The sequence below is a fragment of the Pipistrellus hanaki genome, assembly GCF_964339955.1.
Source record: "Pipistrellus hanaki genome assembly, chromosome: 6".
NCBI classification, from domain to species: domain Eukaryota; kingdom Metazoa; phylum Chordata; class Mammalia; order Chiroptera; family Vespertilionidae; genus Pipistrellus; species Pipistrellus hanaki.
In genome coordinates, this window is record NC_140508.1 from 29,464,948 (window position 1) to 29,590,906 (window position 125,959).

The following is a 125,959-nucleotide window of genomic DNA, read 5'->3' on the forward strand; positions in this document are numbered from 1 at the left end:
CTGGTGCAGAAAAGAAGATACCGAGGATCCAGCGCTTCCCCATCAGTTCTGAGCATCTGTCATTCCAGGGAAGCCAAGGACCGCTCCCCCCACACACAGAAACTGGCCACGTCCAGTCTTTCAGTCCAAGGAACTTGTCTCCCTGTGACTCCACTGGGTCTGTTTCCAGAAATGTGATGGCCCACGTCAAACCACCCCTCTTGGAGCTGGGCATTCTTGTGTGGGTGTGTTTTTTTTTTTATTTGTGCCAGTATTTTTTTTTTTTATTATAAACAATAGGATATCTAGGCTTGTGAAACAGAAATAATATTGATAACGGGATACAAATAAATCCCAGTAATATTTTACTGTATCAAACTTGTATTGCTTTTTAAATATATATTTATTTAAAACATTTCTCCTGGAATGAAGCTATTCTTAAATCCTCTCCACACAACCCCACCTTCCCTTAGTATTGATTTGTCTGCATTGATGAGATCCAAGGATAGAAATTTTTATGGATCAGATACATTTTGAACTATTTTCTGTCTTTATTGTGTGTGTTGTTTTTTCAGTACCCTGTTTCCCCAAAAACGAGACAGTGTCTTATATTAATTTTTTCTCCCAAAGTTGTGCTAGGTCTTATTTTCAGGGGATGTCTTATCTTTCCATGTGCTAGGTCTTATTTTCGGAGGATGTCTTATTTTCGGGGAAACACGGTAGCAATCAGTGCTCCTCAGTGTCCAGAACTGTGTGTAGAAGTAGGAAAAGATAAATGCTATGATCCAGCCTCCTATGCTGTATTAGAAATGACATTCTCAAGCCGTTTTAGGAAGTTGAGGGTTTTATCCTAAGTGAAGTAAGTTCCCTCATGGTCAGGCTCTGGCAGGGCACGTGTTTGTTATTCAAGGAATCAACCCCACTGGGTTCTTAACCTGAGAACTGGGGTGAGGGAGAAGAGCACTGGTTTCTTTGTTGCATTTCAGGCTTTGGCAAAACGTGCTCCTAGCTTGATAGGCCCTTTGCTCATTTTTAATTGGATTGTTTGGTGTTGAGTTTTATATATTCTTTATACATTTTGGATAGTAAAAATATCAAATGTATCACTGGTGAATATGTTCTGGTTGTCTTTTTTTTTTTTTTCCTTTGCTGTGCAAGAACTCTTTAGTTTGATATAGCCCAATTGTTTATTTCCCCCCCTTACCCAACAGGGGAAAATATTGCTATGAGAAATGTCTGGGATATTACTTACTGCCTATGTTTTCCTCGAGGATTTTTATGGTTTTATGACTTACATTCAAGTCTTTTATCCATTTTGACTTTATTCTTGGTGTGGTGTAAGAAGGTGGATTTAGTTTCATTTTCCTTTTTTCACTTAAAAAAACATATTTTTAACAAAAAAACACACACACACACACACACAAAAAAAAACGAGCGAAAGAAAACCTTCAGGCTCTTGCTAGAGGCCAAAGCATTTCTCTTCTTTTATTGAATAGACTATCTTTACCTCATTTTATGTTTTTTACTCCTTTGTCAAATATTCATTGACCATAAAGGCCGGGATTCATTTCTGGGCTCTCTATTCTGTCCCATTGATCTACATGTCTGTTTTTATGCCAGTAGCAGGCTGTTTTGATTACTATGGTCTTGTAATATACTTTAATGTCAGGTAGTATGATTCCTCCAAATTTGTTCTTCTTTCTTAGGATTGCTATAGCTATTTTGAGGTCTTTTGTTCATTGTAGCATTATTTACATTAGCTAACATTTGGAAGCATCCCAAGTACCCATTAGATGAGTGGATAAAAAAGCTGTGTATGTTTACACAGTGGAATATTACTTGGCCATTAAAAACAAGGAAATCTTATCTTTTGGGTCAGCATGAATGGACCTGGACAGTATTATGACAGTATTAAGTGAAATAAGCCAGTCAGAGAAAGACAAGTAGCATATGATTTCACTCAAATGTGGAATCGAATAAAATAAGCTAACAAACAAAATAGAAACAGATTTGTTGATAGAGAACAGACTGGTAGCTGTTAGAGGAGAGGAGGATGCAGGGCTGGGTGGAAAGGGTGAAGTGATTAAGCAAAAAAGACCCCATAGACACAGACAACAGCATGGTGATTGCCAGACGGGGAGTGAAGGGAGGTGGAAGAGGATAGAGGAGGGTAAATGATAATGGAAGGAAACTTGACTTGGGGTAGTGAACACCCAAAACAATATAAACAATATACAGTTGATGTGTAATAGAACTGTACACCATTAACCAATGTCACCCCTATATATTCAATTTAAAAAAAACCACTCTTCTGGGAACATCTGTGAAACACAGGAAAGGTTGTCCTTTTTAAAGCCAGTGTTTATGGCATTTCACTTAAGTGGGCAAAGGAATTGCGAACTTATTATTTTTTTTAAGCAAGCATAATGCATTCACTTTCAGGAAGGTTTTTTAGAAAGCAAAAGGCCTGGCCAGTGTGGCTCATTGATTGAGCATCAACCTAGGTCAAGTTTCAACTTCTGGTCAGGACACATGCCTGGGTTGTGGGCTCAATCCCCAATAGGGGGCATGCCGGAAGCCACCAATGCATATCTCTCTCCTTAGTGTTTCTATCTCTCTCCCTTCTTCTCTCTCTAAAGTTGATAAAAACGTATCTTTTAACAAACAAACAAACAAAAAAAGCAAAAGAAAACCTCAAGGCTCTAGCTAGAGGCCAAAGCATTTCTCTCCTTCCAATTGCATTAAACAATGCTTCTTGGGTGGTCCAGACTCCTGCCTTCAGCCTCGCCACCTCCCAGGCTAAGACTATATAGGAAGTTCCAGAAGGAAAGAACCAGCCACACACCCTTCTCTTCCCTCCCGAAGCCCTCCATTTGATTCAGTGCAGTGTGCCTGCCTGCAGGCTTCACTGTGCTCCAAGCCAATGGTGGCTGAGCAGCTAGCTTGGGAACAAGGAAGCCAGGGCCAGCAGGCAACAGAGGGGCGCACTGATACAAGGATACCACCAAGAGCTTCCCATTTTAACACAGCTCAACAGGCTGTTTAGATCATCACATTTATCTAAATTGCTCCACATTACACTTGAAATTAGAACCTGGAACAACATGCAGTAACAGGCCTCCAGCGACAAGAGGAAGCACAGCACGGACCCTGGTTCTCCTAAACTTTCTCCTAAACATGCTGGTGTAGTGAGAATAAGGGCTTTTAAGTCAGATGGTCCCAAACCAATTATTTTTACAATGCAAGTGCAAGTGATATATCTGAATGAAGGTTATGAATCAGAAAACTTACACAACCAAGAACGGTAATATGCTATACAAACAACACAAGATGAAGGTACAGTGCTTTTTAGCTTTTTTATTCTTTCAACATCTTAACAAAAGAATGTTCCCCGGAGTTTAAAAAATACAGTTTTATATTATATACAGACATCTGAGTACAGATTCCAATATCATACAAATACTGCTATGTTAGAAATACAGTGGGAAGGCATGATATAACTCACTGCCTCTTGGAGGGTGTAGGCTCATGGATATGTTTTATTACTCCAACTACTTCTGTTACTTGTCACCCCGATAAACTATTAGGCACCTGAGAGGTTGGAAGACTACTGAACATGAACTTCAATACCCTCTATTTTGATCTTTATAATCTCTTTCCAAGTTTACTTCATCTACAACTAAGCTACCTTTATTGTCATTAGCCTAAATGATCAAATATTAACCACATTAACTGTTAATATGCATACCGATCAAATTAAACTTAAAGTTGTATAGCCAACTCGTGTAGGCTACATATAATTTAAACCTAGGAAATTCCCTACTGCATTGTGAGCAATCTAAATTCTATTAAAGAGAAGTGGCAATTCTCTAGTTTCCATGCTCTGGACGCTACTTTCTTAAAAAATATTAAAAAATGACTGACAATAATTGGAATTGATTCCTTTTAAGTTAATCAAGAAACCTATGGTAAAAAATTCTAAATGATAGTTTTATTTGTATTTAAAAATACATTGGAAATTCTGCGTATGCCCATGATCAAGCTTATTTTCAATGCGCATTAAATATTGGTGACATGGTTTGATCTGACAAGTCCTTTTCAAAGTAGGGAGACACCTGTACATTTCCACTGGCCCTGCTGCCAATGATGCATATTGCTTCCTTGCTAACGATGATGGATTCATCTGCCATTTATCACCTGAACAGTTTTCCGACCGTAATGATAATAACTGTAAGCTGATGCAACCGTGGTGAAAGCTGTAAAGCACCTTTAATGGAAAAAAAGAAAATTTAGTTGTCAAGCAAAGATCAGTAACTGTGAGAGTGATAAAAAATACATTTAAAATTATCTAAAAAGTAAAAAAGGCTATGTGGTATCAAATTATTTTTAACTATAAAAATTTAACTATGAAAAATGCACTACTTTTCCTTAAGACCTCATTAGAATTAGTAATATCAAGCAAATCTAGTTCATGAGCCCAAGAGCCTAATGAGAATCCCTAGCAACTGTCATTTTCCCCTAGACATTACTCTAGATGTCTTATATTCTCACTAGAGGCCCAGTGCACAAAATTCATGCATGCATAGGGTCCCTAGTGGCTGCTGGCTGAGGCCTCCCTTCATTCTGCCCCTGGTGGTTAGTGCACGTCATAGCAAGTGGTTGAACTCCCGGTCTGTCGAACTCCTGAGGGGACACTGAATATTGGGCTTTTATATGTAGAGAGATTATTTTTGCAACAGAGAAGTTGGTCAGGGCCACGGAACCACATTAGAACCTGGCCTAGCTTCAACTCTGGAGCCATGTGCCCTTTCTACTACTTCATTCTGCTGAGAGTGTTAGACTCTATTTCTTGAAATTTGAGTCATTTAAAATAGTTTTTCTTTTTTGATTCTTTCTTAAGCAAACTGGCAGACTGACTCAACTTTCTCCTGGAAGTTAGATCAGTAGTGCCTCATGGCTTGTTGAATGCTCGCAGCCAACAGGGTACTTCTTAGTGCAGGGGTCCTCAAACTTTTTGAAGTGGGGGCCAGATCACGGTCCCTCAGAGAGCTGGAGGGCCAGACTATATGAACTACTAATTCCTACTGTAACACCTCGGCTGCGCTCACTGCCCAAAAAACCTGGCGGGCAGGATCAGACTCCTCTGTGGGCCGCATGTGGCCCGCGGGCCGTAGTTTTTGAAGACCCCTGTCTTAGTGTGTTGTGCACTTCTGCTCTACCAGGTGAGGTGTAGGACCACCCAGACTATTTTTATTTGATCCCAAAGCTGTTCATGCCAGTTAAATATTCTAAATTCACACATAAGCCAATGAAAAATACATGTAGGAAAAGCTGCTGTTTGTGAGAAATAACTGGATGCTCTGGAAAGACTTGATAACCAGCCAACTTGCTAAAAACTACTATAAAGTAAGCAGGTAATGTGGCTGTTAAAATACTAGAGAAAATGTTACAAAATCTAGAAAGTTAATATACAGATTGCTTTGTAAATGTCTTAAAGCCTTGTATCACTTTAAAATAAGCAGAACATAAAAATCAGAGATGTATTCAAAGAAAAGGTGTTTGTCCTATTCAGAAGATGTAGAATTAATCAGAATCAATGTACACTTACATATCCTATATAATAAAAACCTAGGTGGCATCACGCCCTTATGCAATGTCATCACAAGATAGCCGCCACAAGATGGCCGGCAGGGAAGGGCAGTTTAGGGCGAACAGGCTAACAGGGGAAGGCAGTTGTGGGCAAACAGGCCCACAGGGGAAGGCAGTTGGAGGAGACAGGCCTGCATGGGAGGGTAGTTGGGGGCGAACCAGGTTGGCAGGGGAGAGCAGTTGGGGGTGACCAGGCAGGCAGGGGAGGGCAAGTGGGGGCAATCAGGACAGCAGACAAAAGTGGTTAGGGGCAATCAGGCAGGAGAGTGGTTAGGAGCCAGCAGTCTGGGATTGTGAGGGGATTGTGAGAGGGATGCCTGACATCCCCTGAGGGGTCCCAGACTGGAGAGGGTGCAGGCTGGGCTGAGGGACACTGCCCCCCCCCCCCCACACACACCCCCAGTGCAAATTTCATGCACCAGGCCTCTAGTATTTTAGAAAAGGTTTAATGTGTACATAACTTCTAAAGCTTTTTTGCTTAACTGACTGGTTAACCAACCATTTTCTGGCTCAGACTGCATCAAGCAAGAAGGTTTTAATTATAGAGTTGCAGTGCTTCAATATCAGTGTGACACATCCAAACTCTGAGAGTTTGAATTTGACACCTTTAAAGGCTACAATAAGCACAATAAAATAAAATTCAAAACCCTTTCTCTAAGTTTCCCTCCCACAATGGCTCTTTCACTAGGCTGGACACACTTCCCTGCCCACTCTCCTACACCTGACTTTGTATAGGGTCTGCCCTTCACCAAATGGCCTCCCCGTCTCTCCCTGTATAAAATCCACCCAGACCTCATGGCTCAAATGGCACTTCATCCCTAAAGCTGTCCCTCTTCTTTCCACCTGGAAATGGCTTCCTTCCTCTGAAATCTCAACATATCATCTGTACCTCTGATCCCCTGTAACTTGCATGAAAACTCCTCAGGTATAACTTCCACACCCCATATTTTATAGTAAGCTTTTTAAGAATAGTATCAACCATAGAATACAGCCCATAGCTTTACCTGGTTGGTGCTCAGTCAACACTGTAAGAACCAAGTAATTCTAGGACTACCACAATAAGCCATTTGGTTGACATTCTCACAGGGTAATACTAAATTTAGCTTACCAAAGTACTGGAAGATAAAAGCCATGAGCATAATTGAAAACTGGAGCTCCCAAAGAAGCTGCTACCAAGATTAACTGGACTGCTGTGTTTACCTAAAAAATAAATAAATAAATAAATAAATAAATAAAATAATAATAATAAATAAATAAATAATAAGAAAAACCATCCATGAACAGTGCCAACCAGATCCTGTTTCAAGCTCAGAAGACAGAGTAACACAACATACCTCATGTTTAATGTTCTAATGTTCCTGCCAAAGAAGCTGGCATTCACACAACTGGCCCATTTGTCTGCACAGCTGCTCTTCACAGCAAAGAGAAGGGCAACTGTCAGAAAATACCACTATCTTGAATTCCCATAGCAATTCAACGTGATTCAAAGCTCTTTGCTTTTTATTTCAGCCATTAAAAGAGCCAAGGGAATACGGAAATAATTTCACAGATGACAAGGTAATGCAATTAGTAAAGTGACTTCCCATAATCATAGCAGGTTACACATCTGAACCTAGAACCCAGATTTCCCGGCACTTCATTAAGTGCTATCGCTTGCCTGCCTGTCAACCTCATGAGGTTAGAACCCTGAAATGCACTCATCTCCAGGAGAGGCTCTTTGGAGGAAATGAGGATTCCCTACCCTAAAACACAGCATGGAGGACAAAGGAAGCAGCAGAACCAGAAAGACACTGGACTCCTACTCTACACATCGTGAAAAGTGTCTGGGGGGAGTGGGTGACGGAATCAGCAGTGATGTGCCCAGAGAACTGCACCTATGTTCTATCATCCATTCTGCAGCCAAATTACAAGAATTCTACTTTGTTTTAAAAACAAATAATAAAAACTGTCTGGAGAACTTCTTTCAAGATCAAGGATTTGAGGTATTTGTCCCTCCACTTCTTTAAGCCACTTCCTATCTGTATCAAATTACTGTGATACAAATGTAAGTCACCTGAATTTAAAAAATAAAAAATAAAGTAAAATCCCACATATTTAAAGTCCCACCCAGGGAATTTCTGATTTGAAAGTAATCACCCCCCTAGCTGGTGTGGCTCAGTTGACTAGGGGTCGTCTTGTGCAAGGAAAGGTTGCTGGTCTGATTCTCAGTCAGGGCACATGCTCCAGTTTCAGGATTGGTCCCTGGTAGGGGGCATGTGGGAGGCAGCCAATTGATGCTTTGCTCTAACATCAATGTTTCTTTTTCTCTCTCTCTCCCTATCCCTTCCTCTCACTCTAAAATTCAGTAAAAATATTTATTAAATAAATGTTAAAAATAATAAATATGTAAATCTGTCTCAGAGATGACAGGCATCCCCAGCCTGATAAACTGCCACTACAAAGGATGGGACACAAGAATAAGGAGAGCAAACTTATCAAGGCCAAAAGGAAAATAAATGTGCCTTGAGAGCCATTAACAGTGTCCTCTCTGGGTGCAAAGATTGGCATACAGCTATAATCCTGAAGTGGCTCGCTCAGGAAAATGGGATGAAGACTTAGGATAGCAGTTGTTTATGAAATTGTGAATAAACTTTCTCCTATTGCTTTGCATGTAACACTCAAGCTTGAAAAGGAAACAACCTTATTATAAGTTGTTTTCACCAAAGGGAGGTGGGTAGTGAAACCAGAAAGGAACCCTCATAACCTCTTTGTGTCTACTTTCCCTAAATGATGGCCCTATTCTCTCATCTTAAATTCTCAGACCACCAACACAAAACACAACACATATGCTAAAAATTACAAAAGCTTTGAGAACAAAAATACCCACTACAGTCAATGCAGTTAAGTTTGTCTCATTTTCAACTGCTCCAGACTGAGGTTTATATTCATTGTGTGTGCCTCTTACCTTGCTGATGAAGGTTGGTTTTAACCTAGCAGTAGCATAGCAAGGATTGAAATACTTAGAAAGTGTTCGCTGGCAGAGGACAAAAAAGATAAAGGTTTACTCAATTTAGCATACAATTTCAAATAAACATTTTGTTATTATATGTACGTAACAGTTACTCAACGCTTACCACAGGCCTAACTCTATGCTACAATAAGCCCTTTATCTGCACTTTCTATTTTCCTAAATGAGTATGGTTACATTCTTTATACATTATACATGGGTTACTGAAAAGAGATTTTAAAAACCCATAGATTTGTCAATTCCTAAAAAACTAACACGATAAATATCATAAAATGTCTCTTTCTACTAAAAAATTCAATAAATTTCCCTTATTACTATTTCCTTTTGCAGACTAAAAACACAAAATAAATAAAATACTGCTATGTTCACTGAATTGGGAGACAAAAGATGAGGTCATTATGCTATGCTTATGTGCTCAAATATTTGTAAAACCAATAAACAAATATACAAATTAACCATCCCATGCTCATACAGCTGTGATTTTAAAAATCATTCTAGACAAGCCATAGTAGTGGCTCAATTAGATAGCAAAAAAGGGCTTCATTGTGCAATCACTCTTAATAGAACTTGGATGGGGGTAGCTGGTCTGGGTTTTAAGCTGCAGTTAATTATGTATCAACTGAAAGGATTTGGACTTAAAACAAAAACATGTTTGTTTTACCTTTTTTCCCCCGTTTTTGTTGCATTTTTAAAAATTTCTTTATTGATTAAGGTATTACATATGTGTCCTTATTGCCCCATTACCCCCCTCCTTATCATGCCCCTAACCCCCTGATGTCTGGGTCCATTGATTAGGCTTATAAAGCATGTCTGTTTTAAATTGATTATTCTGTGTTCACTGAAAACTACTAAACCAAGATGACAGTTAATGTGTCTTTAAAAAAATTCTTGGCAAATAGATTTCTAAAAAATAACTTCCATAAATTATTCCCGTAAAGTGAAACTCAGTATACAGCAGAGTGATTATTTTTTCGCTTAAATGCTAAGTAATAATAAAAGAACATTTTCTTTCAAACAAACTCACCGGTTCTGGAAGAGTTCGATATCTGACATAAAAAACAGCAACAATCAACATTATATCTCTTGAAATTATCATATAAGTAAGTGGAACTGAAAATCAAAAATAAAATAATTTTGGTTGGGATTTTAAAATCACTAAGATAATACACATACAGTGAAGCCTTACATTAAATGGGTGTTTTTCATAAGTAAAAGTTTTCATTTTTTTATAAACATCTATTGAAAGTTTAGGATCCTTAAAGTGAACCACTGATTTTTATCCTTTTTTTACATGAACTCAAAACAAAGTGAAAAGAAACTATGGCTTTCAAAGTCTAAGTTTGCCTTTCAGAATGTTGACCTTCTAGGCCTCCTTTTGTTTTGTTTTTCTTGCACATGCTCTAAGCTGCAGTTAGTTATCAGTGTCAGCTTTACTCAGCTCTAACCACTTCTGTTATTTAGCTTTGTAAGTTTGGGGGGAAAGACCACCACGCTCACTATAAGTACATGGGGTTAAAATAGTAATGAGGTTGGAAGGGATGTCAGGGCTCAAATCATACTGGCGTCTCAGCACCTTTGACTGCTTGTTTCTGCATTCTAGGTAACTTTATAATAAACAATAAAATTTGCTATATGTACCACCTGTGAAGAAACAAAATGTTCTCATTCTTATCTGAGCCAGTTCCTACCCCAACAATTGCTATTTTTTTCTCCTGCCCCATTCATTCAGTGAATTCTAACTACACATGAATTAAACTTGTCAATATTTTCTCATTATTCCTAAGATTCTACAGCAGGACCCCAGAGGCAGAGCCAGCAGATGGATATTGTAGATGGATGCCAAGGATCCTTGTGGGATGAGAATGGGAGGGCAGAGGACTTGTTTCACTTTATATCCTTCAGTGCTGCCAGAAGTCTTAACCATGAACCTGTATCAATTTCATAAGGGGAAAATTATTTTTTTTAAAGGAGAAAAAATCCTGAGGCTAAAACACAGTTCAAAATGTAACAATTACTAAAATAAAGAATCACTCACTGTACATCCCCATTTCCATAATACTTTCAAACAGCTCTTTTGTGAATTACTTTTGAGGCTATACTGAAGGTCCTTTCTAGCTTTGACATTCTGTTGATTTTGCAACTTGAGAAAAATCTGACTAATGAATTACAGATTTAAATTTTAAATCTCTGCTGTCACAGCTATGATGTAAGTGTTGATCCTTGGCCTAGAACTGGATGACAAGACTTCTCCGAAGTGGTTCTCTACACAATTCATGGCATTTGGAACACACAGGTGATACAGTTATGTGCACCAAGTAACAAAAGCCAACCTGCCATGATTTTCAGGGACCTTTTTGTGACTGTACAACAAACTTTTCATAGCAATAATTAGCTAGCACCACCTAACAGCAACCAGATTTTAAAATGCAGCAAACTCACGCAAATTATATATAATAAATCTCCTAAACATAACTTCAAACAAAAATAAGCATATTTCATCACCATGGGAGGAAAAGAAATATGCCTTAATCCTAAATAAGAGATTTCAGCAGAAGAGGAGATACACTGCAAAGACTCGGGTCCAAGTTTTAACTACCAACATTATAATTTACTAAGCATTGTTTTAAACATTTCTTACGTATTATTAAGAATACCAGAAAAGAGAACCAAGAAAACATAAGGTAGAAAATTATCAAAGATATAAACCATTTTCAGAACTGGAGTTTTCAGACTAAAGGGGACTCCTTAATACCCAGAACAATGAAAGACCCACACCAAATTTGAGTAGGATCTAGAACATATACCACTATAAAATTTCAGAACTACAAGGACAATGAAAAGATCCTGGGACTCAGCTTCCATTAATATATGACTAAATCATTCAGAACAATCCTTCTGCTAATATAACTAAAGAAGAACAACAACAATAATAATAATAATAAAATCCTGAAAGTTGCTTACAATAAGCTTTCTTAGGGTCAGGCTAATTCCTGTTAGAGTGAGAACTCAAAAAAAAAAAAAAGGTCTAGATACTCAAAGCCACTGTCCCTACTCCTAGGACACAAAACACAAAGTTGAACAGAAATTTTGGCAGTCTCAGATGATCTGGGGGACAGCAGTCAAACCCAAGGCTGAGGTCTGATAAAGGACCTCATAGCTTTGAGCTGGGTCTGAAGGACTATCCCCTAGGATTGGGAGAGGAGATGGTACTAAAGCTTTACGGAGAATGTCTCACCATCTGACAATATAGAACAGGGGTGGGGAACCTTTTCCTGCCAAGGGCCATTTGGATATTTATAACAACATTCTCAGGCCATACAAAATTATCAACTTAAAAATTAGCCTGCTATATTTGCTCAAAAATTTAATTAATTCATCCCTAATGCCTTGGCAGGGCCAGTACAAATGATTTCACCGGCCTTATATAGCCCGCAGACTGGATAGTCCCCAACCCTGATCTACGGAGTCCTAGCCTCTTAGCATTCCTAAGCACCTAGCAGGACTGAACAAAAAATCTTCCTTGGAGAATGATGCCATCATCCTAAACATAAAAATATTCCTCCAAATTATTTTTCAAACATTAATATAATCATTAAACAGTCAAAAATAACCAAACTCACAAGATACCAGGAGTAAGAATCAACAGAAACAACAAATGAAAGAAACCCTCCTTCAAAAGATATGAAATTTTATTTAAATGTGCTTTTATTGATTTTAGAGAGAAAGGAAGGGAGAGGGAAAGAAAGAAAAATATTGATGAGAGAGAAACATCAACATTGATTGGTTGCCTCCTGCAGGCCCCCTACTGGGGATCGAAACCACAACCCCAGCATGTGCCCTGACCAGCAGTCAAACTGGCAACCTCTTGGTGCATTGGTCGACACTCAATCCTTAAGCCACATCAGCTGGGCAAATTTTAGAATTATAAGAGTCTATTAAATAACTGAACTTATTGTTTTAAAAGGAATATAAAAACAAAGATTTCCACTGAGAACTGAAAACTATGGAAGACAATTCAGTAAGTTTGAAGAATAAAATAGAAATTCTATAACTGGAAAACACAATAAAATAATTAAATAAACTTGGCACAGCTAAAGTGAGAACTAGGGAACTAAATGAGCAAGAACATTAATAAGCATCCAAAATGGAGCCCAGGAAAATAAAATAAGGTAACATACAGAAAAGAGGCTAAGACAACTAAAAGAGTCTGTGAAGGAAAGAGAAACCAAGATGGTGGCAGAAGTAAACACCTAAACTGCTGCCTCGCACAACAATCTCAAAACTACAACTAAAAAACAAAACATCTATCACCCAGAAGGAAAGAGAAAAGGACATTGAAACATACACAAACGCTGAAAAGCTGAGGTATGGATGTGTGCGAATCGGGCTGGTGGTGGGCGGTTGGATGTGCTGCTTTTTTTCAACCCAAAGGAAGACAAACTCCCGATTACTCTGAAATCAAGTTTCTGGGGAGACACTGGGACCCAAAGTCCCATGGAGAGAAACTGGACTGTCTGCTATCAGGTCGGAAAGTGAGGGTGACTTTCTTGCAAAGGTGCATCCAGCAATCATTATTTACTGCGCTGGGGTGTGGGATGAGGGGACTTGGAAATGTGAAAAGCAGAGAAGGCTGACTGGCAGCCCTCGTTGTTTGCCACACCCTATCCTAGTGACACCCTGAGACTCCACCCCACACAATCTAAAAACACACCCACGCTCCCGCAGCAGCTTTTGCATATAAATAGCCTGCCCTATCGCAGCTTTACGAAACAAACAGCAGCTCCAGTCAGACAGCCCCAAAACCTCCAAACCCCAAGCAAAGAGGAGAAAACTGTAGTTATCGCTGTAGCTCCTGCTGGGTGGCCTCAGACAGTAGCTGATCTGCATCCCATTGGAGATCCAGAAGCTAGTGTATCTAGTGGTCTGTGTGAGACGACACCAGATTTCAACTACTCTCATAAGGGACACATTCACGAGACAGACTCAGTGAGCACCAAAGCCCCACTGAAACAAGTTCTGCCCCATAAGCATGTCTCCAGCACAGCAATTCTTCTTCCATTATAGACACAGCGGGTCCTCACAGCCAATTGGCCTGGAGGCCAATTCCCCCCAGGGACACCAATAACAATCAAGACTTAACTACAACAAGGCTGTACACACAGTCCACAAAGGGGTGCACCAAGAGTGTCCACCTCAGATAACTGGGGAGGCTGACCCATTGAACCATATAGGACACCTAGCACACAAAGCTACCCTACCAACTCTGGGAAGCACAGAAAATGAGGAGATAAGGAAACAGATCACAAACAAAAGAAATGGAGAACAAACGACTGGATATAGAGTTCAAAACACGATTATAAGGTTTTTCAAGAATTTCCTAGAAAAGGCCAATAAATTTAACAAGAACCTCAGAGAGATTAAAAGCAGCAAGAGAAAACCAGTTAATTACCTACAAGGGAGCACCCATACGATTGTCAGCTGATTTCTCAACAGGAACTATGCAGGACAGACAGGAGTGGCAAGAAATATTCAAAGTGATGAATAGCAAGAACCTACAACCAAGATTATTCTACCCAGCAAAGTTATTATTCAAAATTGAAGGTCAGATAAAGAGCTTAATAGACAAGAAAAAGCTAAAGGAGTTCATCACCACCAAACCAGTATTATATGAAATGCTGAAAGGTACTATTTAAGAAGAGTAAGAAGAAGAAAAAAGTAAAGAAAAAAATAATGAACAACTAATACATATCTATCAACAAGTGAATCTAAAAATCAAGTGAATTAAAAATCTGAGAAACAGAATAAACTGGTGAATATAATAGAATCAGGTGCACAGAATGGGAGGGGATTGATAATTCTCAGGGGGAAAAGGGTGTGGGGGTACAGGAAGAGACTGGGCAAAAATCATACACCTATGGATGAGTGGGGGGGAGGTAAGGGCAGAGGATGGGGTGGGAACTGGGTGGAGGGGAGTTATGGGGGAAAAAGGAGAAATAACTGTAATAATCTGAATAAAGATTAAAATAAAAAATATAAAACATATGTGAAAAGGTCTACATATGTACACTATGTTCCCAAGAGAAGAGAAAAATAGGCAATATCTGATGTTTAAGGATAAGAATTTTCCAGAACTAATTAATGATGTCAATCCACAGATTACAAAGCTCACTAAGACTCAGATAAATAAAAAAGAAACTAACTCATATTCACAAATATTATTGTGAAATTGTGGAAAACCAATGACAAAGAAGAAATCTTAAAAGCATTCAATGTAAAAAGTTTTCCTTAAAAAAAATACATGGATTGTGGCTGGTGTGCTCAGTGATTGAGCATCAACCTATGAACCAGGAGGTCATGGATCGATTTTTGGTCAGGGCATGTACCCAGGTTGCGGGCTCGATCTCCAATGAGGGCAGGTGGAGGAGGCATGCAGGAGGCAGCTGATCAATGATTCTCTCTCATCGATGTTCCTATCTCTTTCTTCCTTATCCTTCCTCTCTGAAATCAATTTAAAAAAAAGGAAAGAAAAAGGGCATGGATTAACTGTCTTCTTATTACTAATGAGAAAGCAACTGAATACATTAAATGTGCTTAAAGAAAATTAACTACCAACCCAGAACTATACTCAGCAAAAATATCCTTCCAAGAAAAAAGTTAATCAGACAGACAGAAAAAGCCAAATACTACATATGGCACCACTTATATGTGGAATCTTAAAAAAATACTGAATTCAGAAACAGTAATAGTTTCCAGAGACTGGAGAATGGGAGAAATAGACGGTGGCAATGGGACAAACTTTCAGTTTTAAGATGACTAAGATATAATAATACACAACATGGTGATAATGAAAAATAAGTAAAACAGAATAAACACTGCTAAGAGATTCACTTAAAACAGAGTTAGGAGGCTAGTAAGGAAGTGAGCACTATACATATCTTTCAGTTCTCAGAGCTGCTAGTAAATTGCTAAACCTGTTTCTAAACTTCAGCTCAAGACCAAGCAATAAACATCCTGGAATAACAACTGCCAAATGGACGCAGCTGGCCTTTACCTCCTTCCTTATAATTTTTGCCTCCCTCATTTGCATACTGGGACCGAACCAGTCTAAATAATTTAGAAAATGAAAACTCAAGGAAAGAGGAGGAAAACATAAAACAACAAGTAATCAAGTCCTAAACTTATCAGATAAGCTCAGCAAAGCCCAAAGTTGGTTCTTTGAAGATTTACGGTAAATTTCTAAAATGCAACTGAAACAGATAAGAGTTCCTAGAAAAACATCACAACTTACAAGATACAAGATGAACCAAAAAACCTGAATCATCTTAAAATGATTTAAAGAAAAGATCCACAATCACTTACTTTAAAACTCTTCCCAAAGAAAACTCCAGGCCTAAATATCTTCAACAAGTTCTACCTAACATTTAAAGAATAACTGCGATCTTACACAAAGATCTCCCAAGAATAGGAAAGAAGAAAAAAAAAAAATAGATTCCCCAACTCATTTTATGAGATTGGTATAAACCTGATGCTAATACCTAACAAGGCTATCTGGAGAAAAGAATTCTAAGTCAGTCTCATGGATCTATATGAAATCACCAACAAAATATCAGCAAACCAAATGCAGCAATATCTTCATAATATATAACAACAAAGTTAGATTTATGTCAGAAATTTCAGAATTGTCTAACATCAGAAAATTAAGAATGCAATTCCACTAAACATAAACAGCTTAAAGGGAAAAAAAATATGACTGCTATAATACACAAGAAAAACATGGTAAAATTCAACATTCGATTGTAACAGAAACTCTGAGCAAACTCCTTAACCTGAAAAAGGGTATTTACAAAACCCTACAGGAAATGTCGTATTTAATAGTGAAATGTTGAAAGCTTCCTGTGAGATTGGGAATAAGACACAGATACCACTCCTATTCAACACTGTACTGAGCAGTGGAGTAAGATAAGTAAAAGAAAAGGCAAAAGAACTGGAAAAGAAAAAATACACTGTCATTAATTACAGACAATACATAATTGAGGATACAGAAAACCCGAGACTTCATTTACATTTTTATCATTAGGATAAGAGTTTAGCAAGTGTTACCAGACACAAAAATCAACCTTAGAAACAGAACTGATTTTCATCTATTAACAAAGTTATTACAAAATGAAATATTAAAAAACTACCAATTATAAAAGTATCAAGAACTATCAAGTATCTAGAAATAAATCTAATAAAAAAATTATTACCGCTCTAGAGAAGACTAACATTTTGACATTTTCAAAAGCCCCAGATAGAGCAGATATATCATATTTGTGTACTTGGAAGACTCAAGTTGTAAAGATGCCAATTCTTTCAAATAGATCTATAAATTCAATGCAACTCAAATTAAGGATTTTCTGGGAGAACTTGAAAGACTGATTCTAAAATTCACAAATGGAAAGGGGTAAGAATACCAAAAGTGGAAGGACTTACTCTACCAGATATTAAGACATTTAGCAAAGTACTAATAATTAAGAATGACACTGGTCAAAGATAAACAAATCAATGGGGGGAAATCTAGGAAACCCAGAAACGAACCCATGTACATATGGTCATTGAAGTGTACCTAGAGAAAGTACAGACTTTTCAACAAAAGGTCCTGGGATAATTGGGTATCCATAGAAACAAAATTAATTTTTAAGAAAGATATCTTTTTTTAAAACATCAACTGGGAAAATGTAATAAGGACACTTAAAAGCTTTTCAATATAAAATATAATCACATGTAAAGGAAAAGTATCAGAATGGCATGAGACTTGTCAGCAGCAAGATGGAATCTAGAAGTCTACAAAACAGTGTCTTCAAAACTGAGCCAGCTCTCTGGGTTTTGACTTGGTTTGCAACAATATGGCTAACTGCACCAAGAAGGTAGGAATCCTTGGTCAATATGGAACTCGTTGGGATGCCTCCCTCAGGAAAGTGAAGAAACTGAGATCGGCTAGCATGCCAAGTACACTTACTCCTCCAGTGGCAAAACCCAGATGAAGAGACAAGCTTAGGGATCTGGCACTGCAGTTTCTGCATGAAAACAGCAGCTGATGTTCCTGGGCCTATAACACCATTTCTGCCATCACAGACAAATCTGCGATCAGAAGACTTTAGGAACTGAAAGCCTAGTAGAAGCTCTACAATTTGAAATCTTCAGAAGGGAGAAAATGGAAATTTCCAGAATGACAGTGAAACAAAGTCTCAGTTTGGAAAACAACCTACACCAATTATTTAGGTAAAGCTCAGAGCGACAAAACCTGGGAACAATGCTAACTTTAATTGGGAAATACCTGGCTAACTTTTGTAAAAGAAAGCAAAAAATTAAAAAATAACTTTGAAAAATGGGAGGCACAAAAGTACGAAAGATCATTTCAATTTTTAATAATGTCAACAGAATGCTCCTTAGTTCTTTTTCCCTACAAAGCATTTGTATTTATTTGAAACTACTCCTGTCCCTTCAACACCACCAATTATATACTAACACAATTCTGACTTTCAAAGCATATAAATATAACCTTTAGTCCAATTCATTTTTTAATTTGGTATGAGAATTTAAAAGCCTTAAGGTAGAGGAGAAAAATAATGTCTAGATTGAGGATTCTATACTAGTCTGAAATTCTTCCTCTCAAATTTAATAATACATGCTATTTATTGAAGGACCATGTGGAAGCTTCTTTGTTCTCAGATTCTATTCCGAACTCTTGGAAATAGTTTAAGTGAACCAAGGGAGAAAAACTAAGAAATACAGGTAAAGTAAAAAATGATCAATCAACAAAGCACATGCAAACCACAAGGCAAAAGATCTTAACTTCTTGTTGGAATGTATTATACAAACATGCGTGATTTGAAATTGCATAATAGTATCCAAGTAAAAATAATGTGAATTTTTAGACATCTTCAGGGTTTCAGACCTCTCATTTATTATGATTAAATTGTACTAAGGAAAACTTTACATTGTTTTCCAAAAGCTAGGCACTAAGAGTATATAACATAGTTTCAAAACATTCTAGAGTAATTGGAATTGGCACTATGAAATATTTGCTCAATTTTAACTTTAAGCAATCTTACTAATGAATTCTGCTACTATAATAAGGACATAAATTCTAAAATAAAAATAATTTGACAAACCAAACAGTTCAATAGTTTAGAATTAAGGAAACAGTTTAAAATTAAAAAATATATTTTGGGGACAGAAATTATCTATCAAGAGAAATCCTAAGCTGATTAATGTCCTTCTTCCCTTTGCTATAAAAAAGTGTGCATGACGGTGTTCTTACCTGGAATAAGATCTGCATAGGTCAAGCTAACATATAAGATACTGATAAGTATTTTATCAGCAAGTGGATCAAGAGCACTTCCCAAAGCTGATTTTTGACTGGCCCAGTTTCGAGCAATAAATCCATCCAACTGAAAATAGAAGTTGTTGTTTTTTAAATAAATGTCATAATAGGCACAGAGTAGTTATCTTGAAGAGATACGGGGTAACAACTATGTTTTCATAAAATGTAACTAAAATCTCTTCTGTTTCTTATCCCCAAACCTTCTCATTCTTTCACTGGTATATGTTTAGCTTTTAAATTACAAACTGGTCTGAAAATTATTTCACTTGTTTACAGTACTTTTCTTTCTCAAGACCTTCTGGTATTTCTCAATGTTTCCACAATGTTCCTCTGTGGGATGAACCCAGACATAAATTTAGAGATTTAGAAATTTCTCCCAAACTCACCGAAAGCAAGAGTGATAGGGCATGGATTAGGAGGCCCCTCTCTTGAGTACTGGGCTGAAGCTGCTTTTAATTGCAAGGACTTCCCTTTAACTGTGAGACTCACTCCTACCTACTCTTCTACCATCCAACTCCCTCCATTTTAAGTTATTATTTTCAAAAAAATTTTAATTTAGTACCACTCTTAATTCCACATATGGTTGCATTTGCAAGACCTATATTTAAATTAAAAACTCAATCCTCTATGCCTGGCCTACTTAAAAGTTTTTACATATAAATTAGTTGCCAATACTTAAATATTCAAAGTCTTACCACAAAAATCCACATCTTCAGGCCCACTATGGGGTCACAAAATAGACTGAAACCAAGTATTGCCTATTCTCATTAAGTAAGGCAGATATTTTCTGGTTTCCAAATCCCCACCTGGCTTTTACTCACTTTTTTAACTTTAAGCTTCAAAAACATTTGACTTTTTTAGTTCTATTTCCAAGGGGGGAGAGGGGGAAATCAAATTAATTTAGATGTAATTTAACATGGTACATCTTTATAGGATAAATAAGTCCTCCATATCGCAAATAGTCCAATGAGTTAGAGGAGACAGCAATAGCACAGGACTTGCTGTTTGGCCCGGCCAGCATGGCTTGGAGGTTGAGTGTCAACCTATGAACCAGAAGCTCATGATTCAATACTTGGTCAGGGCACATGCCTGGGTTACAGGCTTGATCCCCAGTGTGGGGCTTGCAGGAGGCAGCCGATCAATGATTCTCTCTCATCACTGATGTTTCTCTCTCTCTCTCTCCCTCTCCCTTCCTCTCTGAAATTAATAGAAATATATTTAAAAATATTTTTTTTTAAAAAGAACTTGGGAGTTCACAACAGAACATAAGTGATTCCAGTTCTGGCTCTCCCACTTACTGTGTGATCTTGGGCAAATTATTTGGCCCCTCTAAGCCTCAATTTTCTCATCTGGAAAACAGAGACAGTATTACCTATCTCAAAGGCTTGGCTGTCTTCAGTAATCAACATTTAGTAAATCCCCCCAAAAATAGTTATTGATGTTACTACCACAACTGAAAGAATCTATTTTCTTCTTAGGTAGACTTGGTGTAAAACTGGCTAACAGGAAGTGCCTAGAACTGGGAGTAGGAGCCCTTCATTTAGTTTCTGATCTCAAGGACATTAACCTCTCAGTTTTTCATATATATATATATAAAACTGCCCTTCCTTGACCCTATTTCTTTATTTCCTTATAAAGTAAAACTTCCTCAAAGTGATGTGATTACTATCATTATCACCTTATATTTGACCACCAACCCACTCTGATTGTCCCCACCCTCTACAGATGGTACTCATAAGGTCACCAATGAAGTCTATATTTTTAGCTTCCTTGACCACAACAGAATTGAAGCACTTTCCTCTCCTAACTTCTGTGATGCGCCCCATTGCCTAATATTTTCCTTCTCACCAGCTACTCCTTTTCTATGTAATTTACTCATTCCCTTTCCGTTGCTGTACTTCATTGTTCATTTCTCTGACCCCATCACAGCTTCGATGACTTTCCCAGACCATCTACATGCAGATAACTCCCAACTCTATCTCTAACCACTGACTTCCTCCATCTCCACACTAACTACATTCAACTACCCAAATGACAACTCTAGGTGACAAGGCGTAACAGTTCTTGGTATTTTTCAAAAAACTCTACCTACTCTTTTTTTTTTTTTTTTTTTTTAAATATATTTTATTGATTTTTTTACTAAGAGGAAGTGAGAGAGAGATAGAGTTAGAAACATCAATGAGAGTGAGTCATCGATCAGCTGCCTCTTGCACACCCCCTACCGGGGATATGCCCGCAACCAAAGTACATGCCCTTGACCGGAATCGAACCCGGGACGTTTCAGTCCGCAGGCTGACACTCTATCCACTGAACCAAACCGGTTTCGGCTTCTACCCTACTCTTAAGTATTGTTAATCCCAGAAAATGTTAACCTCAATGTACCTACTTGTTAAAAAGCCATAATATTTAACTCCTTTTTCTCACCTCACACATTCAATCCAATGTATCAACTCTATCTTCAAAACATATCTCAAACCCATTCATTTCTCCAGATTCCAAACTCCCACCCTAATCCAAACTACCAACCCCCACTAGATTACTGTAAGCCTCCTAACCAGCCTCTCTGCTTCCACTGTCACCTTCTTATAATCCATTTCCCATAAATCAGGCCTTGTCATTCCCCTGCTTAAACCCTCCATGAGTCCAGCCATCTGCCCAGGAGCCATTCTAGAGGCATCAAAACTTCCATGGAGTAAATGTGAAATATGGTGCCAGTTAATTTAGGTTTCCACACACACACTGTCTTATATACTTAGAAAAATGTAAATGAGGCCCCTTCTATTCAATGAATATTACAATCTCATGTGGCAGCTAAAAAACCCCCCACAAAAACCCATCATCAAAAGAAGATCAACTAAAGTAGCTGAAAAAGATCTTGTCTGTTATGAACAACAAAATTCCATTATCAGTACAAATAACCTTAGACAGACGTGGAGACCATATTAATAATGAGTGGATGCCTTCACAGACTTCAGAGATAAAGGCAGGAATAAAACAGAGCTTGTGAGAATGGGGAGAAGTTGTGACAAACAGGACGTAAATTCTGAAAAACAGAAGTGGCAGCCACATCGCAGCTACATTTGATGCATAATTGGAAATGCCATGTAACAACGCAAATGCCCTCCTTTGTTTATCCTGCAAAATCTTCAGCCAATTCTATATTGCTCACCTGAGCCATTGGGCAGGTGAAATTTTGTTTCTACGGACCTCAAAGATGGGCATGCAGGAGGCAGCCGATCATGGATGCTTCTACCTTTCTATCCCTCTCACTTTCTCTCTCTCTAAAAATTAATAAAAACATACTTGAAATAAATAAATAAAAAGCAGGTGTAAAAAAGTCCCCCTCCTATGCCTCCATACAACTCCACTACCTTCCTTAGATAATATAAAGAATAATAGAGTTACACATAGATGCTAAAGACAAGTCCTTAAATAAATCGCCAGCTGAAATGCATCTTGAGAATTTCCTTCCAAGAAAAAGCAGACTTAGGCTGTGCTATTTCCATGCCATAGAGACCCTGGGATGTGTAAGGGGAGCAAAACAGAGGAAATGACTTTATAACTTACCAAATCAGTTAGCCCAGCTAAAGCAAAAACTCCTAGCGCCACATTAAAATCTTCCTCAATGATCAAATAGCCCAAAACTGGAGCCAAGCCAATTCTCGTCATTGACAACATATTTGGTATTGTCCATGGGTTTTCATACTGAAACAAAAAGACAACAAAATTTAAATTAAACTTATACTTTAAATATATACTTTAGAAAGATACACTTGATAAGCTTAAGGGTGACAGCTATATACACTTTAAATTTAGTATTTTAAATTGAGTTTTTAAATCCTATTTTTACAGACATCATTCTAAAACGGTCAAGAACACAGAAGATAAAGACGTGCCATGTACCCAAAGGTAGACAAAAGTGTCTACTACACATAGGTTTCTTCCTAGAGCCAGAAGGAGCAAACATGTATTATCTACCATATATGTCAAGCCTTTAATACATGACCTCACCAATGGAATGGAAAACTTTAAACACTGCTTTTAAAAGTGAAACTTCAAGAAGTTCTTATACTTCAAGTAGACAGTCTAGGAAAAAAGAACAAATTATCAACCCCAGGCATTCTGGCTTAAAAATATTTATTGCAAATAATCTCCCTCACTCCTCTATACATACCCATCAAAAGAATACTAAATGATACACAGTGTCGGATAATCGGAATGAAGAGGGGGGAAAAATACTGAATTACCGAACTTCACTACTAAGTTGGAGAACTGTTCAAAGAAAATGGAACTGGGAATAGGGATTGAAATTTTTAGGAAATATAAAGAGAAGTTTGAAAAACTATTCAAAACAGCCAAGGACATATTGAAATCCCCAACTAGAAACTAGGAGCTTTCTCAGCTTCCCTGTAGGAGCCTTATGATTCCTTGAAATTTCATTTCAAGCCAAGCTGTTTGAAGTTGGCACTAACAAAAGGGCTTCTTGGCAGCTGCTCTGAAGAACATTCCTTCCTTGCCAAACAACATTCGAATTTTAAAAAGCCTCAGCCCAGTGGTGCTAAGGCACCCTGCACAATGAGGGTACAGAAATAATACCAAGAAAATGTCTCTCCCTAAAGCCTGGATTTTTACCCTAGTGAATCAAGGCTGCCAATGCTAGTCCATGTGACTATCTCACAAGACCAATCCTAGTTAACCTCTTTCTTAATCAGTAACCAACTTGCCTGAACCTTAATCTTGATTTTTTTTTTAAGTGATCAATACGAGTTCTAAAGACATCTTTTAAAAAATTCACGGACCATCCAGTAAGAAAAGATACAAAGTTTCTGCTTTTAAACAAAACCTCAGAGAGGCAAGATAATGGGGTTATTAGTTATTAGGATCAGGTGGCAGAACACTGTCACTGAAAGCTACAGAAAACTTCAAATTCTCCAGGAAACAATCACCAAAAGAGAAACAATACAAACCTCTACCCAAGGGCCTTTTATGGAAAACAGACCACGTTATAGAATAAAATGAAAACATTCTTGGAGCATATCCCAAATTCAAGTTCAACGGTCAGTGTTTGAGTCCAGAGAAAAAAGTAAGTCTGTTGACCACACTGTGGCACAAAATAAGTCAAATACCGACTCACTGTTACAACAAATCATAGTTCCTGATTGAGAAAAATGAGTAGCAAAGCAGAAAGTCAGAATAAAGAGGCCCAATATGAATCTCAGATATTCGTGGGGGCAAAATTAAAGACAAAGTTGCAAACAGCCAGGTCATTTCATTGGGTGAATTAACAAACCAGGTTGAATGCAGAGAAAGGGTTTCTATTTAACTCCGCGTAAACTTATTTCTGTCTAAATTGCCTCATTAATTTATCATCATTAAATCTGAAAATTTCTCTAAATTAAAATTAAAGAGAGCCAATCTAATCTCCACTTATCCAACCAAAAGCCCGTGGCATACTCGACCAACTACAGCCGTTCTGGGAAGGACTTCCGCCAGCATATGGCAACCTCAGAGCATCCAGCATGAGGTGAGACCCCTGCCAGGATGTGCCACCTCAACCCATGCTGCACAGCTTATGAAGGCAGTGCAGGGGCCCGCTGCAGACCTAACAATTGAAGATGTAATAATTGCATGAGTCCTGCTAACATGACATCAAAAGCTCACCACCCTACATTCATGCTCTGGTTAGTCTACCACTTGGCAGTATTTCACTAGGTAAGTAGACAAAATAAATACCTCCCTCCGTAACCTCAAGAGAATTTTAATCATCTTTTGTGGTTTGACCACTTTTAAAATCTTTCAACTACACCTTACATGACTTATCATTCATCTGATAACATGTAAGACTGCCAAAGGTCAAATAATAGTGAACCCAAACCCTGCACAAGCAGCCAGAAAGGCCTGTCTGTGTGTATTTCCGATGATTCCCACGGACTTTCCCTAAAGCATCGGGGATCCCCTTCCCTCGTTAAGTTAAAAATAGACTTTTCATTAGACAGGCGAAGGCTATTTTTACTCCTGCCATAGGGAGGCCGGTCCAGCGATCCGTGCGGATAGAAGAGGCGAAGGAGGGATTCTAACTTCACCACCAAGACTTGAAAGTAGACCCCGGTCGGTACCGCTCAAATTCACCCGACCCGGATAACCCGCCCGTCACTTCTCCCCGGGAAACGGCTTGAAAGTTCTGAAACGGAAGCGCCCGGCCCGGACAGGTCAAAGCACGTTATTCGCATCCAGGTCTGAGCGACCCCGGCCCGGGGCGGCCGCTTCTCCCCCGTACGTACCAGGTTGGCGGCGCTCTCCGGGCCCCACGGGCCGCCCGGGGCCGCGGCGGCGGCGCCGTCTCCGGCCGGGGGCGCGGGGGCCGCCTTCCCCACGCCCGAGCAGTGTCCCCGCGGGCCCGCTCCGGGCGGCCTCAGGCCGAGCGCGGCCGGGCGCAGCCACCAGCGCCCCGCCAGGCGGCCCAGGCAGATGGGTGCGGGCGGCAGCAGGGCCCCGAGGGTGCGCCCCTTGCCCGGTCGCGCCCATGTGGCCCCGCGCAGGGCGCCCCACGAGCCCCGCGCCACGCGCGAAGCCAGCATGGCCCCTGCGGCCGCGCTGCGGGGATGCAGGCAGCGGGAGCTTAGCAGCTCGGGGCACCGACGAGCCGCTTCCCCGTCGAGCGCCCACAACCTCCCGAGACCGCGGGCGCTTCCATAGTTGTTTTCAAACCCCGGCGCACACGCCTCTTATACAGGTGGCCCGCAGCCGCCAAGGGCGGACGGGCGCCTTCGCGACGCTTTTGCGACATCGCCGCCGCCGAGCTTCGCTGCGCCCCTGGTGGCGGCGGGAGGCGCGTGCCGCGGAGCTGGGCTCCGGCCGGGACCGAAGCCCGGGGGAGGGACCAGCGGGCCCGGTGACCGCGGGTCCACGTGGCGGGAGAAGACGCCGCCTGCTCAGGCCCCAGCCTGAGATTCCCCCAAAGCCGTGGCCTGGAGAAGGATCCTCTTCAGGTGTGCGCGGCGTTCTCGGCTCTTTTAGATTTCAATATTGATAAAGTGGTCCAGAAGAAGTAATCAGTGCTGGCTCACAGCTCTTCTTCCTCTTTTGAGCGTTGCATATGCCAAAAATATAGGTTTTAGGAAATGTCAGTAATAATTACTGTTTACCTGGAAAGGGTGTTCATTATAACCAAGATGTGTGTGTATGTGTAGAAAGTGCATTATCCCATTTGATGCTCCCAAAAACTCTAAGGTAAGGTTCATTATTAACTTTACGTTTATTAACGTAAGAAACATTCAAAGCTGTAAAGGATTTTTGTTAAGTAGTACCTGAGCCCACACTATTGGCAATTGCAGGGAAGCTGAATCTCAACGGATTGACATAATGCTATGGAAAATGGCAATTCTGCACCTCTTTTAAGTTACAATTAAAAGAGAAGACATAAGTGGGTTACATGAAATCCATTGGTGATAGATTAGGGAGGCAGGAGACAGCAAAGTTTGAAGATTGGATAAAAAGTTAAATGATAAATCCATACTTCTTTTACTTAGGTGGGTGCAGTATAGTTAACTACTATGGTTAACAGTCAACAATTAATAACAATGAGGGGATTTGTGGTCTCCGCAGAGTGGTGCCTGTGCTTTGAGGGGTCCAGATAAAGGAAATTTTATTTATTTACTTTAATATATATTATTGATTTTTTACAGAGAGGAAAGGAGAGCGATAGAAAGCTAGAAACATGAATGAGAGGAAAACATCCATCATCTGTCTCCTGCAACACTCCCTACTAAGGATGTACATGCCCTTGACCTGAATTGAACCTGGGACCCTTCAGTCCGCAGGCCTACGCTCTATCCACTGAACCAAACCGGTTAGGGCAAGGGAAATTACTTTAACATTTCAAAAATATGTTATCATAGATGCAAAAAGACAATAGGCTCAGTTCAGGTAAAGATTGGCCTTTGTCAGGGAAGATACTGGCCTAGAATATGACTACCCACCATAAATTGCTTCTTAATTTAATTTCAGCCCTAGCCAGTTTGGCTCAGTGGATAGAGGGTCCGCCTGTGGACCAAAGGGTCCCAGGTTTGTTTCCCATCAAGGGCAGGAGCCGAAACCAGTTTCGCTCAGTGGATAGAGCATCGACCTGTGGACTGAAAGGTCCCAGGTTCAATTCTGGTCAAGGGCATGTACCTTGGTTGCAGGCACATCCCCAGTAGGGGGTGTGCAACAGGCAGCTGATGGATGTTTCTCTTTCATCAATGTTTCTAACTCTATCCCTCTCTCTTCCTCTCTGTAAAAAATCAATAAAATACTTTTTTTTTTTTTAAAAGGTCATGGACCATAGTTGCAGGCTCCTCCCCAGCCCAGGCCCTGGTCAGGGCCTATGCAGGAGACAACTTATCAATGTATGTCTCTCACATCACTATTTCTCTCTTTCCCTCTCTCTCTCTCAAATAAATAAATAAATAAATAAATAAATAAATAAATAAATAGAAAATATCCTCAGGTGAGGTTTTAAAAAAAAGTTTTTGTTTCAGACATGCAGGCCTTCCCTGAGTAATCAGGTTAGCATTTGGCCCCTTTTCATCCACACATTTTTACAGCTAAGGAAAGCTAGACTTAGCTTAGAACACTTCTTACAAAAATGTCCCAAATAATAACCAGTTGTTAATTAACTGACCCATATTACACATTAATGATTACTATTGTATTTGTCATACATTATACTTCTTGATATTAATATTCAATAATATTGCAATGTTGGGGCACAAACAAGGAGTGGGTGGGGTTGGAGGGAGGAGCTTAAGACACTCCGGGGGGAGAAGCGCTCACCCTCCCATTTGGGGCTCGCGCCTCTGCCGTTAGGGGGGTTACCGGCGCGCTCTCCGTTCCCACGGGAGCCTCGCCCCGCACCGCGCGGCTCCGGAGGTTCGGAGGTTCGCGCTGGCGGCCTAAACGAGCCCGCGCTGCGGCAGAGACTCTCAAATGGGTCCGCTCCCCGCCGATGCCAGGCAAGGCCTCGCCACCCCTCTGGGCATCTTCTGCCCACGTTTGGCGAGGCCTCGTGGCTCCGGTGCGGCCTTCAGGTGGCCCTCGTGGCTTCCGTGGCGCCTGAAAAGGCTTCCCCGTCCAGAGTCACCTCCTCCAGCTCCGCCATCTGGTGTGAGGATGCCACTAGAATCATCTTCATCTTCTGTGCAGCTATCCTTCCCTCTCTCTTACCCTCAGTGCCAGGCAATCTATTAATTCTTCTCTCCCCCGGTGTCTTACAGCACTTCCCAGGAAGTGAAGTGTATTCCTCACTGGTTTGCCAGTCGGTCAGGTCCCCAGCGTGACCGTGTCCTACAAGACCTGGGAACTAAAGCAGCGCCAGGAAAGTTACAGCCATTGCTAGAAGGTCTGGAGCCGTTTAGTGTGTCTGGAGCCAAGGGTCCACTTTGATTCTCGGTGACAGCTACGTCTTTGGGATCAGTGGTTTCGAGGTTGGGCTGAGGAGCACAATGAATTTGCCTGGCAACTGGAGGTCAGTGAGCCCGACTTCGTGGCTAAGTTTTACCAAGCAGTGGCTGCTCCAGCTGGTAAAGACTGATGGGCATTAAAATCAGAGAAGAGAACTATAGTTGATGGATCCGAAGCCACAACTCTACAGTGAGAACTTCAGATGTGCCAAGTAAAGGTCTGGGGATGGTATCCTGATTGACGGACTGAGCTTTAGGCCTGGCTATTTCAATGTTTACAGTACATCCGCTGGACTCCTAGGGTAGTAAATGTTTTCCATCTAAGCAAATCCAGATTAGCAGTCTGCCTCTAGCTTACTTCTTTCCAGGAGATGTTAAACCCTCAAAAAGGCATATTTTGCAACCAGAACCAAAAGGCATCTCATAACTCAAGCCTACTTTTGGCCCATAAAGTAGAACCTTCCTACCCAGAGGCAGGAGAGCAGGGCGATAAAAGGTCACATTTATATATTTAGCTGGATTCAGATGTCTGGTTTCACCTCCCTTAGCAGATTCAGGCATAATTATATGACATCCTAACCACTGGCTTTCCTGTGATGATTTAGAAAAAATTATGGAAAGTCAGAAGAGGGAGATAGTTATTCCTTCCTCCACACTGATGTGTTTGAATCCACATACCGTAGTAATGACTTTTTCCAAAAGCATATGTGATATCCTTGGAGCCGTTAGAAGATATTCTGTAAATTTGCTCTACAACAATATGAAAAAAAGAGACATTTAGAGGTTGAAGGGTTTATTTTTGTATCAAAATAAAGAATCTGTCTTTGGGAAAAAAATAATATTGCAATGTTGCAGAATTGTTTTCATATTCAGTTCTGAATGAAATGGAATGTGTTTTTGCGGCTGATGGGGAGCTGTCTGCCTCCCCCAAATATGCCTCTTTGGGCTATAATTTTAGGCTGGGTCCTTTTAAGAAACAGCAGACATGGGAGAAGCTCTGAAGACCAAGTAGAAGTTGCTCTTTCTGAAAGGATATTTACTTTTATAAGGGAAATCCCCACTTTTAAGCATGTTTCCCTAACTGTGCGAGGACTGCCTTCATTATCAGTAGAGAAGGCATGGATTTAATTGTACATAATAATCTGCCCAAACCCGTTTGGCTCAGTGGATAGAGCCTTGGTCTGTGGACTGAAAGGTCCCAGGTTCAATTCCGGTCAAAGGCATGTACATTGGTTTCGGGCACATCCCCGGTAGGGGGTGTGCAGGAGGCAGCTGATCGATGATTCTCTCTCATCGATGTTTCTAGCTCTCTATCCCTCTCCCTTCCTCTCTGTAAAAAATCAATAAAATAAAAATTTAAAAAAGTATATAACAATCTTACTCTTGTTTACAGTGCTTTTCCTGGTAATATCTCATAACTGACTACCTCCAACACCTTTTTTTTTTTTGAAAAAAGTAGTATTTTGTGGGCACCCTTTCACGACCTTTGTGGTTCAGGGTTCAGGAGAAGGACGCACACAAGTGAGAAAGACTAGAAAAATATTAATTTGGAAAATGGGGGCCAAGCCCAACTCTAGTGGGAGGACTATGCTTTGCCTTGGCCTTGCCCTCCCTTTTATTCAGGCTTGGGATACAATAACAGGCAGATTATCTCGTCAGTAAAGATTTACATGATTTGGTGGGGGAGTTGCTTCAGCTACCATTGTCTCAATTAGATAGGGAGAGGTTGGCTCTGACCTTTCAGAGCTTTGAGGTTGACCAGCCTTCTGGGTTCCTTGCCCACACCTTTCTAATTAGACAGTGATCGGTTTCCAGCAGTATTTAAGGTGATGGCTTCTCCCATTAGGGCAAATTACTTGGTGTTCTTGGGTCCTTCCCATATATACATGAGGTATATATGTTACCAAATTACATTTTGCTTTTCTCCTTGTCAACCTAAGAAACACCTAAATCTGTAGAGAACTTTTAGAAGTTTGAGCCAAACTGACGGCAATTGCTGGGAAATAAAATCTCAATGGACTGAAAAAATGTAATTGCACATAAACTCCATTTCTTTAACATAACCCCGCTCTCTGTCCATCCACTCCTTTATCATTAAGCCCTAAAAGGACATCAGATTCTGATCAGCATGAAACTCTCTGAGGAATAAGAAAGGCTCAGGTCTATGGACTACAGAAACAGAGTTTTGGTCAAACTGAAGGTAACAATATCTCAGTTGTGTTACCACACCCTCATAGAACTAGACAGAGGACATCGTGGTTAACATGAGGACCTGATACAAGGACCAGCTACTCCCTACGCTGGCCCAAACCAATCAGTAAAGCCCACAACCCCAATTCCCTTAATCATCATGGTTAATTTTTCCTGTATATACTCTGTTCTTGTGTGGGCCATTGGGGAGCTAGGTTTGAGTGCTTCCTTACCTGTGACTCTGAGTTTGGTGCCATTTCCTTAAAATCTTTACTTTCTTTGCTGCCAACTCCTGTTCACATCTTATTGGGCTTTGATGTGTGCCGGCAAATGGACCCTTTAGTCTGGTAACAAAAATGTTCTGGAGAATGACAGTTTTGCAGCTTATTTTATACTTTAGAATAAAAGGAGGAGAGGTAAAGAGGGTTACATAAAATCGGTGGTAGAATAAAAGGATGGGAGAAAGCAAAGCAAAGAAATCTCTGGATAAAGAGCAAAATGGAGAAACACTTCTTTTACATTGGTGGATACAGGACAGTTAATAACATTTATAGCACATAGAGATGGACTACAGGCAACAAGATAATGAGGGTTTCTGTGGCTTCATTCTCTAGAGTTGGCAGTTGGGCCTTGAGGGGTCTGCAAAAGAAAATTACTTTGATATTTCAAAGTAATATTAGATGCAAAACTTCTCTTAGATATAAAGGAGACAAGAGACAGGCTCACCTAATATAAAGATTGACCTTTGTCAAGGAAGATACAGGCGTGGGGCATGATTACCTGCCATGGCCAGCTATTATATTCAGACTATCCTATCGTGGTTCCTTTTGATCTCTTCAGTTTGTAAAGGCAGCAATGCAGTCCTCCCCTGAGCTTATCAGGTTTAGTATGTGTCCTCTTTCCCCACATTCTGCTAATCTGTTTTCACGTCAGTTTGATTCTTAGATCAGGCAGAACCACCTAGAAGGGTGGAAGGAAAATTATTTTTCCTCCCCCAGTTTTGGAGAGCCAGAACTCACTGACTGGACCACTGCTAGCTCCTAGGACTGCTACACCTGTAAGATCTGTAACAAAAGCCAGCAATAGGTAAGCTTCATACCCTGACAGGCTCTCTGATCTCTGTCTGCAAAGTTCAGTGGAAGTAGAAGTGGTGAGCAGGAGAAAATATTTGTGACGCTAGCTCTGGAGCCTCAGAACTCTTGTTTTTTTCATTGTTTTGTCTATGTCTCTCATATTGCTTGTTATATGGACACAAAAGGGGGTATGTACAAGTTCAGTAACTGAAAGTAACATCACAGGGTGATCTGATCATACGTTTGCTGGTGTGGGGAAAATAGCACCAGAATGTTACCTGCGATTAGACCTTGGTTTAGCAACTTTGGTACTTGATTTCTGGCTAAGAATTCAGAGCCAAGCCTTAATCTATAAGAGAAAGTTTATTTAGGAAGTCACAGGTGGAAGAAGTGAGCTATAGAAGAAATGGGCTCAGGAAGTAAGTTACAGAGGCGAAAGAAAGGCCCTTGGAGCTTAGAAGAGTAAAGGTAAAATTCCCTGGGGGACAGGAAAGGCGAGTGATTAAAACCTGTTCTAACTGCTATGGCAACAGCAGTGAATAAAGCAAAGCCTTTGTCTTTAGGAAGTTAGACAAGAGATGATGGGTTGGGCCAGAATAGTGGAATTGGAAATAAGTAAGAGTAATTAGATTCCAGATAGTTTGAAGAATAGTGCTGAAAGATTTGCTTTGATGGATATGGGGATGAGAAAAAGAAGTACTAAATATAACCCCAACATTTTTGGCATGAGAAACAAGCATGATAGAGTTAAAAACTAAAATTTCAGAACATCATGGGAGAAAGGTGCCAATAGAAAAAAAAAAAAGTCACACACCAAGAATAAACATGAAACTGCCTTTGAATATCTAAACAGCAACACTGAAAACTAAACACAACAGAGCAATATTTAAAATTCTGAGTGAAAATGATTTCCAAAATAAAATTCTATGCCCAAACTATTAATCTAGGGGTGAGGGTAGAATTTGCTTTATGAACTCTTCCTCAGGAAGCTACTTAGAAAATAGCTTCCCACACTGTTCAGGTATCCCAGTTGGTTAGAGCAGACACAACATGCCAACATTGCAGGTTGGATTCTCTGGTCAGAGTACATACAAAGAAACCACCAATGAATGCATAAATAAGTGGAACAACAAACTGATGCTTCTGTTTCTCTTTCGTTCTCTTTAAAATCAATAAAAAAAAATATTAAAAGAAAAAAAGATGGGTTCTACCAAAAAGAGGGAGTAAAACAAGAAAAGACACAGGAGCCAGCAAATGGGAGAGAAAATGAGAAGTCCCAAGATGACAGTTGTATAGTTCTGACTGGAAAAGACCAAAGAATTCCAGGAGAAAAGTTTCCAGGAAGAGAGACACAGTATTTGAGTTGTACGTTCTGAAAAGAGAGTTAGACTTGCAGTGGAGCCTTAGGTCAAATTAGTGGGAGGTTCATAGAAAATTAAGTAGTTAAAAAACCAGTTATTCTAGAGAAAACAAAAAATATAAGGAAATGAATAGTATTTGTCATAATGCAAAGGCAGAATATAGATTTAACAAAATTGTGAGATACTACAAAATTAGAAATTGGCAAGTATATAAATATGTACAAAAAAGTACTTAACATTCTGACCTTCTGTAGTCAAAAGTTAATAATTTTTAAAACCAAAAACTTAAGAATTAGCAATACTAGCATGTCTTTATTTTTTTAAAATATATTTTATTGATTTTTTACAGAGAGGAAGGAAGAGGGATATAAAGTTAGAAACATCAATCAGCTGCCTCTTACACACCACCTATTGGGGATTTGCTTGCAACCAAGGTACATGCCTTTGACCGGAATTGAACCTGGGACCCTTCAGTCCACAGGCTGACACTCTATTCACTGAACCAAACCGGTTAAGGCAATACTAGCATGTCTTTAGAAAAATGGAGTTAAATAGGATCACAGTTGAAATTCAGCAAAAAATTAGGGAATGTAGAAATAAAGGTTTTAATATAAGCCTTGCATAGCTATTTATTTAAAACTAGAGGCCTGGTGCACAAAATTCATGCACTGGGAGGTGTGGTATGTCCCTCAGCCCATCATGCATCCTCTCCAATCTGGGACTCCTTAGGGGATGTCTGGCTGCCAGTTGTGGAATCAGGCCTAAACCAACAGTCGGACATCCCTCTCACAATTTGGTACCGCTGGCTCCCAACTCATCTGCCTGCCAGCCTGATCAATGCCTAACTGCTCCCTTGTCAGCCCGATTGCCCCCAACTGCCCTCCCTGCAGGCCTGGTTGTCCTAATTGCCCTCCCTCGCCAGCCTGGTTGCCCCTAATTGTCCTCCTGCTGGCCTGATTGCCCACAACCACCCTCTCCTGCCGGCCATCTTGTGGCAGCCATCTTTGACCACATGGGGGTAGTTATCTTGTGTGAGGGCATGAGGGTCAAATTTGCATATTACCTCTTTATTATATAGGATAGGCACATGTTTATCTTTAGTAATAAAAATAATACATCTTAAAAATTTATTAATAACTAAAATGTTAAGCTAAATAAATTGAAACTTAGTTTCAGTTCATTTTTGAAAGATAAATTCATTTTTGTGTGTGTCAGAAATATTCAAACATTAAAAAGTAACTGTAGGGAAGTGGAGAAAGGCTGTTGACAGTCCTGAGGTGGTACATTTTGGCTGACATGCAAAATCTGGTAGAAAGTTGGGAGAGGGAGGTAGGCCACCTGAAGGCAGTGTCCCATGCCTCTGACATGCACTATGGATATGGAAACAGTGTTCCAAAAGCAGGTGATGACAAAGCTGAAACAGATGGCTACATATATGTGTCAACAGGACTTTGCAAATCAAAGGCAAAATTAACTCCATTACAGTAGCTCACTATAAGAAACTCAGTCTTGCCGAAACCGGTTTGGCTCAGTGGATAGAGCGTCGGCTTGGGGACTGAAGAGACCCAGGTTCGATTCCGGTCAGGGGCATGTGCCTGGGTTGCGGGCATATCCCCAGTGGGGGGGTGCAGGAGGCAGCTGATTGATGACTGTCTCTCATCGATGTTTCTAACTCTCTCTCTCCCTTCCTCTCTGTATAAAATCAATAAAATATATTTAAAAAAAAAAAAAAAAGAAAGAAACTCAGTCTGGTATTCGATGATATGCTGGGCATTGGGGAGATAATAGTAGAGATGTCAAAATTCAGGTAATGGGTAAAATGCCAACCATTTCCATAACAAAACAGATGGCTGCCATGTTTACCCGAATTAGAATTCCTTGGATTATGAGACAGTGCCAAATCTTCTGAGATGAATGTCCTCATTCCTTCAGAAGACGGACACTTCAATGAGTTCCCTGTCCCTGAGCAGTTCAAGACCCTATGGAATGGGAAGGAGTTGGTCACCAAAGAGACAGAAATTGCTGGATAAGCAAAATGTCACTAGGTTCTTTGCCCTCTCCCTCACACTATGGGATAAGTCTGTATCAAGATAATTCTTTTGTAGTTTTCCTCTGTCTTTCTGCTCTTAAATTGCTTCTCTGCTTTGAGAAGCACAGCTCCTGCCTTCACTGAAATAGACCTCAGGCTGAGCTTTGGGTGGGATAGCAGGTCAGCTGCTCTTCTGCAGGAAGGTATAGCCCAGGACTGGTAGGTTTTAGCTTTCAGCCTTTGAGGATTATTTCACCAATAGTCTTTTGGGAGGAATAAAGCAGTCTCTAGGAATTAACAGCTCAGAAAATTCAAAGTTAATCTTTCCCTAACAATGAGCGTGAGGTACCAAAGGTGGTGTGATTCCAGTTGGTTCTTCTAACAGACTAAAGTTTCACTCTTGACAAGTGAGGCAAGAGTTGCACTGGACCACAGGCTGAAGTTTGGCCATCTAGCATTCTAAGCAAAATTGTTTCCGCCTGAACCTGAGACAGTAGGTTCTCCTGTACCAGCTGCTGTGGCAATGCCTGCGACTCAGGCCAATTTAAGGAGTTTTGGATCCTTTCTCTGGGATGCCTGCCCAGCACCTTTGTACAGAGATGACTTAAAAAGAAAACCACCACCATTCTAGGGGACTGCATTCCTTCCTTCTTCCATGCCAGATGCCTGTCATCCATCTTCACTGAAGCTAGACAGCTTTTGGATTCTGTCTGGGTACTTGAACAAAGAACTAAAATCTCTAATGTAGACTGTTTTTTAGTCTGATGTAAGGATCTTGAATAGCATTGCTAATGTAAATTGCAGTTTTCCCCTCTAGAATAAACGCGTATCAAAATATATGCAACTTTATTTTGCTGAGAAGAGAGATTGTCCTATGACGTCTACCCATTTCCTGAGGCCTGTAGAAATAAAACTTTAGCCGAAAGCGGTTTGGCTCAGTGGTAGAGCGTCGGTCTGCGGACTGAAAGGTCCCAGGTTCGATTCCGGTCAAGGGCATGTACGTTGGTTGCGGGCACATCCCCAATAGGGGGTGTGCAAGAGGCAGCTGGTCGATGTTTCTCTCTCATTGACGTTTCTAGCTCTCTATCTCTCTCCCTTCCTCCTCTCTGTAAAATATCAATAAAATATATTTTTTAAAAAAAGAAATAAAACTTGATTTAAAGTTATACAAAAAATAGAACAAAATTAATACCAAACTTGAAAAAAAAAAAGTGTAACTTATAGTGCATATGGTGTGCTCAGGTGGGAGGTGGCAGGATTTTAAAGTAACCGTGAATGCTTCCCCAAGTGGACATTTAGTATGCAATAGCCTGGCCAGTAGTGTTCAGTGGTTAGATCAATGGCCCAAGCACTGAAGGGTCCCGGATTCGATTTCCAGTCAAAGGCACATTCTTGGGTAGCATATTCAATCCCCAGCCCTTTTGGGAGGCATCTAATAGATGTGTCTCACATCAATGTTTCTCTCTCTCCCATTCTTTCCCTCCTTTCCACTCTCTCTATCATCGATGTTTCTAGCTATCTCTCTCCCTTCCTCTCTGTAAAAAATCAATAAAAATATATATTTTTAAAAAATATCCATGGGAAAAATACCGTTGGGTGAGGAGTAACAAAAACAAAACAAAACACACACATACACACACACAAAAACACCTATGAAATATAATACTAAAAGAAGTCAATGTCACCCCAGTAAATTTAATTTTAAAAAAGAATGAAAAACTATAAATTATAATTGTATAATTATATAAAAATATAACTATAAATAAATTATAACTGCATCATTCAGATTTAAAAAATTCTTTATAACCTACAGAAGAAATTGTGAGAATTAACAAATGACTATCACTTTTTAAATTAATTCAATACTCTTTTCTCGTTATATTACTTTTGGGATGTCATTTTTCAGAACAGTTATTTTCTCTGCATATTCTCCATTCTTGAGATGGCTTTAAAATGCTAATTAACCCAGGAGGTCCTAGCTTGGTAGTCTTTTTACACAGTTTGAAGTTGGTAAACCTTGGGGCCTTTTTTCAAGAGGTAACCTTGCTCATTTAGTGATCCAATAAAATTTTCAAAATCAGCAACCTGGAAAAAAACATCAAAAGTTAGCCCAAACAAAAGAAAAAGAGACCACTAAGTAAAGTGCAAAATATGATTTTTTTTTATTTTTTTTAAATATATTTTATTGATTTTTTACAGAGAGGAAGGGAGACAGAGAGTTAGAAACATCAATGAGAGAGTCATCGATCAGCTGCCTCCTGCACACCCCCCACTGGGGATGTGCCCGTAACCAAGGTACATGCCCTTGACCAGAATCGAACCCGGGACCCCTCAGTCTGCAGGCTGACGCTCTATCACTGAGCCAAACCGGTTTCAGCCAAAATATGATTTTTTTAAATCTCTCAAAAACAAATGTACAATTGTCAAGTTTCTTGGGAAAATAAAATTATTTGTACTTATGGATAAAACTGTCTACATATGAACTTTAGATTCTATAATGCAGGGAATCTTTTATATTTGTTTTAGCTTTGCGTTCAAAAAAATTTTGTCTAACTTTTGAAATTAAGGAGGCAATTTTACATATAAATTGTGTTACATAGCAGAAAAGGGGAAGGAGATTAATAAGTATAAACTTCTAGTTATAAAATAAGTCATAGGGATGTGATGTATAGCACAGGGAATAGAGTCAATAAGATAACTCTGTGTGGTGACTAGATTTATTGTGCTGATCACTTTGTAAGGTATATAAATGTTGAATGAATATGATATGTCATCTATAATTAAAAAAAAAAATTAGCCGAAACCGGTTTGGCTCAGTGGTAGAGCGTCGGTCTGCGGACATGTTCAATTCCGGTCAAGGGCATGTACCTGAGTTGCGGGCACATCCCCAGTAGGGGGTGTGCAAGAGGCAGCTGGTGGGTGTTTCTCTCTCATCGGTGTTTCTATCTCTCTATATCTCTCCCTTCCTCTCTGTAAAAAATCAATAAAATATATTTAAAATAAATAAATAAATAAAATTAAAAAATAACCCTAGCCAGTGTTGCTAAGTGATTAGAAAGTAGGCCAGCCCTGGTTGCGGTGCAAATGGGAGGCAACCAATTGATGTGTCTCTCTCACATCAATGTTTCTCTTTCCTCCCCTCCACTCTGTAAGAAAAATCAATGGGAAAAATATCCTCAGGTGATAATTAACAAAAACAAATAAAATAATAAACAAAAAAGTCTTACTACATCCTTTTCACTAAACTTTTCCATTGGTAGAGCAGGTGGAACCATGTCCATTTAACAAATGAAGAAACTGAGGTTCAAAGATATTAAGATCACTTGTCCACAAGGGATTGTCCAAAAAACGTTTTCCAGTAACTATCATGATATTGAGAAACCTTCGAAAAGAAGGTAAAGATAAAAACTTTCTTTAAAGCTATACACAGCTAGTTTCATAACTTAAGAAAACAAGCTTGTTTTTTGTTTTTGTTTTCCAAAATGCCTATTCCATTCTTTTTTTTTTTAATCCTTGCCAAAGGGATATTTTGTCCCATGATTTTTAGAGAGAGAATGAAAGAGAGAAACATGGATGTGAGAGACACATCAACTGGTTGAACTGAACCTGCAACCTACATGCCCTTGACCAGGAATTGAGCCTGCAACCCTTCAGTCTGAGGGCTGATGCTCTAACCACTGAGTAACTGGCCAGGGTGCCTATTCCATCCTTTTAACCCAAATACTTCGATATTTTAAAAGTTCTGTTATACATTAATAAAGATCTGCTGACATTATAAAAAAGATTAAGTATTTGGCTTATCATACCTGAATGTTTAGTTCTCTGGCAATCTGCCGAAGTTGATGAAATTGAAATAAATTATTGTAAGTTCTTTCAGCAATGTTGTTGAGAGCAGAAATAAATCTTTTTGCTGCTGACCTATTGCTCATTCCAGAACCATGCTGGGATCGCTCAAAATCCAGGTTCCCAAATTCATCAGAGTAAGTTCCCAGCATGCTTAATGGGAGAGGAGGAAAAACAAGGTTACTCAAGGTGGCATGGCTATAGAAATTTTCATCCCAGGCCTCTAGATTATAAGAAGAAAAATGTGGAATTATCATAAGGCCTCATGCAGCAGAGATTTAAACATGTATTTATTGAGTGGCCACTATGATATTCACTATAGCATTGGCTGAGGCTAAAATATTTTGGACCGTTATCATTTTTAAGAACTTCTTGCCTAGAGGGCAAGAAAGAAACTGGAGGTTAAGGCTTAGACCTTCAGGAGGTAGCATGGGTGTCCTTCTACACATATAGCATGCTTCTAGTGCAGAGGGAACAGAGTGGCCTCCACGGACAGGCCAGTACCAGCCGAGGAATGAAGAGACAACCAGTAAACTCTCTCCCTACGAGGAAAGGAAGAAAAGGATCTGCAGCGTAGAGCTAAGAGAAAATTTAGATGGAAGGCATAGAAGACTGATGTGAGATCTGCCAGTTTTTGAAGCCTTTAGTGTGTGATATAGGTCAGAGAAAGGGAGGTCTGCTCAGTCTCATCCTAATATCATCAAAGCTAGTGCTATTTGTCATAAGCACAGTGTCAGTTACCAGTGTCCACTAATGTACCAGAACCCTATTTGTCACTTTATATAGCTTCACTGCATGCTACCTCAGCACCTGTGCTCGTGGCGTGTTTACACAAAAGGAGACTGAGAAGCAGAGTTTAACTGTGAAGCTTCAGGTCTGACTCTAAAGCCCATGCTCTTCCAGCTATGCTGTACCACTTTCACTCAGAACCAGGGGAACAGCTAGGCAATGTCACCTGGTTCTGACTCCAAGCAAGCCCCAGAACAGGGGCTCTTGGGTGGAGTTTGTGTGTGTGTGTGTGTGTGTGTGTGTGTGTGTATTGGGGGGTAATCTATTTACTTTCAAATAGAAATTACTTAACACAATAATTTCATCTTTAAGTTAATATAGTTTTAGCCTTGGAAAAGTATATTCTTTTTTTTAATTATTTTTATTTTTATTTTTTAAATATATTTTATTGATTTTTCACAGAGAGGAAGAGAGAGGGATAGAGAGTTAGAAACATCGATGAGAATCATCGATCAGCTACCTCTTGCGCACCCCCTACTGGGGATGTGCCCGCAACCAAGGCACATGCCCTTGACCGGAATCGAACCCGGGACCTTTCAGTCCACAGGCCGACGCTCTATCCACTGAGCTAAACCGGTCCCGGCGAAAAGTATATTCTTAACAGATTTATATATAATTTGCTACGAGAGCATATTAAAAAGAACAATTTCTAAATTATTATACACACACAAGGGAATATTATGCAGTTTCAAAAAAATAAAAATAAAAGGAAGCTCTTTAGGCACTGGTATGGAATGAACTCCAAGATGCACTGTAAATAAAAAAAAAAGCAAGGTATAGAATGTGTATGGCATGCTATCTTTTCTCCATAGAGAGGGGAAAAGAATACACAGAGTTCTAATGGGTATTTTATATTTGAAAGTCACAACACAAAAGATAATGTTGCCACTACTGGGGCAAAAGAAGGAAGAAATAGGTAACTGGTGAACGTAAGAGCAAGCTTTTTCCACTGTATGCTTTTTAAACTTTAGAAGCATATGAATGTGTGAACCTATTAAAAATGCTTAACTGAAAAAAAAAAATCTAAAATAAGCTTTTGCTTTTATTGAGTAAAAATAATCTACGTCTGCCCAGCTGACATGGCTCAGTGGTTTAGTGCCAACCTATGAACCAGGAGGACATAGTTCAATTCCCACTCAGGGCACATGCCAGGTTGTGGGTTCAATCCCCAGTTTGGGACTTGCAGGAGGCTCTCATCATTGATGTTTCTCTCTCTCTCTTCCTCTCCCTTCCTCTCTGAAATCAATGCAAATATATTTTAAAAAATAAGGAATTCTCATCATTTGCAGCAACCTGGATAGAATTGGAAAATATCATGCTGAGTGAAATAAGCCAGTCAATGAAAGAGAAATACCACATGACCTCACTCATTTATGGATATTAAAGAACATTATAAACTGATGAACCTAAAGACAGATATAAAGACAGTAAAGCAACAAGCAGACTGTCAAATTACAGCGGGGAGGATAGGAAGATCTGGGAAAGATAAGAGATCAACCGAAGGACTTGTATATATGCATATAAGTACAACCAATGGACACAAAACTCTGGGGAGGGAGGGTATGTATGGGAGGGAGGGACAATGTTAAAATATGTACACAGATAATAATTTAATTTAAAAAAATAATAATAATAATTAATGTCTTAGGTCAGTGGTCGGCAAACTCATTAGTCAACAGAGCCAAATATCAACAGTATCATTGATATCAACAACTGACATTTCTTTTGAAAGCCAAATTTTTTAAACTTAAACTTCTTCTAATGCCACTTCTTCAAAATAGACTTGCCCAGGCCGTAGTATTTTGTGGAAGAGCCACACTCAAGGGGAAAAGAGCCGCATGGGACTCTCGAGCCGCGGTTTGCCGACCACTGTCTTCGGTAGACATACAATCAGTTAAAAGATAATCTTTTTTTCTTTTTCACCTTGCAGGAATCATGATCTACCAAACCATATAATAAAATACAAAGCATAAAATTTAACAGTATTTGTTAACATCCTAAAGTATCTATTTATACTTGGACCCAGAAATATCCTGAGAATTTCTCATACAGGTATACACTTACCCACATGTTAAGTGTCTTACAGAGATTACTCTTTGCAAAATTGTTTGTAAAAGGAAAAGGATAAAAGGATATTCATTTATCTAGCAATGGGGGACTGCTTAAACTATGATGTATCTAAATAATAGAATACTATTTAGCTATTAAAAGAATTCTCTATGTCCTAATAGGAAAAGATCTTGAGATATAATGTCAATTAAAAAAAAAAAAGATACAGAACAGTGTAACTCAAATGCTATTTACAAAAAAAGGAATAGGTGTTTTGGTAAAGGACGGGTAGATGGTAAATAGGATGGGAGCAAGTCTTCTCTAAATATGTATTTTTGAAATGACTTTACAATTATGTGAATGTATTACCCATTCAAAAAAATTTTTTTAGTGTCAAGATTACTTACACAAGTTTTAAACCAGGAAAATATAGTTTGTTCAGAGAAAAAAGTGATCCAATGGGCTAAATAAACAACTTTATTTGGCCTAATTAAAATCTATATTTAAAATGGAAAGATGACTGGTACTTAATTTAAAACATTAAAAATTTTAATCTTACCTATATTTCATAATTTCTACTATATCTTCAGCATCCTCTTTTGTTGCTTGCTCTCTCAATTCCAACCGTGCTCGTGCCTGTGAACCATTTTCAGATAACAAAATATAAATATACGGTGTCTCCCTCCACCCAAATGTATATGCACTTTAACAGCTGATAACATTTAACTTTCACTCCTTTTCACGTTTAACTGATTTGAAATGATGGGTGAAACCAGAATAAGCTTTGAACAAAGAAAATTTATCCTGAAATGCCACTGGATTTTTTCTTTATGGGGATAGATAAAAGATAAAGTTTATGGTACAAAACCAGCAAGAGTCCAGGAAATGCATACACACAAATACCGAACAAAATGATTCTTGATGTTTGCAATTCCATTAGTTCGAATTATCAACAGTGCCTGAACGAGAACAGTCGTCAGTTTGAAAACAGGCACTGATAAAAAAGAAATAATTCATTTCTGTAGATTCTTTTAAACATTGAAAATCAACTGCATGTTAATAAATATTGGTTTTATTATCATTCAAAGTGTGTATACAATTTTTGGGGACACCATATATATTTAACATTTTTTGAACAGGTATAGTTATGTCTTCAGATTTTGTTTATTTTATACAAAAACTGACTTTTGAGGAAGGGAACTATATGAAAGTCAGAATTTTTAAAAAGCGATTTGAAAACGTGAGTATGAAAATAATCACTCATTTAAAATATAAATTAATGCTCACTTTGGGAGTACATATACTAAAATATGGATTAAAATTTATTTTTATCTACTAATGTATCTTTTTGAGTGTTCATTTCAGAAGATTTGATTATAAAATATACTTGGTTTTTCCTTGCCTTTTATTTAATTAATTTATTTTAAAAAAAATATATCTTATTGATTTTTTACAGAGAGGAAGGGGGAGAGATAGAGAGCTAGAAACGTCGATGAGAGAGAAACATCGACCAGCTGCCTCCTGCACACCCCCCACAGGGGATGTGCCTGCAACCAATGTACATGCCCTTGACCTGAATTGAACCTGGGACCCTTCAGTCCGCAGACCGACGCTCTACCACTGAGCCAAACCGGTTTCGGCATTTTCCTTGCTTTTTACTTTCAGGAAGTCATAACTAACCAATCTGTTAAAACAGTGGTCGCAACCCATTAGTCAACAGAGCCAAATATCAACAATACAATGATTGAAATTTCTTTTGAGAGTCAAATTTTTTAAACTTAAACTTCTTCAATTTCTTCAAAATAGACTCGCCCAGGCCGTGGTATTTTGTGGAAGAGCCACACTTAAGGGGCCAAAGAGCCACATGTGGCTCACGAGCCAGTTTGCCGACCACTGTGTTAAAACAACAAAGAGGAGTTGGTAAGATTTTAGAAGCAAAAAGCCCAAACCCTGACTCAGCTAATTTTAACTGCCAGAGTCCTCTTAGCATTCCATAGCTGTGAATAGATGTTATTAATATTAGGAAAATGGGCACTTGCCTATGGACCTGTTGTGTATCAAACCAAATAAATACTCAAGGTATTTGACACATTCCATGTTCTCAAATATTCAACCTTAAATCTCAACATCTTCAGTTAACCTAATCACTCTTCACACTACAGAGTTTCCTAAGTGTCATTAAAAAAAAAAGGTTGCATGCTTGGCTAGTGTGGTTCAAAGGTTGAGTGTTGATCTGTAAACCAGGAGGTAACAGTTCGATTCCCAGCCAGGGCACATGCCGAGGCTGGGCTGTAGGTTCGATCCCCATTGGGGGGTGGGTGGGTGAAGAAGGCAGCCTATCAATGATTTGCTCATCATTGATATTTCTATCTCTCACTCCCTCTCCCTCTCCTTTCCCCTCTCCCTCTCTAAAATCAAGAAAATATCTATTTTTTACAAAACTTTATTTCTAATACGTTCCTGTAAAAAGAAAAACCAAATCAATCATGCAGAAAATTGAGAAAAACCGTATTACTCCTATCTCCCCTTCCTTAAGTTAAAAAAATATCAGCTTAAACAAACCTCTGTTAATCGAATCAGAGATTCCAGCTGTCTAGTAGTGATTGGTGAGCTATTTAAACGCTGGCTTTGTTTCCGGAGCTCAAGGTAAAAATCTTGAAGAATCTGAGCAGCTTCTGTGGATAGCCTTGGAGAGACATACTGACGAGCGTAACCAATGTACTTTCTAAATAGTTGGTGGGGAATTGGATCTATTGTTTCTCCAGCAACCACCTAACACATGACAAAAAGGCCCAAATTACAAGGACAAAGTAGCAACTAAGATCTTTCAATTAAAGTAACTTATTTAGATAAATATAAAATTTAAGAATTGAAGTAAGCCAAACACACTGTAGTTCTAGCTCTTGGTCTAGTTAATACAGATTATTTCAAATAAAGTTTACATAAACCCTAGTATCTATCTATATAAAAGTCTAAGCGACCATTGCAAACAAAAGCACCAAACGGACGACCGGACAGGCTGCGTGGGGGACGACGGGGCTGTCAGGAGAGTTAGTGAGGGGTGATCAAACGACTGAGCAGTGGGCTGCGTGGGGCGACCTGGCCGGCAGGAAGGTTAGTGAGGGATGACCAAATGCCTGAGCAGTGAGCCACGTGAGGCAACCAGGCCAGCAAGGGGGGGGGCGGGGGCAGTGAGAGGCGACCAAACGACCGAACAGCAGGCTGTGTGGGGTGACCAGGCTGGCAGGGGTCCCAGTGAGGGGCGACCAGGCCAGCAGAGAGGGGAGTGAGGAGTGACCAGGCCAGTGGGGTGGTGAGGGGCGACCAGCCTGGCGGGGAGGGGGGAGCAGTTGGTTACCAGGCCATTGTGGGGGCGGGGGGGACAGTTAGGGGTGATCAGGCAGGTGAGCAGTTAGGAGCCAGGGGTCCCAGATTGCAAGAGGCAGTCAGACATCTCCCCTGAAGGGTTCCAGATTGGAGAGGGTGCAGGCTGGGCTGAGAGGACCCCCTCCCCCAATGCACAAATTTTGTACACCGCAACTCTAGGTATAATATAAAATATGTTTATGATATGAAAGTTTATATATTACTGCTCTACAGTAACACACTGAACTCTGACATTCAAACAGAAGTGAACTGAATGATTAAGAAGCATTTGTACCTTCAGTCTTTCTGATAATGGTTTATCAGAAACCACTTCAAGTACAGAGGTATTTGAATCTTGACTATTCAGACGAGCTACTGTGGCACTACTAACAGTTCTCTGCTTTCCAGCTCTTATTGCAATTACATGTTCAGAGAGTAAGTGATCATGATCTTCATTTGGGGTGTCTAATAGGATAAAGACCAAATCAAATCTGGATAGCAGGGCACTCCCCATTCTAAAAAGGCGTAAAAAAAGAAGAAACAATGATTGAAATAAAAATGAGTTCAAAGCCTAGAAAACTTATTTATTACTTAAGTTCCATGTAGAACTTAAAAAAGGTTTTAGATTATAGAAACAAGCAATAGCTTTTGGATAACACAGCTGCCAACTCCAGAGACACTGGCCACGTGCCTTTCAATATGTGCAGTTTTGTATGCACTGCCCTCTGGTAGATTGAACACCTGGCCCTCTCTCCCACCAGCCAACCCACTGAACTGTGTATGTTCTATATTATTACCCATGATCTAGGATCTTTGTATTTTTATGCTAAAATGCTGTATGACACAGTAGAGGTATCTAGTTAAGGAGTTCCTTTTATTATCTGTTGCTTCACCAACCCATTTAGTTACTCAGAGTACCTCTGCCCATTTAGAAGCAAAAAGTCCAGTTTTTTTTTTCTTTTCTTTCTTTTTTATTTATTGATATTTTGAGAGTGAGACACTTATTTGTTCTACTTATTTATGCATTCATTGGTTGCATCTTTTATGTGCCACGACTGGAAATTGAACCCGCAACCTTCTCACATCAGGACAACACTCTAAACAACTGAGCTATTTGGCCAGGGTGAGCCCATTTTTCCTTAAACAAGCATCTAATTAGTCATTACAATAAAAATGCTGCATACTACTTAATCACCTTCTCTGAACCCATCAATGAGATAACTCCTCTGAGTTGAGAAAAGTGAATTCCAGAGTGATTAACAAATTTCACCAACATCCCAAAGCAGGTTCGTGGTACACTAAAACCTATAATCTATGTCTAAACCTGGAATCTTGTTCAGTTGGATCCTTCTAATCTTTCCAATAAAGCACTTAATTATTTTACTAAGAAAAACTAATAAATTGACTTTTTTTGTGGTGGTGATATAAAAATACCTAGAATCTCAGAGTACAATTATTTATTTTACTGTGTACCATTTCTATATTAAAGGTAATAATTACATTAATAAACATTAGAAAATTAACTCCCCCCAAGAATTTAAGGTTCCAGTTTTTCTTTTTTTTTTTTTTTTTAAATCAATCTTTATTGTTCATATTATTACAAAGGTTCCTCATTTCTTCCCCCCTCCACCAGGTTCCCACCCCACCCTCCGCCCCCTCCCCATCCCCCATTGTCCTCATCCATAGGTGCACAGTTTATGTTCAGTCTCTTCCTCCCTCCCTTTCCCCGATAGTAAATCCCTTTTCAGATAGTAAATCTGTTACTTAGCATTATCTCATATCAATAATACCTCCACATGCCCAATGATACACTTCACACAAAAGACATTTCCAAATAGGTCAACCAGCCTCATCCAGGCCCCACCCAAGGCACTTACAGATCAACACCCCAGCGCTACACTAACTCAACACATCCAGATCTAAGCCTTCATCACTTGATTCAGCAGACCCTCAAGTTCCCGCAAAAGTTTCCAGCCATGTCTGAGAGGCAGCCGTGGGCAGGTACAGGCGAGGAGCGAGCTGTTTCGGGCCTGGCTGCTCCGGGCCTGGCCTCTGTTGCTCTGGTTCGTTCCACAACCAGCTGCTCTGGGTCTGGTCACTGCCGCTCCCGACCTAGTTGCTCTGGACTTGTCTGTTGCTGCTACAAGCCTGGCTGCACCCGACCCGGCTGCTCTGGGACCGGTTGCTCCGGTCCCGGCCGCTCCGGGCCTGGCCACTCCCAGCCTGACAGCCGCTGCTCCGGGCCTGGCTGCTCCCAGCCTGGCAGCCATTGCTCCTGGCCTGGCCGCACCAGACCCGGCTGCTCCGGGCCTGGCCGCTCCCAGCCTGGCAGCCGCTGCTCCTGGCCTGGCCGCACCAGACCCGGCTGCTCCGGGCCTGGCCGCACCAGACCCGGCTGCTCCGGGCCTGGCCGCTCCCAGCCTGGCAGCCGCTGCTCCTGGCCTGGCCGCACCAGACCCGGCTGCTCCGGGCCTGGCCGCTCCCAGCCTGGCAGCTGCTGCTCCGGGCCTGGCCGCACAAGGCCCGGGTGCTCCGGGCCTGGCCGCTCCCAGCCTGGCAGTCGCTGCTCCGGGCCTGGCCGCACCAGACCCGGCTGCTCCGGGCCTGGCCGCTCCCAGCCTGGCAGCTGCTGCTCCGGGCCTGGCCGCTCCCAGCCTGGCAGCCGCTGCTCCAGGCCTGGCCGCACCAGACCCGGCTGCTCCGGGCCTGGCCGCTCCCAGCCTGGCAGCCGCTGCTCCAGGCCTGGCCGCACCAGACCCGGCTGCTCCGGGCCTGGCCGCTCCCAGCCTGGCCGCCGCTGCTCCGGGCCTGGCCGCACCAGACCCGGCTGCTCCGGGCCTGGCTGCTCCCAGCCTGGCAGCCGCTTCTCCAGGCCTGGCCACTCCCAGCCTGGCAGCCGCTGCTCCTGGCCTGGCCGCACCAAACCCGGCTGCTCCGGGCCTGGCCGCTCCCAGCCTGGCAGCTGCTGCTCCGGGCCTGGCCGCTCCCAGCCTGGCCGCCGCTGCTCCGGGCCTGGCCGCACCAGACCCGGCTGCTCCGGGCCTGGCCGCTCCCAGCCTGGCAGCCGCTGCTCCGGGCCTGGCCGCACCAGACCCGGCTGCTCCGGGCCTGGCCGCTCCCAGCCTGGCAGCCGCTGCTCCGGGCCTGGCCGCACCAGACCCGGCTGCTCCGGGCCTGGCCGCTCCCAGCCTGGCCGCCGCTGCTCCGGGCCTGGCCGCACCAGACCCGGCTGCTCCGGGCCTGGCCGCTCCCAGCCTGGCAGCCGCTTCTCCAGGCCTGGCCGCCGCTTCTCCAGGCCTGGCCACTCCCAGCCTGGCAGCCGCTGCTCCTGGCCTGGCCGCACCAGACCCGGCTGCTCCGGGCCTGGCCGCTCCCAGCCTGGCAGCCGCTGCTCCGGGCCTGGCCGCACCAGACCCGGCTGCTCCGGGCCTGGCCGCTCCCAGCCTGGCAGCCGCTGCTCCGGGCCTGGCCGCACCAGACCCGGCTGCTCCGGGCCTGGCCGCTCCCAGCCTGGCAGCCGCTGCTCCGGGCCTGGCCGCACCAGACCCGGCTGCTCCGGGCCTGGCCGCTCCCAGCCTGGCAGCCGCTGCTCCGGGCCTGGCCGCACCAGACCCGGCTGCTCCGGGCCTGGCCGCTCCCAGCCTGGCAGCTGCTGCTCCGGGCCTGGCCACTCCCAGCCTGGCAGCCGCTGCTCCGGGCCTGGCCACACCAGACCCGGCTGCTCCGGACCTGGCTGCTCCCAGCCTGGCAGCTGCTGCTTCGGGCCTGGCCGCTCCTAGCCTGGCAGCCGCTGCTCCAGGCCTGGCCACACCAGACCCAGCTGCTCCGGGCCTGGCCGCTCCCAGCCTGGCCGCCGCTGCTCCGGGCCTGGCCGCACCCGACCTGGCTGCTCCGAGCCTGGCCGCTCCCAGCCTGGATTCTTCGTGGTTGTCTACTGCTGTTCTGGGCCTGGCTGCTCCCAACCCGGCTGCTCTGGGCCGGGCTTCTCCGGGCCCAGCCACTCCGTGTCTGGGTGTTCCTGGACTGGCCACCCTGGGCTTGGCCGCCTCTGCCTCAGGCCTGGCTGCCACTGCCCCAGGTCTGGCTGCTCCAGTGCTGGCCGTTGATGCTCTTGTTCTGGCTGCTGCTGTTCTGGGGCCTGGCCACTGCTGCTCCGGGCCCAGCTGCCACTGCCTTGTGCCTGGCCACTCTAGGCCTGGTCGCCGCTGTTCCAACATTCTGTCCCTTTTTTCTCTTCTTTTTTTTTTCTTTTTTTTTTAAAAAAAAACAAAACGCATTTATGTTGCAATGTTGACTGGTGCGTTGAGTTCTGACTTAGTCTTTGATTTTTCAAGATCTTCTTTGTATTCTTTCTTAAGTAATTTTACTATCATTTGCTCTCACTTGATTTCTTCACATTGAGAACTTCTTTGGTTTCTTCCTCCTTGTCCTGGGAGCTCAGCAGGTTGGCCTGTGGCACCCCTTTGTTCTCCGCGGGCTCCCGCGCTGCTCCAGCCTGTTGCCGGGGTCGGCGCCGCCCAGGAAGCAGCCCCCGTCCTTGGCTCCGTTGCCAGCGCTCAGCAGTCGAAGGCTCAGGGGCACCCCCCCCCACTGGGGGCCCCGTCGCCCGGCTCCTTGCTGGCGCCCAGCTGGCCGGTGTCCGGCAGGGGCTCCTGCTCCTCGTGGCGTTCCTCCAGTCTGGAGCTTTCTTTCTCCCTCCCACTAGGGGAGTCCAGGATCAGAGTCAACAGACTGTCCTCTGCGCACAGTGTGCGCGACTCCGGGGGCTCGGCCTTTCGCCGCGCTCCCAGGACTCCACCTCACAGCCCCGTCTCCCCCTGCCCGAGCCTGGGTCCCCAGGGACTGGCCCAGACCTGGAGTTCGGGGAGGTCTGGACTGAGGCTCAGAGCTGCCGCCGGAGGCTTTGTTTCTTCCGGCTAGGGTAATCCAGCATCAGAGTCAACATTAAGTCCTCTGCGCGCCATGTGCGCGCGACTCTGGGGGCCCCGCATTTTGCCGTCCCCCGGGATTGTCTCCCCCTGCCGGAGCCTGGGTCCCCAGGGTCTGGCACATAACTTGGGGCTCAGCGCTGCCGGTTCGGGGGTTCAGCCCAGGCTGGGGGTTCTATTTCCTTCCTGCTAGGGAACGCCAGGCAGCACCCAGCCCTCTCCTCCTCTCCGGCTGCGACCTCTCCGCGCGTGTGCGTGCGAGCGCGCAGCATGTCTCCGTACCTTAGGCTTTTTTTCAGCTCCTCTGATTTTCCTTCTGGTTTTCTCCCTCCTTCCTATTGTAGAGTTTTCAGTCAGTCGACTACCTGTAGCTCTGGGCAATGTCCACTCTACATTTTAGTTGTATTCCTTTGAAATTGTTGTGAGCTGCTGCGGCTAGGTGTATACCCGAGCAGCCATCTTGGATCCTCCCTAAGGTTCCAGTTTTTCATATTAGACATGCTTTTGTCTTTTTCTCCCTTTTGCATCACTTCAGTCTACTTTCTCCTTCCTATACATTTTGTTCAACTTGTACAAACAAATCAGAAGAGAAAGCATATGTGCAAACAGATATAAACATTGTTTTTGGAATAAAGTGGGATCATACTATATATATGAGTATATAACGTGCTCTTTTCACTTAACAGTAAAGCATAGATATATTTCCCTATCATTACTTAGAAAGCTCCTTTCATTCTCATTAGACACTGTACATATTATTATATAGTTTCACTACTTTCCTATCAATGAGCATTTTGTTTCCAATCTTTGGCAGTGTTCAACAATACCGTAACACCCACCCTGTACCCATATCTTTGTGGACTTGTATCACTATTTTTGTGATTATAATTCCTAAAAGAATTTGCATGAACAATGTGTACATTTAAAATAGAGATAAACATGCTAAATTGTCTTTCAAAATGCTAAATTTTCCATCTCCTTGCCAGTAATGATTATTAATATTCTATATAATAAGGAGCTGATATGCAAATGTTAATCATGCCCTCATGTCATAACAGCTCAGAAACTCAACACTGGGGAGAGAGGAATGGGGACTAACCAGGCTGTGGCCTGGGAGAGGGACAAGCCGCCTGCCCCACAGTCCCCTGCGGCTACAGCTGGCCCAGGCAAAGCCGGCCAGGGTCCTGGGTGCCTGTGGCTGGCCAGAAGGAGGGAAGCCCGGGTTCCAGGTGCCTGCAACCAGCTAGAGGAGGGAATCCTGGGTTCTGGGTGCGGGGTGAGGCAGTTAGGAGCAATCAGGACAGTAGGGGAGCAGTTAAGGGTGATCAGGTAGACAGGCAAAGGTGGTTAGGGGCAATCAGGCAGGCAGAGGTGGCTAGGGATGATCAGGCAGGCAGCAGAGGGGTTAAGGGAGATCAGGCAGGTGAGCAGTTAGGAGCCAGGGATTCCGGACTGCGAGAGGCAGTTGGACATCCCCCGAGGAGTCCCAGATTAGAGGGTACAGGCTGGGCTGAGGGGACACCCCCTCCCCACCTGCACAAATTTTGTGTACCGGGCCTCTAGTATAAAATGTTTGCCAATCTGGAAGATATCAATAGTACTTCACTGTTTAAATCTGTAATGTTCAAACATATTTTTATTTAATATATTTTTATTGATGGAGGGAGAGGGAGAGGGAGAGGGAGAGAGAAAGAGAAACATCAATGTGAAAGCAGAACATCAATTGGCTGCCTCCTGCATGCTGGGGATCAAGCCAACAACTCTGGCTTGTGCTGATTAGGAATCAAACCAGCAACCTTTTGGTGCATGGGACAAGTGAGCCACAATCCTTTACTGGAAATCTGTAATGTCTGTGAACTATCCAATATACATTTAATTGTATTTTTCATACTGATTTGTAGGGATTAAATGTATTAAAGAGACTTACTTTAAATTCTCAGAGACTGTTTTGGCTTTATTATAATGTCCTCCAACTGGATTTGCAGCAGCAATAATGGAAGTTCTTGCAGGCAGGCTACAAACCATGCCAGCCTTAGCAAGACTAATACTTTGCTGTTCCATGGCTTCTAACAAGGCTTGATGTTGATTTCCCATCTTATCAAATTCATCTATTCCACAAATACCTGAAATCATAGTAAAATAATACAGAAAAAAAGTGTCCTTTGGTCAAGTTGTAAATTGTAATGGAAATTATTATTCCACAATAAAAAATATTTCCACCTTTCCAGCAGTAAAAATTATAAAGAGTCATACAATAAAGAATTCCTGATTTTTTTTTTACAGCAAATAAAATGTCTTATTTAACTTACTCTTATGTAATATTTTCTCACTTGGCATTTTCCAGAGAGAAAGCGCTATTTTATGAGGATTACAAAAATGAAGAACATATGAAAGTGACCCTCAAGAAGCTTAAAGACTTAAATCTAACAGGTGAGACTTTTAAGATATATACATATTCAAGATAGTATACTTCAACAACTATAATTATACAAGATGTTTTGTGGGGGGGTGGGAGGAGGTTAAAAGAGGAAGGGAAATCTGGAAAGTTTTTAAGAAAAAAGTGATTTTTGAGTTGGGTTTTTTGGGAATAGTAGAGCAGCATAATTTGGAAAGAAAAGCGTAATAAAGTCAGAAGTCCTAATGCAGTTCTCAGTAATAAGGAAATCACTTAACCTCTTTAAACAAAATGTGAAGACCTACCACTGACTGAAGGCATTTTATGTGCCAGGTATATTATAGCTGATTCATATGTTACTGGAGATCCTTAAACATTACCTTGTAATATTTTTCCTCTCTTCCTGCCCATACTCTGAACATCCTTTAGGTGAACATCTCCAGAGGATGCTGCTGTGGTTAAACTCCTTACTTACGACCAAGTAAGCATGCCAGCTCAGAGCTCAGTCCATGCCTCTCTGGAATTGATGGTATTACTGGATATTCTCAATATTATTAACACAGTGCCTCAGGAGAGGGGACAATGCAGAAACAAAGTCAACCTGCTACTGTGACTGCCACTTTTCAAAGTTTTAAAGCATGACTTGGCAACCTTTTTCTGTAAAGGGGCAGATGTAAATATTTTATATTTTGTGAGCCTGTTACATATTCTTGGATTTTCCTTTAAAAATAAAACACCCATTTTTAGATATAGACTATACTAAAACAGGGTAAAGGCTAGGTTGACCTGTGGATTAAAGTTCACTGATCCCTGGTTTTAAAGCATTTAACTTTGAAAATTTTATACTTTCTCTTTTCTTTGGCTACAATTATTAAATCTTATTGCTTTTAAAAAAATGATCTATTTCATTAGATATTGAAAAAAGAAAATATTACAAAACATCCTACTTCTCCTTTTTTTCCTGTAAGTGTTCAGTAAAGATATTTTTGTAATATCTTTACTGAATACTTACAGGGAAACAAATATAGTTGTGTTTGCTTTTAGGATCTGAGCTCTGTTGACTAATATTCCTTTGTATTTTAAAAATGCTACTTTTTAATTTATTGATTTTAATATATATATTTTATTGATTTTTTTACAGAGAGGAAGGGAAAAATAGAGAGCTAGAAACGTCGATGAGAGAGAAACATCGACCAGCTGCCTCTTGCACACCCCCTACTGGGGATGTGCCCGCAACCAACGTACATGCCCTTGACCGAAATTGAACCTGGGACCTTTCAGTCCGCAGACCAATGCTCTACCGCTGAGCCAAACCGGTTTTGGCTAATTTATTGATTTTAGAGAGGGAGAGGGAAAGGGAGGGGAGAGGGAGAGGTAGAAAAGGAGAGGGGGAAGAGAGAGAGATTCCATGCATCCATTGGATGATTCTTATATGTGCCCTGACTGGGATCAAACTTGCAACAGGACAATGATCAAACCAACTGAACTGCCAGGGCAACATCATAGTGTTTGGCTTCTCTACCTATTCCACATCTTAAATTATATTGGCTATCTGTATAGCTAAACCCAATATCACCCTCAATTTGTAATTAATGGAAAGTTTTGACAGTTTCACAATGAGTACCCTTTTCTTATTTATTTTCCTCATCTGGTGATTGGCAAAAATACTGTCACTTCTAATGAGCAAGTATTTATAAATCCCTTCTATATACCTTATTATGTTCGAGGCATGTGGGATAAAGCACTAAAAAGACAAAATTACTTGCCCTTGTAAAGCCTACAATCACTTGGTGTAGGGAGCCAGACTATAAAAAAATAAGCCCTATAGCCGAAACCGGTTTGGCTCAGTGGATAGAGCGTCGGCTTGGGGACTGAAAGGTCCCGGGTTCGATTCCGGTCAAGGGCATGTACCTTGGTTGTGGGCACATCCCCAGTAGGGGGTGTGCAAGAGGCAGCTGATCGATGACTCTCTCTCATCGATGTTTCTAACTCGCTATCTCTCTCCCTTCCTCTCTGTACAAAATCAATAAAATATATTTTAAAAAAATAAAAGAAAAAAAAAAGTATATTAGAAGGTAGTAAGTGTTACAGAAAGAAAAGGTAGAGTAGGGTAAAGAAAACAAGATCTGATGATGGCAGTGAGGATTAGAATTTAAAATATGGTATATAGGGAAGGCCTGTTGGGATCAGGATATTTGAGAAAAAAATTGAGGGAGGAAAGGAAACAAGCCTTGCAGACATATCTGGTGTAAGACCATTTCATACAAAGAAAGGAGCAAACACAAAGGTTCTGATGCAGGACTGTGCTGTGCTTGGTGTACTGTGGTGACCATGGCATATCAAGGAGGCCGCTGTAGCTGGAAAAGAGGAAGTAAGAGGGAAGTAGAAGGTAATGAGGCAGAAGAGGTAATGGGAGACCAGAATGTGAATGACCCTGGAACGCTACCAATACTTAGGCTTTCACTAAATGAGACAGGGAGTTACTGGATATTTTTGAACAAAAGAATAAAGTGATCTAAGTTTTAATAGGATTTCCCTGCCTTCTTAAAAATAGGAAGGGCAAGGCTAGTCATAGGCACGCCGAGAGGAGATTACAGTAATCCATGTGAGAGGTGATGGTGCCTTGGATCAGGGCAGTAGCAATGGAGAAAAGGCTGGCTATTTAATATATAGTTGACCCTTGAAAAACTCAGGGGTAGGGGTGATGGATCCCTGTGCAGCCAGAAATCCGCATATAATTTTTGACTCTCCCCAAATTTAACTACTAATAGCCTACTGTTGAACAGAAGCCTAGCCGATAGCATAAAGAGTTGATTAACATATTTTGTGTATTATACGTATTATATACTGTATTCTTACAATAAAATTAAAGAAAAGGAAATTTATTAAGAAAATAAGGAAATTATGTTTACAGTACTGTATGTATTTATTGGGGGGGGGGGGAGGAAATCACTTATAAGTGGACCCATGCAGTTTAAACCATGTTATTCAAGAGTCAGCTGTATTTAGAAGATAGCGCCTATGGGATTTGCTGACAGATGGGATATGGGTATGAGAAAAGTCAAAGATGCTCTTCTGATATGAGCAACTAGAAGAATGGAATTGTCACTTACTGAAATGAAGACTGTAAAAATAATAGATTTGAAGAGGAAGAGCAGGGTCTTGGTTTTGGACATGTTAAGATTGAGAGAGTTGTAGAAATATTGCATAGGCAATAATATGTGACAGGAGTTCAGGGGAGAATAAATATAAATGTGGAAATTTTCAGCATATAGATAAGTAAAGCCATGAGACTAGAATAAGATCACCATGAAACTAAGTATAGACCAAAAAAAAAAAAAAAAGAACAAAAGTTAAGCTGGTGCCAACCAGCTAAGAGGTTAGAGAGATGAAGAACAAGACCGAGAAGGAAAAGTAAATGAAGAAAAAAACCAGAAGAGTGCAGTGTCCTAGAAACCAGCAGATGAAGCATTTCCTGGAGGGGGCAGTGATCAGCAGTGCCAAACATGGCTCATGGGTACTGGATTTAGAAATGTGGAGGTCACTGGCAAACTGGAAGGAATAAATGACTTTTAAAAAAAACATATATATCTTATTGATTTTCTTACAGAGAGGAAGGGTGAGGGATAGAGAGTTAGAAACACTGATGAGAGAGAAAGATCAATCAGCTGCCTCCTACACACCTCCTGCTGGGGGATGTGCCGGCAACCCAAGGTACATGCCCTTGACTGGAATCGAACCCAGGACCTCTCAGTCCGCAGGCCAACGCTCTATCCACTGAGCCAAACCCGTTTCAGCGGCGTAAATGACTTTAACTGGACTGGAATCTGGACACATCCTGACAAATTCATAGGAACATGTTTTTCGAACAGGTTAAAGCATCACAAAGAGAAATTAAGGTAACAAAGCTCAATTGAAGATTTGTTCTTGCTTAGCCTTCTAATTGGATTTCTTATAAACATTAGTCAAATCTTTCTGGCACGCATTCTCAACACCCTGATTGGGTCAGTGCTATACAAATGCCTCTTGAACAGAATATAAAGAAATTGACTAAAAAACCACAAACAAGCCCAGAATTATTATTATTTTTGGTTTCTTACCTTGATCACCAAGAACCAGGGCACCCGCTTCCAAAGCAAAATCTCCTGAGGAACTGTCTTTTGAAAGAGTTACAGTCAATCCAGAGGTGGTTGTGGTATTACCACAAACATACACACCACGTGGAGCAACGTTGCACACTGCCTGAGGAAACAAAAAGTTTAAGAGAATCAGAGAAAGTAAAATAGCTAAAAGTAATTGCTCACAAATGTTAATTACATGCCATGTATTCTCCTAAGAACTTTACCATACAATTTTTACCACTGTGGCAAGAGGAAGATTATTATTGCATCCCCATGTATTGATGCAGAAACCCACGTCTGCAGAGAGAGTAACTCACACAGCTATGAAGCTGTGACGTCAGGAGTCAATCAAATACAAGCAGCCTAATTCTGATGTCTGTGGTCATGTGAATATACATTCCATTTTGTTTCATTTTCAAGTTCAACTAGCAAAAATTTGAGTACCAATTTTAATCTCCAAGGATCCAATGCTTCTTTAAATATTAAGTAATAAAATGGCTCAATGATGCCTGCCTTCTGAGTAAACAATCTCTGGCAGTTCAAAAAAGTAGTCAAATAGCACTACAATTAAAACCATGGACCTTCAGTCAAGCAGACCCGTTTTAATCCTGACTCTACCATGTACCGGGTGTGTTGCTCTAAAACGTCTCAGAGCTTTAGCTTCCTAAGGTTTTATTATATACTGTCCCGAGGAATAAATGGTATGTATGTTAAGGTACTTAACCCGGTACCTGGCATACAGTAAGTGCTCAATTCAAAGCCACTTTACATGGCTCTGCACTGTACAACTCCAGGAGACCAATGTCAGTGTGATCTGGACTTATGCAGTACATGACCCAATACCTATGGTGCTTAGCTTATAAACAGCAGCTATAATTACTTTTATTACTTGTAATTCCTTATATGTTAGTCTGAATAAGACAGTTTAAATGGTCAGAGAAAAAAGAGATTAAAAATATAAAGTAACTGACTCATAACTGTTAGTGTTAGCCATTTTTGTTTTTTATTTCAAGAAAAATGATTTTAAATATAATAATGCTACATGCAATAAACCTTAATATTTCAAGAAAAACTACCTTAAATGTTATATGCAATAAACATTAATATCTCAAGAAAAATGGTTTTAAATGATAACGTTACATGCAATACCAATTATTCAAGAAAAATGATCTCACATATATTTCATGCAATAAATATTAATGTATCAAGAATAAAAGAATTTTAAGTATATTGCCAAAATTGTACTAACATAGTATGGTATCACAAAAGTTGTAGGAAATATTAAAAATCTGCAAATAACAGGATTATTTCTATGATATTTTAGATACTAGAGGCCTAATGCACAAAATCCATGCAAGGGGCTTGGCCCTTGCAGCTCCTGCTTTGTCCAAAAGATCATTCAAATGGTTGTTCTGCTGTTTGGTCTAATTAGCATATTAGCTCTTTATTATATAGGATTTTTCTTCCTCTGGCTCTATTTTTGTTCATCAGTTTATGATGTTCATTATATTCCGCAAATCTGTGAGATCATATGATATTTATCTTTCTCCGACTGGCTTATTTTGCTTAGCCATGATGCTTTCCAGGTCTCTCCCTGCTTTGCAAATGGTAAGAGTTCCTTCTTTTTTACTGGAGCATAGTATTCCATTGTGTAGATGTATCACAGTTTCCTAATCCACTCATCAGCTAATGGGCACTTAGGTTGTTTCCAAATCTTAGCTATTGTAAATTGTGCTGCTATGAACATAAGGGTGCATATATCTTTTCTGATTGGTGTTTCTGATTTCTTGGGATATAGTCTTAGAAGTAGGATCATTGGGTCAAATGGGAGTTCCATTTTTAATTTTTTTTAGGAAATAGGCTAATTTTTATAAAAATCCTGGCTTAGTGGGACTAGCAGACTTATATTATTTACAACACTTAATTTCCACTAATATTACATCTTCTATTTTTAAATTGAGCCAGGGGTTTTAAAGGCATTAGTCTCAGGTCCAAAAAACATGAAAAATGTGCGGTGTCATTTCTTGGTATGAAAACATTTTCAGTGCCATTTACTGTATTTTGGAACCATTATCTATCTGTCAAGACATATTTTATCAATAAAAAAGAGAAAAATGACATTTTATATACTGTCAACAAAACGCAGAAATTAAATGATCTGTAGAGATAATCACACCCTGTGGAGGTTAAACCAGGCTTCCACTTATAAATACTAATTCAAAAATCATACACCCACACTGCTATAAGAGATGGAAAAGAAAGTGTAACAATTTGGATCCCCACTTCTACCTTTTATATCCAAATTCTGGCTAGGTACTCTGTGCTCTGTGCCAGGCTTGTAGCAAGGTCTTGGTACAAAATTAAATATATATATACACCCAGTTAGTCAAAAGCAAAAAAGTATTGAAACATGGATAAAATGACAGATTAAAATTTTTTTTAAAATATATTTTATTGATTTTTTACAGAAAGAGAGAGGGATAGAAAGTTAGAAACATTGATGACAGAGATACATAGATCAGCTGCCTCCTGTACACCACACCGCCTACTGAGGATGTGCCAGCACACCTAGAAAACTGATGAATATTCTGTTGAAACTCTCCCCTGAGTCCTCCCCTAAAATTCACACTTGCAGGAGAGATAAAAGCCTTAAGACAAAGGACCCAGCATGCACTCTCCCTCCCAGGAGCAGGCTTGCAACCAGGGTAGTAATGGCACCTGATTATTCTTAAAGCCCAATACACTGTTTATGTAGCTCTGTGAAGAGAGAATGGGCAACCCTGCTTTATTTTTAAATAATAAAGACTAGCAAAGCGATACTGAATAAAAATAAGGGGTTTGGGAAATGGCTTATGTTTTACAACAGTTGACATCTCAACAGACCAGCATGCCTATGCAGCCTGGGAGACAGAAGACTGGCTCAATTTGAAAAGATGGTCAGACACAAGTTATATATTACTCACACAAACCACAATTCACTTATATCACCAAATGTATCCTCTGGAACACAAATACGACATGCTTTGAGCAAATTCATTTGTGAATTATTCATGTGTATACTAAGCAAAAGGTAAAATATTAAGTTATTATTTGTAGCATCCTACATATAATCCTACCTGTAGCATCTGACTTTTTCCCAAGCCTGGATCTCCAACAATAAGGACATGTGGATCTCCCCGAATTGGAATTCTGTTTTTGTCATCTGCATATTTCTGGCTTCCTCCAAAGAGTGCTAATGCCAACCCTGCTTTAACAAGCTCAAATGTGAAGAAAGGAAAAAAAAATAAGAACATAAAGATGACTAGCAAAAGGGACACTACTCCTCTTACGTTTACAACATTTATTCATTTAGGGGTTTTCTTTTAAAACATGACTGAACTTTTTTCCCTAAGAAAAGCAAGTCTAATATGAACTATTATAATGTATCTGATTAAAAAAGCAAAAAATAGAAAGCATAAAAAATCAGAGCAGTATCTTAAAAGTTCCTAAGTGAGGACCTACCTTGCAAGGCATGAATTCATGCCACAAAACTAAGAAATACTTGTTAGTTTCTGTTTTAACTGTCCAGAGTCAGTTTAAAGAAAGCCCATCCTATTAACTCTAATTGGTAAGTAGCTTTTTTCTACAAGGGGTTGTAGTTTTCCCATCACAACATTCATTTATGGAGAATAATGACTCATATTAAAATATGAGCAACTGGCCAGTAGAAATTAGCTATTTTTTAATAAAGTCTTTATAGTTTGAGGCCCCCCGCTACCTCGTGGCCCCCGCCCACTGGTTGTTCCAGAAGGTTGGTCCACCATGCGGTCTAATTAGCATATTAGCTCTTTATTATATAGGATTTTTGCTAACTTTATATATATTTTTTAGCAAAGATGAAGTAAAATACTTACTTCATGGCCAAAAATGACAGGGCAAAGCGAGCTGAAAAACAGAATACAACTCATAAATTCTAACTTCCCCTTCATTGATCTATTATAAGATCTTCTTTGAAGCTTGTTTAACTTACTACATGTTTTATTAAAAAAAAACAAAAAAGATAAAAATAAAAAATGTACACCCCCCAACAACTCAATACATGTTATTCTAATATTCAATAAATTTCTCAAAATTCTTGATTAATCTATAAAGGAAAAAATGCTTAAATATTGTGCCAGAGTAAGGAAGAATACTTGTAAAGTATTTTAAAGTCACCAAATATACAATTGATCATTTTACATTACTAGCCTTTAAAATGCACCATAATCATGGTCTTCCACTTTAGGACATGAATTATTTTGTATTTTATGTGAATAGACATCTTTAGACTTGTGCAGCCAATTCACTGAAAGGAGACAAAAAGGTGAACTGAACACAAATTTTAAGACTAGATAAAATTTCATTTTTTCAGTTCAAGTCAAATGATCAGAGTATGCAAAATCATATATGAATATAAAGAAGTATATTTATACTTACTTATTGTACAAACAAGAAACAAAATAACCAAACCAGGTGGAAGAGATACACTCAAGAGTAAACAGTAGATATTATCCCTTTTACTACATGTAAACACGGCTGTTGGTGTCCTGCCATATCCCTTGGCACTACTGGTCAGCATGCTCCTGCATAATCACTGCTGGCTTCCTACCACACACCAGCACCTGTCTGTCGAAGGGCTTTCTCTGGCTGCAGACAGGCTGGGCAAGCTAGTGCTGGACAGGCTGGGCAAGCTAGTGCTGGGTTACCTAATATTCCCAGGAGCAGAACCTTGGATGGAAAAATACTGAGTTCTACACAGTCTAGTGCCCCAGAAGCCTCAGGAGGAATAAGCCCTGGGTGCTAGTAATAATCTGTTCATTGAGGCACAGCACCACATACTGACTGCCATCCTTTCTCTGTCTCACTTCCCAGCCCACCAGTATGTTTGGAGATCACCTCCCAAATAAACTGCTTCCCAAATAATATTATTGCTTCTAAAGAAACCTAAACTAAAACTTAACCTTCTACTGCCTTTTCCATCCTCCTTTCATGGTCTTCCATTTGTTAACCTGGCAAGGGTCAACAAACTTTTTCTTAAAGGGCCAGAAAGTAACTATTTTCAGTTCTACTATCTTGGACACAACTAAACTTGAGTGAAAGCAACCATCAACCATCTGTAAATGAATGGGTGGGGCTGTGTTCTAATAAAACTTTATATATAAAACAAGCCTTCTCTGCTTAGTTGGCCAACCCCTGCAAGATTAACAAAACAAAAAAATCTAGCCCAGCTGTGGTGGCTCAGTGGATTGAGAGTCATCCCATGGACCAAGAGGTCCTGGGTTTGATTCCCAGACAGGGCACAAGGCCAATTTGCAGGCTTGATCCCCAGTGCAGGGCATGCAGAAGGCAACCAATTAGTCTCTCTCATCACTGATGTTTCTATCTCTCTCTTCCTCTGAAATCAATAAAAATATATTAAAAAGAAAATTAAAATTTTTTTAAAAAAAATCTAGTTTTAATGCTAAAATTATAAACTTAGGGTGGGGAATGGTAAGGTATGTACACATATAATATCTTAATAAAAACAAGAAAAAATAAATAAGTAGGTAAAATTATAAACTTAGAACTAAAAGGTAAAAAAAAGTAAACCATGTAAAGAAAATGTTAGTTTTTTTGTTTTATTTGTGTATTGTTTTTTTTAATTCTCAATGGAGGGTATTTTTTCCATTTATTTCTAGAGAGTATGCAAGGAGGAGAGGGAGAGGAAGAGAGAGAGCGAATTGCTGCCTCCCACACTCCCCGCTACTGGGGCTAAGGAACCTACAACCAAGGTATGTGCCCTTGACTGGGAATCGAACTCAGATCCTTCAGTCTGCCGGTTGACACTCTTAACCACTGAGTGAAACCAGCCAGGGTGAAAACCCTTGTTTTTCCTACTACTTTATCTTTTGTAAGTACATTGCAGAAGGACCACTACTAGTATGTTCATTTTCTTTTTAAAGTATTTTTATAGATTTCAGAGAGGAAGGGAAAGGGAGAGAAAGAGACAGAAACATCAATGATGAGAGAGAATCATTGGTTGCTTCCTGTGCAGCCCCCACTGGGGATCAAGCCCACAACCCAGGCATGTGCCCTTGACTATTATTCTGCCTCATTTCCCCCTATTTTTTCAAAACTATCAAAAAAAATTGTCAAAAAAAGTCTCAAAATAACAGCATTGTTAGGTAACACAAAATTATATTCAACCTTCAGAACAACCTTCTGAGACAAGTATTATTTCTATAAAAATGAAGAAAAATTAGGTAACATGTCCCAGACCACACCAGAAATAGTTGGCTTAAACAGGATGCCTCCCCTTTGCTTCTTCTCTATTGTACGGCAATAACAAGGAAATAATCCAACATAAGTAACTTCTATGTGAATCTCTTTCTTAGTTTTAAAAGTAAAAACAAAAAAACCCTACATGCAACTAACTGAAATAACTCTGGAATTCACTGTCCCATCACTCTTCTGCTGAGTAACTTTTCCTTAGTACTTACACTAGAGGTCAGCAAACTTTTCTGAAGGGGACCGGACAGTAAGCATTTGTGAACCATTTGTTCTCTGTCTCAACTCTGAATTCTTTTGCATGAGGGTGGCTGTATTCCAATAAAAGTTTATTTATAGGCAGCAAAATCTGAATTTCATATAATTTTGCATGTCATGAGATATCCTCCTTTTCATTCTTTTTCATCCATTAAAAAATGTAAAAATGGCTCTGGCCTGTGTGACTCAGTGGTTAGGTGTCATTCTGAGTACTGGAAGGTTATTGGATTCTATTCTGGGTCAGGGCACATGCCTGGGATTGTGGGCTTGATCCCCAGTAGGTGGTGTGCAGGAGGCAGCTGATAGATGTTTCTCCCTCTCTCTCTTTCTGTCTAAAAATAAATTTTACAAATCTTTAAAAAAAAAAAAACACTAAAAACCATTTTTAGCTCATGTGTCAAACAAAAAAGGGCAGTTAGCTGGTGAACTCTATTTTGCAAACATTTTGACTGATTTCTTGTTACTTGCAGCCAAGAACAGGCCAAATGTACATACATACTAAAATTTCAGGTAGGGTCATACATACTTGACAATGAGCTTGAACAGGTTCTCTTCAGCTTGAATCTCTTGGATGGCGTAAAAGTCTTTAAGTGAGAACTCCAGCAATGCTCCATTTTTACACCCCTCCTCAGAAGCCTTTGGTTTCTGTCCTTTGCTATTGCTAACAGAATTTGCTTCAATGTATAAAAGGAACATACATTTGTCATTCTTATTCCGAGAACCTGTAAATTTCAGAGTGTGAAATGTAATAACTGGTATTTTCATTTTCCCTACAAAAATTCCGGTAGATGTATAAGAAAGGCACAATTAACCACAAATAAACCTCCTTGCAGAAGAAAAGTTTCACCTGTCCGATATAATAAAAGCCTAGGTGGCATCGCGAGACACCCTTGCGCGACGTTGTCACCAGATGGCCATGTGCACAGTGGAGGTGGATGCAATCATGCCTGGGGGTTCCACAGCTCTGCGAGGCGAGGCCAGTCCTGGGGACTCTGCTGCCGTGCAGAGGAGGAGTGTCCCGGCAGGGGAGGGCTGTTGTGGGAGATTGGGCTGGCAGGGGAGTATTTAGGGGGTGATCAGGCTGACAGGCAGAAGCAGTTAGGGGCAATCAGGTAGGTAGGCAGGCAGGCAGGCAGGTGAGCGGTTAGGAGCCAGCGGTTAGGAGCCAGCAGTTCCAGACTGGAAAGGGTGCAGTCCAGGTTAAAGGACACCTCCCCCTCCACTCCCCCCCCCCCCCCTGCACAATATGCATGCACCGGGCCTCTAGTCCTATATAATAAAGAGAGTAATATGCTAATTGGACCTGACGGTAGAATGACCTTCTGGAACAACTGGGGGAGAGGGGGTGGTGGTGCGTGAGGGGGCGGGGCTGAGGGGCTGTGAGGCAGCCGAGGCAGCTGGGACTTCGAGGGTGGAACCCCTTACACAAATATTGTGCATCGGGCCTCTAGTGTAAAAAATAAGAACAAGGAACTCTCTAAATTAATGGAGATTCAGAAGTACCTTTAAAAAAGACAAATGTTGACAAATTACGGAGGGACAATCCAAATGAGGAAAGAGTTATACCACACCTTCTTCAGCATTTGAGACTTTGACAACTCCAGTAATAGTCACGGTGTCTCCGGGAATGCAGCTGTCCACAAGATCATAAACAAGCTCACATTCTATCGTTCGTGGAATCCGACCTGCTTCTCGCTGATCGTCAGACATCAGCTCCTGGATTCTAAATAGGTAAGCAATTTTCAGTGAGTACACATATTGGCTTTGGGTTATTTGTTCTACATATTAACTAGTCAGGGTCCACATAGTACTGAGCTAGATAAAGGACCCATTAGTTTTTTTAAAATTAGTTTAAAACGTTCAATGATGTATCTAAAATCACTTCAGCAGCTTGCAGTTTAGAATAGGATGGCAGGATGAGCATGTGTATTTGTCACCCTCCCTCCAAAATTACACTCACTAAGAGTAAAGAGAAATTTTAGGATGTGCATCAAACAAGAGATACTAAGTTTTAGAAAACAGTAAATAGTAAAGTATTGATGGACAAAAATAAAATGATGTCCACAACATATTACACAGGAAAAAGTTACAAAAAAGTGGAAGCCAATGTTTTATACCCCTAGGTGTGACTTCCTAGTATCAGGAAGTCACTATTCAAATTCCACTAAAATATTGGTCTTAGCCGAAACTGGTTTGGCTCAGTGGATAGAGCATCGGCCTGTGGACTGAAGGGTCCTGGGTTCGATTCTGGTCAAGGGCATGTACCTTGGTTGTGGGCACATCCCCAGTGGGGGGTGTGCAAGAGGCAGCTGATCGATGTTTCTCTCTCATCGAGGTTTCTAACTCTCTATTCCTCTTCCTTCCTCTCTGTAAAAAAATCAATAAAATATATATTTAAAAAAATATATTGGTGTCAAATGGGTACTGGACTTATGGGGGTGAGCACTTCATAAGTTATATAAATGTCTAGTCACTATGTTGTACACCTGAAACTAATATAATATTGTATGTTGCAATTGAAAATATTTTTTAAAGTGAGAAAAAATCAAATTAAAATATTAAGCTCATTTTCTTTCTGCTATTTTTACATGAAAACAGAGATTTTGGCCGAAACAGGTTTGGCTCAGCGGTAGAGCGTCGGTCTGCGGACTGAAGGGTCCCGGGTTTGATTCCGGTCAAGGGCATGTACATTGGTTGCAGGCACATCCCCAGTCGGGGGTGTGCAAGAGACAGCTGGTCGATGTTTCTCTCTCATCGACGTTTCTAGCTCTCTATCTCTCTCCCTTCCTCTCTGTAAAAAATCAATAAAAAAAAAAAAAAAAAAAAGAGATTTTGTTCAAATAATTAAATTACCCTGGATCTTCTATGTATATATCCTATTGTGGCTTCTGAAGCCCGCATTACACCCCTCAGTGGTGAAAGTACTGTAAACGTGGCCTGGATACCAGGCTCCCCCACTCACCACACACACAATCACACTCAAGAGAAGTCAAACATTTCCTCTTTTATAAAATAGAGTATTTGTAAATATCTCAACATAGAGAACAATTATTACATAAGTTGATCTTGGTTTTTACAGGGCAGAAGTGGGTAAAGGTAGAGCGTGGTAGCAATCTACCTCACTTTTCCCCTAGATTCTAGTTTTTAAGACCATCTCCTGTTTTAGCCAGGTTTTCTGAGAGAGCATTCTAACTTCAAAACTATCTATTAATTTATATTAGGATGTAGTTATGCAACTAGAGCTAGAAAAATGAAATAAACTTACACACACACACACACACACACACACACAAAATTTGACTTGTTTTAAAAAACAGCTTTTTTTAAAAAAATCTACATTAAAATGCCTCATGGATTGTGAGAACATAAAACATGCCCATTTCTAAGGAATTCTTTATTTTAAACTTTCAAAACAGTATTATTTTTTTTTACCATAGCTCATTATGAAAATTATATAGTTTTATGGTCTACATCAGTTCAATAAGTCACATAAGTGAGAAATACCATGAACTATTTCTCAGAAGAAAAAGGACATAATACTCGCACATCAAATCCTTTCTGGTATCCGAAAGAGAACAAATTTTTTTTTTTTAAATCAATCTTTATTGTTCATATCATTACAAAGGTTCCTCATTTCTTCCCCCTTCCACCGGGTTCCCCACCCTCCGGCCCCTCCCCACCCCCCATTGTCCTCATCCATAGGTGCAGTTTATGTTCAGTCTCTTCCTCCCTCCCTTTCCCCGAGAACAGTCAGTCCACTCCCCTCCCATATCACCGACTCTACTACAATGAACCGCTATTATTGTAAGAGAATAAATTTTGAATAAAGACAATTATCATTTCAACACAAACTCTTAACTAAGCCTTTTATTATACACTTTATCAATGTATACAAACAAAAATAATAGTACAATACAGGAAAATCATAGATTATCTTTGCAGATGAAATATCTTAAGCCTGCCTTTTATTATTGTAAATAGTGTGATTGCTTACTTGATTGACTGCCAGTCCATCGTCATTGTGAGAGGAGAGCTAGGGAGAGCAGTAAATGACTTCCCTCGACATGCAGGCCCAGGACACTGCAACAAGATTCATATTCAGATTTTGATAAAGTACAATCACATTTCAAGTTTTTATTTACTATTGTTTTAAAAGTGCTGTTGCCTCTGGCCAGGTGGTTCAGTTGGTTGGAGCACTGTCTCATACACCAAAAGGTTGTGGGTTGGATTCCAAAGCAGGGCACATACCTGGGTTTCAGGTTCAATCAATAAATCCCTGTCTCTCTCTCACATTGATGCTTCTCTCTTTCCCTTCCTCCCTGTCTAAAAGCAGTAAAAACATATCCTCAGGTGAGGATTAAAAAAAAAATTATCAGAACGGAAAATGCAGTAAGAGCTGCAATGTTTTCCTATTTCCTTCTGCACTAATTCTGTATCACAAGCTTTTGAGGGACCAGTCACCTTTTCAGTTTTTTTTTAATTTATTGATTTTTTTTTTCTTTACAGAGAGGAGGAGAGAGGGATAGAGAGAAACACCGATGAAAGAGAATCATTGATCAGCTGCCTCTTGCACACACCCTACTGGGGATGTGCATGCCCTTGACCAGATTCGAACCTGGGACCTTTCAGTTCACAGGCCGACGCTCTATCCACTGAGCCAAACAGGTTTTGGCCAGCTGGTCCCTCTTGATCACTGCTTTTACTTTTTCTGTTGGGGATATACAAGGTTCCTCACCCTAAGTTGTCTCTCACCCTAAGCTCTATTCCTTCCTTTGTGCCCAGGCAGTCTCCTGATCCTGAATGCCCTCTTGTATATGGTCCCACATAATCAGCCTCAATCTATCCCTTTTCAAAAGCCTTTCCTGGCTCTTCTAATCACCAGCTCTCCCGTCTAGCCTCCTTTTGCACTGTTTATCATATATACATACCTGTGTGTTATGATAAATAACAAATGAATAAGTTGTGTTCAAGTTTTCATATGTCACTTGTTTGCTGAGTGGACTTTAAGGTGCATTTATAAATTCAGAGACTGTGGCAGACTGTATTTTCCAAATATGGTTGCAACAATATCCCCCCATAAGCCTTTATATAACCTTGCCACTCCCCCATCAAGAAATGGAGTCTAATCTCCCCTTTTTGGAATCTTGACAGGCTTGTGATTCATTTTATAATCAATGGAATATGAGAGAATTGATGCCACCTGACTTCTGAGGCTAAAGAGAGACAAAGCCATTCTGCCTATCAGCTGGACTTCTTAAAGCAATCAGCAGCCATAAGAACAGCCTACATGTCCTGAGCTGTCATACTGTGTATGAGAAGCCAAAATCAGCCCACACAGAAAAACCATATGGAGGAGAGATCACTGGCCAGCCCCTAGCCCTTGCTGTTCCAGTTCCACCATCTGACTGTAACTACATGAGAGATCTAGAGCCAGAACTACCCAGCCAAGCAGGAGTTACAGCATCGTCCGGATATGCCAACGTTGCAGGTTCGATTGTCAGTCAGGCACATACAAGAATCAACCAATGAATGCATAAATAAGTGGAACAACAAATTGATATGTTTCTCTCTCTAAAATCAATTTTAAAATAAAGAAAAGGAAATGCAGACTTGAAGGCTACATGCCAATTTCAGAATGGAACAAAGTGGATGCAAGTGGGGAGAGGAACAAAGAGACTTCTACTTTAACTGTAATACTATTCTTGTAGAAAAAAATGAGCAAACACCATAAAATGTTAATATTTGCCAACTCATAATGGGTGTACAGATGTTAGTTACATTATTTTCTTGGTTTTAAAAGTACTTTTTTATGGTTTTAATACTCTAGTTTTAAAAAAGTGTTAAGGAAAAAGGAACACTTTCAAACAGCAGAATAAAGAAAACTTGATGTGTGTACCTATTAAGTCAAAATATTAAAATGTGAATGGAAAGGATATTATTAACTCAGGATAATGATGATCACTGGAAACAGCACATGCAAGGGGCAAAATAGACACTAATTTTCTGTCAATAATGCTTTATATCTTTAAAAATGTTTTTGTAGCTGGCAAAATGTAAATTTTAAGCAGTGGATAGAGGAATGTTTACTACTTTATTTTCTGTTCCCTGTAGTACTTCATTATTTGTAAACTAAAAATACAATAAGCTCTGTGTTCAGAAATATCAGGAACTGTTTTCTGTAAATCAATTTGCCTTCTTTACCAAGATAAATAAAGTAAAGAACAAGATATCACCTTTGTGGGGAGATTATACTTTCCATCTGGAAGAGGAAGACTCTGAATTTCTCCACAAGCAGCACAAAGAAAAGCCATCTTGGTGCAAAGAGGCTTTATGTTACTGACGCGAACCACTGTCCCTCTCAGAGCAATGTATTTTCCATAGTAATTTGCTCGCACATTCTTAAGCTGTGTCAAGGGCTCATAGTTGTATATCCTAAAACCAAAAATAGGAACATGTTTATCCATGAATTCACAATGGACAGAAAATTGAGGTTGTCTGTATTTTCACAAGATCCTTTTAGGAGCAGCTATGGAATTCTCAAACCATATCATCCATATATATATATATATATATATATATATATATATATATATATATGTCAAACTTCACAAAAATTAAATCATTCCAAAAATAAAAAATGCTAAACCTTCCCTTTTTTTCTGGTCCCTCTGGCTGTTGTCTAGTGAAAAAGGAAAAAAATTCACGTCAAAGAAATATTTACAGGTTTAGCAACTTTTGAGTTTTTAACTTCTTTTTTGCAAACTATTAGGAAGTATCTTCTATAAATTCTGGAAAAGAAAAACAAAACCCTGATGACTACCTTATTAATCTCTTTTAATGAAAAATTAAATCTTAAAATACAATAAAGATGAATTAAAGAAAAAATAAAATTTCATTTGTTCTGTGTCTAGTAGCAACATAACTTTAACAAAATATAATCATACCACTTAGTGTATTACATGGATTATTAAATTTAAACAGTAGGGTATGAATAAGTACACATCCAAATTCAACATTTGTAAAAATCTCAAGGTTGGGAAATCAATTTATTTGGGGAGAAAAGGTTTATTTCTGTCATGATCTCTTTGAAGAATTCTCAGTGGGTTTACTTAGTTGTGGTGACAATACTTATTGTACTGGTTTTTTTTTAATTTATAAAATGAGGTTCTTATTCTTAAACAGTCTTCAGTGCTTAATTCTAAATAATTTTAAAACCAGCAAATTCCTTACCTTGCATGAATATGTGGCACATGTACCATTGTTTCTCCATCTCTAGACAATCCTTCTTGGGCTTGTAATTCAGCTGCATGCCTTTCGAGATCCTTAGTTAATACCTAAACAGGACAGACATTTACCAAAAGTTGGAAAACAAAATATCATCTTGAAGCAGAACTCTTTTATAGAAAATATAAAGTTTATGAACAGCTCAAAACAGAACACCAACAGGACTCTATAATAGTCTCTTAAAACCTGATAGTTAATTATGACTTATTTTATACTGAATTATGTTTTATCTGAAATTTTGTTGTCCACAGACTGGAAAACACCAGCATCCCTATCTGCTACCTTTTGTCCCAACTCAAGCTAATCTTAAAAGTCCTCATGGTTGCCCCCAAAGCTATTACGTGCTAGGTGGCTTATGATGAAAAAATACTTTCTTCTTCTCCATATTCACTGACAGAGAAATGGCCCTGGCCAGTGTGGCTCAGTTGGTTAGAGCATCGTCTCATGTACCAAAGGGGCTCAGGTTTGATCCCAGATGGGACTCATATGGGAGGCAACCAATCAGTATCTCTCATCTCTCCCCTTCTCCCTTCCGTACTCTCTAGAATCAATGAAAAACATATCCTAGAGGATTTAAAAGACAGAGAAAATAAATACGATTTTTGAAATGCCCAATAACCCACTCCCTGGGCATTTGACAAGAAAATAAATACTTAATATCTATTTGCATACAAAACAGTATGCTGATGACCTAAGAGGAAAAAATGAGACACACATATACAAGGACCATGAATAACATGTAGAAATATCATAAGCATTTTGAGAAGGGGTCATTAGAAAGGTTTCAGAGAGAGATGATTGAGTTAGGCCCTAAAAAGTTGGATATTCAAGAAATCTGGCATTCTATGCTGAATAGACAGCACATACAAGAGGTAGAAGTTATTTAGAAAATCCCAGAAAGAACTCAGTTTAGCTGGATGGTAATGAATGAAGAAGAATTAAGGGGAAAGAGAGTTGAACCAGCTCATGGAAAGCATTTAATGCCATTTAAAGGATGTGGATTTCATTTGATAGAAAAATCACCAGTTTCCAAGGACAAGTTATGTTTTACCATGTATGGCAACAATTCAGGGAAAATAATTAAGGCTTAAGACAGAAGCAGTAGGATGGAGTGAAGAAATATTTTAGAAATAGAAATGAAAGGCTGTAGTGACTTGGGTACCGAGAACTAAGGAGCAAGAGGAGTCTGAAGATAGTAGCCAAGGTTCTGTCTTGAGTTACTAGCAGGGTATACATCTCTGTAATGAACTGTCCCTTTGTCTGGATACCCTTACCTTCCCTGCAAAATACTTAAGGTCCATCATAAACCACATCACCTCTACACACTCTTCCTCTGGACTTTCCCCCTTCCTCCACAACGGATGAGAATCTTAACTTTGTATCTGAACGTCCCCAGCACTTTCTCTGTCAGTCCTAAGATTTACTATTTTGCCTTGAAGCATTTATGTGTTTGCCAGTCTAAAAAGTGCTTTTATATATGTTGTGTCATCAGACCCTGAGAAAAACTCATTAGGCACAGCAGGCATTGCTATTTTCAATTTATATATGGGAACACCCAAGGAGATTAAATTGAACTAAAATTTGAGGTTGGCCTTTTTGTTCCAAATTACTAACTGATAACACCATGATGCCTGGTATCTTCCCTATGAGCTTATATAGCTCCTTGAAACAAGGCTTAATTTCCTCACAATCTTTAATTAAGATCAAACTAATTGAAATAAATTAGAAGTAAATGTTATATTTAAAGTAAGAAGATATATCAGAATAAATGGTATATTTCATGATAGTACAGCAACCTTTTCATTCTAGCTTATGTCTGTTGGTATCTTTTAGAGAAGGTACTGTTACTATGAAATGCCTTTAAAATTTTGATAAAAGTTTCACAAAATAAATACTTACCTGATGTATTGCCAGACCCATGCAAGCTAAGGTTTTCTCAGGTGCATCCCTTAATTCATTTGCTATATTTGGTATCAATTTAGCTATTTCGTCGTCGTTTGTCAATTCTTTAAAATCCACCAAAATACTTCCCTTTCTTTCTATTTCGTCCTATAAAATATTAAGGAATATAAACAATAATTGCTTTTTCAGAGCACCCAATTACCCACTTTGCAAAAGTATATAATGTTTATATGGTAAAAATAAGTACTATAAATTTTGTGTCCAAGCATGTTTCTAATACTTTCAATATCGGGTCTAGTAATAATTAATGTCGTTTAAAACATTCGTTTAAAATCTTGCTTGGCGTTGACTTGTATTGACATAACCTTCAAACACGTGGTATCTACAGAACATGTGAAGTGCAATTAACAAGTTTTGCTTGAAAAAGTTTGTGTTTGCTTTGGTTTTTGTTGCAGAACTAGGGCTAAGAAGATGGCGGATGAAGAGCATATTCGGCACTGCATGCTTTACGAGTTGCAATTAGGAAGAAAAGCAAGTGAGGCTGCAAAAAACATCTGTAGTGCTCTTGGTCAAGATGCAGTTAGCGCCAGAAAATGCCAGCGTTGGTTTGAGAAATTTCGCGAGGGAAATTTTTCGTTAGATGACAAGAGTGGTCGAGGCCGTGTGTCCAATTTTGATCAAGAAGCTCTTCAAGCTCTTTTGGTGCAAAATCCTCAAATTACCCAACAAGAGCTTGCGACAACTTTAAATTGTTCACAAAAAACAATTTCCAATCAATTGCGTGCACTTGGCAAAGTCCAAAAGTTTGGAAAATGGGTTCCTCATGAGTTGACCGACAACAACCGTAATCAAAGAGTCACAATTTGCAGTTCGCTCCTCTCTCGTCAAAACCGTTTGCCGTTTTTAGAGCAAATTGTTACCTGAGATGAAGAATGGGTGCTGTATGTTAATTTGAAAAGGCGGCCTCAATGGTTGGACAAAAATGAGGCTCCGCGCCCACGCCAAAACCTGACTTGCATGCGAAAAAAGTGATGTTGTGTGTTTGGTGGAATTTTAAAGAAATTCTTCATTATGAACTTTTACCATCTAACCAAACCATTACAAGTGCAGTGTATAGTGCCCAATTGGAACGGTTAGCCCAAGCTTTAAGAGAAAAAGAACTCGCGCTGATTAATCGGAAGTGCGTAATTCTTCACCACGATAACGCACGACCGCATACTGCAAGAATCACTGCTGAAAAACTGTGCCAGTTGGAATGGCAAGTTCTCCCTCAACCTGCATATTCTCCTGATATTGCCCCTTCCGATTACCATTTGTTTCGTTCTTTGCAAAACTTTCTTCTTGGAAAAAAATTTAATAATGAAGAATGCCTCAAAAATGCATTGACCGAATTTTTTGCATCAAAATCACAAGAATTTTACAACAGAGGGATTAAAATGCTTCCTGAGCGTTGGGCACAAGTAGTAGAAAACAACGGCAACTATATTGTTGATTAAATTTTGTTGTATTGTTTAAATAAATTCGATTTAAAAAAGTATTAGAAAACGACATTAATTATTACTAGACCTAATACATTAACTTATTATTTATGCCTCTTAACACTTGTGATAGGTATTAATAATCCTATTATCCTCATTTGATAGATGAAAAAAAATCGAGGTACAGAGAAGGTGACTAATTCAACGAAGTCCACATTGCAGGGTTGGGAGCTGGACCAAAGCAGTCTGGCTCCAGTGTCTATGATCACCTAGCACCTCAAACACATTGTTCAGTTAGATGACACAAAAAATTGGGACTAGCATGCCGAGACTGGTTTGGTTCAATGGATAGAGCGTCGGCTTGGGGACTGAAGGGTCCCAGGTTCGATTCCAGTCAAGGGCATGTACCTTGGTTGCGGGCATATCCCCAGTAGGGGGTGTGCAAGAGGCAGCTGATCGATGACTCTCTCTCATCGATGTTTCTAACTCTCTATCTCTCTCCCTTCCTCTCTGTACAAAATCAATAAAATATATTTAAAAAAAGAAAAAAAAAATTGGGACTAGCAGTTTTTTGTTGTATAGACTCTTACCTTATCATATAAATCAATACGCCTTGTGAAAAAATTTTCAAATGCTTGAATCTTCTCAATAAAAGGAGAGCTATCACTGTAAACTAATCAAACAAATATGGCATTAGCACTAATAATCACACACATACAAGCATAATTTTCATGAGACAGAAGAAACACTAGACACACAGTAAATGACTTTTCCAACTGCTTTGCCTTCTGATTACATTTTGATAAGAAGTGGTATGGAATATGCACTTAAGATTCTAAAACAAATTTAGGTTCATATAATCTGAAATACAGATAGAAAGTGACTCTCTAAAAGCACCAATATGCCAAAACTGGCATGTTTTAAAAATTCTTGCAGTGTACCAGTATGGGACAGAACATTGGTTTAAAATTGCTGTCTAAGTTGGTCCGAAGGTTGTGGGTTATTGTTAAGCTGATTAAAATTGCTGTCTAGTAGGAAAAACCACTGATCTTTTATCTATCTATTAATAAACAGAACAAGCATATAGAATAGATTCTATAAGAGTACAGAAAAGACAATTCTCCAAACCTATATTAACAGATGAATGACGTTCTTGATTATAAAAGGAAAATTCCTGCCTGGCCAGCATGGCTCAGTGGCTGAGCATTGACCTATGAACCAGGAGGTCACGGTTCAATTCCTGGTCAAGGCACATGCCCTGGTTGCAGGCTCAATCCCCAGAAGGGATGTGCAGGAGGCAGAGAATCGGTGATTCTCTCTCATCATTGGTGTTTCTTTCTCTTCCCCTTCCTTCCTCTCTGAAATCAATAAAAATATATTTAAAAAATAAAAATAAGATAAAAGGGAGATTCTATAAAAATCTGTATTGGTGCCAAGCCTACCCTTCTATCTTCTGTTCTGTGATCTTATGATCAAGATCTGCACACTGAATTTCCCAGACCACTTAGGTTCTGCCAATTAAGAGCCACTGTAAAGAGATTAGAAGATGGCAGGAAAGAAGAAAGTAATTTATTCTTACTTTCAATTCTTTTCAGCACCTCTCCAGCTTCAGAGGTTAGCTACGGTTCCAACTTCCAGCAGCTACTGTGCCATCCTTCCACCAGAGTTACCAGCAGCAACCCATTTAATTCACCTCAGTTATCTAACCACAACCTTTTAGGGTATACCTCAGAGGCCCTCCTCTGAATTCTTAAGATTCTGGAAACCTCAGAACTTATCTTTTATTCCTCATTCATAAGGGCAGTTGCTGCTCCCTAAAGTTACTACTATCTAGAAGCTTACCTCAATGTACTCTTTTTGGTCTTTAAGTCTTTCATCTTTATAATCAATTCCCTATATTAAATCCCCCTTAAACATAATGTTCTGTTACTAACATGATTTCAGTTTGTGTGAATTAATATTAAAAAGAGACTATACATCAGTAAAAAAAAAATGATTAAATAAAATGTAGCATCCAAAGTCAAGTTAAGAAAATATAATTTATGGCACTTTTTACACTACTAATTCTACCTTCAGAGAGATAAAGCTTCCATCCTTTATACGGTATGAACTGATCCAATGTTGACTGTAGTAGCAAAGACTGTGAGGTTTGTTCTGAAAACAAAATAAAACAGAAAACTAGATTAGTAGAGACAGAGCAAACATTTTTTCCCCAATTTGCTTCTCCTACCAATGAGAAATTGACATATTAATAGAATATCTAAATCACAGGCTTCCGTAAGAATTCTGGATATTGCCAGAACAGGTTTGGCTCAGTGGATAGAGCAACAGCCTGCGGACTGAAAGGTCCCAGGTTCGATTCCGGTCAAGGGCATGTACCTTGGTTGTGGGCACATCCCGAGTAGGGGGGTGTTCAGGAGGCAGCTGATCGATGATTCTCTCTCATCGATGTTTCTAACTCTCTATCCCTCTCTCTTCCTCTCTGTAAAAAAAAAAACACAAAAAAACCAAAACAATTATATTTAAAAAAAAAAAAATTCTGGATATTAATATTCAAATACTACCTTAAAGGGTTAACATCAATAAAAGGCTGAAATTTGAGGTTAAAGTGTTTTGAATGCCAGGCATGAATAGATTCCTTCAGGAAAAAAATTTAAAAACTGAATAACCATTGACCACCCCTACCAGAACCATGTTGTCCTGTGGGTTTATTCAGATCAGGTCTGTGTCCTCTTTCTCTCCATTTTCCTGAGAAGCTCCCACCACCTCTTCCTCTTTTCCAGCTTTGAAATCTTCCTCGTCCAAATCCTCTGCCTCTATATTCTCCATTCATGTCTTCTAAAAGATAGAAGTTAGGAAAGTCTTCATCAAAATTATAGGGGAAATAGTGCTCCTAAAAATGCATTAACTAGTAAATAAGTGAAAAAATATATTCTAGTTTGACACTAGTCAACAGGCTTGCAGCACTGTACACCTGATATATATCCCTTACTCTTCTCATCTGCAGTTACTCTTCTAATCCCTATCTCTTTTTAAGGTATATCAGATGTTTAATCAAATATACTGGATGCTCATGAGATAAAAATAAGGTACTGTACCTATCTTTTTAAAAAAATATATATTTTTATTGATTTTAGAGAGGAAGGAAAGGGCAATAGAAACATCACTGATGAGAGAGAATCACTGACTGATTGCCTCCTGCATATCCCCTACTTGGAATAGACCTACAACCTGGGCATGTGTCCTGGGCCAGAATCCAACCTGGAACCCTTCAGTATGATCTGTCCACTGGGCTAAACCAGCTGGATGGTACTGTAGCTGTTTTTAAGAGCTCCCAAAATGGAAATGAAAACAAGACAGGTAATTAACTCTAAGATAATTAGAGTGTTTTGAGACTTACTACAGGGCAGCACTGGATGAACATAATCCTGACCTGAGATGCTAGGGATGTAGCATCATAGCTCCTTCTATAGTTTGTCCTGCAGTGTCATACACACTTTTATCAGAGATGCAAAGATATTCTTACATAGGCATTAGAGATAGAACTTTCTGGGGAAACAAAGGAGTGGGACAGGGTTCATACATACATGTTTCAACCTTTCTATTTCCATATGACCAGAATGGAACCCTAAATATGAAAGATGTTAATTTTCTAAGAAACTTCCATTACTGTCTTAAAAGCCAATGGAAGCAAATTTCTGGATCAATATTGATTAGATGGGTTATTTACAGCTTTTAGATAAATTAGTTAAAATACAGGATTGTTTTTTTTTTTGGAAAACATATCCATACTTGTTATAATCTTTTTTGCTAATTATCCCTCATATTTTTTCTACTTTGTACATAGCAAGATATTAATTTTTATTAAACTTAGACCCATATAGTTCCTAGCTGGTATCAATAAATTGAAATATGACCTTTAAAAATGGGTTTTAAAATAATTCATATAGGTGAAACACAAGGCATTGTTAGGGCAGTGAAACCATTCAATGATACTGCAATGGTGGGTATGGGACATGATGCATTTGTCAAAACTCATGGAATTGTACAACATAAAGAGTGAATCCTAATGTAACCTATGGACCTTAGCTAATAATAAGGTATTGAATTTAGCCCATCAACTGCAACAAATTCGTAACAAATTCGTAATACAGGATGCTAATAGGAAGGTATGAGATGGGGGGTAGATATGTATAGGAACGCTGTGCACTGTGTGCAATCTTCCTGTAAACCTAAAACGGTTTTATAGTCTTTAAAAAACCCAGTTCATATCCTAAATATAAAAATAATACATCCGTATACAGCAGTGCAATTCATTACAAGAGCTGTATCCAAATCTTTCTTTAAAGGGATTTAAGCAAATGAGTTAATAACTAAGCAAGTTCATGATGTTAGGGCAAGACAGGGCTTTGATAATTGTCTAGAACAGCGTTTTTCAACCGCTGTTCCGCGGCACACTAGTGTGCTGCGAGATGTTGCCTGGTGTGCCGTAGGTGCAGACAAGACAAGAATTTTATAATTTTTCACTATTTTGTTTACTTAATATTTCATAATAACGTAATTATAAAATACTTTCTTTGTGTTTATTTGATTCCTATTCAAGAGAATTACTTTATATATAGTCAATGTAGGCACAGAGTTAAATTTTTTAACATTTTCTAATGGTGGTGTGCCTCGTGATTTTTTTCATGAAACAAGTGTGCCTTTGCCCAAAAAAGGTTGAAAAACACTGGTCTAGAAGACCACATAACACTTTAAGAAAATAAACCCCACAGGAACTGGTCAAGATAAAAGTTGTTTGGTGGTAAAACTGGGCTCAACACCTCGTCTTCAGACTCCGCAGCGGAAGCGCTCCTTCGACAACGCTACGTGCCCTGCCTTTCTCAAATGAGATGGTGGGAGGCGAACTTAACTAAAAATTCCAACACAAATGCAAGAAGTAAAACTAGAAAATAAGGAGCCATGTTTTAATAATGTAACCTCTCTAATTATTGCGTGAAATATTTGCTGTATGGAAACCCCCAATACTTTTTACTTCCAAAATTAATGAACACCCCACTACCTTGATGTAAAAGCTCTGTGCCCTTAAGTGTAAATGCCCTGCTCCCAGCATAAGGCACACCGTCTGGTCCACACTCGTAAGGACACAACTTGTTTACGGCGTTTTATATAACCCCGGGACCAGCTTCAGTTGTGGTCTCCTGCCTGATAAGAGGATTCCACGTCGCTCCTAGAGACAAGCCCCTGATTGCTCTGCTGTGTGAGCCTGATCCAACTGCGGCCTGTCTGTTTTCATCGTCTGTCCTTCAGTGTGCATCGCCGGGTGGCCTTTGCTGGAGCCTAGGACCACTAGGAATAGGTAAATAAACCCTATGTGATTGCATACTGATTCTGTGTGTCATGCGTTGCGGTTCGGCTCAGCTGTCCATTGAAGTACCAGGGGATAGGCCGTTATTGCTGACTCCTGGTCACCTGCGTTTGTCCCACTAAATCTAGACAGATAATCAATTAATTGGGGTTCTATTGGGACAAGCCAGCCATCCGTGGGCCTGCTGTGCTTCGTTAGATGGCCTACTTCACTTACGTCTCTCCGCAGGCTAAGTTCTTACTGGCAAAGAATAGGGATCCGAAAGCTTTCCTACTTCACGCCTGGCGGCTCCTGGCCGGAGCAGACCCGCCGGCCGGCTCTCCCTTCAACCCGGGGAGGAGCACGGCGGGGCCGAGAGGAGACTCCGAGTCCTCAGGCGTCCGCTGCCCACGTTCCGCGATTCCCTGCGGCCGCAGCTCTCCTGTTGTCCCCGCGGAAAGACGGGCCCCACCTCCAGCGGCAGCCCAGCCGCTTTCCAACTTGTTTTTTGGCGCCGCTGTGACGCAACTTCCGCCCCGGGAGCGGCGAGACTGGAGGGGCGGGACCTAGTGCAGCCAATCAAGGAGTTGGGCCAAACGGAAAAGCCGAGGCTCCCGGAAGCTGTCCCCAGGGTCTGACCGGAAACAGGAAGCGGCGTCCCGCACGTGTGGGCTGCGTCGGTGGGAGGGTTCTGCGTCCCCTCGGCTCCCGGGAACTGAATGAAGCTGGCTGCGGCGGGCGCTGAGGACCGGAGTCGGGGTGCGGGGGCCTGGGGAGAGGCTGCGGGGTCGGGGGACCCGCTGAGCGCCATGGAGGGCTTAGGGGAGCAGCCGGGCCCACAGCCACCGCTGCCTGGGGACCACCGCATCGGCGACGGCGACTTCGTGGTGCTGAAACGGGAAGATGTATTCAAAGCAGTGCAAGTCCAGAGGAGAAAGTGAGTCCGGTCGCTGGCCTTAGGGGCCCAATGCCCTATCTTTTAGATACTCCCTACCTCCAGGTCTTCCCACGTACCCTCCCACCAGGTCCCATTCTTGACTCTCCTCATCCCCAAGTCCTCTCTAGTGATGTCCTCTCAGATCTTCCCACAGAGGCCTCCCACCACCACCCTTGGTCCTTAGTGTCTTCCTATTTCCTCTTGTCTTTCTACAGAGTCCCCCTTCTCTGCTCTCATACCGGCCCCCTGCCTTCGGCATCCTTCTCAGACTTTCCAGAGTGCTTTTCCCCTTTTGGCCCCACCACCATCACGCTCACCCCACTCCCTGTCCTGGGATTCTTCCCCCTAGGTTCTTAAGATCTTCTCTCCTGTTTTCTCACCGAACTCTTCACCCTCTGATCTCATCCTTGCCTCTCAGCCCGTTCTCCCCCACCCCTCTTCTCCCGTAGAGATTGTCCCTTGTTCCTCCCTAATCCCTCAGCCAGGATCACTCCCACAAAAATGCAACCTCTTCGACCTGACATGGTCTTCTGGGCCCTTCTCTCCATCTAAAAGGACTGCCTGTCTACACAGAATAACTAACTGGAATGTGGGATCACTCTAGGATTCCAAATTTTACACCAGGGGATGCATGGTTTGGCAAAGTTCAGCTGCCCAAAGGCAGTTTGCTCAAAGTCTCAGAACTTGAAATTAGCTTTGGTTTGTGAACCAGCAGATTAATAATCATTCTGATTTAGTATTAGAAAAGTGGGAATTTTGATAACTTTTAACAGAGGTTGTTAAGTCCCAGTTGCTCATTAATGGTGAGAATGTACTGGGATGTTTTGGTTATTGGTTAATTATCTGAAAAGTACAACCAAGCTTTCTTTTGAGTTGGGTTGTTATACAGCTTTTGACACAGCTGTACGTTCCCATGCAGTGTCAAGAGAACAGCTAGCAGACCATGAGTCTAGGGATTGTGAGGCTTAGAATTTCTGGTGAGTGCTCAGTTCAGATGAGTTACTTTACTTCTTTGTAACTGGTATCGAATGCGAAACAAATATGGTAAGAAAATAATCTAATAATAGTCCCCAAAGCACCAGATGGTGACAACCAAGCTTCTTATACAAGCATCAATCCACTAAAGAAAAGAAATACAATTGGGGAGGGATTTTAGTCCAGAAATGTACTATCTACACCAGCTTTATATCCCTCATCACTACTGTACTTTTGTATTCTTGAAACCAGTATTTTTCCCCCCTTCATAATATCTGATTAGAAATGTGTGCTTGCTCCCAAGTACATAAGTTTTGGAAAGTGCCAATAATAATTATTTAAACTTTTTTTAAAATATATTTTATTGGGTTTTTACCGAGAGGAAGAGAGAGGGATAGAAGCTAGAAACATCGATCAGCTGCCTCTTGCACACCCCCTACTGGGGATGTGCCCGCAACCAAGGTACATGCCCTTGACCAGAATCGAACCTGGGACCTTTCAGTCCGCAGGCCGATTGAGCCAAACTGGTTTCGGCTATTTAAACATTTTTTAAAATATATATATTTTATTGATTTATTACAGAGAGGAAGAGAGAGGGATAGAGAGTTAGAAACATCGATGAGAGAGAATCATCGATCAGCTGCCTCTTGCACACCCCCTACTGGGGATGTGCCCGCAACCAAGGTATATGCCCTTGACCAGAATCGAACCTGGAACCTTTCAGTCTGCAGGCCAATGCTCTATCCACTGAGCCAAACCAGTCAGGAGTTTTCTTCTTAAAAAAATAAAGGTGTTTGTTTTTGTGAAACTTCCCTTTAAAGTTGTAGTAAGAGCCCTAGCCGTTTTGCTCAGTAGAAAGAGCCTCGGCCTGTGGACCGAAGGGTCCTGGGTTCCATTCTGGTCCAAGGCACATACCTAGATTGCAGGCTCCTCCCCAGCCCAGGCCCTGTTCGGGGTGCGTGCAGGAGGCAGTCAACCAGTGTGTTTCTCTCACATCAATATTTCTCTCTGTCTTTCACTCTTGAAAAATCAATGGAAAAATGTCCTTGGGTGAGGATTAAAAATAAATAAAATAAAATTTTAATAAGATAAAAATCTGGCTAATGGGATTTTGTTTGTAATCAGCCATTCTCCATAAATGTTATTTTCACTGAAAAAAAAAATTGTGTGATTTATTTGTAAATATAGTTTGCTTTTACTAGGTAAGTTTCAAAGAAAATGGCCACTTAGGCTAGGGAGTTAGTTAAATCCCCATCACCTTAATGATTGCTTAGTTTTGAGATTTTCTTACGTAATTTGCAAGAGGTGTCAGTGTGTGTCCAGTGGCCTGGCAATCCTGGCAACCCTATATGCTACTTAGGCAGTCTGCAAGGCTGTGAGTTTGGACATCCTGTCGACAGTGCTAATTGGAGTCACACCACTGCCTAAGAAGAGGAATGTCTTGTCCTTGTTTCTCATTCCAAAACCACTGTTTCTTTGGCTTCTTCGCTAATGTATGTTTCTGTTGCAACTGGATTCGATTTGCTCTAGTTCATTTGTCAGTTCATGTTCAGAGATAATGCTGTAGATCATCCTTTGTGAAGACAAGTTTTAAGGTAAACTAGATCAAACATATCTTTTCTATTCAGAATGCAAATGAGATGTAGCTAATGATTGCATTTTCTTCCCCAGAAAAGTGACTTTTGAAAAACAGTGGTTCTATCTGGATAACGTCATTGGCCATAGTTATGGAACCACATTTGAAGTGACCAGTGGAGGAAGTCTTCAGCCTACGAAGAAAAAGAAAGAGCCTACTTCAGGTGCACTACTTGGGTGTATGAAATAGGTGTACTTGACCTAGCTAGTCAGAAATCTGTCACCCCAGTTTGTTCTAAAGGGCTAGCCCAGCCAATCTCCAAAGAGGTCTAAACTCATAATCTAAGAGCTGTAGCTTGGTGGAATGAAGCAAGCTCTGCCTTTGGCTTCAAGATACGTGGATTCTATCTCCAGCCCATTGTTAACTCACTCTCTGCCCTTGGGCCAGGCATTTAATCCCATGAGTCCTTGCTGCTTCAGTGTAAGCCCAGATCAGAGCCCTTCAGTGCCCAGAAGCTGAGTAAAGCTTTGAGGTAGTTTATGTGTTGGGTGGAGGTTAAGAGGTCTGGCTCATTAGGTTTAAGTTTCAGCTCTATTTTTTGCCTTGACACCTTGGGCAAGTCAATTGGTTTCTCTAAGTTTTATATTCTTATCTGTAAAATTAGGCTATAAATATTTAATGTCTAGGCTATAGTGAGCATTCAGTCACATGACATATAGAAAGTTCCTAGTAGTACCTTGCTTATACTAATTTTAGCTGTTGTTATTAATTAAAATGAAATTCTTAATATTTGTTAAAAAGATATACTTAAAATATTTTATTAATAAAATAAATATTCTTAAGTAATTTTAAAAGTAAATGGTTAAAATACTATTAAAGTTCTGTTTCAAACCAGTTCATTAAATATTTTTAAATTAACATCCATATTTTTATTACTCCAGACATGATTAGTCATTGCGATTATAGCAATTCATGAGATAGATCGTGCCACAAAATTTGTTAGTGGGAAACACCAAAAATAACCTGGTATGTAAGCAAACCAGATGGTGAAGTGTGCTATGAAGATGACAAAGCAGGGAGGAGTGTATTGGAGGCTGATTCGATGAGCTGAGACTTGGGTGAGATGATGAGCTCAGTCCTGAGTGATGAAAAGGATCCAGCCACTCACATCTGTCATAAGAGCATTGTAGGCAGAGAGAGCAGCAAGCACCAAAACGCTGCTGTGGGACCATGCTTAGGGGCTTAGGAACAGAAAGAAGGGCATTGTGGTTGAGTATGGGGGTCAAAAAATGAGGCCAAAAGAAGAAAGCCAGGGGCCAGATCATTCACAACTTTGCAAGTCATCTTTGGATTGTATTTCGATTGTGGTTTTGTACATCAAAGTAAATGAGCCAGTTTGCATCTTAGAGAACTCTGGTGTCGGGTGTATTGTAACAGGGCAAGAGTGGGATCAGGAAGGTGAGTTGAAGCATTGGAGTAGTTATGGCAAGATAGGATGGTAGGCTGGCGCGGAACTGGAAGGCAAAATTTGCATGTACATTCCAGTAGAACTAGAAGGCAAATTTGAGTGACTGATGGGCTGGTTGTGGATATGAACTTAGAAGAAGGAAGATTTTAAAATAACTTCTGATCATAAATGTCATAAAGCAATTTCCTTCCTTAGAGACCAAAGAAGCGGGCACTGATAATCGAAATATAGTTGATGATGGGAAATCTCAGAAACTTACTCAAGATGACATAAAAGCTTTAAAGGACAAGGGCATTAAAGGAGAGGTAATATTCAAAGGTGTTTTGTTTTTGTTTGGTATTTAGGGAATTGCTTGGTTTTTAAAGCAGAATTTACCTAAGGTAAAATGTAAAAATACTGCATACTTGTTAGAAATAGCTTGGAATGTACATGCAATTCAGTGTATCAAAAATTTCATTCATATGCAGGAATGTAAGCAAGTGACATTACTAACATTGTTAGCAAAGAAAATTTAATAACTTAGTGCCAGTTAGAGCTTAACTTTATTTTCAGCCATGTTTTCAGCTAGTGTCTTCAAGAATGACAGTTGCCTTGCCCTCTCTTCTGTTTTTATTGTATATCTCTGTTCTTTTATCTTGGTTTAAATGGATTTATAAAGTACTTGTATTTGAATACAAATTGTAGATAGAGTAAACTACAAAGTTCATCCATGTGGACTTCTATGGAAAAGGGGCTGGAGAATCAGACCTTTGGATACATTCGAGGGTAAGAAACCTAAAATAAAATATCAGGAAATCTGCCTGCTTCTTTTCTTATAGGAAATAGTTCAGCAGTTAATAGAAAATAGCACAACATTCCGAGACAAGACAGAATTTGCTCAAGATAAATATATAAAAAAGAAGAAAAAGAAGTAAGTTTTTGTTTGAAAAGGAAATGTTAAACATTTTTGTAGCTTAAAAAACATGTTACTAAAAATAAAATGTTTTTAAACCAGCTTTTAAACTTGGCGCTCTTTTCCTTCTCCCAGATATGAAGCCATCATTACTGTTGTGAAACCGTCTACCCGCATCCTTTCAATTATGTATTATGCCAGAGAACCTGGAAAAATTAAGTACGCTTTGTTTCTTTCAAAAGTATAATTGGGGGAAAATTTATCTTTAAGAAAGTCATGATTTTAAGTAAAGTGAAAAACTTGCTCACCTGAATAAAGTATTCTCCTACCCCATAAATTGTAAGTTCTTTTTACTATTGCCTTGATAATCTTTATCAACATACTTTTAATGAAACAAATCTTGAAAAATGATGATTAAAATAATGGGACTTGCTTAGTTAAAATGAGTGAATCCTTTTTTAAATTTTTTGTATTTTAGCCACATGAGATATGATACACTAGCCCAGATGTTGACATTGGGAAACATTCGTGCTGGCAATAAAATGATTGTGATGGAAACGTGTGCAGGCTTAGTGCTGGGTGCCATGATGGAACGAATGGGAGGTAAGTTGTAACATTTTCAAGTTTGTGATTTGAGTAGAGGAGTCTAAAAAAAATAAAAGTAATCCCATGGAGCCAAGCCAGTTTGGCTCAGTGGATAGAGCGTCGGCCTGCGGACTGAAGGATCCCAGGTTCGATTCCGGTCAAGGGCATGTACATTGGTTGCGGGCACATCCCCGGTAGGGGGTGTGCAGGAGGCAGCTGGTCGATGTTTCTCTCTCATTGACGTTTCTAGCTCTCTATCTCCCTTCCTCTCTGTAAAAAATCAATAAAATATATTTTTAAAAAAAGTAATCCCATGGAAAGTGAGGAATTACTGTGAGCTTATTGAAATGACGTGGTCCCACTCAGCTCCATTCCCCAGGACCATGCTGCACAGCCCACATCTCCCAGCCTGTGCTGTGTTGGCACCCACAGATGGCAGTCGTCCTTTGCAGCTTCAGGAGCAGTGGGGATGGTTCTCAAGCCTGTGGCTGGCTAAGACCTCCAGGGCAATGATTTCTGTAAATTTGGATAGCGGGTGCTCATCTTACAAACCTAAATTGAGTGGGGAAAATACTAAGGATGTATTCTCTCCTGGAAAATATAACACAGGCTGATTTGCTTGCTCTTTTTCTGACCCATCTACACTAATAAAAGATGGAAATTGACCATACCTTTGCAATACCACTCAGGAGTGAGTATGCAAATTAACCCAACAAAGCTGGTGGGTTAATTTGCATATACAGGCGCTGAGCAGCTGGGGCAGGTGCGTTCAGCACCATCCCTGGCAGCTCCGGGCCTCTAGGCAACGAGGGAAGGCAGAAAAACGGCTCTGGCAGGAGCGAAGATGGTGCCAGCAGCCAGGGGAAGGAAGGCCCATTCTTGCATGAATCTTTCAGGCCTCTAGTGTGGCTCAGTGGTTGAGCATCAGCCTGTGAACCAGGAGGACACAGTTCAATTCCCAGACAGGGGACCTGCCCGGGTTATAGGCTCAATCCCCAGTGGGTGGGAGTGGGGGTTGGGGGTGCAAGAGGCAGCCGAACAATAATTCTCACCATTGGTGTTTCTATCTCCCCCTTTCCCTTCCTCTCTGAAATTAATACAAATATATTGTAAAAAGAAAAACAAACCCAAAAACTTTTCAGGTACCTTGTTTGAAAGTAATGGCACTGGACTGGGGGGAAGCCGAGAACCATTCATCAATCATGTGATACTCAAATTTACACAATCTCAGGGTTTTATGGTAGTATCAAGTGGGGGTAAGCTTGTTTAAACTTCCTGTTCATCTGTTTGGGAATTATATTACATCCATTGGGAGTACTCTTAGACTCCAAACTCCCATCATTCTGTCAGCCTCTGCACAGAGTTAAGTAGAAAGACCTTCAGTCTTCTTACTGTGGAGGACCATGAGGATTTGCAAAATCTAGAGTCACTTTCTTCAAGAGATGTTTGTTTCGTTTGTCTGTTCAGGTTTTGGTTCCATTATTCAGCTGTACCCTGGAGGTGGGCCAGTTCGGGCAGCAACAGCATGCTTTGGATTTCCAAAATCTTTCTTCAGTGGTCTTTATGAATTCCCACTCAACAAAGTGGACAGTCTCCTAAATGGAACATTTTCTGCTGAGATGTTATCTTCAGAGCTAAAAGACAGTGCTTCAGTGGAAGAAAGTAATGGCACACTGGAGGAAAAACAGACTCCAGAAGAAGAGAACGAAGATAGCATGGCAGAGGCCCCAGAGAGTACTCACCCCAAAGAACAAGAAATGATGGAAGTTGTCTCTCAGGACCCAGAATATAAAGATCCTAAAGAGAGAGGAAGCAAAAAGGATTATGTAAGAACATGAGAGTCCCCACTGCCCTCATAATATTCCCCTCAGGACCTCAGTTAATTTTGTTTAAGCACCGAGATTTGATTTGGCTTTGCATCATCACCTCTTTCTCCATCTGGTGAAATAATAAATACTGCACACACCAGATGGAGAAAGAGTGTGTGTGTGGGTGCACACACGTGTATGATAGAGGAGTTTTGTGATACAGAAACATATATAGTAGTTTAACGATGGTTTAATAATATATTGGACTGTCTTGTGTGTTTTCAGCTTCCTTAGCAATGACCTCCTGTTGCTTTAGTCGAAGTTGACAAATATTGTTAAAATGTTTTGGCAGACCAGCGTTTCCATAAGCCTGACCGAATGACCTCAGTACATTGGTTTCTTATTTTTCTTGAAGATTCAGGAGAAGCAGAGGAGACAAGAAGAGCAGAGGAAAAGACAGTTAGAGGCTGCTGCTCTGCTGAGTGAAAGGAACGCAGATGGGTGCGTTGATGAAAGAATGCGGGGGACACCTTGCTGCATGTGGGCTTGGCCTCAAACAGCATTCTCTGCTTGTCTGCTTTGGTTCTAGTGGGAGCGGAGATAATAATTGTGGCTTGGGTTTTTAAAGAAAGGAGGCTGCATCTGGCGAAAGTGGGAAATTGGACTGGTTTCAGAGTCTTCAAAGATATTTGAAATTTCTCCAATTATGGTGCATCAGCTGGGGGGTGCGGGTGGTGGAGCATTCAGATTGGTTTGAAATTGGCTAACTTGAGAGCTAGGGAGACCCGCCAAGGAGAGAGAGATTCAGTTGCCTGCAAAGCCAGCATCACGATGTTGGATTTGTTGATAGATGTTTGTTTTGTTTTTTTTTTAAATCAAGAATGTTGCCGAAACCTGTTTGGCTCAGTGGATAGAGCGTTGGCTTGGGGACTGAAAGGTCCCAGGCTCGATTCTGGTCAAGGGCATGTACTTTGGTTGCAGGCACATCCCTGGTGGGAAGTGTGCAGGAAGCAGCTGGTTGTCATGTCTCTCTCATCGACGTTTCTAGCTCTCTATCTCTCTCCTTTCCTCTCTGTAAAAAATCAATAAAATATATTTAAAAAAAAAAATCAAAAAAAAAAAATCAAGAATGTTAAGTGCTACTTGCGAGTTGCCAGGCATCATGAGAGTTTATAATTCAGCTTGTTTTTTTTTAGAAATTAATAGCTCATAATTTTATTTGAAATTTCTGGAGTGTATATAAAGCTCCTCTTTGTGTACGTCATGCAAATACATGATCATTTTATTTATTTATTTATTTTTTAATATATTTTATTGATTTTTTACAGAGAGGAAGCGAGAGAGATAGAGAGTTAGAAACATCAATGAGAGAGAGTCATGGATCAGCTGCCTCTTGCACACCCCCTACTGGGGATATGCCCGCAACTAAGGTACATGCCCTTGACCGGAATCGAACCCGGGACCCTTCAGTCCCCAAGCCGACGCTCTATCCATTGAGCCAAACCGGTCTCAGCCATGATCATTTTAGATGTATTTTAAAACCTATGCTCCATTTTGGGAGCATAGAGAGGAATATATCCAACATCTTTCTTGCAGTTTAATTGTAGCCAGCCGTTTCCATCCCACTCCGCTGCTGCTGTCCTTGCTGGACTTCGTGGCCCCTTCAAGGCCATTCGTGGTCTACTGTCAGTATAAAGAGGTAATTAATACTGAAACAGAACGGAGGGGAGTTCTTGTATTCAAATATTGATTCTCACATTGTGTAGCCCTAGAAGTAATTCTTAACAGAACTTTCTCTGTGCCTTCAGCCTTTGTTGGAATGCTACACAAAACTGCGGGAAAGAGGAGGGGTCATCAACCTCAGGCTGTCTGAAACCTGGCTCAGAAATTACCAGGTACGTTTCTTCCAGCCAGCCCAGGAGCTGCTCGCCGGAGTCTCTGGCTTCTTGCAGTGGTACTGGAAATTGTCAAATACAGATATCCCCATTTCTGTCTGTAGAGATGAAACAATCTCACGCCTATAACTCAGAGAAAGGGCCCTGAGCTTTCCTGACCCTTTCTTTCTCCTTTCATGTCAGGTTCTGTTACTGTGTTACTCTAGGAACATTGACTATGCAAAACATTCTGGTTGTGTTTACTTGAGGCCTCAAGATCACTGGGGGGGAATAACTGACAATAGCAAAATCCCAAGCTAAGAAAGTGACCCTCTCATCTCTGCTCAGATATTTTAGCAGCAAGTTCAGGATTATTAGTGGGCTCTGTCAGTTACGGTCCTCTGGAAGGCATTTGGCAAGATGAAATTAGAAGTGTAAGATTTTTTTCAGGGACAGTGCCTCTGAAAGATAAGGGGAGAGGGAATAGGATTAGGTGGGGAGAGTTGTCAGACCATGATGCAGGTCTGGTGCCTGTGAAAGCCGGGGGGGGGGGGCGGGAAAGTAGGCGGGGTGACAAAGGGGTAGGGGAAGAAGGATCTGCAGTGCTGCTCTGAGAAAGTGCCAGCCAGGATCATGGGGAACCTCAGCCTTCCCATTAAAGAAGCCCTATGTTGGGCAGAAATGGTGCAGTCCTGGTAACCATACTTGGAGCAGCCATGGCCTCCGTGGGAGTGAAGGCTCCAATAGTTGCTAGAAGCTTTCTGCTGCTTGAAATCCTCATAGCCAGTTCCCTCTTGAAAGATCTGAGGGAACACCTCCATGCTGCCACAGGCTCTGCCCTGCTGCTTGGACATCTTGTCTTACAGGACGCTACCGCCCTGGGCTGTCCTGCCCTCCAGGGCAGCCATCGCATTTAACTGTGGTAGCAGGAGAGAAGTCTTGTCAGAGTCAACAGGGCATAGGAAAGGGAGACTGGTGTATGTCCAGTAGCTACATCTCCGTGGACCCAAGCCCCACCATTGGCCATGAAGTATCCAGGCCCAGAGCACTGCACAAACCATTTGCCACTACCGTGTTTCCCCGAAAATAAGACCTAGCGCAACTTTGGGAGAAAAATTAATATAAGACACTGTTTTATTTTCGGGGAAACAGGGTAGAAACTTGCTTTAGGATGAAGAGAAGCAGCTTCAGTTTTATTTTTCACGAGAAAATCACTTAAACCAATTTCGGTACTTTTACTAACACAGTCATTTAAATGGTGGAGCTCCTTAGGAATTGGTTCATTTAAATCACATGTGTCAAACACAAGGCCTGCGGGGCCAAATCCAGCCCGCCAGGCCTTGCAATGTGGCCCGCACCGCGCTGTCATCACTGCACTTTGCTGTCAGTTTATGACATTGTCAGTTTATGACTGTTCAGTAAACCATTCGGCCCACGATTTAGGCTGGATTTTAGATTTTGGCCCCTTCTCTGATTGAGTTCGACACCCCTAATTTAAATGTTCAAGAGAATCTGTGTCATTTAAATTCTGGTTTCTAGCATGTATATTGTTAGCATGTACTTCACCTGTTTAAGAAAACATGAATGTCTGTTTTTCTGTCTTGATTAGATTTTACCAGATCGAAGTCATCCCAAACTGCTGATGAGTGGAGGTGGGGGATACCTTCTCTCAGGCTTCACTGTCACCATGGACAACCTTAAAGCAGATTCCGGTCTCAAATCCAACTCAAGCACTTTAGAATTATGCAAGACTGAAGAACCAGCAGCTAAAAAACAGAAATGCCCAGAGTCTGACTCTTAACCTTTCAACAGTTGCTTTGATTTTTGTTCTTAGGCGTTATACAGTTAGGAAGTAAACTTTAAATGTCCCAAGAATAAGATTATGTCTGTACGCTTGTTCCTGGGAAAGATAAGTAAGCCTTTTGTTCACCTCTGACAGATGGATCTGGTCTGTCAAAACCTTGAGCCAAAATACCCAGGCCTGGATATGCAGTGGACTGAGATATGGCAATTCTGTTTATTTCATAGCAATACACTAAGTACTTTTAGTACTCCATGCAGATATCTTGAGAATTTAGACATCCTAAAGATATATTTACACAAGATTTTGTTTATATGTTAAGCAGAATAACGAGCATAGTTAAAACTTGGTGGGTACAATTAAGGAAGGAATTTGTGGATAATTTCCCTGTTCATTCCACTCTTTGCAACCTAAGCAATACTGATATGTGTGTTAGATTTACAGTACCAAAAATGTCCACCCTCTTCCCTGCAGTGGAAGAAACTTTTTTAAAATGCCAGATGTTTTATTTTAATAGTTGACAACATAGGAAAGTCAAGTATTTATTTTCTTTTTTTGTTGTTGATAGAAAGGAGTAGTAGGGTGCTTTTTGTATCAATTTACCAATCTTCTCATTTTTTATTCTAAATATAGTGACTAGAATTTTGGGGTACTATTCAATTAAAGGAAACAAAGGGTTTTTTCCCTCCCCAGAGACTTATGGAGATACGTAATTGGATACACAAATGTCTGTACAGTGAGTCCTCATTTAACGTTGTCAGTAGATTCTGTGACTTGAAGCAAAAACAATGTATACTGAAACCAATCTTACCGTAGGCTAGTTCATAGAAACAAGAATTAAGTTCTTAATGCATCTCATCAATGTTATGAAATGACACTGAATGAACCGATGTTATCCGAGGACCTGCTGTATATGTATGTTGGTATATATTCATATATAAAGATATTTATATATATACACACAGAGAGAGACAGAATGCACTATCCCTATAACTCTGACAAAGTTTAGCACAGGGCTTAGACCAGTTCTCATCGCATTAGTGTCACTCCTTGTCAAATGTATTTTAAAGTGCCTTTTTGGTGATTATTAATGCTGGTTTGTTGAGCTCTGGCATGATTAGTTGGTTAGTCTTTTTAAGCTCTGAAAAAATATAATCACATTATTTGGCATCTGCCGCAGCCAAGACAAGTGTTTCAAGTCAGCCAAGGCTCTCGTCCACGAGTCTTGCTCACTAAACACATTCATGGTGTGTATTGTTCACATCATTACAGTACAGATGATCAGCCAGGAGCATCTCAGAAAAAGAAAAAAAGAATGCTTTTCCGAATAGCATGCACTATTTTAATAATGGCCAGTGTGATTACCAGGTACAGTTCTGATTCTTTTTTCTTATAACAATTGCTTTTAAAGAATAAAAGTGTTTTCTACCGGGATCTGTTGGCCTGACATTAATGATGCCGTCTGGGACACCGCATTTACTGGCCTTCTGCTGATTGTGACAAATGGTCTGTAAGAAAACATGCCCTGAGTGGCACCTCACTAAACTTGCCTTTGCAAACGGCACTTGCAGGTATCACCCGCATACAACCAGTTAAGTTTGGTCAAGGGGAATGGGGCATAGACTCAGTAGTGACTGGTCTCCTCTGATGACTGTTAGAACCATCTCTTCCTTGTCAGCCCATTCCCAAGTTTCATTCTATCCATTCAGTCTGTTCTGCACTACCTGTGTTCCCACCAAGCTGCCCTTAGGGTTGGGTTTGTGGACTGACCTGCATTAGCAACAAGTTAACCCTAACCTTCGAAAGTTATTTTCCTCTCAATATAGTTTACTTAGAGGACTGATGATTTGTGGTTTGAAAACCTCTTTCTAGTAAACATGGTGACAGTCTCAAGGAAGAGAGGGGGCAAAAAAGAAAAAAAAAAAAGTGATTTATTTAAATTAGGCTCAGTAAAATATAGCCCACGAGTCCAATCTTGCTCGTTGCCAGTATGGCCTGTAAGCTAAAAATGATTTTTCCATTTTTAAATGGTTGAGGGAAAAGCAAAAGAAGAATAGTCCTGTGACTTGCAAAAATTACATGGCATTCAAATTGCAGTGCCCATAAATTAACTTTTAGTAGGACACAGCCATGCTAATTTGTATATGTATGGTTCCTGTCTGCTTTTATTCTGTGGCAGAGGGGGACAGTTGTGACAGACCATATGACCCTTGAAGCCTAACGTATGTGCTATCTGGCTCTTTAAGAAAAAGTGTGCTGCCTAGACAGTGTGGTTCAGTGATTGTCAACCATGAATCAGGAGATGGTTGGATTCCTGGTCAGGGAGACATGTCTAGGTTTCAGGCTCAGTCCCTTGGGCAGCCTACCAATGATCCTCATCATTGATGTTTCCCTCACTCTCTGAAGTCAATTAAAATATATATTTTTTTAAAAGAAAAGGAAGTGTGCTGACCATGAATTTAAGTGATCCTTCTGGGCCCCCCAAACCTTATGGCAGCATCTGACATGGTTGACCCCTCTCCTTGCTATGGTTTTCCTCCTGTGGCTTCTAGGACAGCACTCTCCTGGTTTCCCTTCTTCCTTTCTGGCTTTTCTTCCTCCATCTCCACTGCTGGTTCCTCATCCCCTCTGAGATGAATATTTAGAGTAGGGGTGTCGAACTCAATCAGAGAAGGGGCCAAAATCTAAAATCCAGCCTAAATCGCGGGCCGAATGGTTTACTGAACAGTCATAAACTGACAATGTCATAAACTGACAGCGGAGTGCAGTGATGACAGCGCGGTGCGGGCCACATTGCAAGGCCTGGCGGGCTGGATTTGGCCCACGGGCCTTGTGTTTGACACGTGATTTAGAGAAATATTGCACCAGTTGGCTCACCAATTGCACCTCTTCACTCTTTTTGTCTACACTCCCTAGGTGGAGGGATTTGGGAGATGATGAAAGAAAAAGATATGCCCATGAGGTGGCAGTAGCACCCACATATTTTATTGTGTAATGGGTGACACCTGACAGGTTTTGAAGATGGAAGGGAGATGTCCTTCACAGCGGAAATCTGCCCAGAAGCTATACTTGGAGTTGCTACTCAGATGGGAAGCGGGACAAGAGAACTCCCAGGGAGAGGGGAATCAGAGAGGTGCCTTTTGTGTCCAGCAATATTGCTCAGCAGAGTGGCAGGGAATTGCTGGGTCTAAGAGTTCTGAGGGGCAAAAATAAAATAAAATAATGTGATAACATATCACTGGCCACCAGATGCCAGATGTGCTTTGGCAGAGAGGTAGGCAGGTAGGTCCTAAATATCAATGTTTGCTCATTTGGATGATGTTTAAAATAAATGGATGTGTAAAATTGAAGTCTGGCCCTGGCAGGCTTTTGAACTAATAGTCCTCAGCCTACAGTGAAGAAATAACCAACCTATGGTGCTAATGCACAGAGGCCGCCTGGCTCATTTATAGAAAAGAAGGTGATCTCTCCCAGTTTTAAGGCTTTAATACCATCTCTATGATGGTGACTCCAGGCCCATATACCCAACTCAACACTCCCATTTGGTGTCTGGTCACATATCAAACTCAACATACCCCATCCTGAGCTGCTCATATCTCCCCTCCCAAGACAGTCCTTCCCACAGTCTTCCCCACCTCTGTTCTTCAAGCCTAAAACGTTGGTATCATCTGTGATGCCTCTTTTTCTCATGCCACACCAAATCCTATATAATAATTAGGGAATATGCAAATTGACCATCACTCTGCCACAAAGATGATGGCACCCACAGGGGAGGTGGGGTTTCCGTAACACAAGATGGCTGCCCCCACAGCGGAGGCTGAGTTCCCATAATGAGCCTTAACGAGCAATCAGCAGGGACCTGAGGCTACTCGCCCCTCCCCCACTCTTGCCCCTGTGGGGCTTGACGGGAACTCAGGCTGCACCCACTGCCCTGGCACCAGGCTGGGGACCTCAGGCCGTGCCCTCCACCCAGCAGGGCTTGACAGGGGACCTCAAGGATCACCCCCCACCCTAGCCTGGGCTGGGGGACCTCAGGCCATGCCCCCCACCTCAGTGCTGGGCCAGGGGACCTGATGTTGTGCCCCCAACCTGGGGGGGCTTGACAAGGGTGAGACCAGCCAGGTCTGTATCTAGGGAGTGACCAGGTCTGGATCTCGCATGATTTTGAGGCACATGTGGATGGGTGGGGACTTGACTCTGGGTCCCACGGTGCACCCCAGACTCTGACAGGAGGAAGATTTTCATATACATTTTACTAATTTAATCTCTGACATTTCTATTATAGAGAAAAGGCAAACCACAATATTAAAATATTTTCTCTAATTAATCCCCTTTTAGTGTGCATGAGTTTCATGCACCGGGCCACTAGTAATGTTATAAATATCCAAATGGCCCTTGGCAGAAAAAAGTTTCCCCATCCCTGCCTTACAGAGTAAAAATCAGGCCCTGATGGCCCAGAGATCTTTCTGGACCAGATGTGATTCCCAATCCAGAGTTCTTCCCATTATCCAGGCTTTCTCCTCATCCCTGAAAACTGACCATTGGCCGGATATTCCCAGAGCTCTCCAGATTATAGGATTTTTAAAGTAATGTCTTAGCTCATTTTTTCCCCCCAAACAGGTTCTTTAAGCCTATTTAATCTTTCTCCAGCCTCCAGGAGCAAATGTCTTTTCCTGATCTCTCGTTACATCCTTGAAAGTTTTGCATTTTTTTTCCTATTCTAAATCTAAAACCAATAAATCCTAGTGCTGATTTAGCATTCACTTTAAAGAGTGGATTTGGAAATCATACTCCTCCATATTAGCCCAAAGGAAGCTGAGAACATAAAACTTTTGGTTTCAGATGAATCTTTTATTATTTTAAACTGATACAAACATATTTTTTCAAAGATGGTAGCACAGTCATTGTCACAAGCATGTTAACATGTTGATTTTGCGAGAGAATATGCTACAAGTCATGCTATTTTAATTTTCAATAGCATTCTGGCAAAAATTAAACACATTCCCGATTGCTTCAAGCACTTAATGAATAATAAATTCTATTTTCTGCCTTTGGCTAAATAAATGGTGTCTTCCAATGAAGTGGTGGGAAATAGATAATGTGAAGGCTGCTTCTTAAAATGGCCCTTGGCTCCAAGGACCCTCAGCCCCTTCGATTACCACTGAACTTCTCAGCTATTTTCTGTAGTTCCAAATCCATTGCAGCCAAGTTTTCAAGTTCTTTTTCCTAAAAAAAAAACACAGAAAAATAGGAGCATAAGGCCCCAGATCAATTTATTTCATTGTAGTCTAAGGCAGCATGAACAGAAAGGGGAATTTTTGATATGTTAGGGGTTATATGAGACACCCTACATCAGTGGTTCTTAAAGGGTAGCCCCTAGTCAGCAGCACCTGTAGCATCACTGAGGAACTGGTCAGAAATGCAGATTCTTGGACTCCACCTGGGACTTACTGAATTCCAGATGCGGATGCACAGTCACGTTTGAGAAGCACCTGTGTGGTCAATATGAGGAAAAGCTCTGATCGTGTTACCTCTCCCAGGTGTAAATTTCTGATTATTACCAGTCAGGTGCTGGCAAGGAAAGACCACAATTAACTAATATCTCTATCATCTGTTCTTCCTTGGGAAATAGTGATGCAATGCCAGTAAGCAAGGGAAGACACCAAAGCAGTGGGTGGTTATCAACCGTGGCTGAATACTGAAACCACCTGGGAGCTTTAAAATAAAAAGTCCAATTCCCAGGCAGCACCCAGTACCAAACAGAATCTCTGGGGGTGAGTCCCAGACATCAGTAATTCTGCAAGCTGTCCAGGGGATTACGGTGTGTGGTCAAGGTTGAGCAGCAGGTGGGCAGGGATGCGGACAGTGGCAAGATATCAGGGGTGGGGGATGGAGGGCGGAGCAAGAAGTCGTCTCCATTCCATTAACTAGGGTGCATTATCATGGTGATTAAGTACCACCAGTTTCTCCCCATTAATATCAGATAGTCTTGGGCATATTAACATTAACCATCTTAAGTTAATTTTAAACAAGAATCCCCACACGGTACCTCTTCCTCGGTCAGAACTCCGGGGCCAGCCCTGTCCTTTCCACCTTCCGCTGCGTGGCGTGGGCTCAGCAGCTGCTCGGGGTCATAGAAATCTGGAAACTCAGCCGACTTCTTCCTGAAGTGCAGGAGCTGGTCCAGTTCGGCCACTCGGTCGTACTGCCTCTTCAGATCCAGTTTGGGGACCAGGTTTCTCTTCTCATACCCCCAGTTCACATCCTCCTCAAAGGGCTTTCTCTCCCACCAGTCATAGTTGTATTCTGGGAAGAAATTCTTCTCATTCAAGGTCAGGCCATTTTCATCTTCACCCTCAAGAAGATTGTCATCTGTGTCGTCTTTTCTCTCAAAGTGGCTGTTCTTCACCTGGGAGGGGGCGTAGTAAGAGTTCAGCAGCTCCCCTAACCTCCTCCTCTTCTCAGTGGTGTGATAGGGAGCATACTGCTTGCCTGGAAGCCGGGCTACCTCCCTGTTCTCCTGGGTGTCTTGCAGGTCCTCCTGCTGCTGCCATGTCCCCTGGGCCCCTCCCTCCCCGTTTTCCTCACCGTAGTTGAGGTCATTTCTGACCTGCTCTTTCCACTCGCCCTGCGGGTGCCTCCTTGTTTTGTCCATCTGGTTTTCTTGAACACCGTAGTGTCCTTCACCCAAGAATCGTTTCTCAGCTTTGTCTGGGCTGGCATAGGCCCCAGGCTCCCCTACCCTGGCTCTGTGGCGATATCCCCACTCAGGGCCCCTCTCCTCACTCTCCTCACCATATCCATAAGCCATGTTGTCAAGCTCTGCATTGGGGTGAATTCGCCTGTCCTCGTCCTGGCTCTCCTCACTGGGAAGCCTTGGATCCCCGTACTTCTCATTTCCTCTGCCCCCATACCGCCCCCCGGCCAGGTTCTCAGGAGCCTGGACTCCTGCGTAATTCCTCATGTCTTCCCCATATTCAGGTTCTTCCTCTGAGGCCTGGTAGTGGGTTGGATAACGGTCCCTCTTGTCTCCTAAGCTGGCCATGCCCGCGTTGGGCTCTTCAGATTCCGCATGGGGTTGTCCCCTTTCCTCAGAGGGAAGATTCCTTTCTTGGGAGGATCTGTCAGGCCTGCTCCGCCCATGGTGATGTCTCGGCCTCCAGCGCCGTTTGTCCAGCTCATGGCTGGCATCTTCCTCACTTTCCTCAGATTCTTCCTGGCTCCCAGATTGGCTTTTAGACTCGTGGGAGTGTCTCTCCGGGTTCCTTGTCTCTTCTCTGCTCTCTTGGCTACTCCTCTCCCTGCTGTGTGTCTTCTCCTCCAGGAGCCTGGCCGAGGGTGGATTGTATCTGGACATTATCTCCTCTTTTTTCTTAGCTGTAGCCTGGTTTCTTTTGTCAAGAAAGGCACTTTGTGTCTCGCCTGGCTCTTCCAGGTGTTTCTCTTCACTGCCACCTTCCCCATGCTCCCTTTTCGGGTGTTTCTCTCCTTCCTCTCCCTCACTCTTCTCAGAATGGTATGTCTTCGCTTCTTTGGAGACTTTACTCTCAGAGGGATGGAGGCTCTCTTGGGGCTCACCTGCTCTCTCTCGGCTGTGCCCACCTCCCTCTGTGTTGGCCACTGACAGGCCTTGGATGTCTGCCTCCTCTGGTTCTCCTGTGTCTTCCCTACTGGAGGGCCTGTGGGCTTCTGAGGCGTCAGCTTGGTCTCTTAACAGTCTTACTTGGAACCTTGTTTTTTCATTTTCACTTTTCTCTTCATCTTTAACTTCTTTTCCACCTGTAATGAAAAATTTAAAAGAGTAAGTGTGACTTCAGAATTGCTTGTGGTTCAATAAGTACCAATCTCAGTGATCACTACAAATCCTAAGGACGCTGAACAATCACTTGAAAAATGTTTAAGTTAATAAAGAAATACTTAGAATCCCTTTAAAAGCAAATGGTATGGAAACTCCTAGGCTGTTTCAATCTAATAATAAATTCTTTATTTTTATGTTTTTATAACACCCAACCATCATTTCTCATTGGTCCTATCGATGATCAAACTGAAATCCAAGTATAGATTTATGAAATACTAGAATTTATAACCAGAAGAAACCTTTGAATTTGTCTAATTCATCTTTTTGCAGACTGAGACCTTGAAACTAAGAGAAGTGTGATTCAGGACTATTCTTTCCATCTTTGCTCTAAGTAGGGATTAAAAAAAAAGTTACCATTGTGTTCATGGCTCCACCTACAATAGAATCCAGCTAAATAAAGTTAAATGGCCAAAATAAAAAATAACAGGATTCAAAGGAAAATGGAAATTTTTTTTAATTTTTAGTTTATCAGACTTTTATTACCCATTCCACTATGCATATTAAACCTAGCCGTAATGACAATATAACAGCTTTGGTGAGAAGAAGGGTGTATATTTCTTTACTAAAAAAAACTACACAGCAGTGGAAAGGCCATTTTTTTCTTCACCCAAGTCCCATCTGCCCAACATGCTCTCAAACATTGAGAATGAAGACCAGGAGACTGAGTTTTCTTTGTACTTTTCAAGAGTCAACAGTAGATGATATATCCCAATATTTTAATTGAATGCTGTTCTCTCCCATCTTTTTCAAATGCCGACAGCTCCTGTCCTAAATCCTCCTTAACTTAAGGGCATCCCATGAAAGGAGATCTGCAGTGAACACTGTCTGACTTGTTAGCTGGGAGGTTTGGATTTCAACTTCTATCACTGAATTCAGATAGAATGCCTGCAGCCAACGCCACTCACAGCTCTGGGGCTATATCTGAGCTGTCCATTGTAAGGCCCACCAGCTCTCTGGCTATTTAGCACTTGAAATGTGACTGGTCCAAATGAAAGACGTGCTATAAGAGTGAGGTAACCGCCAGATTTTGAAAACTTCATATGAAAATTGTAAAACATCTTAATTTTCCATATTGGTAATATGTTGAAATGACTATATTTTGAATGTTTTGGATACTATATATCATAAATATATTGGATGTATACAAATTATATAGTAAATAAAATATATTAGATAAAATTCAGTATATTATTAAAATTGATTTCACTTGTCTTTTTATCTTTTTAGTGTGGCTACTAGAAAATTTGAAATTATATTTGTGGTTCACTTTATATTTTCATTTTCATGGCTCTGATGAGTCATGGTGAACTGACATTTGCAAAATAGAAAAGAATTGGTCTGTTTTTGCAAAAATGTCCAAGAAACAGTGGGAGGTCTGTATCCCCCTGCTTAATGCCCAGCCTGTCATGATAACATTCTCATTTTTTATGAGGCAGTTGAAATATCTCAGACCTTTCACACCCAGATACCTGATGGCTGGACCTCACCAGTCCCTTTGCCTTTTAAGAGCCAGTGGTGGTTGCCGAAACCGGTTTGGCTCAGTGGATAGAGTGTTGGCCTGCGGACTGAAAGGTCCCAGGTTCAATCCCTGTCAAGGGCATGTACCTTAGTTGTGGGCACATCCCCAGTAGGGGGTGTGCAAGAGGCAGCTGATCGATGTTTCTCTCATCGATGTTTCTCACTTTCTAACCCTCTATTCCTCCTCTCTGTAAAAACTCAATAAAAATATAATAAATAAAATAATAAAGATATTTTTTTAAAAAGAGAGAGCCAGTGGTGTTATGTGCAGCGTTGAAGCTGGTGGGGCTGGCGGAGCTGGCCAGGTAGGCACAGGTAAGCAGAGAGGCTTTGGCCAGATACCACTGTCATTCTGAGAGTCGGCTGAAATAATGCCATGATCAGACAGGATCTCAGCTTCCCGGGCAGAGACTGTGTGGCCCCTTCCTACTGCCTGCTGGTCAGGAGCAGAGTATTTTTATTTTTCCCCAGTTAAACATGTGCTGCCTATAGCAGCTTGTGCCTGAAGCTTAGCACTTCCTCCTAAATTTAGCTTTAAGCTCCTGCAGGTGAGATCAGAGGAGGGCTGTGATTAGCAGCAGAGTCACTGTCCATCTGTAAAACCAAGGCGCACAGCTCACTCTTTCAAGTAAAAAAAGGAACTAGCACGTTCCATCTCTATAATGTTGCAAGATGACCCGATCAACCCAGTGGAAGAGGTTCATACACCTATTATGGTTACCCTGAAACTCCCAATGGTGGATTGAGTCCCCCAGGCAATTCTTTTGGTCAATTGTTAATATTTGTTTTTTTACCATTTTATGCTTAAGGGTTCATGTGCAGCAATAGTGAGAGTCTATTATATTGTAATGAGAAATTTAAAAATTTTTATTTTTGTTGTTGAGGGTATTACAGATGTCCCCCATTCTTCCCTTTGCCCCCCTCTGCCTGGCTCCTGCCCCATCCCTGGCCTTCACTGCACTATTGTCTGTGTCCATGGGCTGTGCATCTAAGTGCAATGAGAAATTCTGAAGGTGAAAAGAAAAAGAAGAGTCCACTTTTCCCAGCCTGACTAAAAATTTAAAAGCATAAAGAGGTGCTTTATGGGAACAGTGTTTTTAGATTTATTTAAATCAGTTTGACTTCTCTTATAAGAGAGACTGCATAGTTTTATAAAATTGATCTCTTAACATCAATTCCCAATTGATACTGCTTGCGTCACTGTTCCGGTTTTGTTTTCAACAGAAGCTGATTTGTGTAGAGAAAACATCTCGTCTAGATTCAGAAGGTTATTGCTCTGACTCATTGGATGCTCTGCTTCTACCCTCACCCTTTCCAGTTCGCAGGCCCAGAATTCCTGGTACCATTTGGTAGTACCTCCCTGAGAATAATCTCTGCGTTAAAATGGCTTAACCAATCTGTCATGTAAACAGGCCACATGTTTCCAAGTCACCTTTCCCAGCTTCTAACTTGGAAGATCATCACTGTCAAGAGTAGAAGGCAAAGAGGAGAATACTCTTAAAATATCCTTCTATTCCTCCATCTTCCAGCACTCCCAGAACACTCAATCCTCCTTCCTCCAATCACAAACAAGCACTCCGCACATCTTCTTGCACCCCAATGAAAATCCGAACTCCGGAACCAACAAATTTAAGAACTGACAGACATCTCAAAGACAATCACTGAGTTCAACCCCCTCATTGTGCTTCGATGAATAAGCCCAAAGGGACAGGGGATGCAGTGTCCCAATGTCACATAGATATCAGGTGGCAGAATAGAGCCTAGAAGCCACACCTTTTGCCTCCTCTGATACCAGTCTGGTCTGTACTCACCCCCTCCCCCCCAACACACACACACACACACACACACACACACACACACTGCATGTCCCTGGTTCATTTGGAGGTAAAGTGGAAGGTGAATAGAAGCAGCAGGAACAAGGATCACTTGAGGGACAAAGCTCCCCTGGTAGTGCAGGAAACTTACTCCTCTTCAGGGCTTGTCGGCACTCAGGGGTGATGGGTGGAGCATTGGACTTCGACAGGGCATTTGAGAGAACCTCGATGATGCAGCGAGTCACCTGGGGGAAACCCAAAAGCAGGTTGGCAAAAGCTGGTACCAATGGGATGACAGACTACTCAACCCAGAGCTGATGCCCAGAAAGGCTTGGCTCTGTGAGTTGTACTGGTACAGAATACTTGGGTTGAAATGTAGATTAGTTTCCTATACTAATGAAACCTCCCAGGCCTCTCCACAGAGCAATGCAAGATCACATTGGGCCAGGATCACCCTGAGAAAAGAAATACCCATTTCTGAACAAGCTGGGAGGAAAACAGTGGGATGAGAAAGTTATCCTCAGAGGAACTAAAACACCCAGGAAGGAGGTGTGAGCCCAGAGCAGGAGGGACATCCTTTGCCCTCATTCCCTCAGGGATGAAAACCTGGTTTTGTAAGACTACGATGTGTTTTTTGCCGAAACCGGTTTGGCTCAGTGGTAGAGAGTCGGTCTGCGGATTGAAAGGTCCCAGGTTCGATTCCGGTCAAGGGCATGTACATTGGTTGCGGGCACATCTTCGGTGGAGGGTGTGCAAGAGGCAGCTGGTCAATGTTTCTCTCTCATCAACGTATCTAGCTCTCTATCTCTCTTCCTTCCTCTCTGTAAAAAAATCAATAAAATATATATATTTTTAAAAAGACTATGATGTGTTTTTTGTTTTTGTTTATTTTGCTTGGTTTTGTGTAATAAGAAGTGGGAGAATCTACAGTCTATTAATAAGTCTAGATTCTGGACCTCTATTTCAACTTACCATTTCTTCATTGTGGTCCCTGTTGTCCACTGGCATAGAACTGACAACTATAAAAGAGAAAAAGAATGGAAAATGACTTGAGTTAATTTTGAAAGTGGTATGTATCCAAACACGAAATTATCCCTCACCTCACACATGCAATACTTGGAGACAGAGGCAAAATTAGAGTTGAACAGAGATAATTGGGTATGATTGGCTAGTAACTGTGTGTGTGTGTGTGTGTGTGTGTGTGGCCCTGGGTGGTTTGCTCAGTGGGTAGAGCCTCGGCCTGTGGACTGAAGGGTCCCAGGATCAATTCTGATCAAGGGCACATGCCTGGGTTGTGAGCTTGATCCCCCAGGAGGCAGCCGATCCATGATTCTCTCTCATCGTTGATGTTTCTGTTTCTCTCTCCCTCTCCCTTACTCTCTGAAATCAATAAAAATATATTTTTAAAAAAGAAATGTTTAAGGAGTGGCTAACAAGGTATGAAGACCCCATATTCTTCCTAAAATGTAGTTCAGACAAGATCCAGGTGACCTGCCTTTGGTACCCAGGCTCCACTATGTTGAGACATTATCCTCCCCCTGCCCCCAATCAATGCTATTTGGGAATATTCCCACTTTGGCACTTGCTCTTTCCACCTGAAATCTGTAAAATCCTCTGGAAAAAAATAACTGAGATAATTCCTCCTCTCATAAACTAGAAGGTGCCTTTAAAAATCTAGCTTTATTATATTTCTTTGGTATTGTAGCTTCTTGCTTATACTTCCCTCTTCCCCCCCCCCCCCCGACAAATGTAAAGTAGATGTTTTTAATTACTGATATTGCAGAAGTATTAACAGTAATCAGATTTGGGGGGAGAGAAATATCTTTATTTTGTTGCTCTAAACAATTTTAAGCTCCTGTTTAATATAACAAAACAGTATTGTTTCTCTGATTAAAGCTCTTCAGAAACCTTTTTGATGGAAAGGAATTAGGGTCTCCTTGTGAAAGTACATTTTGCATCTTGTTGAGACATATAAATGCGATTGTATTTCTCCCAACAGAATCTGTGACAACAAAGTAGTAATAAAAAAATCTTGATTTCCCTAAAGTAGTTTACCTTTCTTGTTTTTGCATAAAGATTCAGGAGGCATAAAAGAAAAGCCAGTGATTATATTAAAATAAAGTAGTGAATGGTAGAAAAAATGTCAAATAATATTGTATGATAAATCTGAGCATAACACCCAAAGTATTAATTTCTCATAAGAATATCAAGGTTAGATCCCAGGTTGAACATAAAGCTATACAATAACAAGGTAAGCAGGCCCTTTGAATGCAGAAACCATCTAACCTGGTATAATATGGTTATCATACTCCCACTTCTCTCATGTTAATTTGTAGAGTGCACAGTAGCTACTGTAAAAATGTGTAGCTGTCCTTCCAGAAGCTTTGAAGGGTAGAAAATGAGCCATATGGTTTCCTGAGGTTTCTCCCCAGCCCTGAGATTTTGCTAAATAACAGATTCTGCTAGAAGGTTTCACCTTTCATTTCCAGGTATTGAGGGAGGTGGGATTGGAAAACAGCTGTTAATGGATATGGGGTTTCTTTCTGGGTAATGAAAGTGTTCTGAAATTTGATAGTGGTTATACAATCTGTGAATATACTAAATATCACTAAGTTATGTACTTGAAAGGGTGGATGAATTATAGCTAATATAAATTTTTAAATACAATGTCTCCATTTTAGCTCTTATTAAAATATGAACCCTTCTTAACACATTCTCTTACATAAGAGAGCTGTAAGTATTGTACCACCATTGTTAAAGAGGCTTCACAAATGTCACTGCTACTGTGATGCACAGTACAATGTACAGCCCAGCTTTGGCCTCTTAAGCAATTCCTTTCTGAAGGTATTTTTGGCCAGAAAGATCCTAAATTATTCATTTGGATTTCTTTAATTACATTGAGAACATTTATAGGCAATTTGTAAGAATGCGAGCATTTTAGAAAATTCTAAATGTATGTAGCTTGCAATAAAGTAAATGACCACTGGCTTTCCTTTTGTCTCTTTGCATTTTGGATCCAGTAATTGTTGTCAATAAAAGCTTCATATTCATGAATGGTAATACCTCAATTCAAGTTAGAATCTCAATTTCAGATTAAAAAAAAATTGTTTTCTATGAGGTCATTAAAACAGCCAAAGAAAACCTCCAGTTTAATCTGGTGATCTATTTTCTTCTCAATGGTCTCAATACTCCATGACTTTACTTCAACACACACACACACACACACACACACACACACACACAGTTTTTAAAACTCTCCAGAGCTAATTTGAAAGATTAATCCCATATTTTTACACACATCAAGAGAAACTGTCACCCTAGACTGTTTTGCTCATTGGTTAGAACATTGGCCTAAGGACCTAAGGATCAAAGGTTTTATTCCAGGTCAAGGGAATGTACCTCAGTTGCAGACTGGATTCCTGGCCCAGGTCAGGGCATGTGTGGAAGACAACCAATTATCTGTCCTCTCACATCAATGTTTCTCTCTTTGTGTGTTTTTCCCTCCTCTCCCCATTCCTCTCTCTCTAAAAATCAATGGGAAAAAATTCCCAGGTGAAGATTTTTTTAAAAAGAGAGAGACACTCAAATATTTTATCCTGTTATATGTCAATTATACCTCAATTTAAAAAAAAAAATAGAAAAAGTTTATCCTTCCAAATTGACTAAAGCAATTTATCACTTCTAAGGATATTTTTGTAGTTATTTTCTATTCTATTGCTTTTCTGGAATACAAAAAATAAAAACATCTGCTGAAGTCTCCATTCATAACTTAAAAATATCTTAACTTGAGTGTGAAATTGCCTTTCTCCAGCAACAGAAATACAAAATACAGAAAAATATTACATTAACCCTGTGCACACATATACATGAACACGCATACACATATATCATAGATGAACATGATAATAAAAAGATATGATATTTTATATACATATGAGACTTTTATCTCATCATGTTTATGTAGTAATAATAATAATAATAATAATAACAAAGGGAAATATGCAGGTGCCAACTATATCATATTACATGAATTCCTGTCACTCCTTTGTTATCTAGTTTTAAAAAAGGCAACAAATACTTAAATCAGATACAACATAAGGCCATCACAGAGTCTCTCCGGGCCGGTAGAGAGGGCCTGACCATTTAGAACTGAGCACAGCGTGCCTTGGAGGCACGGGCACCTTTTCTCCCTCTGGAAGGGAAACCCAGATATGAAAAGACTGAGACTCCTCTGGTGGGGCTAGGAAGCCCTCTGGCTTTTCCCAAGTCAGACGGTGGAGCGGGGGTTTGAAGGGAATCACCAGAGAAGAGGAGGAATTCAGAACCTGAAGCAAGAGGGAGAAACCTTCCCCTGAACCCTCTTTCTCTCCCAGTAGGGTCCAGCTAAGACGCCCGGTCACGGGGGAAGACAAGAGTCTGGCGCTGTCCGCGGTGCTGAAAAGCCCGCCGCGCTCACTCACCGGCCACCATCGCGGCTCCCAGGAGGCCGAGAAGCACAGCCGGCTGCATGGCCCGGCTCGCCGCGATCCGCGCGGAGAAGATGGGCAGCTGGTCCAGGGGAGCGAGATACGGACCGAAGAAGAGATGGAGATGCTCCAGAAAGCAGTCGTGTGTCTGTGGTGCCCTCGATGTGGCGCAGACCCCCGCTCTTTTAAAGGGCAAGTCTGGTTGCGGGGCCGGAGGGGCGGGCACCTGGGAGGCGGCGCCCCCTCGCTCCGCCGTGACGTCACGAGGCAGCCCCGTGGGCGGTGGCACAAGTGGGCGGCAATTTGCGCCAGCCCCGTCGCCTGGATGCTCTGGGTCTGGAGCGGGGGTGGGGAGAAAACCACAAGAAGGAACGGAAGGGTGAGGGGAAGTGATGCCAATCTGGGACCCGGGAGAGGCGAGGTCCCACTTAGACTGCCCAAGATTGCTCCTCATTTCCCCCTCCCCCGCCCCCTGCACTTCCAAGTCTAAAAAACTGTGTTGGAGGCTGTGTAGGGTGTGCGGTTCTGTTCAGAATTTGTCTATGAATGACTAAGTCTGTTTGTGTCTCCACTACCCAAGGAAGGATAAGACTACTGCTAACAAGAGAGGGTTAAACCGTGGTGAAAATGGAAAAAGGAGTGATGGCTTTAAAAACAAAAGGTGCAGCTGGAGAATATGGAACCTGCTGTTGTTGTTTTTTTGTTTTTTCAAACTTTTGGTCTTAAATCTACTTACCCATGATTCATTTTTAAAAAAATATATTTTATTGATATTTTTACAGAGAGGAAGAGAGAGGGATAGAGAGTTAGAAACATCGATGAGACAGAATCATCCATCAGCTGCCTCTTGCACACCCCCTACTGGGGATGTGCCCACAACCAAGGTACATGCCCTTGACAGGAATCGAACCTGGGACCTTTCAGTTCGCAGGCTGACGCTCTATCCATTGAGCCAAACCGGTTTTGGCTACCCATGATTCATTTTATTTATCATCTAACTATCTATCTATCTATCTATCTATCTATCATCTATCTATTCATCTATCTAATCATCTATCTACTATTCTCCCAAAACATTACATATACATATGGTAAAAATGAAAAAAATCAGATGCTACAAAAGGGTTTACTATAAATGTTTCTCCTCCACCTCTAAGTCCCCAACTTCCCCAGTTCCCTTCTACAGGGTCAAAATGACTTAATCACTTACTGTTGTTAGGCTTGATTTACTTGGGGACCATACACAGTTGCATCTTCATTTGGGTAGTTGCACAGTATTACATTAATTGTATACACCAGAATTTCTTCAGTCCTCTTTCTAATGGACATTTATGTAGGTTGTTATCTTTTGGCCTCATTACTCCTTTACAGCAGAGCCATAGCCTCAGGGGCTGGAAATGAAATAACCTGCTTGGAGGAACTAGTGAATCCTACATGCCATGTGCATCTTCTCTTGATTTAAAATTGCAATAGGAAATTACTTTGTTGTAATGTGTGAGAGGAAAGCGAAAACATCTTCCAGGATGTTTTTATTTTTTATTTTTTATTTCAGTTCTCTCAGTGTAATGAGGAATCAGGAAAGCAGCAGGCAAATCCCCTACACAAAAGAGAAACAATTCAGAATCTCCTTTGATAACACAGGCTTCAGGGAATAGAGTGAGCCTTCATTTGAAGTCTCTTTCTGGGAAAACAGCTGTCTGCATGCACAGCTAATAGGAGTTTTCAGTGTCCCTTTCCTGAAAATCAATGAGGCTTACATTATTTTGCATGTGCTATGTGCATGGCTACATCTTCCTAAAAAGGCTGAGAATTATTTCATCAAGATGAGAGCCACAGAATATTTAAAAGAAGAATCTTAAAAAGGATATTAATGGAATAATTGGAAAAATTTGAATAAGACCTGTAGATTACATAATAACTTTTGTGTCAGTGTTAATGATCTGATCTTGAGAATTGTACTGTGCTTATGTAAGAAAATCCTTGTTTTTAGAAAATACATTTTCAACTATCTAGAGATAAAAGGATGCCACATGTACAACTGATCCTAAAATGTTTTAGAAAAAATATAAAGGCAGAGCTAGGGAAAGGGAAAGAAAGAATACTAAGGTGGGCAGGACAACATGTTAACGTTTGGGGAAAGTGTATGAAAAATTTTAATACTATTTTTGTATTTCCCCCCCAAATCTGACATTATTTTAAAACAAACAAACAAACAAACAAACAAACAATGTTCCTGGCATAAAAGAATCTGTTTAAAAATCTCTGAAAGCAGTGGGTTCAGAAAATGAAGGTGTTACATGAAGGTTCTTCCTTGGGTACTAATCTGGGAGAAGTTCTTCCTTTACTGTTGAAATTATATAACGGTTCCAACCACTCTCTTTTTTCAAATATGTTTTCATTGATTTCAGAGAAAGGAAGAGAGGGGGAAAGAGAGATAGGTACATCAATGATGAGAGATAATCATTGATTGGTTGCCTTCTGTACATCCCCTCCAGGGGATGGAGCCTGCAGCCTGGCATGTGCCTTGACTGAGAATGGAACATTGACTTCTTGGTTCATGGGTTGATGCTCAGCCACTGAGCCACACTGACTGGGCCCAACTGCTCTTTTAAATTCACTGATTGCCAGTAGGGCTTTGAAATTGTCATCTTCCAGGAGCATCTGCATTCCAGTTTCCTAATGGGATTTCCCTTGTTGCTTTGAAAAGCACAGGGTTTAAAATGTTAACGTTATCTGTGGCTTCTCAGTTTGAACTTGTACTGAGTTCATTACTCATCAAGAAAAATCTTTTCATTATTGTCAGCTGGCCCACAGCCATTTCCTATATTCAGACTTACCTTTCTTTTTTTCCCCCCCTCATTATTTAATAACCTTAATAACCTTTTTAGTATTTTGCCTTCAAATTTAGCTCTCCATGTTCCAGGAGGAAAAAGGCTTTGTGGAGGAGCTTTTATCAGGAATTTTATCAAACCAGGATGATGGAGAAAAGCCAGTATTTTTCTTAGGAGCCAAGGTTTAGAAAAACAAAACAAAACAAAACATGGTATGAGATAAGGATGTAGTCATGTTTAATTTTTTTTTTTTTTTACCATATCACCACTTAATTTCCTTGGGATTATCCTTTTGCACCTGCTCTGCCATGTCCCTTTGAAAAAAATCTAGTCCACATGTGTAGGGGTATTTTTCTGGACTCTTCCAGAATATTGATTCATTCCATTTCATTGGTCGATTTGTTTATCCTTGGAGCACTATCACACTTACCACACTTCCTCTATCACCATAACTTTTTAATGTCTTAATATCTGATGGAAAAGGTCTTCACATCTTGTTTTTCTTCTTGAGGGCATTGGTCATTCTTGGTCCTTTGCATTTTCATGTAAATTTCAAAATTAGTCAATTTCCATGATGGGGACAGGACTGGTTAGGATTTTGATAGGAATTGCATCAAATTATAGATTAATTTGAGAATAGGTGACAGCTTTGATCTGTAGATCAATTTGGGAACAGATGATATCTTTACAAGATTGAGCAAATTTGGCTTTTTGATTGCTGATAATACTCTGGATATAATCTTATCTTGAGTAGCACAGAATTCCTGCTATTACCACAGGAAAAGCCAAAAATCCAAAGGGAAGAGAATGTCTCAGGAATGCTCTCAAAGAAGAATTGAGGAGGAAAACATATCTCCTTTAGGAGATTAACCATGATTTTGTACAAGACTCCTGAATAGATTATCCAACAGGATCTGGCCAGAAAATGAAACCACTAGAAGGAATTTAACACAGAAAATAATGTCCAGGGATTAGAAAAGTTAAAATAGGGGGAAACGAGGAAACCCAGAGATTGGTAATTGCAGACAGCTGCTGCACCCCTGGGGAAAGGAGAAATAAAAGAAAGATGTGTTCTTACTGAAATCCAGAAATGTGGGCTACTTGCTAGGAGTGTAAAACTCTTCAGCTAGGAAGGTGGGATTCAGGGGCAGCTTTGGAAGGTCTATGTGGTGGGAGCTGGGACCATGGAGGAGAAGCAGCCACTGCTAGAGATGTATCTTATCCTTCCAAGAAGAAAAAGGGAGAGAATCACCTTGGCTTCTTCCTTTTTTTAGGGCCAGGGCCTCTTAGTGGCTGAATGCATCTGGAAATGACTGACAGGGAAGACTGAGAAATAGCATTTGCAAAGGCCAGTCCTGCTAGTGAAACAGAACAGAGGAAGGAAGAAATCATCAGAGAGAAAAGACAGATGAATGGCACATAAATTAAAACTACTTAGTAGTATAGGTACTGAATATAGATTTTTATCTCAAAATTACTTTTATTTGCATATGTAAATGCTTATTATGTGTCAAGCACTGTGGTAGACACATATCCTTTGGCTACAAGTCACATGGTCAATCCCAACGTTCATGATGAAAGGAAACATACTCCATCTGCTCTAGCAGAATTCACCAGCCAGTCAGGGAGTAAGAGTGGGAGAGGTGTGGGGTAGACCCCAGGTCTACAGAGGAGGGTGAGAGACCATAACATTCCAGAACAATGGTATGACCATGCAAACTACTGCCCTCCAAACATACATCGACAGAATTATCTGTGTTCGAAGCCAATAAGACAATTATGTATTGTTTAGGACTTCAAGGTGTTGTTCCCCCCCCCCCCTTACCCCCCATAAATAGGATCAAGTCAACAAGTAATTTCCTTAGTAGTTTGATCCTAGAATATATTTAATACCTGGTTTTTTTATGTCAGGACAGATTCCTAATATACTTTGACAGAATTAAGAAATCACAATGAAATACTCATCTTAAGAGAAGATAGAAATTATTTTTTTAATCCATTAAACTGAAGGTAATGTAACTACTTGTAGCTTGCAGGTAGATACATATTAAGGGGCAAGGGCTGGGTGGCGGTGGTCAAAAGGTGGAGGATATGAAGGACATCTATAATACTATTGATATCAACAATAAAAATACACATTAAAATATAATTTAAAATAAACGAATAAAAATTAACATTTCTCAAAAGAAGTCAAAAGATAGAACCACAACCATTTAGGTTTAACAAAGCAGGGGCTACCCCTCTTCATTTCGGAGTTTGCAGAAAATTGGATGTGACAGATAACAGATTCAACTATTTGTTTACATATTGGAGATAAAAGAATGAATTTTGAACTATGTGGGATAACTATGGTTGGGTCTGATGAGTTGATAAGACCAATTTTGTCAAATATATCCTAGATAAGCAACATGTCACATAGTAAAGGTTTAGAATGGATGAAGAGTGCCTCCTGATCTATGTCCCTCCTCCTCCTCCCCCTCCCTGCCCCTTTTTCCCCACTGCAGTAAATGCTGCTGGTTTTCTGCTCATTTCCTTCATTCTTACCTCTTCGGAGCACACTGTTTTTATTTGTTTATTTAAATGTTGGGCAAGAGCAACATTTCTTTGTCCGACAGCTTTCTCTGGTCACCGGAGCTATGCCAGAAATGCTGAGGAAGTAAGGCCCCAGGAGCATCCCTCACTCAAAGACTGCCAAGAGTTGGTGTGTAAATATCCCAGATCCGCCCTGGCTGATGTAGCTCAGTTGGTTGGGCATTGTCCTGTGCACTGATTTGATTCCAGGTCAGGCCACATGCCTGGGTTTTGGGCTCAGTCCCTGGCTGGGGACATGCAAGGGCAGCCATTAGATGTTCCTCTCTCACACAGATGTTTCTCTCCCTCAGCCTCAAAAATGAATTTAAAAATATTTAAATACTCCAGATTCCCAGATTCCTCTGGGATGTGTGTTCTGCTTAGGCTCTGCGAGTTTCCCAGTTTCACGGCACTTTAGTTACCCACAGTGGAAACTTTCTGGATAACAAGCTCTTTATGGCTGCTTTTCCTTCCCCGAATTGTTTCTCCACTCCCTGTTGCTATTTCTTGGAATTATGTCCAAAATAAATTACTTGCAGTCAAATCTTTGCCTCATGGTCTGCTTCTGGGAGAAATTGAACTATGACACACAGATTCACAAACCTATAACAGGCTGTTAAATAGAGTTTTTCTTATTATGTCTGAGTTTTGGCTGAGGCCTCAGAGCTAGAGAACATAGTTTTAAGTGCCCAACTGTTCCAAAGAGAAGAGCCAGTCTCTGCAAGACTTATTAATATGGGGCTGAGTTGGCTAGTGGCTCTCACAACATCTGTGTAAGGCCAAATGCAAAGGGTCAAATTAGAGAAAGAATTTATTTGAAGGGAGTCTGTATTGTTTCATTAAAAAAAAACATATATATATATATATATATATATAATTGATTTTTTACAGAGAAGAAGGGAGAAGATAGATATTTAGAAACATCGATGAGAGAGAAACATCAATCAGCTGCCTCCTGCACACCCCATACTGGGGATGTGCCTGCAATCAATGTATATGCCCTTGACCAGAATCGAACCTGGGACCTTTCAGTCTGCAGACCGACGCTCTATCCGCTGAGCCAAACCGGTTTCGGCTGTATTGTTTCATGTTTCTTCTCCTCCTTCTCCTTCTCCTTCTCCTTCTCCTTCTCCTTCTCCTTCTCCTTCTCCTTCTCCTTCTCCTTCTCCTTCTCCTTCTCCTTCTCCTTCTCCTTCTCCTTCTCCTTCTCCTTCTCCTTCTCCTTCTCCTTCTCCTTCTCCTTCTCCTTCTCCTCCTCTTCCTCCTCCTCCTCCTCCTTCTCCTCCTCCTCCTTCTTCTTCTTCTCATTAATCCTCACCCAAGGATATTTTTACATTGAATTTTAGGGAGAGTGGAAGAGAGAGGGAAAGACAGAGAGAAACATCAATGTGAGAGAAACACATCAATTGGTTGCCTCCTGCATGAGCCCTGACTGGGGTTCAGGACTGGAAAGAGCCTGCAATCTGAAACGCATGGCTCTGACTGGAATCAAACTCAGGACCCTTTTATCCGCAGACTGACGTCCTATCCACTGAGCAAAACTGGGTGGGGCTCATGATGCTTTTTTCTAACTGCCAAGTGAGTAGTTAGAGAACAGCTCATAAAAAGTGGGGCTGTCTGCAGGAAAGAAGACTGATATCCCATTTCCTGGCTGGGTGCTTGCTGAGCTGCAGAAAACCAATGACACCCTGTAATTCTACTAGAGCAGTGGTTCTCAACCTTTCTAATGCTGCAACCCTAAATACAGTTCCTCATGTTGTGGTGACCCCCAACCATAAAATTATTTTCGTTGCTACTTCATAACTGTAATTTTGCTACTGTTAGGTATCGCAATGTAAATATCTGTGTTTTCCGATGGTCTTAGGTAACTCTGCTAGTGGTTCTCAACCTGTGGGTCACACTGCTGTAAGTTAACAGTAGCAATATTACAGTTATGAAGTAGCAATGAAAATAATTTTATGGTTGGGGGGTCACCACAACATGAGAAACTGTATTAAAGGGTCACGGCATTAGAAAGGTTGAGAACCACTGTACAAAGGAAAGTAGGAAGGAGTCCAACTTAATTTGTATCCCCAAGGGTTGGAGAGTTAATTGAAGAAGGCAGAGGTGGGTGGGAGGTCAGCTGGAACAGCCTGCAATGAGCAGAGAAGACATCAGCTGGAGTGTCCCCATGTTCAGAGTTTTTCCCTGGACTAAGTGGGACTCCATGGAATGTTACTAGTCTCAAGTTATCCGAAAAGGTCCCTTCTTGATGGAGCAAGTGGACCCCTTGGATGTACCGACTGAGAATGGTAGTTGAGCAGCTTTGTGAGAGACCAGACAACATCACCCTTGTCAGGGATTGGTGGAGTGAGGAGGTTGGCATGGAGAACTCTGAAGAACTGGCAAAGGTCTCCTGTGAAAGGGCAAGCCAGAACCTAGAGGTGTGCCTGACAGAGGGCATATGTTATTCAGGAGAGGATGGCAGAGAACACTGGCAGTGATGACCTCTGATCCCTCCTCTGTCTTTTCTGATCCTTGACCTTGTTCCAAACTAGAAGGAACTAGGGGTGCAGTGGGGGGGGGGAGGAGAGAAGAAGGAGGTAAGAAAGAAACAAGGGAGCAAAAGAACGGGCAGAATTAGCCACCCCTCCCATCTTCCCCATGACTGGTTCAGCTGAGAGTTGGGGGAGCTTTGAATCGGGTGAAAAATAAAAGTGTGAACTGTTGTAACGGTCCAGAGTGAATAAAAAGCTGGCATCCCTGCTTTGTCTACTGTTCAAGGATCAGAGCTATTTGTCAGAACATGCAGGAAAGCAGTTATGAGAGAAGATGAAGTTGTCTCCAGAGTGTTTACCTTCCAAGTTCAGCATGTTCAACTGGCATATGTGTAGTATAGGATTGAAAAATGCCTGGAGTCCTGGCTGGTGTGGCTCAGTTGTTTGGAGCACCATTCCGTGCACCAAAAAGTGGAGGGTTTGATTCCCAGTCAGGGAACATACCCAGGTTGCAGGTTCAGTCCCCCGTCAGGGAATGTGCAGGAGGCTCCTGATCAATATTTTACTCTCACATCCATGTTCTTCTTCTCTCTCTCTCTCTCTCTCTCTCTTTCTCTCTCTTTCTCTCTCTCTCTCTCTCTCTCTCTCTCTCTCTCTCTCTCTCTCTCTCTCTCTCTCTCTCTCTCTCTCTCTCTTCCCCTCCTTCCTCTCACTAAAAATTAAGAAAAATAAAAGAAAAATGCTTACATATATGAGTGCTGCAATATATGAGAGGGAATGCTCTGGGACAGAAATCATAAGGAATCCTCAAAGAGTAAAAGCAGATGGTTTCAGATTGAAGAAGAAAAAAATCACAGCCCCTACAATAAACTAATGAAAATGATTGGAGGAGCTTTGGGATTCTTCCAAGCCCAGAAGCAGGAGGGAACCTGGGGGTGACTGTTGAGGACTTTTGAGTGGTAACTGGCAGAGGCACACAGGTGGTGTGGCCCTCCCCTTCTCCAGCACTTGTGCCAAGCAGTGGGTAGCAGAGATGTTGGGACCTGCATCCTGTTCTCTTGGGTTCCTTTCACCTCTTAGTAGTAACTTTTCTCCATCTCTGATGCTTTGATACCACAGCCTCTTTCTCCTTTTTCAGCCTTCTCTTGATGGTACTCTTCAGAGAAAATTTTGAAATTTGGTCTCATTCCAAAATACGTATTTCTTTTTTAAAAAAATATTTTTTACTGGCTTTTTTTTTTCTTTTTTTTTTCTTTTTTTTTTTCCAGAGAAGAAGGAAGAGAGATAGAGAGTTAGAAACATCGATGAGAGAGAAACATCGATCAGCTGCCTCCTGCACACCCCTCACCGGGGATGTGCCCACAACCAAGGTACATGCCCTTGACCAGAATTGAACCTGGGACCCTTCAGTCCACAAGCCGATGTTCTATCCACTGAGCCAAACCAGTTTCAGCCAAAATATGTATTTTAATTTGTGGAATTTCCAGTACCAAGCCAGACATTGTGGTCATGACCTTGAAATCACAGCATGTTCAGATCGATATGGCTGATACTGGGAATCAGGAGCAGTGCACTGCTGGTTGTTTTGAGATCTCCCTCCTGTGTTCTGCCCGCTGAACTCCCCTGGCCTTTCTCTGTTTGTCATCCTAGAGATTAATGAAATGTAACTTGGTTCTGCCTCTGTGATTCTGAAAGACCTGGTGGACAGTAAGCTCCCTTTTCTCTGAGAGGAGGTATTCTGCTGCTGCTGACTTTTTAATTATTTAGGTGAACATTAGAGCATAACTTCCAGGCAGGCCTCTCCTCAACAAAAATGTATTCATAGATGTAAACTCCAGGAAAACTCTGTAGGCTAATTTCAGTTTTACCCTATGAGCATTTTATTTCCCAATAATCCATGATGGTCCTGGAGGAGCCATTATTGTTAAGTAAATATGCATAGCTTGAAACCTCCCAAGATGCCATGGCCTATATATTTGATGTGAGTAACAAAGATATATATGTAAGTAGGCCACTTCTCATCAGTTTTATTAATGGAATGCTCTCTATGTCTTTCTCCATCTCCCCTTGCTGCCTTTCCTTTCTTTTACATTCACTCACAAAGCTGAGAGAAGAGCACCAACTAATACAATACTGCCAGACAAACATGATACTGTTTATTTTTTAAAATATATTTTTATTGATTTCAGAGAGGAAGGGAAAGGGAGAGAGAGATAGAAACATCAATGATGAGAGAGAATCATTGATCAGCAGCCTCCAGCATACCTCACACTGGGGATCGAGCCTGCAACCTGGGGGCATGTGCATTGACCAAGAATCAAACTGTGACCTCCTGGTTCATAGGTCCATGCTCAACCATTGAGCCATGTCGGTCAGGCAACATGGTACTGTTTAAATTGTAAATTACCAATGGATGAGACAGTCTCAACTCAAGTATTTTTGTCTTTTAGCAGACAAACCTGGTATTCTATCAGGAATGAAGAGAGATATTGGAAAACTTAGTAGATTTGGTACTTCTTCCCATATTTACAGCGGATGCAGAATTCATAGTTAACTTAGGAAAGGAGAAAGTACCTTTGCAAGATATGACCCAACGGGCAAAGCGATACCTCAGGTCCTGCAGACTAAAGCAGAAACCTCAGGATTCATCAGGCTCGAGTCTACTGGAATAAGGGGCAGCTTATAGTTTAGAGGTAGACAAAGTAAAAGGGTATCTTGAATCTATAGTCCAGAGAGAGGTTAAAGAAAGCTCAGAGCAGCCGGGGGTGATGGGATTTGCCTAAAGGGAAATGGTTTAGTCACAGAAAAGTGAACCTGAATTACCCCCATTCCTGAATTCACCCAAGGACTCCGTGAAATGGATAGACAACATCTCCAAAAGCTGGAGCAATTTGCTTGCATAATTATCCAGTGCTTTATTGTGATCCTCCGAACACTGTTTTGACAGTGGGGATGTACAAGGAGAAAGGAAACAAAGAGTGTATAAGAGGCAGAGTGGCATACACACACGTACCAATTCTCTTCTCTCTCTCCCTCCCTTCCACTCTCTCTAAAAATCAATGGGGAAAAAAATATCTTTGGGCAAGGATTAACAACAACAACAACAAATTAAAATTAAAAAAATAAAGGGATCCATCAAAGGACCCATTAATAAGCAAGATCAGGAAAAGCTAGCAGCTGAGTTGAAGGGTGAGGGAAGGTTTCTGGGAGCAAGACAGGAGCCGGCCACAGATGTCACACCGGGATTGGTCTGTGTGGCTTGTAGCTGTTGCCATCTTGTAAGGATGTGTTCATGGTCCTGTATAGCAAGGCATTCTCCCAAACAAAATAAATATCAATAACTTTATAACTTTTTATGACATACTTTATGCAGATCCTAAGTGTGATGTTTTGAGAAATAACTTTTTGGAAGCAAAATAAGTTCATTAATTAGTGATTTTGAATTGTGATTTTGTGTGTGTGTGTGTGTGTAATGCTATTAAAATTGCTGTGTTAGATTTGAATGTTAAATTATTCAAAAATCATGTCCGCTGGAATTTTACAACATTTGGATATCTGCTATGGGGTACAGTTCTTTATAAATACTACTAAACTGTTATTTCTTATTTCTTGAAAATATTTTAATAAATCCATAATAATGAGTAAAGAATTTGTGATGTTTCACTTCCAAGTCCCAAAGATGCATATTTTTTGAGAATTTAGAAACACCACAACGAATGAGAGTCTGCTTTGAAACTTTGCCTAGGGCCAGTCTTTTTCCTGCAAGAAAAATACTGGTCTCTAAGAGGCACAGTTTCCACAGGGAAGCAAAGTTATTTAGTAAATGTCACAGGCTGAAGAGGCCGCAGGGATTTGCTTTTATTCTGTCTTATCTCCCATGTTCTCAATCTCATCCGGAATCATCGCGGTACCTTTATCTTGGCCGAGAAGTCAGCTCATATGCCTAAGGAGGCTTCAATGAGTGTGGCAACCCGAGCTGCTGTTTGGTCTGGAATCACAGGTCTTGTTAACTAACTACTGTGAGGCCCAGGGAACCCAGGGCAAAATCACAACAGCACGTGTCAACTGCCTGTTTTCCAGCCCAGTCCGGTTCAGATGGAACAAGATGTGATCAAACCACATCAAGTTCTCAAAGTACAGTGACTGCTTCTCTGAGAATAAATTATTTTTATCACCATATCAGAGATAATTGGGCCTGCTTTCTGGTTCTGGGAGGCTGGCCAGCAAAGACAGGGCATGAATGAAATTCATCAGGCACAGGCTTAGCTTCTCTCTTCAATTCATGTCCTTTGAAGTCAGAATGAAAAAGCTCATCCTCTTACACTTTAGGGAGTGTGATTAGCAGGGGCCAATCTCTGTTCCACTCACATTTTCGTATGTGGTCAGAGGAGGGGAGAATTACAATTAAATATTCATTTTAGATTACATGTACTCCTAATTCTGATGTAACAAACATGTTTGTATGTGGCTTGTGATGTTATGATTTATAAACAAATATGTATTTGGTCTTTGTCCCTGTTTCTGGCACAGAGCTCCTAAAACCCGTCAAATTTCTAAAGAGTGATAAAGGCGTCTTGATAGTCACAACAGACCCCTTTTAATCACACCTGAGTTTATGTTAAGAGGGTGACTTTTAGAAAGCACCAAAAATGGGGACTGGTTGCCAGAGAAACCAACCATGTGATTGGAGGTTTGGAACTTTTAGTCCCATCCACCTGACCTCTGGGGTAAGGAGAGGGGCTGGAGGTTGAATAAATCACCAATGACTAGTGATTTAATCCAGTGATTTTCAGCATTTTATTTTTTTTATTTTTTTATTTTTTTACCTTATGGCACACAAACTAATTACTAAAGATTTTTGGCACACCAAAAAGTAGGTATACTCTTGACTCATTCACACTGACAGCTCTTGTGTTGGCTGTGGTCATTTTTTAATCTGACAATCTAAAGCAGGGGTCTTCAAACTTTTTAAAGTGGGGGCCAGATCACGGTCCCTCAGAGAGCTGGAGGGCCGGACTATATGAACTACTAATTCCTACTGTAACACCTTGGCTGCGCTCACTGCCCAAAAAACCTGGCGGACAGGATCAGACTCCCCTGGGGGCTGCATGTGGCCCGCGGGCCGTAGTTTGAAGACCCCTGAATTAAGGGAAAAGAGGTCAGTGCCCCTGACTAAATAGTCAGTTATTGCATGTTTCAAAATTTCTTGTGGCACTCCAGTTGAAAATTTTTGATTTAATTAGCCATGCCTATGTAATGTAGCCTTGCTAAACACCCAAGAGGAGGGCATTTGGAGAGCTTCCAGGTTGGTGAACCAAAATACATCCACCTGCTACCATGCTGGGGCCCAGGCTCCATGAAGACAAAATCTCCTTTGTTTGGTACCTTGCGATATGTATCTCTTCATCTGGCTGTCGATTCATTTCCTTTGTAATAAGTTGGCAATCTAGTGAATAAATGGTCCCCTGAGTTCTGTGAGTCACTTCAGCACATTAATCAAACCTATGAAGGGGGTTGTTCGAACCTTTGATTTATAGCCAGTTGGTCAGAAGCAAAGGTAACAACCTGGACTTGGGATTGATTTCTGAAGTGGAGGGCAGAGGAGGTGATGGGACTGAGCCCTCTACCCACAGGATCTGATGCTATCTCCAGGTAGATAGTGTCAGAATTGAGTTGAATTGTAGGATGCCCTGCTGATGTCTAAGAATTGTTTGGTGCCAAAACTGGTTTGGCTCAGTGGATAGAGCATTGGCCTGTGGACTGAAAGGTCCCAGGTTCGATTCTGGTCAAGGGCATGTACCTTGACCACATCCCCAGTGCGGGTTGTGCAGGAGGCAGCTGATCAATGGTTCTCTCATCGATGTTTCTAGCTCTCTATCCCTCTCCCTTCCTTTCTGTGAAAAATCAATTAAAAAAAATATATGAATTGTTTGGTGATGAAGGGATCAACCTCCCACACCCCCAATACACTGGAATTGGGTGATCAGAATTGTTATGGTCTGATGAGGGAAGAATTAAAATTTAATTTTGTATTAAACAGACTACTCATTCTGATATAACATACATGCTCTGAGCTGCTAATTAGATATTCAGGTAGATGTACATGTAATAATGTAGATGATGGACATGGTGAAGTAGATGATGTGGTTGATGTAGATCCTGTATATGCTGAAGATGTGGCTGTCAGTGACACAGATGTAAAGACAAATGTAGATCTAAATACAGATGCTAAGTAGATATCAATATAGATGCAGATGTGCATGGCATAGTTGTAAACATGGATGCTGATGATGTAGATAATATTGACTAGGGTTTCTCAACCTCAGCACTATTGATAATTTGGACTAGATAATTCTTTGCTGTCAGAGGCCATCCTGTGCATTTTCTTGGATGCCAAGGGCACTCTTGCACTGCAAATTGTAATCATAAAAAATGTTTCTGGATGTTGCCAAGGTCCAGGTATAGATGATTGAAGAGTACATACAATCATATAGCTCTAAAGATATATATTAATGACATTCTATGTAATAAAAGGCTAATATGCAAATTGTCCTCTCAACCAGAAGTTTGACCAATGAGCAGGGCCGGCCCGCCAGCTGCCTGAGGCCCCTCTCCCAGGTCAGCCTGGGCCAATAGGCCCCAATTGGGGCAGGCTGGCCAGACCCCACCCATGCACAAATTTGTGCACTAGGTCTCATTATCTACTTGATATAGATAATGTAGATGGTATAAATGCCAGTTTTATGATCTGGGCAGGAAGCTGTAGATATTAATGATGCAGATGACATAGGTTAGGTATGGGTTATGAAATAAGTACCTAGACAGTCGAAACCGGTTTGGCTCAATGGATAGAGTGTCGGCTTGGGGACTGAAAGGTCCTGGGTTCGATTCCGGTCAAGGGCATGTACCTTGGTTGCAGGCATATCCCCAGTAGGGGGTGTGCAAGAGGCAGCTAATCGATGACTCTCTCTCATCGATGTTTCTAACTCTCTATCTCTCTTCCTTCCTCTCTGTACAAAATCAATAAAATATATTAAAAAAGAAAAAAAAAAAGAAAAAAAGAAATAAGTACCTAGACAGATCAATATTAAAATAATTTTCCCAACTTAAATTTAAGTTATTTGAAGGTAGGAACCATGACTCTATAGTCATATGTCCCAGAGCAATTTGGAAGTATTCTTTAATGATCTGTTGGTTATTTAATTAGTTCTACCTCTTAAGAGCCAATAAAGTTATCTTTCGTATTTCAAGTATGTTTTCTATTAAGAAAAGATATTGTCTTAGGAATGTGTTTTTTTTTTAATATATTTTATTGATTTTTTTACAGAGAGGAAAGGAGAGATATAGAGAGCTAGAAACATCAATGAGAGAGAAACATCTACCAGCTGCCTCTTGCACACCCCCCACCGGGGATGTGCCCGCAACCAAGGTACATGCCCTTGACCGGAATCGAACCTGGGACCTTTCGGTCCACAGACCGACGCTCTATCTGCTGAGCCAAACCGGTTTCGGCTGTCTTAGGAACGTTTGTGGTAATTTAAAATGTCAAGTTATAAATGCATGTGGGTAGATATTTAATACACTTAAAACCCATCCTGTATATATTTCCCCAACATTTTATTATGAAAAATGTCAAAAATGTAGAAAACTTGATAAAAATTTACAGATAAGACCTGCATACCCACCAGATTTTACCATTAACATCTACCATTAGCTCTTAAATATCTGTCTACCCACTATCTATCCATTCATCAATCAACCTTGTTTGTTAATGGGCACTGTTGAACTTACATGGTAAGTTGTGTGTTGGCATTGGTCCATAACTGATTGGAATCTAAATAAGGGTCCTTCACTACTGATTACTGAAGAAGTTTTGCTTTAGCACACACACAAAGAGGAGAAGGGAATGATAACAAGAATGGCAGAAAGCTGATTGCTGTTGAACCTAGGTAATAGGTAGGTAGCACAATTCTCTCTACTTTTATGAAAGTTTTAAAATCCACAGCCTTAGATTTATTAAAAAGTAAAAACAAAACAAAGCAACAAAAAAACAAACACAAAAAAACAAGTCAGCCTGTCCATGGAGATATTTTAAATATACACATTTTCAATGCATATATTTATATCTAAACATAAAGTGTATGCATAAGTGTATTTTGAATAAAGTAATATAGAAGTGACACATAGAATACACACAGGGATTTTATGTAATGGTTCAAATAAAACTTTACAGAAGTCTTAGGTGGGTAAACAAACAGAAAGTAACTTGCTGGATCATGAGCTTGGTGAGCTCTTATTACATAATAAATTCTGCTTATGTAATAAACTCTTTGAGGCCAAGGAGCCTGCGAGGTACCACTTCTGTGTCTCCACACCACTTAATCCAGGGTACTGCAGAGTAAATGGTACTTAATAAACATTGGCTGCTGGGCTAAACTCAGGAAATGAATTGTGATGAACAGTAGTTTAATTCTCTATGCAATAACGCCACACAGCTCAATCAATTGGAAAATCAGTTTCCTGAATCCGCCCTCACGGAGATTTGCACAGAATGTTTGAGCCTGAGGGAGACTCGGAGCGTTGCTAATGTCCTCATTTTGCAGAAGGAAATGAGGCCCAGAGGGATTATATGAGCCTCACTGAACATCCCACTTGTTAATGGCCGAGTTGTTGCCTCTGACACCTACAATTGGACTCTTGCTTTTGCCATGATGTCTCTCAGAAGGTACAAATCCACCTCCCACCCACACCCCTTGCTCCTGGTTTAAAATTCATGGCTTCAGTTATAGGAAAGGGAAAGAACTTGCCAAGCTGGCTCCACCAGGAGGCTGTACAGGAGTCACGACTGCAGAACAAGCTCATGATCAGTGTTTGCCCAGCACTGTTCTGTGCCGAGCCTGGGGAAGATAAGCGCTCTGCCTATTGGAAGGAAGATGAACACATGTTATAGAGGATGGCCCTGCTGTGTAGGATTAAAGCATACATTAGTAGAGCAGAGCCGTGGGGGCTGGAGAAAGGATGGAATGTTTTGGAGACCATAGAGCTTGGACATAAGGTTCTAGGACTGAGGAGAGGGTGGGACAGCCAGGTTAGAATAGTGTGGACCGGGTTCTGTGCTTCACCCTGTGTGTGTGAAGGAGCTTGGGAAGTTTCTATGGGGGACGGGATGGGATCCAGTACTGACTGGATTTAGGAAGACCAGTGTGTGAGAGAGGCTGGCAACAGGGAGAACGTTGAGGAGGGCTTTCAGGATATGAAAGCTTGGAGCAGGTGACAGCAACGGCAAGAGGAAGAAAACGGCAGATGTAAAAATGGTTTGCTCGGGCCAAAGTTTCTCAAAAAGCAATGAGAGAACGAGGCCAGTGGGTTGCAAACAGGCAAACATGCCCGAGTCTGGTCCACAAGCTTCTTGGACTAAAGAATCATTTCTCCCAAAGGGCTGTTGTTTGGATCACCATAGCATGTTCTTTCTCTGCATGTGAACTTGTCTGGAACATTGGGTTCTCTGACCCATAGGGAGAATGATGTATGTTCCCCTGGAGGAGAAAGTGGAGGGAGGAGCCATTGCAACATGACCTGAGAGAATGGGAATAGAGGGAGGAAAAGACGATTAAAACACCAATAGTGTCATCTGCAACTCTTATAGTCTTGTTTTTTACATTTAGATCTTTAATCTATCTGGAATCTGTACAGTGTGATGTGAGGATCTGTTGATTGAATGTTTAGGAATTCAAACTTTATAAGTGTTTTGAAATGTTTTCCTTAACACATACTAAATTTCTATGAATATTTTCTTATTCTCTTGCTTAAAAGCCAGAAATAATTTCCCATGGTCTTTTTTAGAATGAAATTCAAATTCCTCACCCTGGTTTAAAAGGCCCTTGCCTGCTTTTGAAATTCACCTGCTATTCTGCCCCTGCATGCTGTGCTCCAAACATGGGGACTTCCTTCTGTCCAGTTTGAGCTCATTTCACGCTGAGTTTCGTACCAACTCTATAAATGCTCGTTCCTTTTCCTGATGCTCCTCTCCAGCCTTTGTGCAGCTGGTTCTTGTGAGTCCTGCAGCTCTTGGCTCAAAGGCTACATCTTCAGTCTTTCTTGGACCACCCAGCCTTAAGCGCCCACCCAGGCACTACCATCTCAGCCTTGGTTACCCCAGAGCATCTACAATTCATTTTGATATCAGGAGTGAGGTGAGGAGTCAGGCTCTTTTATTCTCCCCTCCAGTGTGGGAAGCCAGTGACTTTAAGACCATTTGAAAAAAAAAAAAAAAAAAAAGACCATTTGCTAAAAACCTTCATCTTTTGATTATGCACTTGAAATGCCAGCTTTATCATGTGCTCAATTTCCTCTTGCATTCATATCTACTTATGGACTGAATTCTTTTTCTTTTCTATCGTATTTTATTGCTGCTTTAATTATTGTAGAGTTAAAATGTTTTCATATTTGATAAGGCTAGACCATGTTTTTTAATTTTCTGGCCATTCATGCATGCTTTGCTTTTAGAAAAGATTTGCACTGTGGGTGTAGGTAAAGAGGCAAAGGTAGATGTGGGTTCGCCTGATGGAAGTTTCTCACAGTATTCCAGGAGACAGATGGCGGGAGACTACAAGATAGAATAGCTTACCTAATCCATTGTATTCTGAATTTCAGTCGTTTCTAGTATACCACTTTTAGAATTTTTGACATATCTATATGTCACCTGAGCTATTATTAACTTAACACTTTCAATAATTCACTTTTACATTTTAAATATTTATATTAGACTTATCCTATGTAACATCTGTAAAAGCACAGATTAGACATAGTAGTTATATTTCTCTAATATATTGAACTGAATAGATCACAATGAAAATAAACATTGTTTGTGCATGCACATTATTCTGTGTACTACCAGCAGTTTGAGAAACACTAGTCTGAGCAAACCAGTCTCCTCAGTTTTCCAGATGAAAATTTTCACTCAGAAGGGGCCATGTGGACTAGCTGCTCATAGCTGTTGATTGCACAGGTGGGTTCAGTTTATGAAAGTCATCAAGATATTTACTTATAAACTCTACAAGATTTTTGTAATTCAATAAAAAGTTTTCCAAGTAAGCTTTAAAATTTCGAAAGTATTACTGTGTTGTTTTGTGTTAATAAGATATATTACATGTGGCCCGGCCAGTATGGCTCAGTGGTTGAAACTGGAGGTCATGGTTTGATTCCTGGTCAGGACACATACAAGAGTTTGGGGCTGAATCCCCAGTGGGAGGCATGCAGGAGGCAGCTGATCAATAATTCTCTCTCATCATTGATGTTTCTATCTCTCTATTCCTCTCCCTTCCTCTCTGAAATTAATAAAAACATAATTTAAAAAATCCATTACATGT

At 40.9% G+C, this 125,959-nt stretch overlaps 5 protein-coding genes and 1 pseudogene across 9 annotated transcripts in view; 3 read left to right on the forward strand and 3 right to left on the reverse strand.

Moving 5' to 3' along the window:
• LRRN4 (leucine rich repeat neuronal 4) overlaps window positions 1–2,007 on the forward strand; it is an 11,938-nt gene extending 9,931 nt beyond the window's left edge. The window contains exon 5 of the mRNA XM_084886801.1: window positions 1–2,007. This exon is cut by the window's left edge and continues 1,236 nt beyond it. The gene's annotated coding sequence lies outside the window, so the exon portion shown is untranslated.
• A 1,314-nt stretch (window positions 2,008–3,321) lies between these two features.
• On the reverse strand, window positions 3,322–25,810 carry CRLS1 (cardiolipin synthase 1). The gene is made up of 7 exons (XM_084886838.1): window positions 25,283–25,810; window positions 22,569–22,706; window positions 18,939–19,068; window positions 9,660–9,745; window positions 8,573–8,641; window positions 6,737–6,828; window positions 3,322–4,246 (listed from the first exon to the last, which is right to left on the reverse strand). Exons 1-7 carry the CDS (start codon window positions 25,577–25,579, stop codon window positions 4,159–4,161), a joined length of 900 nt encoding a protein of 299 aa, XP_084742964.1. The 5' UTR covers window positions 25,580–25,810; the 3' UTR covers window positions 3,322–4,158.
• Window positions 25,811–27,427: 1,617 nt separating this feature from the next.
• Window positions 27,428–30,658, forward strand: LOC311624054 (uncharacterized protein C14orf119 homolog; annotated as a pseudogene). The gene has a single exon. The product of its transcript is annotated as an uncharacterized protein C14orf119 homolog (transcript).
• A 6,416-nt stretch (window positions 30,659–37,074) lies between these two features.
• Window positions 37,075–79,665, reverse strand: MCM8 (minichromosome maintenance 8 homologous recombination repair factor). 2 transcript variants are annotated; one of them, XM_084886798.1, is made up of 19 exons: window positions 79,377–79,665; window positions 76,478–76,630; window positions 75,863–75,946; window positions 74,383–74,465; window positions 72,312–72,461; window positions 70,359–70,462; window positions 69,362–69,560; window positions 67,123–67,208; window positions 64,700–64,851; window positions 63,655–63,850; window positions 60,479–60,509; window positions 59,702–59,842; window positions 56,565–56,706; window positions 51,997–52,192; window positions 45,437–45,656; window positions 44,338–44,547; window positions 42,335–42,411; window positions 38,901–39,090; window positions 37,075–37,179 (listed from the first exon to the last, which is right to left on the reverse strand). In XM_084886798.1, exons 2-19 carry the CDS (start codon window positions 76,623–76,625, stop codon window positions 37,087–37,089), a joined length of 2,502 nt encoding a protein of 833 aa, XP_084742924.1. In that variant the 5' UTR covers window positions 76,626–76,630; window positions 79,377–79,665; the 3' UTR covers window positions 37,075–37,086. The 2 variants fall into 2 exon arrangements, with proteins under 2 accessions (XP_084742924.1, XP_084742925.1); XM_084886799.1 differs by lacking the exon at window positions 38,901–39,090.
• A 115-nt stretch (window positions 79,666–79,780) lies between these two features.
• On the forward strand, window positions 79,781–92,489 carry TRMT6 (tRNA methyltransferase 6 non-catalytic subunit). Of its 3 annotated transcripts, XM_084886817.1 has the most exons (11): window positions 79,781–80,076; window positions 82,723–82,850; window positions 84,291–84,400; window positions 84,914–85,005; window positions 85,123–85,206; window positions 85,466–85,590; window positions 87,040–87,398; window positions 87,796–87,881; window positions 88,977–89,079; window positions 89,189–89,275; window positions 90,864–92,489. In XM_084886817.1, exons 1-11 carry the CDS (start codon window positions 79,859–79,861, stop codon window positions 91,053–91,055), a joined length of 1,584 nt encoding a protein of 527 aa, XP_084742943.1. In that variant the 5' UTR covers window positions 79,781–79,858; the 3' UTR covers window positions 91,056–92,489. The 3 variants fall into 3 exon arrangements, with proteins under 3 accessions (XP_084742943.1, XP_084742944.1, XP_084742945.1); XM_084886818.1 differs by lacking the exon at window positions 84,291–84,400 and having other exon boundaries at window positions 79,823–80,076; XM_084886819.1 differs by lacking the exons at window positions 79,781–80,076; window positions 82,723–82,850; window positions 84,291–84,400; window positions 84,914–85,005 and having other exon boundaries at window positions 85,195–85,326.
• Window positions 92,490–95,885: 3,396 nt separating this feature from the next.
• CHGB (chromogranin B) lies at window positions 95,886–106,962 on the reverse strand. Its single transcript, XM_084886800.1, has 5 exons — window positions 106,706–106,962; window positions 103,218–103,264; window positions 102,397–102,490; window positions 97,105–98,834; window positions 95,886–96,281 (listed from the first exon to the last, which is right to left on the reverse strand). Exons 1-5 carry the CDS (start codon window positions 106,752–106,754, stop codon window positions 96,198–96,200), a joined length of 2,004 nt encoding a protein of 667 aa, XP_084742926.1. The 5' UTR covers window positions 106,755–106,962; the 3' UTR covers window positions 95,886–96,197.
• Window positions 106,963–125,959: the final 18,997 nt, after the last annotated feature.

Coding starts and splice junctions, on each gene's coding strand:
- CRLS1 (XM_084886838.1), bottom strand. CDS start 25,579: ATGCTGGCTTCGCGCGTGGCGCGGGGCTCGTGGGGCGCCCTGCGCGGG. Junction 19,069..22,568: donor TAGCTGGGCTAACTGATTTG/GTAAGTTATAAA, acceptor TTCTATTTTCAG/TTGGATGGATTTATTGCTCG. Junction 6,829..8,572: donor AACCAACCTTCATCAGCAAG/GTAAGAGGCACA, acceptor TTTATTTTTTAG/GTAAACACAGCAGTCCAGTT.
- MCM8 (XM_084886798.1), bottom strand. CDS start 76,625: ATGAATGGAGAATATAGAGGCAGAGGATTTGGACGAGGAAGATTTCAA. Junction 63,851..64,699: donor AGTCTCAAATGCTGAAGAAG/GTGTGGTATAAC, acceptor TGAAATTTACAG/GTTCTCGGAATAAGAATGAC. Junction 44,548..45,436: donor CATTATCAGAAAGACTGAAG/GTACAAATGCTT, acceptor GTCATGTGTTAG/GTGGTTGCTGGAGAAACAAT.
- TRMT6 (XM_084886817.1), top strand. CDS start 79,859: ATGAAGCTGGCTGCGGCGGGCGCTGAGGACCGGAGTCGGGGTGCGGGG. Junction 85,207..85,465: donor AGAGAACCTGGAAAAATTAA/GTACGCTTTGTT, acceptor TTTGTATTTTAG/CCACATGAGATATGATACAC. Junction 89,276..90,863: donor CCTGGCTCAGAAATTACCAG/GTACGTTTCTTC, acceptor TGTCTTGATTAG/ATTTTACCAGATCGAAGTCA.
- CHGB (XM_084886800.1), bottom strand. CDS start 106,754: ATGCAGCCGGCTGTGCTTCTCGGCCTCCTGGGAGCCGCGATGGTGGCC. Junction 98,835..102,396: donor CCGACAAGCCCTGAAGAGGA/GTAAGTTTCCTG, acceptor TTTTCATTACAG/GTGGAAAAGAAGTTAAAGAT. Junction 96,282..97,104: donor GAGTTCTGACCGAGGAAGAG/GTACCGTGTGGG, acceptor TTTTTTTTTTAG/GAAAAAGAACTTGAAAACTT.